Source organism: Gopherus flavomarginatus, chromosome 2 (assembly GCF_025201925.1).
Source record: "Gopherus flavomarginatus isolate rGopFla2 chromosome 2, rGopFla2.mat.asm, whole genome shotgun sequence".
Classification (NCBI taxonomy): domain Eukaryota; kingdom Metazoa; phylum Chordata; order Testudines; family Testudinidae; genus Gopherus; species Gopherus flavomarginatus.
In genome coordinates this window covers 174,555,121-174,699,299 of record NC_066618.1, presented here as the reverse complement: position 1 = coordinate 174,699,299, position 144,179 = coordinate 174,555,121, and the positions used below count along the sequence as shown (strand labels likewise).

Below are 144,179 nucleotides of genomic sequence, written 5' to 3'. Positions count from 1 at the left end.
CTGGCTGGACTCCAGTGCACCTCCGGCTCCGGGCAGTCTCTGCTTCCCACCACCTGTGGGGCCCTGCCTGTCTCCCCAGAGCTGAGCCACCTGGGACAGGTGCAGAAGCCTGGTCAGTCTCAGTTAGGGGCAGGGGGTGAACAGTGGGGGGGTGGGGCTTGGCTGGGCCCCTCCAGGCAACTGTGTCTTGAGGAATCCTGGCCGGGGCAGGCCCTGGCTGGCTGATCACACCACTCCTGAGGGGCTGGAGTAATTCCTGGCCCAGGGACCAGCCCTGGCTACTCTGCCAGCTCAGCCTGTCAGACAGTCACCTCCCAGCAGGCCGGTGAGTGTGGCCAGGAGGCAGGGCGAGGGGTAGGGGATCTCCAAGGGGTCAGGGTGGGTGGTTGGGCTGAGGGGGCGGGGAAGATCTGTGTGTTGTGGCACTAGGGTGTGGGGGTTCTATGTGGGGTGCTGGACAGTTGTGGTGTGTCTGTGGGCAGGGGGGCTGTGGGCAGGGGTGGTTTTGTGCAGCATCCTATGCATTTGTGGGAGAGGTCTGGGGGAGCACTGGGCATAGTGAGTCTGGGGGGGCTCTGGTTGGGGAGGCAGTTGGGTGGGGTTGTGGGGGGTGTGGCGTGGCATAGGCCCATCCCCGAGGGGAAGGCACATGCTAGCAGCACAGGGCCAGGTGGGCGACTGTGCATCTGGCAACTGCCAGTTTGTAAATAGTGCCCTCGCACTGGGCTGGGTGGAGCGGGGCCACCCCTGCCATGCCATGCCCCGCCCCATTGACTCTGGCTAGCCCCTCGGTCTGGGGATTGACCTCCCTGCGCCATGCTTCACTGCCTCAATGGGGGCCCACAAATATGTTTGGCGCCTGGCCCACAAAAGGTTAATCCAGCCCTGGGTGCAGATTAGGAAAATGGGAACTTCCTGAGAAATTGCCTACTCCCTCAACTGTTATCAATGTCACTACTATGGTTGCATTATTTACAGTTCTGGCACTTGCAACTTGCATTGTCATGTCACCAGAAAAAGCTTGAAATCTAGGAGGTGGGTCTGAGCAATCCTCCCCAAAATCTGAGTCTCAAGCCAAATGCCTTAGGATAGGAAGGTACTCCCACCCTCTCTGAAATGGCATTAAAGGACCTGTACTGGAGCCGGACTTACCAGCAAGCGGGGTGTGTGCATGTGCTGAGCAGGCTCCCTCCACATCCACAGCAGACTCATACTACTTTCAGTAGATGCAGAGTCTTTCATGGCTTCAGAGGTTGGTTCAAGGGTTGCCTCAGTGAAAAAGGGATGTTGGAGAACTTTCCAAGGGCCCCAGTATCATTAAGTAAGTGTTAATGTGTGTGAGAGGGTTGATGCAACTGGAAGCGTTCCTGTACTTTTAGAACATACACTGGGCATTGTTTGACACCGCTGACTATACGGACAGGGTATCTTGGATTCCACACCATTATACAGATATGCAAAGTGATTTTTGTACCTGAACTCCTTTGAGGAGGACTTGGTGAGAAGATTGATAACAGAAAAGGGGCAGTTTATTCCCTTCACTGGCTCACAGAGCTCACATTCTTCCTTTCCTTCTGCTTTTTTTCTTGCCTCCTCCACTGGTGCATCCTGGGAATTGTAGTTCCTGGACTTAAAGCTACAGGAATCAACTAGGAACAAACTTATTACAAACACTGGAGTAGCTATATGCACCTGGCTAGCTAAAACACACACTGCCCCTTGAGAATAACAATTATAAAACTTTAAACAGTCACCTCCTAGTCTGTCACCTGAGTCCAGTAACAAAATCTTCCAATTTTTTTAGACAGTCTCCTTTGTCTGACACTTTTCCTAATACCTGATGAGTCAGGAACAAGAGTAGGTGGTGAAGCAATTCCTACAGTTATAGATGGTCTGTCATTACTATCAGTGTCACCAATGTTCTCTGGTGAAAGTCAGCATTCTCTTCTTCAGCTGCTGGCTGATGACTTGCAGACAATCTTGAAGTGTTCCATTTCTTTCCATCTATTAATACATCTCCTAAGATTGCTGTTATTTGCGAAGGACATGAATATCTTGAATGTCCTTTTTCACTCTATATGGCAGTGTCGCACAAACAAAATCGCCAATTTGAAACTTATTCAGGTTCAGTACTTTTCTTAAGCTCTACATCCTGTCTGTTCTTAACACGTTCATAAATAGTTTCATTGTGTAACTCCTCCCCTTGTTTGCTGGCCCCAGTATGAGGTTGTTCAAGACACAGGAGCTGACTTTCCTGTGCTAGGGGGTGCTCGACCCCCAGATCAGCCAGGCCCCACACCCACTTCACCCCTTCCCTCAAGGCCACACTCCTGCCCATGTCTTCCCACCCCCCATCCCCTTCCCCGACATGCCATGTCATCACTCCTCCACTCCCCCTCCCAGCCTCCTGCATGCCATGAAACAGCTGATTGCAGAGGGTGGGAGGGGGAAGCGCTGATTGAAGGGGCCCACCGGCAGGCCAGAGGCACTGGGGGAAAGGGGGAGGTGCTGAAAGGAGGGCTGCTGAGTACCCACCATTTTTCTCCCATGGAGCACCCACTGAGTCGGTGCCTAAGGTTCAAGATAAGATAAGTCTGTCTTGTGGCTTTTTACACAACTTTAGGAAACTAGGCCTGAGGCCCCGCTATGTGCTCTGCATTGTGTGTCAGTGCATATTCACCTCAAACCAGACAAACCACCAGGAACAAAGATTTATTCTGTAAGGGGAAACAGAACAGCATTACAGTCCAGCAGCCTCCTCTGTGCTCCCAATTTCAGTCAGTGCTGAAACTTCCTGCTGGGAGGGCAGTGGTACCTCCTGGCAAGGAGCAGGAAGTTCTCCCAGTATGCCACAGAAACTCCCTTTTGGGCCACATAGATTTTCCTTTGGGTGTTTTGGCCTTTGTACTCAAGGGTATCTGTAAAATGGCCACTGATGGGGACAGGAGATCCACTATAGAATATCAGGGTTGGAATGGACCTCAGGAGGTCATCTAGTCCACTCCCCTGCTCAAAGCAGGACCAATCCCCAGACAGATTTTTGCCCCAATCCCTAAATGGCCCCATCAAGGATTGAACTCACAATCCTGGGTTTAGCAGGCCAATGCTCAACCACTGAGCTATCCCTCCTCCTCCACGGTATATGTCTGGAGGCTGCAACTCACTTTGGGAGCTGCCATATAGCACTGCACAGAGTTGGTTGAGAATTATAGTGTAGGTGAACCAGAACCCATTGATATACTCATCTCATGGCCGTTGTCTTGCTCTTGGCCATGTGCCGTGGTGTGGTGATCTCCTGTCAAATTCAGTTTGCCATCATCCCTATCTGTGAGAACTCCAGACACAACAATGATGGCAGACTTCCAGACTTTAGCAAAATGTTATTTTTTGTTGCACTTTTTGTTTACTGATTTCTTGGCACTCACCCTTAGAAGTCTACCTTGTGACCAAGGTCACTACATCTGTAGCATTGGTAGCAATGTGGTGTGTGGAAGGATAAAGGCACCGTCGATGTAGACTTAGGAGTTTTGCAGGTAGCAGACTTTTATTGGACTACACTAACCTCTGCAGGCTGGAAGACTTCTGGTCTTGTGGAAAGTGACTTAGCACAGTAGATGACGCTTTCCACTCATTGAGCAGTTTTCTGCAGTTTTCTTTTAGGTAAGGATTTTTATCATGAGAGGTCGTTCGCACATCTTGGAACTGGTCGTCTTCATGACAATTTGATCCCCGATCATTTCATCTGAGAAAATGGCAAATTCACAGGTTGCACTCAACTCATGTAATGCAGCTATGTAATGGTCGATGGGCTTGTGAGACATCTGTACATGGAAACAGAACCTGAAGCATTCGGCAATAACACTTAGCAAAGGATTAAAATGAGCATCTTGTGGAAAGTTGGTAACAGGAGATGCTTGAAGATTCATTGCCCTTCAGGACCAAGGCAATAAAGCAGTAAGATTTCCAGCCTTTCTGGAATGAAAGCAGAAGTTTCTATAGCAAGCATATACAGTAGTTGCTGAAGTAAGACTTCCATTGTTCCCAGGGGAGCGGATGATCTCGTGGGGTAAGTATGAAGAATGGTGGACGCAGAAGTTGTGTCGTGGTGATAAGTGTGGAAGCAAGATGGGGTACTCGGGACTGCAGAGGTACCTAGTGCTTCTATTTCCCAGCTGCTATGACAAAAGAAGCACTGCCCCTTTAAATTTCTCTTCTCAGCAAGCTACAGTTGCAGAGAACAGCAGGCTTTAGGCCTGTGGAGTTTCCCTGGGAGCAGCAACAGTAGGTCACAGCAGCAAGAATCATGAGGTGCTTGGCTAAATTAGAGTTCTTTTTCTCTGATTGTCTTATGCTCATTGCCAGTTTGTTTTGTACCTGAACCCCTTTGAGGAAAACTCAGAAAGCTTGATAACAGCAAAGGTAAGGTTTATTCCTTTCACGCTTTCACAGCGCTCACATTCTTCCTTCCCTGCTCTCTCTCTCTCATTCTTCTCCTCCTCTGGTGTCTCCTGGGAATTGTAGGAACTCCAAGATACAGGACCCATCTAGGAACAAACTTACAAACACAAACTGGGGTAGCTATCTGCACCTTACTGGATATAACAGTGAGCTTTGAAAATGGTCAGTCCCTCACTCTCTGCCACCTCCTCATTGCTTCCGCCTTCTTTCTGGCTGACAAAAAAACCATTCTGATGATGTTGTAGAGAAGAAAAGTGGCTTTTTATTCAAGGAACCATTGCTATCCCTTCTCATATATGTTTCAAGCCACTCAGCTAGGGAGGCATGTATCTGATTATGTTGAAACCTGAATTGTCAAATACTGTCTGTGGTTGTGTTTTATCTTTCAGAATTGTCCGTTATTTTTGATGGCACCTAGTCTATTTTTACTTATTTGGACAAGGCTAAAGTGTTTCTTGACTCAAAAAGGTTTTTCTTTTTAGCAACAACTGGAGAGCATAGAACATTTGGCTGAACTTATTGAAGAGCTTATAGAGTAAGCCTTAAATTTTGTGGTACCTGGCCTGCATTTTACAACACAAAATGCAATACAAAAACGTGCCCGAATTTCCCAAACTATAAAACTGATTTTTCATAGCATTCCATAAATACACCTTTTAAAGACAGCTATAACTATGTGCAAATCAAATCCCAGCAGCTCTTTCCCCTGTCTAATTTTCATATAGGTTTATGCAGATGTTTAAGTGACAGCAGTAGCATTTTCTGGCCCACTCACTACAGTTTTATGTGAATATTCAAAAGATCTTATTTAAAAAGTCTGCATGTTTCCTCTTTTCTTATTATACTCTAGTTTTAAAGACAATATATTGAAAGGGGCCAATGCTTCTCAATAGTCTGTTGAGATCTGTTTAATTGGAATTATCTTCCCAAACGACATTGCTTGTGACTTTCAAATAAAGCACCAGAGAACACACTAAGAAACAATCCTACACTGCATGGGGAATGGACTGGATGATCTAACAAGCCTACCTCCAGCTAGGGCTAGTTTAAAACAATAAGCTGTGCTAGGTCCCAAATTCTCTGCACCTTTTATGCTCCTCCACTCCAAGTGCACACACTGCAGTCAGTCAAGAGCTGCTCAGAGATCAAGTTGCTTCCACCACCTTATTTCCCTTTTTATAGATTGGGCACTATATTTGCCCTTTTCCAGTCCTCTAGAATCTCTCCCATTTTCCATGACTTTTGGTATGTAAGAGATGGCTATTATTCCATTACATTTTCACTCTCTCTCCTACAGGCTAGATCTACAAAATTAATCTTCCTGTTTTTAAAATAAATTCATATTCTTTGTGACTCAAAATGGGGTTCCTTCAGGTATGGTCACATGCATCAGATTGCTGTGTTAGGACCCATGTGTTCACATTCACATGCTACAGAAGCAGCCGAACATTCAAGAACTCTTTAGCCTAAATGCCCTTGCCACCTGCCTCAGTGCTGTGCAGCCAACATTTTAAGTAGGGGCTTCCACAGAAATGTCCTCCTTGGTTTGCGATAAAGACTGGAAGTTCTTGTGCTTGTGGACAGAAGGGGTGAGGGAATGGATCATTAGGAAGTGAGGCAACACCACTTCGCAAACATGTTACCTGCATTTGCTAGAAGTGTGTCCTTTGTTCTTGTTTACTATACTGAGTATAGTAAAAGCCACAACACTTTTCCATTTTACCATTGCAAGATGAGAATGGGGATGAAAGTGGGGGATCCTCCCTCCTTTTAGAATTGTTTTTGGACAATACTATTTATTACCATGTGGGCCATTCCAAAGACAAAACGTTTGCTCTTCAGAAGCACTGTTCATGAGCACCTGGAGTAAGCTGTCTCTGGCGGGGATGATTTAAGAGCCTGAAAAGAGGGGAAGAGTATTAGAGGCAGGAAAATTAAACTGATTTTCTCTTCCTCCTGGTGGTAAAAGTTTGACAAGTTCCTCTAAAAGCCCCCTCCAGCACATAACTGATCTGCCATCAACTACCACCATGAAAGAAGCTTTGCTACAAATTGAGGGTACTGCATTCTCTACTCTAGAAAGATGGGGAGAAAGGATGGGGATATTGAAGCTATCAAGGTGAGGTGGGGGCACCGCAGCACAGAGTGTCTAGCATCTTCTCTGACAGTCTGAAGGGATGACAAAAGCCCACAGGTAAGTCAATAACATGGTGACCTGGCTGAAGGGTCAGTCTGGGGGCAGCATGGGTCTTTATAGCAGGGACAAAGGAGAGACAAGAGGGAGCACAGAGGAGAATTCAAATCAGTATCTTAGATGTCTGTACACTAATGCAAGAAGTAGGGAGAATAAACAGGAAGAACTAGAAATACCAGTACATAAACACAGCTATGACATAGTGGGATCAGAGACTTTGTGGGGTAACACACGACTAGAATATTGGTATAGAAGGGTACAGCTTGCTCAGGAAGAACAGGCAGGAGAAAAAAGGGAGGAGGTGTTGCCTTATATATCAAAGATGTATACACTTGGACTGAGGTTGAGATGGAAATAGGAGAGAAACTTGTTGAAAGTCTCTAAGTAGGGATACAAGGGGTAAAAACAAGAGTGATGTCATGGTAGGGATTTACTATAAAGCACCTAATCAGGAAGAAGAGGCAGATGAGCTTTTTTAAAAACAACTAACAAATTCATCAAAAGCACAGGACTTGGTGGTGATAGGAGACTTCAACTACCCAGACATCTGTTGGGAAAATAATACAGCAGGGCGCAGATTATCCAACAACGTCTTGGAATGCACTGGAGATAATTCCTCCCCCCCCCCCCGCATGAGCTACTGAAATAAGAAGATGGGGAAAAATTATTTCAGAAGGGGAGAGACTGTTCTAGATTTGATTTTGACAAACAGGGAGGAACTGGTTGAGAATTTGAAAGTGGAAGGCCACTTGGGTAAAAGTGAGCATGAAATGATAAGAGTTTATGATTCTAAAGAAGGGTAGGAGGGAAAACAGCAGAAGAAAAATAAAGGATTTCAAAAAGGCAGACTTTAGCAAACTCAGGGAGTTCTCAGGTAAGTTTCCATGGGAAGCAAGTAGGGGAAAACAGTTCAAGAGAGATGAGGGCACAAAAGCAAAACTATTCTGCAGCATAGGAAAGTTTGGAAGTATGGCAAGAGACCAGCCTAGCTTAACCAGGAGATTTTCAATGATCTGAAACACAAAAACGAGTTCTACACAAGTGGAAACTAGGTCAATTTACAATGAATGAATATAAACAAACTATACAAGCATGTAGGGATAAAATTAGAAAGGCCAAAGCATAAAATTAGATTAAACAAGTTAGAAACATAAAAGAGAACAAGAAAACATTCTACAAATACATTAGAAGCAAGAAGAAGACCAAAGACAGGGTAGATCCATTACTAAATGAGGGAGAAGGACAATAACAGAAAATGTGGAAATGGCAGAAGTGCTAAATGCCTATTTTGTTTCAGTTTTCACCAAAAAGGTTAGTAGTGATTGAGCATCTTATGTAGTGAATGCCTGTGAATATGACATAGGATCTGAGGCTGAAATAGGGAAACAAGGTAAAAATTATTTAGACAAGTTAAATACCTTCAAGTTGTCAGGGATGAAAAATCCCTTCTAAAATATTCAAGGAGCTGACTGAGGAGATATTTGAGCCATTAGTGATTATCTCCAAAGAGACCTGGAAGACGAGAGAGATTCCAGAGGACTGGAAGAGGACAAATATAGTGCCAATCTATTAAAAGGGGACTAAGGACAACCCAGGGAATTACAGTCCAGTCAGCTTAACTTCAGTACCCAGAAAGATAATTAAAGCAATAATTAAGCAATCAGTTTGCAAACATATAGACAATAATAAGGTGATAAGTAACAGCATGGATTTGTCAAGAACAAATTGTGTCAAACCACTCCAATAGCTTTCTTTTATGGGGTAACAAGCCTTGTGGATGGTGGGGGGGAGTGGAAGATGTGGTATATCTTGACTTTAATAAGGCTTTTAATACTATCTCACATGACCTTCTAATAAACAAACTAGGAAAATACAGCCTACTACAAGGTGGGTGCATCACGGTGGGAAAACCATTCCCAGAGAGTAGTTATCAGCAATTCACTGTTAAGCTGGAAAGTCATATTGAGTGGGGTCCCGCAGGGATCAACCCTGGGGCTGGTTCTGTTCAATATCTTCATCAATGGTTTAGACAATGGAATATAGAGTAAACTTATAAAGTTTGTGGCTGATCCCGAACTGGGAGGGGTTGCAAATGCTTTGGAGAACAGAGTTAAAATTCAAAATGATCTGGACAAACTGGAGAAATGGTCTGAAGTAAATAGGATGAAATTCAATAAGGACAAATGCAGAGTACTCCACTTAGGAAGGAACAATCAGTTGCCCACATACAAAATGGGAAATGACTGTCTAGGATGGAGTACTGCGGAAAGGGATCTAGGGGTCATAGTGGATCTCAACTAGGGTGACCAAATCACCCAGGTCAACTATCAGGACGCAGGGGGGCAAGGGGAATAAAATGGCAGCAGAGCAAAAACAAAAACAAAAAACCACCACCCCGATTCCTCCTCCCTCCGCAAGAGCAGGAGGGAGGCCCGGGAGACTCAGGGGAGCGCAGGGCCGGAGTGAGTGTAAGTCTGGCGTGGCCCCAAGCAGGCAGGACTCGGGCGCGGTACCTGGAGGGAGAGTAGGGGGTGGCCTGCAGGGCCAGGCGGTGGCTGTTCTCCTTACCTGGGCAGCGGGACTCGAGAACAGCCGCTGCTGCAGCTCCCACTGCTGCGGGGGGAGGAAACGGCCGCTGGCCAAGCTCGGCGGCTGCGGCTCTGGCGCCCGGGCCCGAACCCCCTGAGCCCAGGCCTGCTGCGGGGACCCAGCGCGCACGCTGCGCCCAGCCCCTGGCCAGTTGCGTCCGGGCTGGCTGCCCAGCTGGTGCAATCCCGCGGGCGGCCCGAGCCCCCCAATCCCACTCGGGTTCCGCAGGGGAACGAACAGGGCTGGGCTGCTGATGCCTCCGCCGCGGGATCGCACCAGCTGGGCAGCCAGCCCAGATGCGACTGGCCAGGGGCTGGGAGCAGTGTGCACGCTGCTGGGTCCCCGCAGCAGGCCCGGGCTCGGGGGGTTCGGGCCTGGGCGCCAAAGCTGCAGCCGCCGAGCGCCACGTGCTTGGCCACTTCCTTCCCCCACGGCAGTGGGAGCTGCGGCTGCTCCCGAGTCCCGCTGTCCAGGTGGGGAGAACTGCTGCCGCCTGGCCCCACGGGCCTCCCCCTACTCTCCCTCCAGGTACCGTGCCCGAGTCCTGCCTGCTCGGGGCCAGGCCGGACTCACAGTCATCCCTGCCCCACGCTCCCCTGAGTCTCCTGGGCATGGTGTGCTTAGCAAGAGGCGGGGATTTGGGGAGGGAGCCAATGGGGGACGGAGGGGGCGGAGCTGGGGCAGGGGAGGGCGTGAGCCCTTCCGGGCTCCGGAGCCTTTGTTTGTTCGTCCAGTGTCCCGACCTAACATTGGGACAAACAAGCAAATACTGGGACAGTCCCGATAAAATTGGGACGTCTGGTCACCCTAATCTCAACAGTGAGGTAACAGTGTAACACTGTTGCAAAAAAAGCAAACATCATTCTGGGATGTATTGGCAGGAGTGTTGAAAGCAAGACATTAGAAGTAATTCTTCCGCTCTACTCCACAATGATTAGGCCTCAACTGGAGTATTGTGTCCAGTTCTGGATGCTACATTTCAGGAAAGATGTGGACAAATTGAATAAAGTCCAGAGAAGAGCAACAGAAATGATTAAAAGGTTGAGAAAACATGACCTATGAGGGAAGATTGAAAAAGTTGGGTTTGTTTAGTCTGGAGAAGAGAAGACTGAGAGGGGACATGATAGCAGATTTCAAGTACATAAAAGGGTGTTACACGGAGGAGAGAGAAAAATTGTTCTCTTTAACCTCTGAGGATAAGACAAGAAGTAATGGGCTTAAATTACAGCAAGGGTGGTTTAGGTTTGACGTTAGAAAAAGACTTCCTAACCGTCAGGGTGGTTAAGCACTGGAATAAATTGCCTAAGGGGGTTGTGGAATCTCTATTATTGGAGGTTTTTAAGAGCAGGTTTGACAAACACCTGTTGGAGATGGTCTAGATAATATTTAGTTCTGTGATGAGTGCAGGGGACTGGACTAGATGACCTGTTGAGGTCCCTTCCAGGCCTATGATTCTATGATTTTCTCAGTAGCTCTCAGAGTGCTTTGCAAATGTCAGTATCATTTCCCCCATTATATAAATGGGGAAACTGAGGCACAGGACAAGGAAAATGACTTGGCCGAGATCAGCCAGCAGGCCAGTGATAGCGCTAAGAAGTTAATCCTTAAATCCCAGACCAGTGCCCTAGCCATTAGGCCACATGTGCTGGAATAGAAGCAAAGTATAAGCCCATAGAGCTGGTCTTTATCTCTTTAGAATTGCCCAGAGCTTCCCTCAGTTCTGAAGCACTCCCTGTGTTGCTATACAGTGTGCTATAAGATCAAAACCATGTAACATTAAAGGGAAACTTAAATATAACATTTATGACGCTTATAGTAGCCCTGATGCCAGTAGGCAAAAACAACTCTAACTTTTCCAGTCAATAATTAAAAGAGTAAACTTAAATATACTTCCTGTATCAGTGTGAGCCAGAAGATTTTTTACTTAAGGCCATAAATATCATTGGAGTTAAACATTTATTGACTCTTACCCAAGCCCCACTAGCAATGGCAGAACTGAGTAACAGCACAAGAGTTCAATAAGAAGCTGGATTATTTTAATGTAGGCAAGATGATTTATTGTTCAGGGGAAATTAAAATGAGAGCTATTGCAAAACCAGGATGTCTGTGCTTGCAAATTACATGTAATAGGCCTAGACTCTAGAAAATACTTGTCTACTGCTGCAGTTTTACCTTTTCTACCATTAGCTAACAAAAATTTAATTAGCTTTATAATGTTGTATCAGTCACGTGAGTTGAGTCATAAAGTCATTTTTACATTATAAGTTAATGAAAATCACAATAGTACAGTGCATGCAGAAGCAGGATAACATTTTGGTGATGCCATGTGTGCATCGCTTCTGAATTGCTCTTTGTCCCTCTCTAGAGCTCTTCCAGAGGAGTTTGAGCCCTTTCTTTGATTATATTTACCTTCATATATGTATTTGGAAATACAAACACACTTTATATTGTGTCCTTTTCCATCAGCAGTGCACATTGGGGGCATCTCTCCTTCCATCAGCATATCAGATTAGGTTTGTTCAATGTTCAAGCATAAGAAGAGAGAGAGAACAAAAACAGTGCAACATTCAGGCTTTACTTCTTCCTCCCACATATGCTGTACTTGCCCATCAAGCACTTTCTGAAAGTAAGTCCACGGAACCTAGACATTACCCTGTACAGATGCATACTACAGCGCCCCCTATTGAGAATCTGTCTATCATCATGAGGGTGGTTTTTGGCCTGGTCTACACTGGGGGGAGTGGGGTCGATCTAAAATATGCAATGTCAGCTACGAGAATAGCGTGGCTGAAGTCAACGTATCTTAGATCGACTTACCTCCTGTCCTCACGGCACGGGATCGACGGCGACGGCTTCCCCATCGACTCCGCTTCCACCTCTCGCCCTGGTGGAGTTCCGGAGTCGATGGCAGAGTGTTTGGGAATCAATTTATCACATCTAGACGAGATGCGATAAATCAGTCCCCGATAGATCGATCGCTACCTGCCGATCTGGCGGTAGTGTGGATGTACCCTCACTGTCACTGGCAGAACATCAGACCTGGCAACTCTGCGGGGGTGTACCTCAAAGAATTACCTTGCTAACCATCCACAAAATCCTTAAATTGACCCTGGACATAGCACAGCATTAATGATAAAGAGGAGCCAATTATGTTTTGGAGGGAGAGACAGAACAGTAAAAACTGTTTCACAGTCCCACTCTAAAGTGCTACATTAATAGAAGTTTTGCCTTATTAGGAACTGCGGATTTGGCCAGGAGCAGAGAGAATCCTGGTGACATTCTCAGCAAGTTGCATATACCTCAAAACATACCACCGTTAAATTGTTTTCCAGACTCAAACTACGGAACTCAGCCTCTTCTCATTACTAGTAGCTACCATCTCATTTTAAAACCAAAGCACTGCAAAGATTTTTGCTTCTCAGAGAATCTAAATAATTGATTTTGAATTTATTGACAGATCCATGCAAGACCATTGTCCCCAGTTAGAATAGAAGTTTCTGCCAGTTCTCTTACTAATCTTCTGAAGGAATTGTTGAGAAATTTATGAAGAAAAGTAAGTGTTGCTCTGTTAGCAGTTTCTAAGTCTACAATGAATTAGACATATTTATAAGTACAGTGGCATTGTTGATGCAGTTCTATTATAAGCCAGGTTGGTTCAGCAATAGCATTGAAACCTGGCTTTTCAGTGTTTAGAAACACTACTGGAAAAGGGTACTTAGGAGTGAAAATTGGCAAATGCAAATCTCAGCTAAAGGAAATACACAAAAAATAAGTCTTGCCATTTGAGAGCTGTTATAAAGTGCAAGGAAAGATAGAAAAATTCAACCTAAGGCAGCTTTTCAGATCTCCATTAACTTATCCCCTTCCTGCCTTCTTCCCCCATATCTTGCACTTGATTAGATCAACTGACTTTTTTAAACCTATAGCATCTTGAAAGAATAATAAAACACATATTTAAAAAAGCTAGTGTGCAGGAACTCTATTTTACATTGAAGCAAATTCCATACTATAGGGAATAAAATCACATTAGCTTTCATCATCATATGAAAAGCAGAGTCCTCCTCCTCCCAAATTGTATGAAAGTGTATAAGTTAAGCATATTTTCAAAATGAAAAACAAGAACAGGATACTTACATGCAACCCTTTCTTAGCATGAAAAGATGAACTGCACACATACACAAAGTGTGCTAGTAATGCTAGTGTAGCTGGTTGAAACTTTTTTCACAAAAACATTTAAATAAAAAGGCTTTCAACCAAAATGAAAACCACGAAAAATTCATTTTAGAAATTTTTCCTGGTATTTTGTGATAACCCGAAACCAATTTTTTTTGGGTAAAATTTTTCAATATTCAGGTTTTCAAAAGTGAAAAATTTTAATCAAAAAAAGGTTTTGAAGTTTTTTTAGTTTTTGATAAAAAAGAAAGTAAAATAATTAACAGAAAATGTTGGAAAAAAAAGTAAAAAAAATTTCCTGCAATTTTTTTGCCTCCTTCTTGCTCAGTGACACATGTATTTCTTGAGCAAAAGAACAGCTTTTTTTTCCCCCTACACTCATTTGACTTTTATCTAAATTTCACACACTGTTCATCAAACTGAACCTTAATTCCCCCGGTCTTTCAGATCCTGGTAAATACAGAGAACAAGTTCCATCTAGTGTAGCAATATGTTTTGAACAAATACTTTGTAGTTATAATAAAGAAACCTTACCATTTTGGAAGAATCACCACCAGTTTTAGGTATATCTGCCCTATTTCTAAGCAGCTTGTACTGAATTTGGTATTCTCAGTGGATTCTGATCCTCTATCATTTGATTGGGGGTAATGAGCTTTAGAATCCTAACCCAGATCATGTCATATGACTTGGAATATGAAATAGTTTTTCTTCCTTGGTAGCACCATGCCTGTGTGTCAAAGCCTTATTATTGAAGTGACCATATGTCCTGGTTTTACTCAGACAGTCCCAGTATTTCATATGATGTGCTGATGTCCTAGGAACTCTGTTCAGGTTATCAGATAAGTCTCTGTTTTTCATTTTATCAGTCAAAATGGTTCTTCTGATCCCAAAGGACCAGCCACATAGGTAGGTCAATATATAACTTAGATCTTACCCAATAATCACACTGTTGCCAATCCTTTAGTATCTAATATCTAAAGGTTTATTTATAAAAAGAAAAACCTGAATTAAAATTGGTTAAAGGAATCAAATACATACAGTAATTGCAAAGATCTTGGTTCGGGCTCGTAGCAGTGATGGAATAAACTGCTGGCTGGTTAAGTCTCTGGTTGCTTCCAAACGATTGGAAGATCCTCGGTCCCTTGGTTAGAATGCTCTCATTAGTGTAAGTCCATAGAGCAGGAAAGAGGCAAAATGGAGATGTTTCCAGGATCTTTTATAGCTTCTGCCCTGTGGAGGGAAACTCCCAGTCTCAGTTTGTGGAAAATTGGAGGCACACAAGATGGAGTCTAGTCACATACCCTTGCGTGATTTGATAAGTCATAGCAGGGGCCATTACCCATATTCTAGCTGGAGTGTCCACAGGAGGGTCCATCAGGTGGGATAAGCTGCTTTCATGGCCCATCGATGGGCCATCAACTGAAACATTTCTTTCACAGTGTGCTGGCTAGACTGGATGTAAATACCTTGTGAGTGTTACCCAGGAGCAAACACATTGAAATACAGGTATACAGACAATATTCATAATTTCAGATACAAAAATGATACATGCATTCAAATAGGATGATCATATTCAGCAAATCATAACTTTTCCGCCAACACCTTACATGATATACTTTGTACAAAGATTTGTTGCAATTGTATAACAGTGGTAGCAACAATGATCTACATGGTCGTATTTTAATCATATAATGTCCCATATCTAGTAATCGAGTATTTATACACCTGGTGTGGAGGAGTTAAGCACGTTACTTTCCACACTGCAGTGGTGTAGCTCTATAGCTGAGTAGTGCTAAATATGGATCTCCTCTTGCATCCACTGCTTTTCTGAGCAAGTTCTTCATTACATATGCTCCACATTCAGCTAATCCATTGGCTTGAGGATATTTGGACTGAAATGTCCCACGATGAAAGCTGTACATTTTAGCAAAGTCCAGGTATTCCTTTTTCTTGAAATGTGGTGGTGACATTTTGGGGGTTCATCCAGACCAATAAGGAGTTCTGTCACTGCCAACCCTGCCCAGATCCCTGACACCAGGAGCATGCTCACAGCACCATGGTCTCCACCTGGCTTCCACTAGCCCAGTTACTCCTTGCAGGGTGACCCTTATAACTCTTCCGGTCCCAAGTCTTGCCAAAATCATCCCCCCTGCAGCATCCAGTCCCTCTTCCTGGACACTTGCACAGAGGTAACACTGCTGCCTCCAAAGAGCCAGTACACAGAGCTACTTGTTAGCCCAGCTGGGGTTATACACTTAACTTTAATGCACAGCTTGGAGATGGTTTGTAGTAAAACTGAGAATACGTTTATTAACAAAGAACAGATATTTAAGTGATTTCCAGCAAGAGTGAAAGAGATATGAAAGGGTTACAAACAAAGCAAAAATAACCCGTTTTCTAGTGTCCAAAACTTACTGTTATAGCACGATATATAGCTATGCCTAACATAGTTCTTTGCTCACACCAAGTTGTCAGCATTCTCTTGCCTCTTTTAGCGGGAGGACCCATCTTTCATAGATACAAAACGCTGGCTTTTGTTCTCTCAGTAGACAGGTATCGCAGACTCTTCCAACAGTTCCTTATATCCCCAAAGTTCATCTTTGTCTTCAAACTCAGGAAGCCCTCCTGGGGCTGAGCTTCCTGTGTCCGCTAGGGAGCCGACACTATGTTTATTTTGCAGTCTCCTGCGATTTAAGATGTAAATGATCTTCCTGCAATCTCCAGCATAAATGAATAGTCCATTTTCCTGGTCCCTGACCACACCTGGCTCAATTTACAGCTGTACCACAGAGAGGTTTGCCTTTTTCCTTTGTCTGGAAAAAATCTGTTTTGCCTCCTTTGTCTGTTTACAGACTCCAAAACATAACATCAGAAAATCCATAATTTCACTTACACTTCACAGTGATATTAATGACCAGTGTGGTGGTAGTTTTCAGATGATGTATTAAATAAATAAATATGACTACAGGGTGTGAAGTGAGACTACGGTGTGGGTCAGCCAGCTGAGAGTTAGAGTTACATACCAGGAGCCCCTGGCCATCTGGCTTTGGGGGAGGGATGCTCTTAGGGTCACAGTGGACTATTGCAATTTATTACTGTACTGGAATTCCATGATGTGCAAATACAGATTTAATGTATCTTCAAGTGTAACTCCTTCTGGAATATTAGTAGTCTATTATAACCAGGTGATCAGGTCTTCCCAGGCTGAATGTGTCAGTTCCAACTTTGTACTGTGGAATTTCAAGTTGTTCATGTAATATCTTTGGTTCTTTCTGGTGGGAATCTCTATACTTCGGACAAGTTCCACCTGCTCACCATTTCTTTGTTATCACTATGGCAAAAATACAACTTCTCTAGCTCTCCTTTTAGATTTGGTCATTCCTAGATGCCCTTTATGTATTTGTTCCAATGTTTTTCTTCTCATCAATGTGGAACCACAATCTATGTCCCCTTTAAGAGAACTTCTGAGATCACAGAAAGCTCATTTTTTATAATGGGAATAGGCAGATGGGAAGAGTTGATTTGTTTCCTTTATCACAACAGCAGCATTTCATCTCTCTGGCTCCAATTCATCTCATATCTGTGGAGAGACAGCACATGACACTTATGTTGACATGTATGTTTACTTCTTCCAGATTGTCAGTGGTTTGTGATCACTTTCTGCTTTGAAGTTAAACCAGAGAAAATCATGAAATTGTGTACATCCCATACTCCAGACCTAGTGTCTCTTTTTCAATTTGTGTGTATACCATCTCTGCAGCTGTTAGAGCCCTCGATGCATACAAAAGTTGCACCCACAGTCGCCAACTTGCACACGGTAAATAAGCATCCCGACTTTCACAATAAGCTGAAAATCAAGCTAATCCCATTTCAAAACAAGCCAATTCCTAAGAACTGCACCACTCTGTGTGACTGGATCCCCTTGGTGTGCTGTCTGGGACTGTGGTGGGCCCACTGTGCGTCCCTGATTCTCTCACCCCCCTGCCCCTGCTTGCCGGGAGCCAATTAAAAAAAAAAAAAAAAAGCAGCAGCAACAAGCTACAAGCCAAACAAGCAACAAGCTATAAGCAAAAAGCGAGCCAACAAGTAAACAAGTCAATTAAGCCAAAACCAAGCCCAATTTCTGCATTTTTCCCATGGGTTTGGCATGTCTGATGGCAACCAATCAGTTCCATATAATAGTACTGCTCCCAGCCCTCCTTTTGAGGCATCTGTTGAGTGTTTGATATATCTCAATGGGTCAAAAAATTGCAGCATTGGAGCTGATGTCAGAATGTACTTTAAATGATTGAACTCTCTTTCATGCTCTGACATCTATGTCCATTCAGTGACCTTTGGAGATGTCTTACGTGAGTTGTGTCAGCCATATAGTTAGATATGAACTTGATGACATAATGCCACATGCCCAGCAGCCTTTGAATTCCCTTTGTATCTTCACATCTCAGCCTCTTCAGTATTGCCTGAATCTGTGGTTCATTGGGCAAAATTCCTTTGGAGATCAGGCTCTCTCTCCCACGTGTGTTATTTCTGTTATTCGAAGCTAAGATTTAGCCTTATTCAGTTTCAGGTTATTAGCTCTTGCAATTTCCAGTACTCTCCTCAGTCATTCCTGATGTTCAATGGCTGTGCTGCCCCAAAATTATTATGCTATCAATGTACACTTTCACACCAGCTAGATCAGGGGAGGGCAAACTATGGCCCACAGGCCAGATCTGGCCCGCCAGGGCTTTCAGTCTGGCCTGCGGAATTGCCAGCCCCATGGTGCAGCTGGGCTAAGGCAGGTTCCCTGCCTGCCCTGGCCCCATGCTGCTCCCAGAAGTGGCTGGCACTATGCCCCTGCAGCCCTGGGGGTGAAGGGTGGGGCATAGGGCTCTGTGTGCTGCCCTTGCCTGTAGGCAATGCCCCCCATAGCTCCCATTGGCCAGAAACGGGGAACTGTGGCCAACGGAAGCTTCAGGGGTGGTACCCACAGGCGATGGCAGCATGCGGCAGAGCCGTCTGCCCCACCCCGCCCCCAGGAGCCACTGCTGGACATGCTGGCCACTTCCAGGCGTGGCATGGCACAGCGCCAGGGCAGGCAGGGAGCCTGTCTTAGCCCTGCTGCACCCCACTGCCACCCTAGAGCTGCTTGAGGTAAGTGGCGCCAGGCCAGAATCCACACCTTGAGCCCCTCCTGCACCCTGCCCCCAACTCCCTGCCCTTACCCCCTAGCCCTCTGCCTCGAGCCCCCTGCTGCACCCTAACCTCCTGCCCTGAGCCCCCTCCCGTGCCCCCTCCCACACCCCAACCCTCTGCCTCAGCTCTACATGCATAGTGCTGCATACAATTTCCCCACCCAGACGTGGCCCTTGGGCTAAAAAGTTTGCCCACCCCTGAACTAGATCCTCTAGCATTTTGTTTACAGAAATACTTCTGGAGATAAACCTATTATGAAAGGCAGTCTTAAGAAGCTGCATCTGCCAAACGGTGTGTTGAAAGTGCAGATCTTGGAGCTCTCAATGTCCAAGGAGATCTGCCAAACTCCTGCTGATGCATCTAATCCGCTGAAGAATTTGGCTTCTGCTCTCAGACAATAGTTCACTTTTAGGGGGCAAGCAAAAGTGTTAGTTTTGTTCGTTTTTATTCAGCTCCTTAGGATCTAGACCAGAGTTGGGCCACATCCTGCCCGTGCCTGGCCTCTGAGCGCTCCCGGCCAGGGAGGCTAGCCCCCGGCCCCTCCCCGCTGCCCCCTCTCCCCTGCAGCCACACTACTGTGCGGGCAGCACTCTGGGCCAGGGCAAGGAGGGCTGTGCGCTCATGCAGGGCAGTGCAGCAACATGTCTGGCTCTGGGGGACCGGGGCATTGGATATGGGGAAGGGGATCCTGGGATCAGTCAGGGGACAGGGAGCATGGGGCGGTTGGATGGGGCAGAGGTTTGGGGGGGCAGGGGATGGGAAATGGGGGATTGGATGGGGCTGTGGATAGGGGTCAGGGCAGTCAAGGGACTGGGTGCAGGGGGATTGGATAGGGGGTGAGGTCCCGGGGGCACTTGGGGTGGGGGTCCTGGGAGGGGGTAGTCAGGGGACAGGAAGTGGGAGAGGGCAGGGGCAGGGGCCAGGCTGTTTGGGGGGGCACAGCCTTCCCTGCCTGGCCCTCCATACAGTTTCACACCCCGATGTGGCCCTTGGGCCAAAAAGTTTGCCCACCCCTGATTTAGACACAACCATGACCCCCTCCTTTTTTTCTCTACAATTACTAAGAAGTGAACCTAGTCTGTTGGTTCTTCTGCTGTCTGAATGATACCATCTGCTGTCATGTTTCTCAGCTCTTGCTCTAACTTCTTTCTTAAGGCTTATGGACCTTTCCATGTAGCGTGTACCAAACCACCTGCATCTTCTCTTAACTTGTGTGTTACCCATCTCCTGTGAATACATCTTCATATGATGCTATTAATACTTTGATATGTGGTTCTATATTGTCTCCCCCCCCTCACATACATCATCTTAATGAGACCAAACACCTCATGGGTATGTAGGCCCATGACTGGTTGCTTGCCTGGGCATATCACCACACTCTTGTTTTATCATTTTTTCTTTCTATTTAAGTGTCTCTGTGCAGTCTCCCAACACTGGAATTGTTCCTCCATTGTTATCTTTCACTGATACTTTTAATTCATCTGCTTTTATTTGCTCCTTACCTCTTTCCATTTCAGTTTCTGTGATTACATTTTCTTGTGCCTTGCTCCGTGTCTGTCTTGTGTGCCACAAGTGCCATGTGTCCGTATTTTAACTAGCCAGTCTTTTGAGTTTTCAGCCTCCTCCATTATCATGCTTAAGAACAGCTCTTCCTCTTCACTTGAAGAATCCAGTTTTGCACTTAATATGTGCACTTTCCTGTTTTCTCTGCATATTGCAGCACAATGGTTAGGCTTATTGCAGTTTCTACATTTTTGCCAGAATGCTGGGCATATCCTATACTCATGCTGAATGCCACATTCTTGGCATTGTTTCCTACTTTCCAGTCCCTGTCCAATTAAATTTCTGTCAACTTTTCCCTTGCTGATTTAGTTATGCTACTCAAAGTTCTACACTCTGTGCCTTTTCCTAGTCTTATTATTTTGTTTCAGGTTGCTCTGCTGCTTTGCAGATACATATTGCCCTTGCGAGCATCAGATCCATCTCTCTTAGTAACCATTCACCTATGTTCTTATTGTTATATCCCAAGATGGCACGGGACTGACCCTTTAGTTTTAAGAGTGTAACAAACTCCTATGTTGTTTCCCCTTCATTCTGAACATATATATATTTCAAAAGTAAAATTTGTTCCAGGGAAACAAAACATTTTCATTATTTTTGCATCTCTTCCCTCCCACCTCCCATGGAATACATTGTCTAAATCCAGGGCTTCTGTGCCTGACACAGTTAAAGGCAGAGCAATCCTTTACTCATCATCCAGTTAATTTTCCTCTGTGGCTTTCATTTACAACTCAAAGGGATGTTTGAACCATTCTGCATTTCCCCTGATTGCCAGATGGAGGAGTTATATGCAGTGGCATAGGTGCTGTAGCAACCTTTGCAACATTACTTCTCACTGGGTCTCTTCCAACCCACTGTGCCTTCTTCTGCTGGTGCCATGTCATATCTTACAAATGAGCAGAGACTGGTGTCAGGCTAAGTTCTTTATTATGACCAGCACTATGCGTGACAGTGAGATAAACTTAGGGTGATCAGACAGCAAATGTGAAAAATCAGGATGGAGGTGGATGTGGGTGGAAGGTAATAGTAGCCTATATAAGAAAAAGACCCCAAAATCAGGACTGTCTCTATAAAATCGGGACATCTGGTCACCCTAGATAAACTTCCCACTACTCTGTGAAGCTGCAACCTGCTACTGCCCTGTCCTGGGCTTCTCTGTTTCTGGCCCCAGCAGGGAGTGTGTCACAGGAAACCCAAAGATGGCACAGGAAGTACGGCATTTCTACAGTACAATCACCACCGTGACGGTGCATCAGATGAGTCTTGGAGAAAGCAGGTTAGATAGAATGACCTATCTTGGCTATACAAACTGGGAAATATAGGCACAGACATGAGCAAACGTAAGGACTTGCTGGGGGGAGGGATAGCTCAGTGGTTTGAGCATTGGCCTGCTAAACCCAGGGTTGTGAGTTCAATCCTTGAGGGATCTGAGGCAAAAATCTGTCTGGGGATTGGCCCTGCTTTGAGCAGGGGGTTGGACTAGATGACCTCCTGAGGTCCCTTCCAATCCTGATATTCTGTGATTAACATCTGGCACATTTATCAAGGGTTGTGACATTGCTTTGGTTTTCTCCATAGCCCAGAGAAGAGGACTTCAAAAGCTGTATTGGAAGCCATCGGATGTGGACAAGTATGTCTTGGCAACGATGAGTCTCATACCATACTACGTGGAAATCCCCATATATAAAAAAAAAAATCATCTGTAGTCCCTGATTTATGAAAACACGTATTACATTTGAGGCAAAGAACAGGTTATTTTCTTGAAGAGAGAGAGAAAACCCATTCCCAGTATATACAGATACATACACTGTACAGGTATTTGGTGTACGCAGTGTACTCTATTTGCTAATCTCAATTAGCCAACATCCCCTGATAGCCACTATAGCATATTGTCCACTAACTGTCCAACACTAAAGATGCCTTCCAATTACATTATTTAGTCTCTCCCCTCCCCACAAGCACCAACAAATGCCATTGGGTTATCAAAATTACAGAGTGTATCTAATACTCATACGCCCAATGGGTGCGTACAGAGGTGGGATGAACTCTCCTAATATATGCATACACCAAATCTTTCTTGCTTGTCTTGGCAAAGGTAAGTTTCCATTCAGGCTCAGAAGCTAAAGATACAGGCCATCTTGCTTTATTATTATTTATATTGAACTACCAATATGCTTGCTGTTTTACTGACATGACAGATGTCAAGATCCTTGCCCCAAGCTATTTACAATATAAACATTGTTAACCCCCAAAATGTCTCCTTGGGGGATTCTCAGTCTCTCTCCACTGGCACTTCTAGTTCATCTTTACTTCTGGTTTATCATCCTGGATTTATAAATCAGGGATTACGCCCATTTATTTGGGTCAGAAGGGAGAATAAAATCACCACCAGCAGATGGCACTTGTACCCATCTAAGGTTTCTAAAATATAGCCAAATCTCTTGCTATGCAATATCTTGTTGGTGTGGATGTATTAATCCCGATGGTGCAAAAAAGTATCTAATGATCATGGATCACAGGCTTGCACCTACTGAAGTCAACATTCTAAAAATTGGGTACTTAAGTTAGGTACCTGCATCTATATTTAGACACCTAAACAGATGGCCTGATTTTTCAGAAATTCAGAGCATCCAGAGCTATTTAAATCCAGGATGCAGTCAGTCATTGTCCATGCTTAAACTTTCAGTATGATATTTAGAGGGGAAAAAAAATCCTTCAGACCGCTGAATTCAAGGCCTCCCACTGGCTACCAACATCTTAATATTATTTTATCTAGTTTGATTAACCAGATCATCTAGCTTTAGATTCATTTGTTCACACTGATCTCCACTAGTACTTGGTTGTGTGTCCAAAGCTGCAGTCCCTGCTGCCAGATGTTTTCAAGGTCAGCTACTGCATCCTTCCCTTTTTAGTCTTGCTGTTTAGCAAGCAAACCAACTCCTGCTACGGATTTTCTATTTCTGTTCTTGGCTCAGCCATGCAAGGTATTTATGTGCCTGATATGCTAAACATTCGAATGCTCCTTCATGCTTTAGCCACAATTCCAGAGGACATGCTTCCATGCTGATACTAGTTAAAAAAATAATGCATTAATGAAATTTATGACTGAACTCCTTGGGGGAGAACTGTAGTCTTCAGCTGTTTTACCTGCATTCTACAATATAGTTCATGTTATAGCAGTCTCGGATGATGACCCAACACGTTTGTTTTAAGAACACTTTCACAGCAGATTTGACGAACACAAAGAAGGTACCAATGTGAAATTTCTAAAAATAGCTACAGCACTCCACCCAAGTTTAAGAATCTGAAGTGCCTTCCAAAATCTGAAGGAGAAGATGGGAGCATGCTTTCAGAAGCAGGGTCGGCTCAAGGTTTTTTGCTGTCCCAAGCAAAAAAAATTTTGGCTTTCCCGTCCCAGCCCTGGGCTCTTCCCTCCCCTCGCCCCCACCAATGTCCCCCCCCACCTCCTGCTGCCCCAGCCCAGGGCTCTCCCCCCCCCCCACACCCCCCTTCACCCTCCTTCTGCCGCAGCCCTGGGTCACTGGTAACTCGCTCCCAGGGTGGGTCATTCAGTAGGAATTTTGGATGTGCACAAAACACAGACAGGATTGGTTCCCATATGGTTACAGAGCTGCAGTAAAGTGGAACAATTTTCAGCTTGTGTGATTGGAGGATATCTGGATGCATATTATAAGACTGTCCTCCTTAAATGAGGCAAAGTTGAGGTGCTTTTATTATACTTTTGTTCCACTCTTTCTTTCTATGGGGAATATGCCAATGCAATATCACTGTCTTCCTTTTAAACAAACAAACAAAAAGGCAATGGCCATTGAAAATAGCAATTCCAGTCCTAATAACCACTGGGAAGCATTTCTTGCTCAATTTTATCCCACTTTTTCTACAGCAAGTTACAGTGGATCCGTATATTTGATTTGGCAGAAATGAAGTAACAGTTGCCCAAACTGAGCTTGAGCCCTCCTGAATTTTGAGGTGTTCAAATCTGGAAGGCAGATGCTCTGTGTGTGTGTGGGGGTGTGGGCTGTGGGCTCCATGGGGGAGCACAGCAGCATGTATGCAGCAGCGTGTCTGGAGCTGCGCAGAGCCAGACACGCTGATCTGAGTGGCACGGTAAGGGGGCTGGGGGTTGGAAAAGGGTTAGGGGTTCGGGGGGGGCAGTCAAGGGACAGGGAACGGGGGGGTTGGATGGGACGGAGGTTCCGGGGGGTAGTCAGGGGACAGGCAGCGGTTGGATAGGCATGGGAGTCCCAGGGGTTTGTCAAGGGACAGGTAGGGGGTGGGGTCCTGGGGGGAAGTTGGGGACAAGGACCAGCAGCGCTTAGATAGGGGGTGGGGTCCTGAGGGGCAGTTAGCGGCAGGGGTCCTGGGAGGGAGCAATCAGGGGATAGGGAGCGGGGTGGGGGAGTTGGATGGGTTGGGGTTTCGGGGGGGGCAGTCAGAGGGAGTGGATGGTGGCAGGGTGGGGCTTCCCTCCCCCTGGAGTGTCCTGTTTTTTGAATGTTAAAATATGGTCTTCCTACCACTCACAGCACACTGCCGCATGATGTCCCCCTCCTTCCTTTCCAGTTGGTAGTGGCCAAGGGAATGCTGGGAAATGTAGTTCTTTCCCTGCTCCAAGGCTGGCTCTATAAGTAGGGAGCTAACCAAGGAACTACAGCTCCCAGAGCCCCTTGCTGGTTCTCAGCTCCCATGCTGCCCCTGCAAATGGGCTGCCCCAATCAGGTGCCTGTTTTGCTGGTGCCTAGAGTCATGCTGTTCAGAAGCCTTAAAAAAGCAACACTCAGCTGCAGAAAAAGACGGTTACTCACCTTTGTAACTGTTGTTCTTCGAGATGTGTTGCTCATATCCATTCCAGTTAGGTGTACGCGCCGCGCGTGCACATTCGTCGGAAAACTTTACCCTAGCAACTCAGTGGGCCGGCAGGTCGCCCCCTAGAGTGGCGCCACCATGGCGCTCGATATATACCTCTGCCGGCCCACCCGCTCCTCAGTTCCTTCTTGCCGGCTACTCCGACAGTGGGGAAGGAGGGCGGGTGTGGAATGGATATGAGCAACACATCTCGAAGAACAACAGTTACAAAGGTGAGTAACCGTCTTTTCTTCTTCGAGTGATTGCTCATATCCATTCCAGTTAGGTGAATCCCAAGCCTTACGTAGGCGGTGGGGTCGGAGTGAAATGCGGCAGAATGAAAACTGCCGAGTCAGAGGCCACAGCCTCTCTTGACTGTTGAACCAGGGCATACTGCGAAGCAAAGGTATGGACCGAGGACCAATGGAGCTTCGCGACAGATCTCGTGGGTAGGTACACGAGCCAGCAAGGCGGCAGACGAAGCCTGAGCCCTGGTAGAATGCATGGTGATGTGGCTTGGTGAAATATGAGCCAAATCATAACAAGTGGGGATGTCCGCCATCACCCAAGATGAGATCCTCTGAGAGGAAAACAAGCAAGCCCTTCCTTTGGCCCGCTACCGCGACAGAGCCGGGGCACCTTAGGAGATGGGTCTGTCAGCACAATATAAATGCGAGCCCTCCACAGATGCCCAAGGAGTGCAATGGTTATGCCCATTGCGTTGAGCTGTGGGTAACATGAAAGGCCGAAACCCCTTAGGGAGGAGACGTAACAGCTACGAGGAAAGCTGTCGTGCAGGACAGGCATAGCAGAGGGCCAGTCGTGAACGGCTCGACTGAGGGAGACATAAGTCTGGTTAAAACGAGGCTGAGCTCCCAGGTCGGGGCTGGGCGGTGCACCCGAGGGTGCGAGCGCTCCAAGCCCTTGAGGGACCTCGAACCCATAGATCGTGAGAACAGGGAACGGCCACCTTAGCCTGCTGGGAGGTAGAGAGGCTGCTAAGTGTATCCTCAGCAATGATACCGTCAGGCCCTGCCGCTGAAGGCCAGAGGCAGGCCAAATAGAGGGGATCGAGACCTCAACAGGAGCAAGATCGAGCGTATTGCAGCCGTAGAAGAAACACTTCCACCTGGCCCTGACCGTTGACCAGGTGGAAGGCTGCCCGTCACCCCGACTCAGGTACGCAGCAGCCACACCGTGAGGTAAACCAGCTGCAGGACCGAGCGACAAAGCCCGTTGTCGCCCTGAGTGATGAGGTCTGGGTGGGGTGGAAGGGTAATTAGGTCTGTTACTGACAGGCCGAGCAACATGGTAAATCAGTGCTGCCTGGACCACTCTGGAGTGATCATGACGATGCACGCTCTGCCCCTGCGGAGTTTGAGCAGGACCTAGCGGACCAGAGGGAACAGTGGGAAGGCATAATGCAATTGGCCTCTCCACGGCATCAGGAATGCGTCCAAGATCGATCCTGCGGAGAGACCTCGGAAGGAGCAGAACATCTGACATTTCCTGCTCTCGCAGTGAGCGAAGAGGTCTGTGTGAGGAAAGATCTCAACTTCCGGAAAGCCGAACGCCTCACATGGGGCAGAGTGATCGCTCGTAAGACCAGAAAGACTTGCTGAGGCAAAGCGTTAAGACGTTCCGAACGCCTGGGAGAAAGGACGTCGCCAGCTCCATCGAATGGGCCATGCAAAAGACCCGGAAATGGATGGCCTCCTGACAAAAAAGGGGGGGGGGCAATGTCCCTCCCCGGATACTCATGAAGCACATGGCCGTTGTGTTGGCCGTAAACACCGAGATACAACGGCCTCGCAGCTGCCGCCGGAACCCCTGGCACGCCAGGCGGACTACTCTCATTTTTGGGGCATTGATGTAGAATGCCAGCTCCCAAGAAGACCAAAGGCCTTAAGCCCGGGGGTGACCATGAGCACTCGAGCAGAGAGATGACGCGTCCGTCGTCCGGGCAGTGAGGGCTGGGGCGGATGAAACCGCATCCCTGCCCACATCAGGGAGGGAGGTAGCCACCACTCTAGGGAGTCTATGGTGTTCGAGGGAACGGTGACCACCATGACCATTGGCTCCCTGTCCGGGCGGTACGCCGAGGTGGGCCGGACTTGGCGAGGACGGAGGCGGAACGTGGCGTGTTTGGATACAAACTTGCGGGCAACCATGGACCCAGGAGACTGAGACAAGAACAAGTCGAGGTCGTTGGGAAAGCCCTTCGACCTCCTATGATTGTTGCCATCGCCTAAAACCGCAGGTGTGATAAGCAGGCTCCAGCTGGGTAGGAGACCAGGATAGCCCCTTGGAAGCCCAACCTCTGCGTGGGAACCAGAGTGGATTGCTCTATAGGAACCATCAGGCCTTGGCCTGTGAATAAGACCGTGACGATGTCCACGCACTGAGCGGTTTGTGTCTCAGAGTCTCCTCGGATAAGCGAATCGATGGTAGGCGGCGACTATGGCCGTAAGCCAGGAGAGTGACCGTTGGCTATAAAGCGGAGGTACCTCCTGTGCGGAGGGAAGATGGCGTCACGAAAGTACGCGTCCCTCATATCCAGGGCGGCATAGTAGCCCCCAGGAGGTAAGGATGGAATAATGGTTCCCAGGGATACCATGCAGAACTTCAACCTCATTCTAAACCGGTTGAGTCCGTGCAGGACCAGGAAGGTCTGACCTGTGCCCGCGTGGGGGACTAGGGCATAACGGGAGTAAAACCCCTCGCCCCTTTCGCCCGCTGAAGGGGGACAGGGCTGGAGCAAATTAAAGGTGATACACTGTCCCCAGGTACACCTTGGAAGGTTCGTCTCCGGTCCCAGTGGTAATTACGAGGGACCTTGACCTTGGCTCTTTAGGGGGCCTGACGTTCGTCCGCGACCACCTTGGCCTTGCCGTTAGCCAAAGTTCTGCCTCTGGCTAGGCACAGAGTATGGCGGCTGGGACCAGAAAGGCCTGCGTTTAATCGCCGGCGTATGCATGCTTAGAGAGCGCATTAGGAGCCCATTGACCACCAGGCTTCGCAGCCTGGGGCTGTCCCTGCCACGACGAGGCCTTTACCAACAAAGGGTAAATCCTGAATGGCAAACTGCAGCTCCCGTCGGAGGTTTGAAAACCTGAAGCCATGCACCTCATGGCGACGCCCAAGGCCAGAGTCCTGGCCGCAGTGTCTGCTGCGTCCAACGAGGCCTGGAGGGACGCTCCGGGAACCTCCTTTCCTCTGTCCTCCGAGACGGCAGCGGACTCCTGGCGGGAGGTCTGAAGGAAAACTCCTTCACCCCGGTGCTATAAGTATTGCAGCTAAGCAAGGCTTGTTGCTTTGCTACCTAGAACTGTAGGGCCTCTGCAGAGTACCCTGGCGGCCAAGCAAGCCCATGCGCCAAGCCTCTTTCGGCATTGGGGCGGGCGCCCGCTGGCCATCATGTCAGGATCATGGTCCTGAGCATAGAATCTGCGCATATGGAATGACACAGATGCATGTGCGGACTGCCACGGAGGTACTAAAGAAGGCACAGGCAGAGTCTCTGACTCACTCGGACCTTGCCCAACTCGGCACCGGGGACCGGCACCGGGAGGCGTACCGGTACCTGGAACGAGATCCAGACCCGCAACCAGAACGGTGCCGGGAGGTCAACCGAGATCTCGAGGCTCGGGGAGAGACTACAGGAGTCAAGGTATCCGCCGCGGCGCCGGGAGTCGGAACGGTGCCGACAGCGGGTCGGCGAACGGAATACCGGGCGGTGCAGCGAGTGTGACCAGTACCGATGAGGAAACAGCATCGGGACTGCCGATGGTGCCGGGCGTGTCGACAGAACCTGGAGTGCCTGCGGGACCGTAATCATGAACGGTGCCGCTCTGCTGTGCTGACAGAGGACGGTCACCTGAAGAGACTGTATCAGGCAGCATCGACTCTGTCATGGCAATGAAATTCCTCGCCGTCGGTAACGTCTCCGGCGTGGAGGGAACAGCAGGCTCAACCACAGCGCATAGTGGGGAGCTGTCAGGCATCGGATTCGACGGCCCTTGTGGGACCGGGGTTGACGGTACCGAGGTTCGGTGCCGGGCGATCCGAGTTAGATAAGCTGGCTGGCTGCGGTGCCGTCGGCACGGAAGCAGCAGGAGCAATAAGCTCAACCACGGCGCGTGCCGGGGAGCCGTCAGGCACCGGATTCGATAGCCCTTGTGGGACCGGAATCGACGGTGCCGACATTGTCGGTGCCTCAGAGGCGTCGGTGCTGGGCAATCCGACCGAGACTAGCCCTCTGGCTGCGATGCAGGTTGCACGGAAGCAGGAGCAGGGCTCTCAACCACGGCGCGTGCAGGGGAGCCCTCAGGCCCTGGATCCTAACGGCCCTCGTGGGACCGGGACCGACGGTGCCGACGTCATCGGTGCCGCAGCAGACGTCGGTGCCGGGCGATCCGACTCAGAGGAGCCCTCTGGCTGCGGTGCCGTTGGCACGGAAGCAGCATGAGCAGTAACTCAACCACGGCGCGTGCCGGGGAGCCGTCAGGCACCGGATCCTAACGGCCCTCGTAGGACCGGGATCGGCGGTGCCGACGTCATCGGTGCCGCAGCAGGCGTCGGTGCCGGGCGATCTGACTCAGACGAGCTCTCTGGCTGCGGTGCCGCTGGCACGGAAGCAGCAGGAGCAGTAGCTCAACCACGGCGCGTGCCGGGGAGCCGTCAGGCACCGGATTCTACGGCCCTTACGGGACCGGGATTGACGGTGCCGACGTCGTCGATGCCTCAGCAGGTGTCGGTGCCGGGCGATCCGACCTAGACGGGCTCACTGGCTGCAGTGCCGCTGGCACGGAAGCAGCAGGAGCAGTAGCTCAACCACGGCACGTGCCGGGGAGCCGTCAGGCACCGGATTCTACGGCCCTTACGGGACCGGGATCGACGGTGCCGACGTCGTCGATGCCTCAGCAGGTGTTGGTGCCGGGCAATCCGACCTAGACGGGCTCACTGGCTGCAGTGCCGCTGGCACGGAAGCAGCAGGAGCAGGAGCTCAACCACGGCGCGTGCCGGGGAGCCGTCAGGCACCGGATTCCACGGCCCTCGTGGAACCGGGATCGACGGTGCCGACGTCATCGGTGCCGGGTGATCCGTCTTAGATGAGCTCTCTGGCTGCGGTGCCGTTGGCACGGAAGCAGCAGGAGCAGTAAGCTCTACCACGGCGCGTGCCGGGGAGCTGCCAGGCACCGGATTCCGTGGCCCTGGGGGACTGGAAACGACGGTGTCGACGTCATCGGTGCCTCTGCAGGTGTCGGTGCCAGGTAATCCAACTTAGACGAGCTCCCTGGCTGCGATGCAGATGGCACGGAAGCAGCAGGAACAGGGGGTCTCAACCACGGCGCGTGCCGGGGAGCCATCAGGCACCAGCAGGAATCGTAGGCTCTCTCGACCTCGGAAGAAGGGAGCGGTGCCGAGCCAATATCGGTGCCGGCGACGGCCGGTGCCGAAAGGCCCTGGTAGTATCGGCGGGGTCCGGTGCCAAGGAGGCGCTACTGCCCGCCGCTTGATCATCGCTCGGCGCCCCAGGTGGAGGGGTAAGTGAAAATCCCACACCGTTTTGTTCTCGGCTTAAAAGCCTTGCAAATGGGGCACTTAGCTGTCAAGTGTGATTCCCTGAGGCACTGGAAACAGGAGTCGTGTGGATCTCCCTTCGGCCGCGGCTTCTGGCACGCCGGCCCATTCGAAAAAACCGGTGAGCCCCGCATGGGCTCCGGGACCGGGTTCATGGAAGGGGCTACTTCCCGAACCCCGCTAACTAAACTAACCATGTTAGCAAAGAAAACGTATAACTATACAAATATATAAATAAAAGGGTTATAACTGCGTAACTATATACGAGAAATACGAGTAGCTAGGGAAGTGGAGGTCAGCTAAGCCGCGCTCCACTGTTCCAACGACCGACACGGGCGGTAAGAAGGAACTGAGGAGCGGGTGGGCCGGCAGAGGTATATATCGAGCGCCATGGTGGCGCCACTCTAGGGGGCGACCTGCCGGCCCACTGAGTTGCTAGGGTAAAAGTTTTCCGACGAATGTGCACGCGCGGCGCGTACACCTAACTGGAATGGATATGAGCAATCACTCGAAGAAGAACTATACAACCTGAACCACCAAAAAAGAAAATCAACCAACCCTCTGCTGGTGGCATCTGACTGTGATGATGAAAATGAATATGCATCAGTCCACTCTGCTTTGGATTGTTATCAAGCAGAACCTGTCATCAGCATGGAGGCATGTCCTATGAAATGATGGTTGAAGATGAAGGGATATATGAATCTTTAGTGCCTCTGGCACGTAAATATCTTGCGATACCAGCTACAACAGTGCCATGCAAATGCCTGTTCTAACTTTCAGGTGACACTGTAAACAAGAAGCAGGCAGCATTATCTCCTGCAAATTGTAACCAAGTTTGTCTGAGCGATTAGCTGAAGGAAGACTGAGTGGACTTGTAGGCTCTAAAGTTTTACATTGTTTTATTTTTGAATGCAGTTACAAATGTACAATTATGTACAAAAAGTAAGTTGAACTTTCATGATAAATAGATTGCACTACAGTACTTGTCGAGGTGAACTGAAAAATACTATTTCTTTTGTTTTTTATAGTGCACATATTTGTAATAGAAAATAAAGTGAGCACTATACACTCTATACTCTGTTATAATTGAAATCTATATATTTGAAAATGTGAAAACATCCAAAAATATTTAAATAAATGGTATTCCATTATTAATGTAATTAATCAAGATTAATTTTTTTAATTGCTTGACAGCCCTAGTTAATATTTTTATAACCTACAAGAATTTTCCTCCATTAATTGGTAGAGACCCAGTGCCATACAGCCTGGCTTTTTACAATAGTCAACCAAACAGCTGGAGAACAATGAAAACAAAGCACTGAGCTGCCAACCTTAGCTTTAAAACAAGGAACTCTGTGAGCAAGATGCAGGTCCCCTCAGAGAACATTCAATACACAAAGGACAAGGAGCAGTGCATTCAATTTAGAGAACTCTTAGACAGAATATATAGAGCGAGACCCCCAAAGGTCAAAGGACAAACCTCTTATAATTTGAGATTATGAGACCTGAGGGAACATGGTTGCATTGATAAAATAATTAAGGGATTTGGTAGCTTTTGTGCAGCCCTGGAAACAGAGTGGGCTCCACATCTAAGTGCAGAACCAAATTGGGGAAGAGAAGACATAGGCATAATGGAAAGATTTGGAATACACCAGCTGTAATATCATAGCAAGCAATATAAGATTTACTTGAGGGTGTAACTGAGTCAAATTTAATTGTGCATTATTAAATTTTGAAATGCAGTCAGAAAATTAAAGGAAAATATCTCCTGTCGTCTTGTTTTGATCCAGAATAATTCTGAGCCATGATACAGTTGCATCTTGCTGATGTAATAAAAAAAGATCTGTATGGGTTTGTCTCCACTACCAGTGGGTTTGATGCTGTGGTGATCGATCCACTGGGGTCGATTTAGCAGGTCTAGTGAAAACCTGCTAGATCAACTGCTGATTGCTCTCCCCATGGACTCCGGTACTCCACTGGAACAAGAAGAGTAAGGGGAGTCTACAGGAGAGTTTCTCCCGTTGACCCAGTGCAGTGTGGACCCCATGCTAAGTAGATCTAAGCTACTAACACAACGCAAATTATGTAGCTTAGATGACTTTTCCCCATAGTCTAGACCTGTCCTATGACTAGAAGGACTTTCTGTCTTACTCTGCTGATCTCTAAACTTGGATGCAGTGTCATCTAGTGGTTAGAAGGGAGGACTGGGAAGCTAAGACTTGGGTTCTATTCCTAGCTCTACCACCACCATGTCGTGGGATCCTGGGTGAGGCATTTGACCTTTGTATAGATGGGGAAATGGGTACAATGGGGATATTAATACTTACCCATGTTGTAACGTGGGTACAAACTATTAGTCTCCCATCATTGCTAGTGAAACTGACAAAGATAATGGTGTTCTTATAGGAGATGTGCACACCTGTTCAGTCTGCCTTGTCCATATCCCTGCCACTATAGGGCTCTTTTCCTACAGGGTTTTCCAGTGCTGTGTCCACCCTCATTTTAAAGGGCTCAACTGATAAGGCTTCCGCCAGTGAACGGGGAAGTTTCACACACTAATGCATTTCACCTTCAGTATGTTTTCCCCTGGGTACAGTTTATTACAAGATAAAAGTGCTTGACAAAAACTGAACGAATTATAAGCTTAAAATTCAGTCTTCTGGGTTTCAGTGACTTGCAGATTAGGAATTGACAAGCCTGACAGTGAAAACAGCTTTAAATCAAATGTTTGGGCTAGATGAGATCTCAAAGGTCACCTTCATCCAGCTCCATTCAGGTAGAGAAGGTTCATTCTTACATGATAGCTCCCCCAGCATCCTCCACCAATATCTTCCATCCAATAAGTCTATATTGATATGAAGTCACAGTATCTGAGTTATGGTGCAGTAAACAGACAAAGCTACTTAGTAGTCATCTTCCCAGCTGCTGGCTCTCATACATAACAGAGCCAATTCAGATAGAGAAGGCAAGAAGTGGATTAAAAAAAAATAGGAACCCATTATAGAAGTGCAGTCCAGAATGAGAAGAGCAATTAAAAGAACATTTATGTAGATAAGAAGCAAGGGTTGTTTAAAGAAAGGTAAGTCATTGATCATAGCAGAACTATTCACTGACATTAGTCAAAAGTAAAAATAGCAGAACTTGTACAAAGGAACACACACGGGGTGGAAACAGCAGCAGGGAGGTCAGGGCTAGGAAATGAACTAGGGAGGGTAAATTAAATAAAAACTGGTTCTCTTGATCACAAAAGTCAATCATCAGCTGCAAGATACTTCCAAGAGCATGTGACCTGGGTAATAGCATAGGAATATTTTTAAAAGGCAGACTTGAGGGAAGGTAGGATCTCTTAAATTAAATCAGTTACTGACCCAATTTCTTTTCTATATAAGGAGATTGAAGGTTCCTATATACTTTCCAGTATATTGATCAAGACCTCATGTCCTTCTTGGCACATTAGACTTAAATTACATGGATAGGCTCCCATTTACCTCTGCCCTCCCTCAAGCCAGTTCCCACTTACAGCTTCATTCCCCAGTCAAGGTCAGCCATCCTTACCTGGAGATCAAGTTCAATTTATTTTGCATTGTCCCCAGATTTTCAATATGTTGCAGGCTTTGGGTATAAGAATGGGTAACTGGATTGAAGAAGTTGTCAGAAAGCCTTGACGTGGGGAGGGCAACATTTTGGGTTCTTAGAACTCAGAAAGACAGAGGAGTGAGTTAGCGAATAAAGATTAGGAGTGGGAGACAACATTAGATATTCTGCCTATCAACTCACTGGGCTGCCTTGGACAGTTCCTCAGTTTTCTCATCTGTAAAATGGGAACAATTCTTACCTATGTCCTATGAGTGTTGTGATGAAATGATGTGTGAAGAGTAATTTGAGCTCTGCTAGTGAAAGGTGCCATTCCAATGCAGCACATTTAAAATTGGAGAGGAGGGAAATGCACTAGGTTCTTCAGGCTACTTCTGCTGCTTTCACAGGAGAGCTATTAATTCTGCTCTATTGTTCTCATCAGATGTTCATGTGAGGACATAAGATTTAGACCCAGGACAAATAAACGAACTGAGAAGTGGCAAACTGCCAGTCTACTTTAAAAAAAAAAAGAAAAAAGGTTTTTTGGTTGAATTTTTAGAATGCAAAAATGAATCATTAAAGCTCCTGATAGAGGAGCAGCCCCTCATCCCCCAACACAAAGCCAGAGGATGACAGTTGCTTTGAGACACTATCCCCAACCTCAAAGATCAACCTATTCAACATAAAACAAAATCAAAGATTTCTTTACCTGTTCATTTACAAGTACCAGCATTTCCCAGTGCTTGTTATGCTGCCAAATTTGACAGAAACCATTTGAATCACATACAGTTACTCCTCACTTAACATTGTTCTCAGGTAACACTGTTAATTAGCAATGAAACGTGCTACTTTAAGGTTGCACAATGCTCCCTTATAACGTTGTTTGGCAGCCGCTTGCTTTGTCCACTGCTTGCAGTAAGAGCAGCCCATTGGAACTAGCTGGTGGGGACTTGGAACCACGGTGGAGCGGCAGCTTCCCCCTGCCCCCATCAGTTCCTAGTTCCCTTAAGTTCCCTGAGCGATAGCCTACTGGGTGGCTGCCAATTGCCAGCAGTTCAGCTGTCCCTCCCCACTGCAATGTGCTGCTCCAGCCCTCTGCCTTGGAGCTTCTCCCAGGAGTCTCCTTGCTTGCTGTGCAGGGTGTGAAGAGAGGCTAATGTCAGGGTGTTCCCCTCCCCTCCTACTGGCCCCCACTTACCCTATCTCCATAGAGGGGGGTGGGACAGGACGACACAACAGGGCTTAGGATGGAGGGAGCTTGCTAGCAGGAACTCAACTTCCTGATCTACTTAAAAAGGCAACGTACTTAAGGGGAAATGCACATCTCTCTCTCACACAGGGTGTGTGGCTGTTTCTGTCTGCCATGCTGACTCTTCCACTCCCTAACTTCACCACCTCAACCAAGCTTCACAATCATCATAGCTGTGAACAGTATTAAACTGTTTAAAACTTATACTGTAGGTATATATTTTATATGTTATAGTCTTCTGTCTGGTGAAAAAAATCTCACTGGAACTTAACCTCCCTTTATTTTCATTAATTCTTATGGGGAAATTGGATTCACTTAACATCGTTTTGCTTAAAGTCGCATTTTTCAGGAACATAACTACAACGTTAAGTAAGGAGTTATGGTACTGAAGTGATCCCTGTGGCAGTATTTCTAGCTCAGAGTACAATACATCCCTCCATCTTGCTTCCTGCTGGCCCTCCTCCTGCTAGCCAATTTCTTCCTATGCTTATGCTACTTTCAGAGAGAAACTTTGCTTCAGGCCATGTCCTTCAGAAGAGGAAAAAGTTTAAGAGGGCCCAGTTTGGGCAGCAGCATTAAGTGTGAGACTGAGAATTTTCAGATGACCTCATTGACAAAACAGGGAGACAAAGGAGTAAAGATGACAGAAGGGAGGTAACATGAACAGCAAGGCAAAGCAATAACTAGACCTAAAGCAGGGGTCGGCAACCTCTGGCATGTGGCTCGCCAGGGTAAGCACCCTGGTGGGCCGGGCCAGTTTATCTGCTGTGTCGGCAGGTTCGGTGGACTGCGGCTCCCGCTGGCCGTGGTTTGCCGTCCTGGGCCAATGCAGGAGGCGGGAAGTTGCGGCCAGCACATCCCTCAGCCCACGGCGCTTCCTGCTGCCCCCACTAGCTTGGGACGAACTGCGGCCAGCGAGAGCCGTGGTCGGACAAACCTGCCGATACAGCAGGTAAAAAAACTGGCCCGGCCCGCCAGGGTGCCAGAGGTTGCCGACCCCTGACCTACTGGATGGCTTGGGACCAATAGTGATAACTGCAGAGAGACTGCAAGAAGGCCAGAACAAACAGCATTGTAGAAATGGAGATACCTGGACAGGGAATTGTCCTTATTGTTTGTATTACACCAGGATCTGCAGGCCCCAATCAAGACTCAGGCCTAAATTTGCTAAAAATGTATTCCCCCTCCTCCCCTCCCATTCTGGTAGAGGAGGCAGGTGTGAGATGCTTAAGAAAACATAATAGCCACCACTAAAAGTCATTTGCATTTATATTTGTAAACTGGTACAAATGCACTTATTACTGGATTTCGAGGAAGGGGAAACTGGCATTTCAGACATCACGATGTGGCAAGTGGGGACGTAAGCTGACTGCTCTGCATTTATTTTGTTTCCTCAGATAAAGCAGGAACAATCTGCAGTCAAGGCTCCCCTATTCAACCTGTCTTGATGCCTCAGCCTTAACATGCAGTGTCTTTATTTTAATAGTCCTCAGCTGAGCAGTGAACCACATTACCACAGAGTTTAATTGCTGTGATCCTGCAGAAATCTTTACCCAAAGCAATATATACACAAACCCCCATTACTTCACTGGGGAGACAGAATGGACCAGATCCACCACTGTTACTTCAATTTCTCATTCATGTAACTATTTATGTTAGAGCAAAAATGCCCAGAGCTGCAGTTCAGTCTTTAAGGAAACAACTTCTATTCACTGTATTGGCAGCCTCCAACTTCGCTGTTTTAATGCCCCCACCTCAAGATCATAATTTGCTTGCTCCTTCTGCACACCGAGATTTGCAAAGAACAACTCCACTTACAGATATGAGCTTACAAATTCTCCCCCTTAATTTCTGCTAGGGTTTGGGAATATGGCAAATTACTGTTGATTCCCATAATCATTTTCTTTCTCCTTCTGAACTCTAAGATCTTATATCAAAGGCACAGCCAGCTGTAAAAATAATATACTGGCGGAGATAAACAATTACTACAGAATATTCAAACACCTAAGCAAACCAAAGTAGCATTATGTGCAGCAGGAGAAAGAGAAACACATTTTGAACATAATTAATTTTTACAAAGAATTAAGGGAGCTGTCCAGATGTTAGAATAGCATTAAACAGGCTTGGCTTCCTGCACATATACCTCTATCAAAGAAAGAGGCTAAAAGAGCATTTCAAATGAAAGAAAAACATGCATCTGAAATACATTATGCACATCGGTCATTGAAGTAAGCAGCTTTACTGAGTTCAAAAGGAAATTCGATGAATTTCTAAACAAAGAAACTGAACAATATGGGGCAAATAATATATGGAAATGAAGAGCACAAATGAGAGGCATGTAGCCTTGCCTTTTTTTAAAAAAATGAATTCTGAATATTTTCATATCTAAAGCTTTAATATTTGAACCAGATATAAACTAAAACAGCCAAAAAACCCTTCAAGCTGTGAATTTAAGGTTTAAAACGGGTCGGCAGCCTTTCAGAAGTGATGTGCCGAGTCTTCATTTATTCATTCTGATTTAAGGTTTCATGTGCCAGTAACACATTTTAATGTTTTTAGAAGGTCTCTAAGTCTATAATATATAACTACACTATTGTTGTAGGTAAAGTAAATAAGGTTTTTAAAACGTTTAAGAAGCTTCCTTTAAAATTAAATTAAAATGCAGAGCCCCCCAAACTGGTGGCCAGGACTCGGGCAGTGTGAATGCCACTGAAAATCAGCCTGCGTGCCGCCTTCGGCACGCTTGCCATAGGTTGCCTACCCCGCTATAAAACATAAAGCATCAAGGGATTAATAAATGAGTTTTGAAAAAAATGTTTAAGAGCTCAAATTACTAATCAAATATCCTATTTACTAACAACATATACACATATATTAAAGTTGTCATATTAATAGCTTAGGCTTAAGTTTTCCAAACTGTTTGTTTTTTTTTTCTCAAAATTTGAGCAAAAATGGTTCAGCAATGTGAGAATGAGGCTTGTGAAAAATAGGTAGAAAGGCCCAGTGGCCAAAAATTCTTGAATAGTTCTAGCACGCCCATGATTTGGAGCAGAAACTGAAAGTTTGTCAGTCTCTGACCCCAGGTTTTCTGGTGCCCTGGAAAAAACCCATCCAGATTTGGTCAGTTCTGAATCTGACAATCACCATCTACAGAGCTCCATTGTTAGTTCTTAGTTTTCTGAACACGCCAGCTCCACTGCACACGCTCCCAAACCCTGCTGATTCTCCTGTAGTGTACATGTGAGCCCTTGAGGGCCTACACAGCAAAAAAAAACAAAAACCCACCCACCATGGGCCTGTGCCAGTTAACCCAGGCTTGTGTGGCTCCTGTGTAGACGCCCACAGAGTCCTACAGCCCAGGCTCCAACCCCAGCCCAGATGTCTACACAGCAATGAATTAGCCCCACAGCCTGAGTCCCACGAGCCCAAGTTGGCTGGCACGGGCTAGCCGCGGAATTTTCTTTGCTGTGTAGAAATACCTTGAGATACAGCTACAGCGTTTCAGATGAAGCACAAAGCAAAATTCCTCCTTCTCCAGAAAGGTGCACTGAGCTGGAAGCTTTGTCACCTCTTCTTCCTCTTTAGCCTAAGGAAAGAAATGCTAGGCTGGGAGCCAGGAAGCCACAAGTTACTGTGTTAATTCTTTGCACTTCACAACCCCGTAGTACAAAGGTCACGTATTCCAACCTTTGAAGGCAGACAAGTATAAAATTCCCCACACTTAAGAGGAGATAGAAAAAGTAATTTCTGGCTGATTTGGGAACAGAACCCAAGTCTCTAAAATGACAGACCCATCAGTTTCACGTACCTAGATGCACTACTTCTTGGCATGCTCATTTTGAATGTGTGCGCTTGCCTAACATTGAGGTTCATAATGCAGACCTGGCTGATGAGCCATACTGGGGGTTGTTACGCTGTCTGTAAAGTGTGGCTGCTCCTACATAACCATGTTTGAAAACTGTTCTGAAACCTAGAGATGCTACGTAAATACAAAACATGATTAAAAGACAAATAGGAGAGATGTCTACCATTTAAACCACTACTCTAATCTGCAGACTAAACTCCTCTAAATAAAGCTAGGAAGACCCTGTGTTTACTAGGGGAAAAAAGATGCATTTATATTGTGAGTTACAAAATCCTAGTGAAGATAAAGCCATTTGTAGTTTCCATGTGGTTGAAAAGACCACAAGGGAGGCTACTAGGGCTAGATGATCAAAGGTATTTTAGGTGTCTAAAGATGAAAATAGGTGCTTTAAGGAAATCCTCTTGGGCACCTATCTCCCGTTGACAGCAATGGAAGTTAGGTGCCTAACCTGCTTAGGCACTTTTGAAAAGCTCACTAGGTGCCTGTTACATCTACACTAAATTGAAAGTCTGGCCCCTAGTCTTTACCTCAACCTGCTAACTCGTGTGGAGACTGCAAACTATCTCATCTTCAATAGGATTTTACCTTGAGACAGCTAACTTAAGATCACCTTTATTTCTATGGAAAACAAGACAACCCAGGAATCCAGACACAATATTCTATTGCTGTGCAGTGAATAGCTACAGATGATGGATTTTCTTTGTTTTCAATATTTTACAGACCCAGTTAAGACTGCAGTTCTCTGGGGCAGTGATCATATCTTGACTAGTTACTGTAAAGCACCTAGCATGCTTTTAGTTGCTAAGATATAGATACAAAATATATGTGTGCGCATAATATTTTTAAATTAAAGAGTTTTCTTTTTTAAAATTCCTCCTTTCCACTTACCTGCCAGGTCCAGTGTTCTCTTGATGTGTGTGCTGAAAACTGCTGAGTGAAAACCCACAAGAAGGTGTTCCAACAGTGTGATTACAGTACTGAGTCAAGGGACCTTGATTCTATTTACAGCTCTGCCATTGATTTCTTGTGTGACCTTGGTTAAGTGAGTCAGCCTCTGCCTGAACCACTTGTAATGTTTGTTATGGAGATGCTTAGCACATTTGGAGGTTGAAACCATCTTTGGGAAGCACTTTCCCGAAAGAGAAGGCACAAATAGACATGCAAAGTTTTGCTCAATAACTATTGCAGGGGAAATAGTGTTGTGAAGTGAGACTGAGGGGCAAATTGGAACTTTAAAAAAATGTAGTGTTTCAAAATGTACATTTATTTATTCATTAGGCTAAGGGGCACACACTATTGTTGACCTAGATGAACTGCAAAAGCTCACCCAACTTCCCCTCCCCCATTTGTTAAGAGCCTAATAAATTAGGAGATGGGGTACAGTCTCCTGTCCTAAGTCTCTGTGGCTCCAGAGGCCTCCTGGGTTTTGCAGTTTTGAAGGTTGATTTATTTCAAAGTGGTAATTCTCCTTGTAAATGGCTGTCCAATGCAGTTTTCCTGCTCAATAACTCAAACTGAAGAATGGTCATATGAAAATTACTAGCTCCTTTCATCTTGAAAGCATCAGGACATAGGGATGAGAAAAGAAAGTAACTGGTCCAGAAGGAGCTAGCCCCTTTCCACCGTGGCCCAAGCAGGGATGCTCTAGGTTATTCACTGCGTTCCATCACAGTAATATCCGAGTGCCTTCTAGCAATGCCTTAAAGGATGTGACGAGCAACTGCCACGTAGGGTTTGTTCTCTGACCCCTCCAGGGACAAACAAGAATGCAGTGGAATGTTTGTGGTAGGTATTTGTTGTTGTTTTTAAATATAGGCATGCTTATGTTAGAGAAGCCAAGGTCAGAGAAACCCACCTTGAACTTGGAGAATTGTGGTGGTCCTTAGTTCCCATGGGAATACATTCTAATCTTGGACCGGTACCTGAGATAGCTGTCTCCTGTCCCAACCTTCATCCTATGCTGGAGAAAGTTCCACTGTTGCAGAGTAACTCTAGCCGTATAGCTGGAGAAGCTCCAGCTAATTTTGTATGGCCCCAGGTTGTGAAGGAAGGAAGCGTGGGGAGCAGGGAGGAAGAGGGGGTAAAGAGGAGACAAGCTGTGATGGAGTTGCAGTAGTGCTTCTTAGGGAGCTCACAGCTCTCTAATCCAAAGACTCCTTTCAGTTGTTGCACACCAGGTCCTCTTCTCTGAGCAAATCTGAACACCATACAGTCAGCATACATGACCCAGAAAGCTGTATATATATTTGTTGCTTAGCAGATCCCTTAGAACGCAAACACTGCTCTCTCCCTCACCTTTGCTACTCGGGAGATGTTCTGAACAGTACTATAGAGCACGTCAACTACAGAAACTAATCTTTCAGGGGTTCAGCACCTGCAGCTCCCATTGACTCCAACTATTGGAAATCAGGCCACTTAGGTGCTGAGAGGATGTAGAGCCCAACTTTAGGCTCCTATTTTTAAAAATATGGGTAATCAGTGTTTGGCAGCAGTCTAAATACTCCTGCTACCCTACCCCTAATCAGTACATGCATTGTTTTATCAGGAAACAGTTTCCTCTCACTATTACTCGCTAAAACAAGAAGAAGCCCTTGTGGCACCTTAGAGAAACAAATTTATCTGGGCATAAGCTGATACAGACTAACACAGCTACCACTCTGAAACCTATTATTCAGCTGAAGTTTTTGCAACTACTCATTATATGTGCTTGGGCCCATATCAAGGAGGTACAGTGGAGAAAACTGATGCCTATAGATCAAGGGTCGGCAACCTGCTGGCAGCAGGCTGAGTGGAGCCGGCGACTGGGACCCCGGCTGGCAGGAGCTGGCGGATGGAACCCCAGACTGGCAGACAGATGCTCAGCCCGCAGCCAGTCTGGAGTCCCAGATCCGCTCAGCCCGCTGCCAGCCTGGATGGACGGAACCCCAGGCTGGCAGCAGGCTGAGTGGGGCCAGTGGATGGATCCCCATACTGGCAGCAGGCTGAGCTGCTCAGCCTGCAGCCGGTCTGGGGTTCCGTCCGCTGGCCTCTGTCAATGTAAAATGTATTACTGGCACGCAAAACCTTAATGAGGACTTAGCACACCACTTCTCAAAGGTTGTCAACTCCTGCTATAGACAAACTGTACCACAGCCATTTTATAATCTTTGTTTTTCTTAAAGAGGACAACAAAGTTACAGTATGATCTTAATTGGTGAAAAACGCAGTACATCTGGGAAAATACATGCACACAGCAATATTCCTCTGTCCCATAACTTACAAACTTATTTGGCTAGCATTAACTGTTGAGTTTTTGGCCAATTCTCTAAACTAAGGTCTCTCTTCCCTTCCCTTCTAATATAGTACATTCTATAAGTGATATAATTATGAAAAAAGGGAGAGAAAGGTGATGACTCCCAAAGATCTCTCAAAATTGGGTGACTGGGCAACAAAATAGCAATAGAAATTCAATGTGTTGATAAGCATAAAGCAATGGACATTGGAAAAAATAATCCCAACTAGACCCCGTCATTCTGTACATATAATGAGTTACTACTCAAGACAGATCTTGAAATCAATGTGGATAGGTCTCTGAAAACATCCGCTCAACATGCAGCAGCAGTCAAAAAAAGCTAACAACATTAGGCACTATTAGGAAAGGGATAGATAAGACAGAAAATCTCATGCCACCAAGTCTGTAGTACTCCCACACCTTAAATGCTGTGGCCAGTTCTGATTGTCCCATCTCTCAAAGGATATAGAGGAACTGAAGAAGATTCAGAGAAGGGCAAAGACAATAAAGGGTATAGAATAGCTTCCATATAAGGAGAGACTAAAAAGATTACAGCTGTTCATCCTAGAAAAGGAGGCAACTGGAGGGCAGATATGATAGTAGTCTATAAAATCATGGTGTGGAAAAAAATGTTATTTACCCTTTCTCACAATACCATCGCCACCAGGGGTCACCCGATGAAATTAATAGGCAGCAGATTTAATACAAACAAGAGGAAGTATATTTTCATACGAAATGCACAATTAACATTGCCATGGGATATTGTGATGGCCAAAAGCATCACTAGGTTCAAAAAAAAGAACTAGATAATCTCAGAGGATAGGTTCATCAGTGGCAATTAGTCAAGCTGTCCAGGAATGCAACCCTGTGCTCAGGGCCAGAGACATAACCAGGCAATTTAGCACCCAGAGCAAGCAAGCACATTTGCATCCCCTACTGTTTTTTCATCATCTCTCACCTACCTACTCCCTCACCCTGGTTATGGCCCTGCTCAGGGCAATCCTAAGAGACTGACTGCCAAGCTGCCCTGTTCTGTACACTTCCCTTGAAGCTGTGGTACTGGCCACTGTCAGAAAAAGGATTGTGGGCTAAATGCTGCATTGGTCCAGTATGGCAGTTCTTATGGATTTTAATCTGTTGAAAAGGATAGGCTGCATACTGTGCTAATCTATTCAACAAGATAATGTGTATCTGAGATGGTTAACTGTACTGATTACATGAATACATAGTTCAGTTATTTGCATACCTAATTGATACAATTGTTGGTTTTAAAACTTTTGCCAATAACTAAATCTGGGTATGTGTAAAATGGCTAATGAAATCTGAAAGACTAGCTCATCTCTGTGCATTCAAACCTTGTCTTTTAAAAAAAATTGAATACCTCCAACTCCACCCCTGTACCACACCAAAAGTTAGCATAAGCTGTAATTTCAAGAATTCTGTTATGTTGAGGGAATGGTTTAGTGGTCTAATTAATTCTTGAGATTTATACTTCTAATAATTTCTAAGAGTGGATTCACCCTTCCTCTTCCAGAAGCTAATAATCAGTTCCGTGACCTTTACTGATCATAGGGGCTTTTTGGATGAATTCTTAAAAACAAAGGTTGTGTGTCCATACTGCAGAAACACATTTCAGTGCTGGGGTATATGTATATGCTGTAAAGAATTTCAGGATTCAGTCAGGATGAAAGCTGTTAGAAACAAGCAAAGGATACTTTTATACAGTAATGCATAATTAATTCTAGATTCCCCACTGAAATGTACTAGTATTACAAAGTTAACCAGATTTATTTCAGAAGTTCGGAATCAATTCCAATCAGAACAGTTAGGGAAAAAATGTCTTATTAGAAAAGTTTGTAAAGACTTTTAAGCTTTCAGTTTACAGATGTTCAATAAAAGGAGTGCCTAGTCTTTGTTCTAAGTGCTACTTAACATGCATTAATTACTCCAGGACCCCCCTTCACTCAATTATCTAATTACTCAGTAGCTTAAAGCATACTTGATCTTGGAATAGCAACCGGAGTCCTCTAATCTGAGGGGTGGGGGAATGTCTTTCAACAGGGCATAAAAGTTGATAAAGCAGGACTATTACACACCCAGGAAGAGTTCCAAAGCTAGGGAATCAATGATATTGCAGCTACAATGCACTCAACTAAAGCTATTAAGCTACTGTATTTTACCAACTTAAATGATTTATTCAATGTCAATGCAATAACCTGCTTTTTGTACAGGATTTTTAAAAATCATTTATACGGGACACTTTCTGCTCACTTGTTCATTCACACTAGTCAAGTTAGTTATACCAATATCAAGAGAATACAAAGGGTCTCTTTTTTTGGGTACATTATTGCACAGGATCAACACCAGGCAAATGTACAATCTGGTTGTAAACACTATTTTGTACTGGACCCTAAGGCTATGAATGTACAGTTGGAGAAATAAATGAAAACCTCTCCTGAAATGACAAAAGTCGTCCTCCAATAACCATTTTGAAGGTTAAGGCAATGCTACTTTTTACCTCCCTAAAAAACATGTCTACACAAACCATCACCATTACATCTGTGCATCTGTTATATGAAAAACCCTCCAAGTGTTGCTAGTCCCCATGTTACAGGCTTTGTTTTCAACTGTTCTTAATTCTTCAATCCTCACTATGAAAACACCAAGAGCTCCATGTACTTGAGATTTTAGAGAGGAGTTTAATAAACTAACATCTTTGATATTTGTTGCCAGAAACCCAACAGTACTATACCCAGCATGTTAGGCACTGTATTACATACTAAAACTCTGGAGGAGTAAGCTTGTCAAAATTGGGAACCAAAGAAGCCCCTTATGAAAAACAATTAAGTTTACAATGAAGGCAGGAAGATGTTGAAAACATGGACAGCTCAAGTCTATATAAAAACTCTCACGAGAAGCTGCAGTATATTCAGCTAGGTTTATACTGCTGCACAGAACAAAGATGAACTGAAAATATGCTTATTTCACAATAGGGTAAGATGGGCTTGCAGTGCTTTGAGGTCTCTTTAGTATACAATAAGTTTTCTACAACTGAAGGTCTTTTCAGATCAGAAACCCAGTGAAATGCAAATGAAGCAGATGAGTGACTTGCATTTCATTATTCATTACAGATCATCAATTCAAGGGCCTGGATAAAATTATTTGAATTATGGTAGCACCTAGTAATCCTGGTCAAGTTGCTCTTCATTCTACTCCCTTTCTAATCAGAAACTGGCAAATGTACTTGTAACTAAAGCAGGGTAAGTTAGCACTTTAAAACAGGCTCCTGGAGCACTTGGCAATTTATAGCAGGCCAAGCCACGTGGAAGAAAGTCTTGGAGCGCTGCCTGAGACAGTTGGTGTTAGTGCATAAGTTTTTTGGACCTAGATACCTTACGGTACTTGCAGAACAATTTTTTTTTTGGGTCTCTCTCTTGCAGGGACAACTGCTGGATTCCCCCATTGGTGACTTATTCCTTCAATGTGTGGAACAATTAACTGTGGAGCTTAAAGAGTGGGGAGTTGCTTACTCCACACTAGTCTCATACTATAACAGGTCTGTCAGATCACATTTTCTGATGAGTAAATGTTGGTTTAGAGAGGGGTGGGCAAACTTTTTGGCCTGCAGTCCTTCACTGACCTAATAACCCCACCTCTATAAAAGGCATAGTGCTTCGGTTGATGTAGTTAGGGCCATGCAGTATCTGTGCAGACACCGCGTTACTTATATCACTTGTCGGTGTCCAGCAGCAGGGCTCTGTGCAGAGCAGACAGCCTGGGCTGTTGGCACCTGCTAGCAGGGCTCCAGCTGTGAGCCCCATGCAAGGTTGACTGCTTGGGCTGTGAGCACCCCCTTCCCCACTTGTCAGTGTAAGTGTTCCCAGTGAGGACACACTCCACTGGCAGAAGGAGGGTAGCATGGACATGAAAAACTGCAGTAACTACTACAGTGGCTGTAGGCTAACCTAACATTGGTGGACCTAATTGTCTAGTGTAGACACTGTGTATGGTTTTAAAGCTGCTATTAAGCCCTGGAACTGTGGCGCTCTTGATACGAAATAGGGAAGGCAGGTGACAGATGGAGCATAATGCCTTCCATTTTTGACTTAGGCCAAGACAGGTTGCCCAACAAGTTATCCTGTTAAGGAGTTAACAGAAGTGCCACTTTTCAGCCACTGCAGGCCTGTTTGCCTTCTATTCTCCACAGCAGAATGAAGAAAATTACATGAAGACAGCTCACTTTCCAGGTATTATGACTGGGTATGTTGATTTTTCCAGAGTGTTAGGGACTCTGAGCTTTCACTTGGACCAACGAAGCATATCAGAACAGGGGCTTACCCTAAGCCCAAGACATGCAGCCAACAGAGCCTAGACTTAGCTACATTTTACTGAGATCCCTGAAGCTTTAAACCACTGTTGCCCTAGATCTCTTCATTTATTTTCATAATTCAATGAATCACAGTAGCTGGTAGTTCACTTACCCAGTCCAAGATATCATGGCCCTGAATTAGGCTATGAAGTTGTTCTTATCTTAACTAGTAAAAGTACTTCATACTTACACTAACAAAATGGTCCAATATATGCTACTTTCCAGCCAAAGGAGTACCTTGCTAAAAACAGCATAATAGGAGCAGGGCACCACTTTCATTAGTTTTGTTATGAGTGATAAAGTACAGTACTTGCAGAGAGACGCTTTTTTCCTTTTTTATTGCTGTTAATTCAAGGAAGAAAGGTTGCATAAAATCCAATCTGTTCTAGAAATATAAGTGACCTTTCCAGTACATAACATTTCAAATATCAAAGTATATGGTAAACATACAAATAAAGAGAAGGTAACATACCTCCTATTTACAGTACAGTATTTTAAATCATAAAATAAGTTCCATAAAGTACAACTGGCAGGTAATTCACAATCTGAGTCCATTGGTGCTTTAACACCCTCACTTAAACTCAAATGTAGTTAATTCATTTAATAATGCGGTCCAAAAATACCCAGATCAAATAAAATATTTTTAATCAAAATAATTTCCATTTACTACTTACTTTTTCTTTTCTTTTTAAAGTAAAGCTTTCATCTACCCTACCCCACCCCAAGGGGGAGAAATGTATACTGGTGCTATAAATATAAATGCTACCTACGAAGACATTTAGTAAATCAAGCTTTTTTTCTTCAAGTTTTTGTTTAGCAATTAGGCAGCTGAACCCCCAGACAATTTTACTTTTGTCACCCTACTGCATACCAGCATCTTGCTTTCATTTCTGCTATGAACTGTGAGGAATGCCAAAAACCTATGGATATACAGTGGTAATTGTTCATTGGTGTTGAATGTAGCAGTCATGAAAAATACACTCAATCTTCCAGATAACCTCAGTGCACTTTAGGAAATCAAATATTACCTGGAAGCAATTTAGTACATATTGGCTTTTAAAAATAAAAATACAGCAGCATTAAAACTTATTGACATGACACCAACATGATTAATACCATCTTAGCACACACATTTCAGTCTTTCACATTATACCATAATCACGCATAGTGGTAAATTATTATAAAATAGTGACTTTGCTATTTGGTAGACTGGTCCTAATACAAATACTTATTTTTTAGAAAACCATAACTTTTGTTCAGACTGAAATAAACCATTTACATTCTAAATACAATGCAACACTAATAGTTTAGGGGAAAATCAAAATCAAGTAATGTTCATTCTGTATTGACACAGAAGTAGAATAGCTTTTAAAAAAGTACTCACTGTCAGCTTTCATTAGAAATGCAAACACATGGAATACGACATTCATACCAACCCCCCGCCCCCTTTTTCTCTTGCATCAATCAGGCTAAAACATCACAATGGAAATAAGATCTTTCAGTTTAAGCTTGTTCATGTTCATACATCTGTTCACGTCCACACAGTTTCATTCCCTTCCCACTTGAAGTATTTTCATTTACTCTGGACTCAGAGCTGTGTGTATGTATAATACAAGATATTACATATATACACAATTCCGTGAGTCTTTAGTTTTGCTCCTCACAGGAAGGCTAAACAATTTCCCCATATAATTCATGAGCATAACAATTTGCTATAGTATGGACAAACTCTGTATAAACTGCCAAATACTCATGCAGGCCAATGAAACCATGTGGACACAGTGAAGGTGGGAGAAAAACAAAAACAGCAGCATAAGGAGAACAGGCTGGAGGTGGAGTGGGGTGGGACAGAAGGGGGGGCGATTGTGAGGGAACATGACCAAGTTTCTTCTTTCAACCATATGGCTGCTCCACCAGTGATGTCAGAGCTCAAAGGACATTTTAAAAAAATGCAGTAAACATTGCACGACTTAAGTCTTCAGTGCAAAAGTATGGTTCAAATGCTCTTTTGATTGTTTGGCTGTGTGTCTGAGTTGCATGCATTATGTAAGCTTTTTGCAGACTCAGGAGATCAGGGACTCAATTTTCTTCTTTTGCATTGAACAGAGGTGCAGGAGCTATGAAAAATTCCAAAAGAATATAAAACCAGGATATTCTAAATGCAAGACCACAGGAAACATTCCCTCTCCCCTCCAATTCCCCAAACTTCAGTTTGTTATGTAGGCAATGTTTTACTTGTTTCAGTCTGCAGAATCCAACGTATCATTGGAAGGGGGAGGGGGAGGTGCGTATCTCAGTCTGTAAGTGCCTAAAACAGGAAAGAGAACTACTAAGTCAGTGTTTACAATTAAACAGATTACAAACCACTACAAGGTATCAAAATGGACATGCTCTTGAAAAGGCACTATCTTGTTCTCCGATCTTATTTAAAAAGGAGGGCTCAAACTTCATAGTTTTTCATCTCCTTGATGAAGTGTCAGCATAAAAGAAATCCAACCTAAAAATGTAAGACACTACCTCCCCTGGAAAAATGCAAAGTAAAAGCAACCCCCAAACACCAAGACTAATTTTTCTTGTTCAAGTTTGGCAAAAATGATTAAGGTCAGAGCAGACACACACTGAGGATCAGAAAGGAGGTGATGGAAGAAAAATGTATTTAATGTTCTACAGGTACAAACACTGTTTCCCCCTCTTTTTTGAATGGAAAGAGGATGGAAGTTCTAAAACTGAAGTCACTTGTTAAATTTTAATTTCTTATTAGTGTCTTATTTCAATGTCTTTTTGCTGCAACTGTCTCAGGTTTCAAACAAATCCCACCCACATAAAACAGGTTATACAGAGGACAGTTGGTTATGCAGAGGTAAAAAAATACATCAGAATGACCAGTTTGTTTTCCAAATCTTCACATGCTTTAGAAATCCAAGCCATGTATTGTATATAGTACCTGACAATTTCCAATCCTTTTTGCAACTGAATTCTACCAAAACATCAAAGGGAGTGGAAGACTTGATATTAATAGCATGCAAGTCTGAAAATACTGCCAAAAGCCTAGAGAAAAGAATGACAATTTAGAACAGAGATGGGTTGATTTCCTAGCCCCATTTCATACTCTTAAAATTTAGTTTAGTACCTGTGAACTCCATTTTCCCCAGTGTTTAATCATTGGGCCTAGATAAGCCTCTTTGCAGTTTTATAGCAGATCACTAGTGCACAACGTACATTTATACAAGCACACACGCACACACCTTTCTGCAAGAACAGAAACAGCATGGTCAGTAAGGTAAAGAGAAACTAGTAAACTCAAAAGCAAGTCCGTTGGGAGCTATCATGATTACCTTGCTGATTGGCCTCCATGGATGACTGCTTACAGTCCTGTGCATAGTGTCCACTTATACCACAATTGTAACATGAAACACTCCCATTCTTCTTGGGCCCCGATCCATTTGTGTTGGCAACTACGTTAGGTGCTGGATATACAGGATAGTACCTCCCAAATCCTGCCATTTGCTGCATACCATAGTTGGCTTGACTCCCCATTACTGGGTCATGCATCAGTCCATTTGCATATGGAGTCTGAGGCAGAAAAAAAGGAAGTTGTGTTCCATTGCTTTGATGTGCCTGGTTGAGGTAGCTGCCATTGCAAAGAGATGGCAGAGTGAAGAAAGGTGGAACTCTGTAGACTTGTCCATGAATAGGGTTATGATAAAAATAGCTATTGATCTGAAGGCTTCCGTTGGACCCACAGCTGCATCTACGTCCACAAGAACCACAAGCCCCAGACCCCAACTGCTGTGGAGGCATTAAAGTCCCATTAGTGTTAGTATTTCCAACAGCATTTATATAGGATGTGCTGTCACTCTGCGCAGTGCTGTGTGTTAAAGCAGGGCTTGGGCTAGGGGCAGGGCCTGGTGTATGGGTAGGTATTGCAGGGGGAATAGTTGACTGGATCTGACCAACACCTAAACCAGCTGATTGAGGTGTGGAAGTTGCTACAGTGTTCAGCACATTTGTATTCTGGTTGGGCAACACACTGGTAGCATGAGGAGTGCCTGGCAAAGTATAGGAAGTTGGTGGAGGTGCTGTTGAAAGACCAGCTGCGGGAAGAACTACCTTTAGACTGGTAGGCTGAGGGATTGCTCCGGTGTTCCCCTCAATATGAGGCACCATTTGATTCAGTCCTACTACTTGGGATGCAGGTTTTGTGATGGGATCTGTATTAGGAACTGGGGATCCTGGAAAACTACCTGGGCTATGGACTGGGATAAAGGCAGTATTTGGTGAGCCAATGCTTAAGTTTCCTGTTGGTTGCTGTGGTCCATTAACTGTGCAATTTTCAGATGATCCCTGCGGAGAGGGTATTTTCAATCTGTGTATTGCCAAGTGCAAAGCTGGGCTACCAGGCTGGACAGAATGTGGAAGAAAAGTGGATGGTACTGGTAGAGGGGAAGCCAACAGCTCAAGGCGTTTTTCAGATTCACCAGAAGTCACTGGCCCTATTCCAACTGGAGTTGAATTTGCAGATTCTCTCATTGGCGATATAGCGACAGGAGCGGTAACAAGCATTCCCATTGTTTTACCATCAGCAGATATGGGTGGTGGAACTACAACTTCAGGTTTCTGTGCACCATTGTGCATCACACAGTGTAAGGCAGGCATAAATGAAATATGTTGAAACTTTGAATTTAAAGGATCCTCTGAAATACTTCCATTCTCATTACTCACTGAAGGAATCTGAGCTGCTGCTTTGATGTTTGATGGACTTACGGCACCATAAACAGTAAACCTGGCTGCATCTTGATTCCCAGAGTCCTCTGAATTGCTGTCTGTATCTGTTGAAGATAAAGCATTAGTGAAAAATTAAAAATGTAAACTTGAGGTTTTACTATATTTTAATGGCACTAATAAGTGTTATTTCATCTTGATTTAGAATAAATTAAAGACCGTATATCTACCTTTCCAACTTGAGTTGGACTGATATTCTCTTTTCAATTAGGGGCATATCTGCCTTGCTTTCCGTTCTTTGCTAACACCAAATAATCCACTTGCTATTTTGTGTTTGTGACTTCTATATACATATGTATAAGTGGAGGGCACAGAACAAATTAAGCTCCTCCCATCTACCTGGAAAGATGTGAAATCACTATGCCCTCAGCTGGTACAATTCTCAAAATATATGTGACAGGGGAAGAGGAGAAAGAGCTCAGGCACACCATGTATATTTAAACAACTTCTCTGCTCCTTTAGCTTTTAGGACAGTCAAAACATTTTCATCTACTGCACTGTCAAATACAAGTAACCTACGGCAGGGGTTCTCAACCTTTTTCTTTTCTGAAGATCCCCAACATGCTGTAAAAACTCCACGGACCTGCTGTGGCACAACTGTTTTTCTGCATATAAAAGACAACGCTCGCTTAGGAAGTAGCAAACAGGGCAACTGTCCAGGGCCGCACACTACAAGGGGCCTGTCAAAACTAAGTTGCTCAGGCTTCGGCTTCAGCCCAAGCCCCGGGATGGTGGGGTTTGGGGCCCCAGGCTGCAGTCCTGTGTGGTGGGGCTTGGGCTTTGGCTTTCTGCCCTGGGGCGTAGCAAGTCTAACTCTGGCCATGCTTGGCAGACCCCCTGAAACATGCTCACAGCACCCCAGAGGGCCCCGGACCCTTCATTGAGAACCACTGATCTACAGCACTGAAAACAAACAAACAAACATGGTTAGCACTGAGATTTCTATACAATAAGTTTGCTAATCTAAAAAAAAAAAAAAAAAAAGTTTTCATGTGTCACTTCTCAATTTTCAAAGAAAGCATTTCTTGTATTTAACCAAGTTTCAAGTGTTAAGAGCCCCAACACAATATTAAGTATATGAAAGCCAGGCAGCAAACATGACCACTAGTCCATCATTCAAAGAAAATAAAGCATAAGTAAATGGTGAAAAATAAATTAAGATGAAAAAAAGACTAAGGTATTAACAACTCAGGTAGAGATATTTAAATATATACACAAAGATTTTTACCTTGACAGTGTTCCTAAAACCTAAGGTGGTCTGCCTTAACCAAAGGCTAGTCAGGCAATCCAAAGGAATAAGCCATGAAACAACACAGTGTCTATATAAAAAAGTGTAGTCCTTCTTATACAGCCTATGCCACCATGCATTACTCCACATGGTCTCCTTCCCATCCCTGGCTCCTACCTAGCCTTGTGTTCATCCTGCCTCCACTGCCCAGCTCCACAATAGACTGCATATATCCTCACTCAACATCAATTTCGTTTTATGTTTAAAAAGCTGAACGTAGAAGAGGAGTATAAGGCACTGAGTGGGGCTAATTACAAGGCACATAGGGAAGAGTTTTGAAAATGCTATGCAGGGAGCATGAGGCAGGGAGGAGCTCCAAGCCTCTTACAAGCAAACATACAAAATTACAGAAGGTGAAAAATTTCACCAAAAGTGGAAAGTTTTTCTTGACTTATCGGATTGAGAGATGTTAAAGCTGAAAACATGACAAGGTGTAATTGTGCCGCACATTTGGAATCTTACAGCTGAATCTCAATGTGGGGACTTTGTATATGCGGTATGAGGCTGAGCATTGCTCCTTTTTCCTGCGGTGTATGTTAGTGGCAATGTATTTATCTTGGGGATTTTTTTGTATGTTTTATATTAAAGTAAAATTCAAAGCTATTTTTAAAAGCTTTTGAAAACCGCTCCTCTCAGGAAGGCTGACAGCAGAACATTCTCCAGAATACTTATTTCAAATATAGACTATGTAGTCACCTCAAGCCTGCAGTGAACAAATGCGATATCTGTACATCATCTCATCGCATTTCACATAACTTTGTAATTTCCAAGGAACTCCTTGTCAGTTAAAAAAAGCTTTGGAAATTGCCAAAATGTTGTTGCGTTATTGAAAGTAAATCTATAACTTGTTACAGAACTGTGTCTGCAGGAGATCTATTGTTTGTTCACTGCTTTCTGGAAGGTGCCAGGTGACATGCACTATACTCCTTCACAGTAAATAGACAGCTTTTGTTTTCCAATGATGTTGCTAACTGAAGCACATTTTCCTACTGTCATATGACTGCATGTGTGACAAGGGGTTATTATAAAATGGTATAAAATGAAGGGGATCAGTTAAGTATTGCAAAGCAAAGATTAGCATTTCTTGCCTTCAGGCATCAATACTACAAAATGCATCACCTAGGTACTCTCTACCATCAACACAAACATACGTATCTGGATGTAAGTTAAGTGTCAGAAGTAACTTTGATGTTAAGTAACTTTGGTGTTTTAAAAAGAAGAGGAAAAACCTTGGCGAAATTTTTGGAATACTGTTTTCTTGGAGGCATAAAATTAGTCAATTGGCAACTTGAGTATACCTAGAAGTGAGTTATTTAACATTGCAAAACAAGGTTTTGAAATAGCAGTGAAAACTTGAATCCTAACCAACTGGCAATGGGGTAATCAAATATATGACTGAGGCAATCAGTTACACTACTTATAGATTATAGGAATAAAGATTAAACCAGACCGTTGTTAGAGAATTCCAGAGTAAGTAGTCAAGCTCAATGTTTGCCCTACTGAGGTGTCCAAACAAGTACGCACGCACACACACACACACACACACACACACACACACACACCACTGCACAAATCCAACCTCTGTCTTTCTCTTCTTCACTTTCAAAGCTTTCCCTCCCGTGTCGTGGGCTAGAAGGAGAACTGTAACTCTCTGAAGACGTTTCTCCACATGTGTCATGTCCAGATCCAACGTCCAAATTCAGATCTAAAAATAAAAAGAACCTCTCTTTTTATTTTGTATCACACTGTATGGCAGCTGGGTTATTTTGGATTGCTCACACCCTACTAGTTCCGACTTCAATTTCTATATGTATATAGAACCAAAAGAAAGGATAAATGCTCAGTCAAATGGTATCCCTTGCTGAACTGATTGCAGTATAACAATCATGTCCTTTCTTTTGAATTTTTATCAAATATACTGTTAGGAGGACTTTCGACCACACACACACTTCCCCACCTTAGACTTATTGGGAGAAAGCTCAATTTCCTGAGGAGTTTTAATAGTTAAATATGTAGTAAAACAGAGTCATGATAGATCATATCACTCATCCTACCCAACCAAGTGCTAGCAGACTTCTGTGGAGTGAGAATTTTGTATTCACTCAAATGAGACTGAAAAACCAATGTAGTCTAATGTTCTCTTAGCTATAAAAGGTCAATATTTGCTGCTCTGGTCACTGAAAACAAAATCCTCAAGTGGAATCTCAGAAGTATCTGACAGTGTACAAAGCTACAACATAATTAACTGATGGCATGGCAAGACTAGAAACAAGAACAAAAGACCAGAGGTAGGAGATGTCATGAAAGTAAAAAAGTGTCTAGTTTTACTAACCCAAACAGAAGATTTAGACCATGCCTGGTTATAGCTACAGAGGGATTCCAGCATGACATTCAGGAAGGAAATTCTTCACAGACTGAGCTCTGCCTTTGAGCCCATTTCAGATACAACTTAGTATGTTGTGCAAATATAACCTGGCTGATCACAAATGTTTGGGAAGAATACAAGTGACCATCTCACCTCAAGTAACTCAGTAAAGTCAGGGCAGACACCACCAGCTTTGCCATACGCTAAGCAACAAGCAGGCAAGCACATTCTGTAACTATTACCTTGAAATTGACAACTCCAAATAAAAGCCAATTGCTTTACTTGTTCACTTGTGATTTGGTTATCCCTTGGCGACAGTCCCTGTCAGGCAACATTCAAATGGTATCTGAGGAAGTGGGTATTCATCCACGAAAGCTCATGCTCCAAAACGTCTGTTAGTCTATAAGGTGCCACAGGATTCTTTGCTGCTTATTCAAATGGTAATTGATCCTCCAGAATACTACTGCATTATGGACATCCATACAAAGGGAACAATCCAGACATGCCTTAACTTCTGAACCTCTCAGAGGAACTGATCTGGACTCCCCCACTTGTTCTCACCAAAATACCCCAGAATTTCCCTTAACAGAATTCTTGATATATGTATTGTCAATCTTAAACAGTAAACTCTCCAGAGCAGATTTTATGCTGTATAAAACACCATGTAAATGTACAGTATTAAGTGACTGCTTGCCATTTCCTCAAACCACCACAATATTCAAATACAGGATATTACTTGAATCTTATCTGGGTTAAAACTTAAATCACCTCTCTCTTATCCAAACAAAAACGTGTGCCAGACAGCCACCACAGTGTACAGTTGGGTTGACAAAGGACACAAGTAATCACCTTCATTAGAATATTTTCCTGCAGATCAAAACATCCCTTAGCATGGTCACACAGATTGAAAAGAAGGACCCAAGATAGAAGTCTGTAGCATTTCAAGAATGAATGTCAATCAAGTATCCCTCAACACTTTGAGACCTCCTCCAGGACTGAGTTCAGTCACTTGGTGGTACCAATACCTTATGATCAATTGCAATCAAAGATCAGCAAGGACGGACTTTTTTTTGTCCATAGTTCATGCCATGACAATCTAAACTGGATTGACTGACGTTTAATTGACAAACACCTTACGTTAAAAGCTGTCTCAAGGGCTAACCAGAAGACAGCTGAGCATTGCACCTATTCAAGAAAAATCAGTCTCCATCAGCTGTAGAATAAGCACTTCAATAGCTTTAATCAGCCAGGGAGAATACTGATCTGCATTTACAGAGAATGTCAACTTGCCAGTCAAGCACTGTTTAGATCTATGCAATAGAAGGCATATATAGGAAAAGAGAAGGTATGGTATGTGGCAATGTCTTCTTATTTTATCTTTGCATTTATACTACCCAAATTATACATTCTCCCTATCATGTTCTGACGGATAGAGTGCATTTTACATGACAAGCTTTGGTTATTAAAAACAACACACCCCAAAAATGTGCACAGCAAAGAGAAAGTTACTCAGAGAAAGTGCAGTAGTGTAGGTGCTTTGACATGTGTTCCCCGTGGGTGCTCCACTACCCTCCCTCTTCCCCTCTACTTTGGAGTGTCATAATAATGCTAGAGAAGAAAGGGGGGGGGGGAGGAGAGGTGGTCACACATTGCCAAATAACCACCTCAAGCGCAGGGGCGGCTCCAGGCACCAGCACGCCAAGAGCGTGCTTGGGGCAGCAAGCCACAAGGGGCGCTCTGCCAGTGGCCACGAGGGCGGCAGACAGGTTGCCTTCGGCGGCATGTCTGCAGAGGGTCCGCTGGTCCCGCAGCTTTGGCAGACCTCCCGCAGGGGTGCTGCCGAATCCGCGGGACCAAGGACCTCCCGCAGGCAAGCCGCCGAAGGCAGTCTGCCTGCCATGCTTGGGGCTGCAAAATACCTAGAGCCGCCCCTGCTTAAGCGGTGTGAGACGAGGACTGTGCGTGTGCAATCCAATTGGGCATGCTACCATAAATCTCCAATTCCGCATGCTGGGGTGGGTGCACAAACACCTAAAGTGGAGCACCCACAGGGACACACATTTTGAAGAACCTAAGTTATTGCATCAGGTGAGTAACTTTCTTCAAGTGATGATGCCCCTGTGAGTGCTCTACTTTAGGTGACTTCAGAGCAGTGCCCTCCAGTGGAAGAAGGGAGCTTTGGAGTTGAAGTTGTGGCAGATGACAGTACAGTGAGTCCAAACAGAGTATCAGAGGTTACATGCTGTTCTAATGCATAACGTTGCATAAATGTAGGGGCTGAGGTCCACGTTGCATAAATGTAGGGGCTGAGGTCCACGTTGCTGTGGAGGCCAATTAGGCCCTGGTGGAATGTGTGTGAATCTCTGCAGGGGGTTGCCGGTCATGTTGATGGTAACACAGTTTGATGCAATCCAAAATCTATTTGGATAGCCTCTGTTTAGATATTGCATCCCCTTTGGATCATTCAGTAATTGAGATACATAGTTTTGAGGACTTACATGATTTAGCTCTATTTAAAAGGCTATTGCCCTGCATGCATCCAGGGTACGTAATAGGGAGTGCCATACCTCACAGGGTTTGGAGTAGAATGTTAGTAGACAGACAGACTTTAAGCAAAAGGTTGCAGTGTGGTCTCAGGTAAACTTTATCTTTGAAAAAGATTATGGGTCTTTGGTGGATCTGCCATGAGAGCTCCCAACCCTCCCACTTGTTTGGCAGATGTAATGGCCACAAGGAACACTATCTTTATGGAAAGGTGCAGTTGAGAGCATGTCACTATGGGTTCAAATGGAGGGCTGGTGAGAACTCAAAGGACTAGGCTGAGGTCCCATGGTAGAGTAGGATTTTGCACTTCTGGGTAGATGATGCCTTTAAGGAACTGTTTTGTGAGTGGGTGGGCAAAGAGCGATATCTACTTTATGGTGGAATGCTGTGACAGTGGAGAGATGTACTCTGAGCTCATGGAGAGGCCCGATTTAAGTTCTAATAGTCTAATATTAGAGGCAAGGGGACTGAGATTGATAGAATCTGTTTTTGTTTGCACCAGGTATTGAATCACCTCCATTTGTGCAAGTGCGCGTGACGGGTGGTTGTTCTGCAGCTGTTTAACCAAGTGTTTTGTGCTTCAGTTAAGCATGTCATTTCAGATCCTGAGCCATGGAGTAACCATGCTTTTAGGTGGAGTCTTTGGGGATCTGGGTGAAGGATGTGACCTGTGTCCTGTGACAGAAGACAAGGCAGAAGTGGGAGCAAACGTGGTGGATGCACCATCAACTTGAGAAGATAAAAGGAATCAGGTTTTTGGAGGCCACATGGGGCTTATTAGGATTTCTTTGGACCTGTCCTGCCTGATCCTATGGCTCACTTGAGCTACGAGGGGGATGGAAAGGAAAGCACATAGGAGAGGAGTGTTCCATTGGATGAGGGAAGTGTTGTTGCCTAGAGAGTGGGGACCAAGTCCTGCCCTGGAACAAAACTGCAGGCATTTGACATTTTGTGCAGTTGCAAACAGACCTATTGTTGGGAACCCCTAATGCTTGAAAACATTTTGGAACACGTGTTCCTGAGAGAAGTTCCTGCTCAGTGCATCTGCTATGGTGTTCTGGCATCCAAGCAGATATGCTGCTGTGACATGGATATTGTGTGAGATGCATCAGTGCCAGAGCTGCATGGCTTCTCTGCATAGTGAGAGTGAGCACACTCCCTGCTGCCTATGAAAAACATTCATGCCATGTTGTCCGTGAGGACTTGTGTGGTCTTGTTTTTGATGATCGGTAAGAAGCGGGAGCAACCATTGTGAATGGCTCGTAGTTCTAAAAGATTTATGTGGAGAAGGGATTCTGCTGGGGACTAACGGCCCTGGATGGAATGTGAGTTCAGATGTGCCCCCCAACCCAGGAGTGATGCGTCTGTCATGATGGTCATCGTTGGGGAATTTTGTACAAGAGGAACCCCTGCACAGACATTGTCTGGTTGTGTCCACGAGAGCAGGGAGTCTTATTTTGTTTGGCATTGTGAGGTGCTTGTTTATACTGTGTGTGGGATGTAAACTGACTGGAGTCAAGCTTTTAGATAATGCATGTGTAGTCTTGCGTGCCTGACAATGAACATTGTGGAGGCCATGTGGCCTAGTAGTTGCAAGCAAGTCCTGGCAATGACTTGCAGGCTGTTTCGTGCTGTGGAGATCAGGTTGGTTAAGGTAAGAAATTGTTGCGGTAGAGAGGCTGTCACCTTGGGAGAACTGAGGTAGGCTCCAATCAACTCTAGTTTCTGAACTGGTGTTAGTGTTGATTTTTGTGCATTTATCTGGAGGCCTAATCTTGTGAAGACAGCTATTGTCTGTTTGGTGCACTCTGATGCTGCTTTCAGCAGGAAGTCATCCAAGTTTGGGAATATCAAAGTTCCTTTCCTGTGGAGGTAGGCCAACACGATGGCAAGGACCTCTGAAAAAAAAAAAAAAAAAAAAAAAAAGAGAAGTAGGGGATAGGCCAAAGGGTAGGATCTTGTATTGGAAATGATCCTGTCCTATTGCTGGAATTACAGTGGCTAACGTGACCATCTTGAAGTGTTGGGTTTTCATGAAAAAGTTGAGTGGAAGATTGAGAACGGGTCTCCACCTTCCTGTTTTTTTTCTGTATGAGGAAATAATGTGAATAGAAGCACTTCCCCTCTGTATTCTGTTGGTACCAGTTCTACCGCTCCTAGATGTATGAGGTGGGTTACCTCTTGTTGCAGTAGGGCTTCATGAGAGGGGTCCCTGAAGAGAGAGGGAGGATGGGGGGGGGGAAGGAAGAAGGGGAGTAAAAGGGATGAAGTATCCAACCTCAATTATCTCCAGTACCCATTTGTCTGTTGTGATGGACTTCCATACTATCCAGTCTGGAATTAGACAGTCTGCAAATGGTTGAGAGATGGTGAGGGGTTCCAACGCTTAGAGATGTGGCGTTCTCTGACCCTCGACCAACACATCAAACTTACTGTCTGGAGGATGGTTGTGAGATATGGCATATTGAGGTCGAGGCTGGCGTCTCCTTGCAGGCCTCTGTTTTTGGCCCTGTGGTTCATACTGTCTAAGTGTTTGTGTCTATGGTGTAGACCGGAATTGCTGAATGTTATAGTAGTCTTGTCAATAAACATCTTGTGCTTTTACTCTGTCTTCTCTTGTTCCTAGGAGTATAAATTCCCAGGGATTTTAGTGTTGCCCTTGAGGATGTATAAAGACCCATCTGTCTTGACCATGAAGAGTTTGGGCCCTTCAAACGGCAGATCCTCAATTGTCAATTGCATCTCTTTTCCAGAGAGATGCAACCAAGAAGCTCTCCTCATGACTATCGCAGTAGCTGTAGACCACGCTGCCATGTCTGCAGTGTCCAATCAATGCCTATAATCAATGCCATTCCAACAATCAGTTGTCCCTCAGAGACATCACTTGAAACTGGTATAGTTGTACGTGTTGGTTGTGGCAGACTGATGGTAGGTGGCAGCATGTCCTGGAGTTGCATGGAGCTGCTTGGTGCTGAGTGGTGTTGTTGGTGGCATAGGTTTCGTTTTCCCCTTACTGTCCATATCTGAGCTGGCTCGCTTGAAGTCCTTTGCTCTCTTGTGGTACCCATAGTACCAGAGGGTGCTGCAACTTCAGTGGTAGACATTTCTGGTGCGGTCAGTACCAACTGCATGTGTCAGCTTGGGGACTGACGTCTCTTGGTCATTTCCCACGTTAGTGAATCCAATGTACACTTTTTAGCCACCTTTTTGGTTGGGTGGTTGGTTGTCCGAGCCTTAGAAGAACCACCTCTGTCAGAGGCTGCTGTGGGTGATTTTTGCCCCTGGAGGAGGGGAGGTCTGTGCTTCTGGCTCAGATGCTGGTTTGTGGGACTTCTCCATTAGGAGTCATTTCAATTGCAAGTCCCTGGCTTTCCTAGTCTTGGCTTTTACTTATGGTAGCGTGGACACTTTTGAGGTATGTGTGTCTCGTCTAGGCAGTGGACACACTCAGAAATAACTGGGGGGTTGTTTTATGCTAAGTAAGCTCTGAGGCACTGCTAAATGCTCTGACAGTGAAAGGCAGAGAAGGAACTGAACGGGGATGGTCGCACAGCGACAGATAACCGCCTAAAGCAGCACGAGATGAGGACAGCGCATGTGCAACCCAACTGGGCACTGCTACTATAAATCTCTGATTACAAGAGTAAGGGTGCATGAAAACCTAAAATGGATCATCCACAGGGACATTACTACCTTCCAAAACATAAGAAATTTTCTCTGCTTGAACAGCTTACAATTAGAGCTGGTTAAAAACATTACAGATTTAGGGAAGTTCACACACTGACAGTCATTTTTGAAATTTCAATGTCTACTTAAGTCTCGTAAGAGAATCCTCCAACAAATAGGATTAACAGTTCAGGACAGGAAAGGGATGGGGTTACTAAAGCTGAGAAAAAAGAGAGGAGAGAATGAATTCTTGATAGAAGACAGAGGTGAAAAGACCAGCAAGACAAGCATACAGCAGTAGCATTTTGGACAGACTGTGGGTGGGTGAACAGAAGACTTAAACGGTAAAGAGAGGGAAGATCTGAAATGGCAAAGATGCGACTTTGAATTTTTCTTCCATATATCTAAATAACCATTAGATGACAGATTAGGAGCCTGGGAAAAAGAAAGATAGCAAAGATGGGGAAGAAGAGTGATTAGGAACAAACAAGTTAAAATTGAGATATTAGTTTAGATTTATGATGTTAAAATTCCACTAAGGAGGAAAGTGAGAAGAAAAAGGGAAAGTAGTTAATGAATAGCTGAAGTGTGTGACCTTTAATATTACAATCTTGCTTTCCAACTATGCTTTTTCCTGCCTCCTCCCGCCCCCCTCCCAACAACAATAGTTGGAGGAGAAGGGGGAGGAGGGGAAAGTACAGAAGTGAAAATGGTAGCCATGGGAGACTTCTGTGCCAAAAAATTAAAATTTCTGTGCACAATATTTTAAAATTCTACACATTTTGTCAAAATAACAGAATATAATTGCTCTGGTTTCAATTATTTTGGTACTCTATTTCAAAAATACCTGTCAACATGTCAACAATACAGACAACAGCAAAGAAGATTCCCCCATGAGTAGAGAGTTAAAGAAACCCCTACAACAACCCAGTTCCAGTTGGACAGGGGGTAGATGGGGCTCTGTGGGGTCCCGAGCTCAGACACCTGCACGTCCATCCTTTCAAAGCCCAGGTGCAGGGTACCCCTCAGCCCAGATAGCAGTATGCCCCTCCCCACAGAGCCCAGCCACAGGGCAGCCCCAGGCCCAGACAGCAGAAACCCCAGAGCCTTTACTTTCCCGCAATTGCTTTACTGTCCCACTAGGGGACATGGTGTGATGTGGCCCTGCCCTTCCTCACCCCCTTTCTGGCATGACCAGGTGTCCAGTTTTTGACTGAAACACCCAGTCGAAAAGGGACCCTGGTGGTTTTCATCAACACCACTGACTGGGCTATTAAAGGTCCAGTCAGCAGTGCTGCAACGCTAAGGCAGGCTAGTCCCTACCTGTCCTGGGGCACCACGCTGCACCCCGGAATCAGCCAGCAGGTCCAGCTCCTAGACAGGGGGTCCATGCGGCTCCATGCGCTGCCCCTGTCCCGAGCATCGGCTCCGCACTCCCATTAGCCGGTTCCTGGCCAATGGAATCTGGGGGTATTACTTGCAGGTGAGAGCAGGGTGAAACACAGAGCCTCCTGCCTCCCACCTTCCCCCTGCCTAGGAGCTGGACCCAAACCCCTCCTCCCTGACCCCACCCCACAGCCAGCACCCCCCAGCCCAGAGCCTGTATCCTCTCCTGCACCCCAACCCCCAGCCCTGAGCCCCTCCTGCACCCCAGAGCCTTCACCCCAACCCTTGACCCAGCCCAGAACCGCCTCTCACACCCTGAACCCCCCACATCTTCAGCCTCACCTCAGAGTCAGTACCCAGAGCCCACACCCCAATCCCCTGCCTCAACCCACAGTCCCCTCACACATTCCAAATCCCTCGGCCTGGAGCACCTTCCTGCACCCCAAACCCCTCTTCCCTGCCCAGAGCCCACACCCTCAGCCAGAGCCCTCACCCCCTCCCACACCCCAAAACCCCCTTTCCCAGCCCAGTGGAAGTGAGTGAGGGTTGGGGAGAGGGAATGTAGTGAGTGGGGGGAAGGGCCTCAGGGACAGGCGGGGCTAGGGTGTTCCATTTTGTGCAAATAGAAAGTTGGCAACTCTACCCCTTTGCCAGAGCTGGCTGGGTCTCCCAGGCCCTCTCCTATCCCTGGGAGAATAAGGATCAAATAGCATACAGCCTCCAGCCCCAAACTGGGCGCTCTGCTCACTGAGAGTTGGCTTCTGCAGAGTCCAGCAGCCTCTAGTGGCAGCCAGAAATTCTGAGAGAGTAAACAGAATTCTATGAAATTCTGCATTGCACAGTGGCACAGAATTCCTTCAGGAGTAAAATGGCAGAGCAGCTCTCATCATACCAGTTAGGAACCAGACTACGAACTAGTAGAATACATGAACTGCAGAGGTGGTTAAAAAAAAGGCATTAGTTTGAATGTGCAATTTCAATTGTTCTGCAAGTCTTACCATTGTAGCAAATCCACTTTAATGGCACAGAAGGATTATCAGAGCTGCATGAAAGTATAGCCAAGAGGCCAATGGGGAAGAGGAGGAGAAAGCACAACTGAAGTGAGGAAGGGGCAATACCTATAGCTTGTACAGGCCTACAAATTTTATATGGAAACAAAAATCAAAGTTATGCGACTTTGACCTCAGACAGGTGTGACCTTTATTCCAGTCAATATGCAGTAACAGACATTATACACTAGGAAGATAAAAAAAAAATGACAGGATGCTTTCCTGTCTCTATAATTCAGAGAGTAACATTTGGCAGGTACACCACTACTGCTGCTGCAGATATGACAGCATTCACTTAAGACATCATTTTTTCACATTCAGAGGCATCAGCATACTTATGGACACCTGGCACGCATTTTAGGTATGTTATCAGGCACAAATCCAAAAGGAAAGTGCCTTTACCATCTGCAAACCACAACTCAAGACAACTGAATAAAAATTAAGACTAAAAATTAGGGCTGTTGGTTAACTGCAGTTAACTCACGTGATTAAATTGGTATTCTATTGTTTGCAATTAATCACGATTAATTTGAGTTAAATTTTAATATTTTTGGATTTTTTCTACATTTTTAAATAGTGATTAAAATTACAGTACAGAATACAAATGTACAGTGCTCACTTTATATTTTTTATTACAAATATTTGCACTGTAAAAAGCATAAATACTATTTCTCAATTAACCTCATATGAGTACTGTAGTGCAATCTCTATCATGAAAGTGCAACTTACAAATGTAGGATTTTTGGTTACACAACTGAACTCAAAAAACAGAACAATGTAAAATTTTAGCACTTACAAGTCCACTCAGTCCTACTTCTTGTTCAACCAAACAAAGATGATCAAGTCTGTTTACATTTACAAGAGAAAATGCTGCCCGCTTCTTGTTTAGAATGTCACCTAAAGGTGAGAACAGGCACTTGTATGGCACTTTTGTAGTTAGCATTGCAAGGTATTTACGTTCCCGATGTGCTAAACGTTCATATGCCCCTTCATGCTTTGGCCACCATTCCAGAGGACATGCTTCCATGCTGATGATGCTCATTAAAAAAATGTGTTAAATTAGTAACTGAATGCCTTGGGGGAGAATTGTATGTCTGCTGCTCTGTTTTACTCGCATTCTGCCACATATTTCATGTTATAGCAGTGACCCAGCACACGTTCGTTTTAAGAACACTTTCATTGCAGATTTGATAAAATGCAAAGTACGTACTAACATAAGATTTCTAAAGATAGCTACAGAACTCGACCCGAGGCTTAAGAATCAAAAGTGCCTCCCAAAAATCTGAGAAGGATGAGGTGCGGAGCATGCTTTCAGAAGTCTTAAAAGACCAACATTCAGATGCGGAAACTACAGAACCCAAACCACAAAAAGAAAATCAACCTTCTGCTGATGGCACCTGACTCAGATAATGAAAATGAACATGCATCAATCCACACTGCTTTGGATCATTATTAAGCAGAAATCGCACGGATGCATGTCCTCTGGAATGGTGGCTGAAGCATGAAGGGGCATACAAATCTTTAGCACATCTGGCATGTTAATATCTTGTGTCGCTGGCTACAACAGTGCCATGAGAATGCCTGTTCTCACTTTCAGGTGATACTGTAAATAAGAAGAGGGCAGCATTATCTCCTGCACGTTTGTTTGAGCAATTGGCTGAACAAAAGAGTAGGATTGAGTGGATTGGAGGCTCTAAATTTTTACATTGTTTTGTTTTTAAATGCAGTTGTGTTTTGTACATAATTCTACATTTGTAAGTTCAACTTTCATGATAAAGAGATTGCACTACAGTACTTCTATCAGGTGAATTAAATTTTTTTTTACAATACAAATATTTGTAATTAAAAAATAAGTGAGCACCGTACACTTTGTAATTGAAATCAATATATTTGAAGATATAGAAAACATCCAAAAATAATTAAATAAATGGTGTTCTATTATTGTTTAATCACATGATTAATCGCTTGACAGCCCTCCTAAAAATGCAAAAAACATTCCTGCAGTGCCTTAACTCCATCAGCAGTTGAGGCTGTTCAACAATCCAAGTCCCCATCAGTGGTCTCCAAACATTTTTCCAGAAGTTTGGTTACTCATCTTTAAACAAGAGGAACACAAACTGAGAATACAATAGTAGAGTCTTCAGATAACTAAATCAGCACATAATAGTTTACCAGCACGATTACTACAAATTATACCTTCTAAAAGATGACAACGTAATGTGACAGAAGTTCTTTAAAAAAATGGTAGTTTAAAGTCACCTCTGGAAGGAAAAAAAAATTCACTTCAAAAGGCCCATTAGCAATATTTTTATGAATGTAAAGAAACCTCTGAAGTGATCAAATAGGGAGGTTCCTCAAGATGTACGGTCCCCATCCGTATTCCACACAAGTATGGATGCACACCATGCACTTGAGTCTACAGATTCTCAACAAGCAATGTCCATTGGTGTGTACACACACACATACACACACGCCTTCCTCATGCTCCAGACTGAGGGCCTAAAAGGCAGCGTGGACCAATGGGACATCTGATTTTGTCATCTTCCTGAATTAGAAGATTCAGAGAGAAATTAATCCTGATAGGATGAAGGGCCGACATCCTCAGAAGGTCCGGGAACAAAAACGGTCAGGGCCAGTTGGGTGCTATGAGAATGACTCCTGCCTTGTTGTGACAGATGTTTCCTAAGGGCTTGTCTACATCAGAAAGTTGCAGCGCTGGTGAGGGAGTTACAGCGCTGCAACTTAGGAGGTGTACACATCTGCAGGGCACCACCAGCGCTGCAACTCCCTGTTTGCAGCGCTGGCCGTACTCCCGTTTTGTCTCGGGTGTAGAGGATCCAGCGCTGGTGATCCAGCGCTGGTAATCAAGTATAGTCACTTACCAGCGCTTTTCTTGACCTCCGTGGAATAAGCAGGTATCCCAGCATACCTGAGGAAGCCTCTGGTAATCAAGCTGGTCTCCTTCCCCGGTTTGCTCTCGCGTTCCCCGAACCCCGAGCAAGCAGGTCTCCTTCCCTGAGGTTTGCTGGGTGGTTCCGGGAAGGCGAGAGCAAACCGGGGAAGGAGACCAGCTTCGCCGCGGTTTGCTCTCGCGTTCCGCGAACCACCCTGCAAACCGCAGGGAAGGAGACCTGCTTGCTCGGGGGTTCGGCGAACGCGAGAGCAAACCGGGGAAGGAGACCAGCTTCGCCGCGGTTTGCTCTCGCGTTCCCCGAACAAGCAGGTCTCCTTCCCTGCGGTTTGCAGGGTGGTTCGCGGAACGCGAGAGCAAACCGCGGCGAAGCTGGTCTCCTTCCCCGGTTTGCTCTCGCGTTCGCCGAACCCCCGAGCAAGCAGGTCTCCTTCCCTGCGGTTTGCACGGTGGTTCGCGGAACGCGAGAGCAAACCGCGGCGAAGCTGGTCTCCTTCCCCGGTTTGCTCTCGCGTTCGCCGAACCCCCGAGCAAGCAGGTCTCCTTCCCTGCGGTTTGCAGGGTGGTTCGCGGAACGCGAGAGCAAACCGCGGCGAAGCTGGTCTCCTTCCCCGGTTTGCTCTCGCCTTCCCCAAAACCCCTTGAAGCCGCCCAACAGCGCTGCAGTGTGGCCACATCTAACACCACTTGCAGCGCTGGTTGCTGTAAGTGTGGCCACTCTGCAGCGCTGGCCCTATACAGCTGTACTAATACAGCTGTAACAACCAGCGCTGCAAAATTTTAGATGTAGACATGGCCTAAGACCCATGATAGCGGGGAATGGGTGGAAAGACATCCAAGTTGGTCCATCCATGAGAATAGGAGAAACTCACCCTGGGAGTCTTTGCCCATAGATGCTCTGGAGCAGTATTGGGGAAGTTACTTATTTGTTTGGGGGTATGGAGGGCCCATTAACTGAATGTCTTGCTCAGGACAGAACTCATGGTCCGCAGAGAAGTGCCTGCTTGGGTTGTCTGCTAATGAATTCTGAACACCTGGATAGTGATATGGTTTCTGGTGCCCAATTCCAAAGCCTGACTGCTACCAGGCAGAAGGAAAGGGATCTTGCACCACCCTGCTTGTTTTTATATAAGAGACCATGGTGATGTTGTCCAACATTGCTTGAATACAGAATGACTGCATGAGCAGGAGAAAGGCCCACTCACACTTGTTCTGGGTTCAACTACCAGGTTAAAGATGTGATGACCCTGGTGAGAACGGTCACTCTGGTGTTTATGTGGTCCCCATCTGGCATGTAGAAGGTCAAGAGCTGGGCCTACAGGCAGCATAAATGAAGTCTGACAAATTGTGTTACAAGTACACAAGGCCACGTGGCTTAGCTGAGACAGCATACACTGCCCATTGACTAACATTTTTTTTTTGGGGGGGGTGGGGTGAGAGCGGGAGGAAAGCTCTTGCTGAAACTCGAGTCCAGTGTCACTGATGCACTTTATCATCTGTGTGCTGCCAAAACAGACTTTTCTTTGTTCATGTAAACACTGCACTTCGCCACAAGATGAAGCAGGAACAAAGTCACTCATCTGACTGTGTGGTTGGAGTGACCTACTACTTGGAGCTAATCATCAAAATAGACGGAAAACTGACATCTCAGATGGGCTGCCACTATAGAGGAAAGCCTTTGTGAATACTCTGAGCACCACTGCCAATCCAAAGGGAAGGGCTCCAAACTAGTAACGTTTCCTGACTAACCAGGAACTGAAGCAATTCTATAGGACAGATTAATATCTGCATTAAAAAAAAGTGTCCTTCATATTGAGAACTATGAACCACATTCACATCTTGTAGGGAGGGGTAGCCAACCTGAATCTGAATAAGATGTTCAGTTGTCAGCGGGTCCCGGATCCCAACTCTACATCTCTTTTGGAGACTAAGTAGCATGGGGAGTAGTAACCCTCTCCCTTGATACTGAGGTGGTACTTGCTTGTTCTATTGCCCCTTGCTGAAGAAAAGAATCTGCATTCTGGCAAAGAGTCTCCTTGTGAGAGTGGTTCCTGAAGGGGAGGAGGGTGCAGAGGGAAGAGAAATTTGATGGCATAACCATGGTGGATAATTTTTTAGCAACCAACTGTCTGTTATGATAGAGTCCCAAGTGTAGGCAAAACATGAGACTGCCCCAAAAGAAAAATGAGGAGACTGATGCCTCTATTTCTATAACTGAGGTGTCAAAAGTAGCCCTTAAGTGGGTGGGAATGGGTGGAGGTCATGGCAGTAGAGGGGTCTGAAAATGGTGTGAACATCTATTCTCTCAGAGGCAGAGATCTAAATGCCCAGTGAGGGAAGCACTGGGCTTCAGCCTTGGAGGGAGTGGAGAGACTCTTAGTCTTTGATATCATCAGCCTACTCTGTGAGGACAGATCTTGGATGATATTCTGCACCTCTCTAGGGAAACCTAAGCATTGCAACCACTACTCTTATCATAACAATGGCTGTAGCCATCTCCCTAGATGCAGTATCTGCTGCCTCCCCTGTGGTTGGAGGGAAGTTTTGGCCACCAAACTGCCCTCATTCATTAAGGCCTGGAAACAGGACCTATTCTCCTCAGGGAGCTGGTCATTAAATTCCATACACTCAGTGTAATTAGTAAAATCATATTTGGCCAAGAAAGCCTAGTAATGAGAGATCCAGAACTGGAGAGAGGTGGAAGAAAAGATTGTGCTGCTTGTCTCTCTTATCAGAGGGAGAAGCCTTTGATTGCTGTTGCTTAGATCACTGTAGCCACCTACACCACCAATGAGTTAAGCGGTGGGTGAGAACAAAAACCCTCACCAGTTGGATGGAACAAACTAATGCTTCTCTGCCCTCCTAGGGATGAGAGCACAAAAAGCAGGAGTGTACCAAACCGCCTTTGCTGGGTCCATAATGGCCTTGTTGATGGGGAGGGCAACTTGACCGGGACTTCAAGCTGCATCTGTAGCTCCACTGCCACCCTAGGTATGAGCTCTTGATATTGCTTAAAGTTGTCTGGTGGAAATGGAGAAGATACAGTAACCAACTCATTGAGTGAAGATTATGAGATTGCTCACTGAACTGCTGGATCTGGCTCACCTTGCCATTCTGTATATTCTAACAGTGCCATTTGTGGATGTCCAGGCAATGGCAAAATAGGATTCTTACACCAATCCTGGCTGTTTGGAGTAGGGCTCCCATGGTCCCTATTATTGCCAGTATGATGGATCAACTGACAAAGAAGGATCTCATGGCATGACCTCATACCACCTTTCTCCTGTGGAATCTTATCTGGGGCTCCTTTGTCATGTCACTGCCTGATGTTGCACAGACTTCTGCGGGGCCTAAGACTCATCCAAAGAGAAAGCCATATCACTCATCTCCAGCGGAACTGACAGTTCCATCTTAACACTGGCAGGTGGGATAGGAAAATAACTCTTCATAATAGGACAGTCTTTTCCTCTGTTGTAACAACGTCCCAGAATAGACACTGTCCCGATAGGAGGGACTGGATTGAGCAAAGATGTCCGCTGGGGAAATGTAGGTCTTAGATCACCCTGGAGTACAATGAGAATCCATTGACATAGCTGTCAGTACTGGTGCTTCCCTGGTCATGGCAGTTGGCTCTCTCTGGGGCTGTCTGATACTGGTAGTCCACTGGCTGTAGAGGTGGATGGGAACACCAAGAGGTATTTATGTCTACCAGGTCTCCCAACTTTGATGGGGTCAGGAAAAGACACTCTCTCTTCGGGGCAGTCTTAAATTAATATGGCTTGTCATTATGTTTATGAGAGTGCTCCCAGCTCTTCTTTGACACCTTCTCCTTAGGCTTCACAGTCTTAGCCTCTGGCTCCCAAGTCTGTGCTTGGAGGGGCTCTGCCTGCTCTATGAGACTGATGTACTTGGCAGGGGAACGAGGGGAGGTCATCCCTGGCACAGCTCTGGTTGGGGATTCATTGTCTTCTCCATGAAATTTTCCGAGTCTCAGTTCCTAATTTTCATGAGTTCTGGGGTGAAAGAGCAGCAGATGACGCACTTAACAGAAATATGTGCCTCACCCAGGCAATAGAGGCAGCACTGATGTTCGTTGCTCACTGAAATGACTGAGGACAGGAAACAGTTTTTGAATCCTGTGCACGCATAATTATAGACTGAAAGGTGTCAGCCTACACCACCTTTTATGCCCTTGGTTTGGCACATGAGGAGAGCTGTGACACACATGCAGGCAAGACAGACACACTACATCCAGGTGCAGGGAGAGCACATGCATATCTCATGTGTGGAACTCATATAGGAACCATCGTTTGAAGAACAAACTAATATAAAAACTATTTACAGACTATAAAAAAAAGGTTGGAGAAATCTGGGGACACTGGATTGCGACTCTGGCCACGCACTGGTAAGAAGAAACTGGAGAGGCATTGGCCTGCACTGCCTCTTACACTCTAAGTCTGGAGCACAAGGAAGGCATCTGCGCATATGTGGGCCAACAGAACTGCTTGTTACGAATCCCAGAGCGGGGTGATGACATGCATATATACCCATGTGTGGAATACACACAGGGACCAGCAAAGAAGAGCTGACTATTGCAACTGTCATATGATCATATAGTACCATTGTACACACTTTCAAAGTCATTTCTGAGGTTGGAAAAATCAGAGTGGAACAGCTAAATGTGACCCATATGTGAACTTCCTCCTACTGCTGGGTATACCTCCCCCTTCCCCATTTTTCCCCTCCTTGATTTTACTTGCTCCTGGGTGAATTCTGTACCACTGCATGCGCACTGAAAACACGTCCCCTTACAGATTTCTTTGCTTCCCTGCAGAAAGGGATGGCGAAGTGAAGGGAAGTCACATCGGGGCTTGTTACTTTAACAGGCCTGGGATGCCCATGGGTGTAGTCTTGGGGAGGGGGGGAAGAAAGTGGGGTAGAATAAGGGCATGAGAGAGGGATGGGATGGGAAGAAAAGGGAATAGGAGAAATCTGAAGAGGGAGGAGCTCTGCATGCAGTGTTCCATCAGCACCATCAGCATCTGGGGCTTTCCCATTAAGCAGGCCCATGGAACCCTCACTCTGACAAGCCCCACCTACCCTGCGTCTGGACCACCTCAATGAGCCTCCCCGAATTCTAACCAGCAACACCTGGAGCTCCACCCCCAAGCCCCACTCCTCCTGAACTGGGTCCCCCCTACTGAGCCCCATCCCCACATACCTAGACACTCCTGCAGAGTCCCATTGTCCCTGCATCCGGAACCCCAGAACGAGCCCGTGTATCCAGATTCCCCCATTCAGCTGCCCACACCCAGACTGCCCCAAATAGAAACCTCTCACCCCACACCTGGATCCTTTCTGCACTAAGCCCCACTACATTTGGATCCTGCTTGGCTCTGCCTGCCTGCCCGCCCACACCTGGTGCATCTGGAGCAGAGGAGCAGGGCGTCAGGGTCTTCCTGGGGTGGGGAAGGTCTGGCCCTTGTGTGCGACAGGGTTTGGTGCAGCCTCACAGTCGGATGTCTATCCCAGGGGGAGGGAGGTGTGTGCACATGCAAGGTCATCTCCCAGTTCCATGCAGCCAGTGGCCTGTGCTCCCCACTGCCATGCTGGAGCCTTTATTTATTGGCAAATACAATTTGCAGAATTTTAAAATATTGTGCAAAAATTTTTATTGGCGTAGAATTCCCTCAGCTGTACTTCAAGTAATCTGCTGTTTGGGCTACTATTTATATGGGATAAAATGCCCTGTTCCCTCTGATAATGTTCCATTTACTATGTACTTTAATTCTTGAAGTGCTCAGCATTTGGTTTCAGCTCCTCTACTGGTTCAATTATATTGAAGTTTAGAGTAGAAGCATTTCATACAAGACTTCACACTTAAGTTTCTCATTTGAAGTGAAAAGTTGCTATTTCTGCAGTTCCTCAGTTTTGTTAAAATATTCAAATATTGACAATACACTAGGAAACAAGACATCTGAACTATTTAGACATAAACCAATCTTCCTTAAAGCCAATGTATGATTTGATGGATATTTTCTACTGCTTTTCTCTCTGCTGCTACACGATGAGCAGGTTAGCACTAGTACAAGTTTCATTGCTTTCTCCACTTTTACTCTACTTCCTCAAACTGCACTACCCTCAGTGTTACTGATCATTATGCCAGCCAGACAAAGGTTGTTGGGACAGCAGCACTTAGGACTCCTTCCTCTCAATGACTCCTTCCTCTCAATGTACATACAAATAAACCATAATAAAATTGCTGTTTTGTGCTGATTTGGAAATTCTCATTTCACTCTACTGCCTGTGTTTTAAGCAGCCACTTATGCCTACCCTACAATACTTTTCCTTTGATCCTAACAGAAGGAGGTGGGGAAGCCAGCAAAAGAGAACAAGCTAACAAATATGGTATCAATAGTTGTGCTGACATGGGAGACAAAAGTAAACAGGCTTAAGTTAGGTTTTTGTCCAAAACAAATAAGGAGATGAGGGGAAAGTGTTCGATGCAGAGGGGCACAAGAGGAGAGGGAAACAGTTATTGAGTTTTAGATAACAGTAAAAAAGATACATATTGGAATTGCCCTTCAATATTAAATTAAATAAATTCCTAACTATTGCAATCACTAGCAGAGGATCTTGACACTGGGCACTCAAACATGCGTGTAGTAATTGTGCAGAAAAATAGGACTAGATTAAAAGATTGGCAGCTTTAACAGATTTCCTTAGTATAATGTACTATTTTATTATAGTTAATGAGAATCTTTTTCCTGAAGGGAATGTCTTACCTTTTACTGCCCCTGCATGGATGTGCTGTGTTGCTGCAACTCTAACTCCATTAATCCTATTGCTCAATCTGCTGTCAGTTTTCTTTATTTTATCCCTATGTAGGCAGAATGAAAAAATATTTTTCGAAGGTAGTTTTGGCAAAGATAACCAAGTGTACTACAAAGGTATATAATATTACTTTTATTTGCACTGGAATATTTACTTGTGACCTCCAATGTGCTTATCAGTGAAAACAGTACCCTACAGAAGTCAATTTTGGGATATATCACAGGTCAAATTGCAACCCATGTTATTCAATATATTGAGTAAGGATAAAAGAGAAAACGGATGGAAAGTTGGAGTTAGCACTGAAGTTTCTTCTGGTACATAACAGAAATATAGCAGAGGCACATAACACTCAGATGCTTGTAAGACAATGTGGTAAGACAGCAAAATGGCATATGATTTCAATTTATAACTGGTTTAAGTTTTTCACACTGATGGGCTACTAGCTTACAGAAACAGCTGAAATGGTGGCTAATTTAAATACATCCATCTTCACCAAATTACTGTACATTAAGCAATGTCACATTGAGGAACATTTTAATGAAGTGTCCTGGATAATTTTACAGCCTCTAACTTTCACACACATTAAGAAAAAGGAAATCCTATATCCGTTCAGGATATAGTTGAAGTCAGCTTTCGTCAACAAAACAGTGGAGGTGTACACACTGAAACGCTCCTTTCGCCGATGTAAATCCCTTGCTATGCCGACATAATAAAGCCACCTTGACGAGAGGCCAAGGCTTACGTCAATGCAGTTAGGACAACGCAATGCAGACACTGCGTTCCTTACATCTGCTGTTGGCTGTAATTCTTGTCAATTTCACAGCTCCAGCGGTTGCTGCTGGGTCTCCACTTGAAGCTGGGCTGCCACTCAGGCTCTTGGCTTGGGCTGCTGCCCAGGCACCCCGCTGAAAACCCTCCTGCCCACTGAGGTCCTGGCTCCCCGCCAGGAGCACAACAGCCAACTGCACTTGGGGTGCGGATCTCTCCACCGGAGGCAAGAAGCCCCTGGCAGCTGCCTCGGACTCACAGCTGAGAAGCCCCAGGAGGCAGCTGGGCTCCTGATGGGAAGCTGCGTGGAGTTGAGAGCCTTGGCTCTCAGTCCCCCACACTGCCCCTTTTCAGTTGATGGAAGTGCTCCTGGTGAGGACACATATCACTGACAGGAGGTTAGTATGCACATCAGCCACCACAGTAATTAATGCGGTGGCTGTAAGTCGACCTAACATCGACTGATTTAAGGTAGTAGCGTAGACATAGAATTACGCTTTGTCCTTCCTCCATCCCTTGCACATTTGGCTAAGTTGCAATTTTGTGACAGATCTCAAAAGTGTTTGTATATGTTAGCTTCTCTTCATATGGAAAAATTAGCTTCTCTTTCTACAGATCTATTATTTTCATATATTCTTTTTTTCCAACTATGACAAAGAGTTACGGATTTGTATGTTTATGTGACTCAACATGCCTATCATCATCATCCAGCAATTCCAGGCTGAAACAAATAGATGAAAAAGGAACAGCATCCAATTCATCCTTGTATTTATATTTACAAAAAGGCAATCATTTAAAAAAAAAAAAACAAGTAAGCTTGCATGCCTACATTTGACAGAATCCATTTAAAAACTTTTATCCTGAAGGCACAGAATGAAGCTCAAAACAGTCAGTCAAAAGAAGGAATCAAATTTTAAGAAGTTGCTGGAAATAAAGGTACAAATCCTCAAATCTCAATGTTAATGGAAACCAAAACACTTAGATTAACTATGGATTTTCTGGTTGCATGCATTATATTTAGGTCCTTAGTTACTAGTTATGTGAAATTAAAACCTACTTTTCCAGTTGTGGCTTTCCTTTCTTCTTGCTTATTGAAGATAAGCCCCGTTTCTCTCCTGCATGCTAGAGAGCAAATACCATGATGGTAATTAGAAAATAAAAACTCCACAAGAACCAAGCAAAATGTACATTTACATCTTGTATTGGACAAAAAGTATGAAGTTCACAAAGTTTAATAAGAGTTCTTCAGGAGGTAGAAATCTCAAGAGTCTTTCCCCATTTACAGTTGATGGCTAAAGCTCCTAGGTGCTACAGTATTATGGTAACAAGCGTGTTTCTAGAAATCCCAAAGCATTTTATGTTGTTTTCTTAATTTATAATTGCCAGAAATTACGTTCATGTGGTCTGCCTTGGCTGAATGGTACTAGCCAGTGAAAAAAATGTTGATTATTAGTATCAGCAAATATTTGGAAGAATGAACCAAATTGCTGATTTGAGTGTTGGAATCAAGCCATAAGTCTTTTCCTGTTGAGTGAAACTAGAAGAGTTTCAACTGGCAACACCTAACAATTCCTTCATTTAAAAGAACCAGTTTGATCTCCAGAGTTATTCACAATGCTTATGTCTATTGACACTGCTGAGAGGAGGAGCAAATTTCATGAGTGAATGAAGTTACTGGCTATTCAGAAGAGTGTTTACATACTGCAAGTTACTCTACTCCATCACTTGGATGCACACCACTCATACTGGAGACCAATATTTAGAAACCACCTTCAGTTTTCCCCACTCTGGGTTGTTGGGTACCAGCTACAGATAAGTCAGAGAGGAATATGGCATCTATGCTCTCACAGGATGCTTCTCCCAATTACCACCCCCGTCTATCAAGACTGGTACAATGAACCAAAAGAAAGCTACACTCTCCTTAACCGTAAATAAGATTCTATAATTTGATGAATGAGTGAAAATTAGTTATGACAACTCAGAGTAAGTCTGCAGTTATGGTGTATTCATCTTCCCCTTAAATTAGTATGTAGTGTTTAACCTGCTCCAGTATAGTATTAATATTTACTGTCTCATGCTTATATACTATTAAGTCAAGAAATAGAAAAAGTTAGCAGATTGTAAGATTTATAGAATGTTACTTTGAAGAAAACACTAGTTCACTGTGTATTTTGCAAGACCCACAAAGCTGTTCGTTTGGCTTGCAATATTGCTGTATTTGTCAATACCCAACTCTGTGTCTGATGATAAATAAATGTAATTCCATTTATTGAGATATACCATAGTACGTATTAGTTACTATATAGAATTTTTTTTTCAGAAACGAGGCAGATGACTCATGAAAAGTTTAAGTACAGTATGTGTAACTATCTACCAATTTAGTTCTTCCACTTCTGTAACAGTTACTCTTGTTTGACATAGTTACTGGAGAATTGCACTGTAATATCAAGGGGATGGACACTGGCTAGCCACAAATAAATGTCACTTCAATTGTCTTTCAGCAAAAGATAATAGCATTTTAGTTGTCTATACAATGCAGGTATGATACAATGGATACGAACAAAGTGCTAAGTGCCCTCAGTTGAGACATTTAAACAGTACCAAACAGGTTACTCTATGCTGCTATTTGCAGTTAGGTATAAAATAATCCTCAAGCTTTGAACTGTATCCAGTGAGAACCCATTAAAATAAGGAGTTCACTGTAGGAAACTGAGTGGAACTGAATACTGACCTCTCTGTTCAGAGCTCTCTCATTAGGACATTATGGATCAGTAAATGTAATATATGGCTGTTAGTAAGGAAGTAGTAAGAATTATACAAAAAGTTAGATGAGGGTTGTTGTAAGTAATATAGTCACTAACAAGCTGAACTTAACCAGTTTCAAGAATTAATGCTGTAGTGTGTATAATTATCCTTGAAGTAAAATTTAATGGTGAGCTCTGGGTAATATCCTCACCTACCATTATGAACTAAATGAAAGCCACCTCACCTGATCAAGTAAGTTTGTACAGTGCTCTGGATGCTGTTGAACAGTGCAGTTTTTTCTTCTCCAATCCACTACCCCATTCTGTTCAGAGTGTTTTATGTTAAGGCCATCCAGTGAAGAACATTTTGTACTGCCAGTGCTGGTGAAAAACACATTACACAAGTATAAAAAACTTATAAGATTCCCATAACAGCATTCCCAATTTTGTAACCTATTGGGAAGACAGGTGTTTTCAGAAAAATTTAAATCTTTTTCAATAGATCTCTAGGTGGAACATGTTTATTGTGTGTGTAAACACAAAAAATGGCTGTAAGCTAGATCAACCTTAAATTTACTTTATTGAACAGGCAATTATATACTAGGGATACTTAAGGTGTGTGTACATGTGGGGTAATGTTACTACTGGGGGAATTCTGCACCACTGCACATGTGCAAAATGTATGTCCCCTGCACATTTCTTTGCTTCCCCACAGAAAAATGACCAACAGCAAAGTCACAAAAGCAGTCATACAACCTTTCCCAGCAGTATGTTCTGTGTGCTCGAGGTAAATGACTGTGGGGCAGGAGGCAGGACTGGAGAAGACCCTGTGCCAGGCTCACCTGCTAGTCCTGGCTGGGGAGGACAGGACTTCCTCTTCCCCTGCATAGCATCCGGGGCATAGTATCCGGGTAAGACCCACCCCTGGATTTCTCCCCTAGCTGCAAGAAGCTTTGCAAACTCCCCAGGCCCCCACCCCACATCCTGCACCCATCACTCCTCAGCTACAGGGGGAGGGACCCCTGTACAGGGAGTTGCTCCCCCATCGGCCCAACCCTCATGCATCCAGACCCCCTCCTACTCACTTTCCTGCCAACCCCCCCCCCCAAAAGACTCAAAACTCCCCTGATGAGCCCCACTCCCCCTGTATTGGACCACCCCCACGAGCCATCTGCACCCAGATCCCCATCCCAGTGAGCCCCAACTAGCTGTACCTGTATCCCCACCCAGCTGAGCCCCACTTTCCCAGCATCTGGATCCCCTGCTGATCCCCCCACACAGAGCTCTATCCCCCGCCACACCCAGAGCCCACCCTGCTGAGCCCCTAACATCCTCACACAGACCCCCCCTGCAGAGTCCCATTACCATTGCAACCAGAACCCTCGCAACAAGTTCCTGTGCATCCAGATTCCTCCCCACACCTGGATCCCCCGCTGAACCACCCACACACAATCCTTTCAACCCACACTGGGATGCCCCCACATTGAAGCCCCTCCAGACTCGGATCCTGCATTGCTGAGCTTGCCTGCCCACACGATGGAGCAGGGCCCTTGGGTGTTTCTCGGGCAGGCCCGGTCCTTGTGCTGTGTCAGGGTTGGGTGCAGCTTCACTGCTGAGTCCATGTCCGAGGGGAGGGGGAAAAAGGAGCTGCACAATGATCTCCCACCTCTGTGTAGCCAGTGGCCTATGCTCCCCGATGCCATGATGATGCCTTCACATTTTGACAAATAAAATTTGCAGAATTTTAAAATATTGTGCGCAGAATGCCCTCAGGAGTATAAATGTGTTCTGTTAGACAGTGTGATTTCTAAAGAACCCTAAACTGCTGTATTATCACACTGTGTAGACAAGCCCTTATGTTGACAAAATTTAGGATATATACAACCTCACAAATCCTAATAGCTCATGGAAATGTTTCATGATTCATTGCCTTTTTTCACACTTAAGAAGGGCATGTGGTTAAACAGCAGTTTTCCAGATTTAGATTAAAAAACAAACTTGTTTTCCTTCTCCTCTGAACTTCAAAAACATTGAAAAAGTGACTACATACTCTTATTTTAAAAATATACAAGAAAGTTAGAGAAAGCTGTGTAGGACCATCTACAAACCACTTTTATGCTCATTTCTACAACCACATAGCAGAATTTAAAACTATTTCTTTGGCTGCATATTCTCTGTCCTCACGCTAGCCACTTTTGAAGAGTGTTGAGAAATCTAAACTAATGTTTGGCATTTACTTTGGGCCTCAATGCCTTCCACTCAAACCACATGTGGCAATAGCCAGTCTGATTGATTTGTAACTAAGTATAGACACATTGGTCAACATGGACTCTTGGAACAAGATTTCTGATGGGGGTCACCAGGCCACATGGACCTACAATCCACCCTCCATCTGTCATCCACAGATGTGCCCCACTCTTGACTGAACAAAAAGAAAATAAAGTGTCTTATACATTTATAATCAATATTTTGCTATATGACATTTTGCTTTTAAATATATTTTAAAATTAATTGTTCCTGCCCGCTTCAGGAAAGCACTGAAATACAAAACACTTTATTCCATTCCTGGGATGGTGGCACTCTAGTGCATTCCAAGGCGATAGGGATATTAGAGAGCTTCAGTTTCTCATTACCAAGCACCTCTGGAAGATATTAAAGGAGAGGCTTTAAAGTGAGTTAAATGTTTCAATGAATCCTCAGGAAATAGTTCGAGTAAACCTCGATCAGAACTCAGTCTTCAAGAGTCTTGAAATAGACACAAGGAGAGGTTCACAACTAATGTGTACAGGAGTACTTTGGAAGCTTCTGCTAAGAGAGTCAGCTGATAAAGGGTTAGGGATAGGGACTGTTTTCAGCGTAACCCTTGCTGCTTTTCCAAATACATCAAGTAAGTTTTAAGACTATTTTGAGTCTTCACTTCAGATTCCTAACCTTCTCTCTTTAAATCAATTTGTGCTTTTTCTAAAAAAGAGTGATTGTAGAACTTAAGCCAGAATGTGCAGAAAGGTACTATATAAGCTTCTCTACAATGTACCACCACTATTCCAGAGATATAGTTTTCCTGACCCAAGATTTACACCAGATTCATATGGATGAGTATTTAAGAACTGACCTACAAAAACTTACTTCACCTAGGAGACGCCATTCATATTTGAACACATGAAGAGAAAGACTGAAGTTATCCACAGGAGGGGAAACAACTCTGGGGGGAGCGGGGGAGATTTTAGAATAGCAAGATTACTTCTGTTCCTGTCTTAGCTGCTTGGTTGCTGCAAGGAAGGAGAAGTTAAGACTTTTCCCCCATTTTACAGAAACCAGCAGATTCAAGGTGGGAGAGAAGAGAGTTTCTCTTCCATCAACTTGTGGATGGGGCACTTCAAGTCTCAGATTGCTATTACCTGAACCTCTGTACCAACCCAGCAACTGGGTTAAGCAAAATGCTGGGTTTTTTTGTTTTTGTTTTTTTTAAGTTAACAGAACCCTCATCTTATGTATCCAATAGGTTTAGTTTAGTCCTAATCGATAAGGTCTACGGACAAGGTGTGGCATAGCACAAGTTACAGCTTCCAGAGTAAGAGGGAAATTTAGATGGAGCATGATGATAGATATATGTATGTAAGTAAGTAAAATGGAAAATCAGCTTCTCTTTTTACTCTGTGCCAGGAGCCACAGAATTTAAGATACATATTGATACTTATGTTCGATATTTTGCAGTTTCTGGTTTTTTTTTGTTTGTTTTTTCATGGCCAAGATACAATAAAATTTATATATAGAAATGAAGAACAAAGTGGCAGGCTATAAGGTACCTCACATACAGATTTTCTGGGAATGCTAAGCTGCTGTAAAAAGACCATTATATATAAATGCTGTAAGTCTAGATACTAAGATGGATGAACCAGAGTGCCAGGCATTAAACAAGGATATTGGTAGACTATACACCATGGAAACTTGGTGTAATGAGGATAATCAGTAGTACATGGCACAAAACATATATATTTTTGACTCTGATACCTATTAGAATTGGAAAAATACAGAGAACGGCAACAAAAATGATTAGGGGTATGGAATAGCTTCCATACAAGGAGACATTAAAAAGAGAAAGAGACTGTTAAGCTTGGAAAAGAGACGATTAAGGAGGGATATGATGACGTCTATAAAATCATGAATGGTGTGGAGAAAGTGCATAAAGAATTGTTATTTACCCCTTTACATAACACAAGAAGTAGAAGTCACAATGAAATTTATAGGCAGCAGGTTTAAAACCAATATAAGGAAGGGGGGAGGGATAGCTCAGTGGTTTGAGCATTGGCCTGTTAAACCCAGCGTTGTGAGTTCAATCATTGAGGGGACCACTTAGGAATCTGGGGCAAAATCAATACTTGGTCCTGCTAGTGAAGGCAGGGGGCTGGACTTGATGACCTTTCAGGGTCCCTTCCAGCTCTATGAGACAGGTATATCTCCTCATGCAAGTACTACTTTACACAATGAAAAAATGTAACTGTTCAAAAAAATAAGATAAGATGAGTTCATGGAGGATAGCTCCATATTAGCCAAGATGGTCTATGATACCTCATGCTCCAAGTATCCCTAAACCTGCTTGAAGCTGGGACTCAACAACAGGGGATGGATCACTCAATTGTCCTAACTTGTTCATTCCCTCTGAAGTATCTGGCATTGGCCACTATCAGATGACAGAATACTGGGCTAGATGGACCATTGATCTGACCCAGTATGGTCATCTTGAGTAAATACCTTCCACAAAATTTCTGGATAGGCTTATTGTTAGCATTCTTCATTAATAATTCAAGGACTAAAATACACATGGAAAGCATGTCTAAGATTTTTTTAAACTGGGTTTGTTACATTTACAATGGGCCATAAACAGAAGTTAAGCTTTCAATGCTTTAGTTGGACTATTGTAGGAGATCGTAACTACACTCCCCCCCCCCCCCGCACAAGAAAAATTTGAAAAGCTACACAAGAGGGATGATGCAATAATATGAGGAATTACTGAAAACCAGGGATGGGGATGTGTGGAGTCTTATACGCCAACTATGTAAGTATTTAGTATCTAATTTATGCCAGAAAAGTTGTGAACCTTTACTGGTAAAAGACTTGGCCCCTACTGGGCAAGGACCTAACCTTGGAGAAAAAGAAAAGCTAGTTTGTTATGATGTTCTGTACGCTCCCTGAATAACAATGCCATTTTTTGTAAGAGTCCAAAAATTCTTTGGAGCCAACTAGTCATCTTTCAAATCTCATTCCCAAGTCTTAATACCCAGGAACATGGATTACCTTTGGAAAAGGAATGTATGAGTTACCTGATGTACATGTTAGGCAACTACATTTTTTTAAAAACACGTTTTAAGAAGAATTATCTAGGGATATCTTCCAACTGAACTACTTTCTTCTTATAAAGTTTTAATATTAAGACAACTTAATATACCTTATGACAGTTTGAAAAAGCCTTGATCCAAAAGGAAACTTGCATGCTCCTAAAGTTTCAAGCAACTAATAAATATGGATTTATTTAAGTTTGACTTTAAAGTAGACATGCTCATTTTGCAAACCTTAATACCTACTTGGCAACAGGACTTTTCCCGTTATGTTTTTTATGGACTGATGTGTGCTGCATTACATCTGGAGGAAAAAAGAACACAAATCAGCAATGCCAATAGCAATAATTGTTTCAGTTACAAGTCAATCCAGGAAAATAACCCATCCAGTAAAAGTTCGACTATATTTCATGCAACGTTTTGGTAGTGACAGGAAAAAGACCAATGCTACTATAGATACAGATCCCAGTCTTACAATCTGATCCAACATGAATGGACCCCTTACACTTGCACAGACGGCCACCCAAGTCAATCACTGCATGGAAGCAGGGGTCAGTTGACATGGATCAGATGGGTAGGACTGGGGACCTTCCAGTTTCCCAGAAAAGTTACAAAAATACCAAACAGTACAGGGAGAGAAATGTACATTTCATAAGCAACTGGGATTATTTTTCACCAACACACTAACCATAGGTGCCCTGGTTGTGTCATTAGAGGTTGCCAGATATAGCTCAATGAGACAGGGACGAAAAAAAAAATCAGTCAAATCAAAAGGAAAAATGGAAATTGTTTCCTTTCTCCAACTCCTGGATATTGCCCCAGAAGGTTAATACGGTACTGGTAAGTTATGAGGTGCTTAATGAGTAAGTTCCTGCATTGATGTAATGCATTTAGAACCTGAGATTAGTTGCAATTTAAGTAAACCTTACAAGTAATAGAATGTATACGTGGAAAAATGTTTATTATTTTTAACCATAAATCCTTGGAGCAGTGACCTTGTCTTGTTACCTCTCTGAAGTACTGTATATTTATTATACTGCCAAAAGTAAAATTTCTGCGGTCCAATTGCTGCCGATATTTGGCTTCTAAGTAACATCTTTGTCTCCGCTATCATTTCTGGGTTTTTCTATTTTTCTTTTGAAAGTTGCTATCATCTATCTCAACTCCCTTAAAGATGCAGTTCAGAACAAGATCAAAATAGAGATCCAACTACAAGACTGAAGGCAGAGTAAGAATTGGAATTATTTGGAAAGTACGAAAGTTTAAAAGCATTACCAGGGCCGGCTCCAGGTACCAGCGCAGCAAGCTCTCGGTCCCCCTCGGAAGGAAGGACCAGCCTCAAATTGCTGCCAAGGAACGAAGCGGCGTGGTACAGCAGCCACCAAAGTGCTGCTGATCACAGCTTTTTTTTTTTTTTCTTTCCCCTCTCTTCGCTGCTTGGGGCAGCAAAAAGCTGGAGCCGGCCTTGAGCATTACCAAAGTTTACTCTAATGGCATTAAGCATGTATTCAAATGCATCTGAAATTTTAAAAGAGGAAAAAGTTCTCATTTAAGGACAATGTAAAAATGACAATTTGAATTACACCTTTACCTCGATATAACGCTGTTCTCGGGAGCCAAATAATCTTACCACGTTATAGGTGAAACTGCGTTATATCGAAATTGCTTTGATTCGCCAGAACGCGCAGCCCGGCCCCCTGGAGAGCTGCTTTACCGCGTTATATCCAAATTTGTGTTATATTGAGGTAGCGGTGTATTTGCAAATGTATTCCAGAATTTGCTTAGTGTTTTAAGATAGATCAGCGCAATGGGTGACATTTTCTTTCAAAAAGAGATAAAAGCTTTTCTGAATTGCATAGTTTTCCAGTGGTAGAAGATACTGTCTGTCTTGAAGGGAACAAAATTTGACACAAGTCAACCAACCCTGGCATTTACAGTACAGAACTTAAAGAATCACATTTTGCCAATGCATTGCAACACAATCACAAATCAGAGAATCCACTGGATAATGTGTCTCCTTAACAGGGACCTGACCAAATAGCTTAGTGGTGAAAGGAATGGATACTTTGAAAAACAGCTATTTTGTATTACTGCAGTACTATGGTGAAATAGCTAAAATTAAAGATAGTAACATTTCTACTAAAGGAGCAAGCAACGTATTGCAAGTTCTTATGAAACTGGAGGTTGAACAGGAATTTAGTCTTCTTGTCTCTAGCATTCCTGCTTGATGGCCCAAGCTGCTGTCGTCCTTTTTCACATTTCTTTATTTGAAAAGCGAGTCAGAAAAATTGCATCCAAAAGTACATCACACTCCACCTTGCATATCCACATAAGAAGATAGGAATGATAATACTGTGCACTAGCAAACAGTATGACTTAAAAGTCCTTTGCGTCGCATGCCATTCTTTGCCTATCGAAAAGTCAAACTAGCATACTGCGCAAGTGATGCAAAAATGGCTTGGCAATCTTTTCAAAATGAAACTACTTATCCACTGGGCTAGTACATCCTATCAAAACTTATCATGGTATCTGAGAAATACCAACTCTCATATCTGGAGTTCATTACCCAGATCAGAAGGGTTAGAGTCACTGTTAGTAACTGGTCACAATGCTACAGAAGTGCAGCTTTGAGATAAAAATAGAGGAATGAGGTATTTCCACATAGAGGATCTTCATATTTAAGATGTTTTATAAATAAGCATCAACTAAAACTGAAATAACTCACTCAACATTAACCAGGTCATAACAAAATAGACACACGAGGAAGTCACAAATATCTTTGTGTACTAATAAACCCTCACAACTCTTCCTAGCTGCTCACCCCAGCCTCTCCAAACAACTCAAAAAAGCAACCACACCTCCAAAGCCTTCCTATTCACAAAATGGAATAACCGTATCAAGTTACTGAAACTATGCAGTATCAAAAATTAAAATGTATATAGCAACTTTCATCCAAAGTTTTCAGCGCTTTACAAGAGGTAGAAGTCAGTCAAATACACCATTTCTGTGACTGTCAGCCTGGTAAAAATGTTACTCAGAAAATAGAACCTTTGAATATATGAATACCTTCCTCCTGACTTGAAGCCTCTGAACTGTCCTCCTTGAAGTGTTCTGATGCCTTAGCTGTCTTCAAAGAGGGTTGTAAGTTACCTGTTGAGAATAAGTTTTATGTAGTTTTCTAGGAAGTTATTACAGTAACTAACTCCGGGCAAAAAAAGTTAGCTTCTGCGAGAGGATCAGAAAACTAGAAGCTATGTTAAGGGAAAAGGGAGAGGGAGAGGGAGAGGGAGAGGGAGAACACGAACACGGGGCCTTTATATCAACTTAAAGATACCATCTTAATTTTAGCTAGATGAATAGCAGGTGAAATTATGTGCAAATATCATTAAAACCAAAAACATACTTTACACAGGTGTACCAAATGCAAATAAAAGCACTCTGCACACATTATAAATGACTAAGAGGTTGTGTTTCTTTGCAGTTCTAATACCTTAAAATTCCAACTATGACACAATGTGAACTATACCAGTAACATACTCTCAGGACAACAAACCCTTCCAGGGCTGGCTATTTTGAGAGAAGGAGTGAATACGTGTGTCATTTAAAAAGTATGGTGCAGCTTTGACTGTTTGAAGATGGTTAAACAAACTACTTTAAAAATCTCTCTGAAATGGGTTCAAATGCATTTCTTTAAGTTTAGAGTTATTTCTTAACCCTTTCACAAGTATAGGTGAAAGTGGTGTGGCATTAACTATAGTTAAGTTTGCCTAATACTTTCCACTGCAAGCTCTAATTTGCAGTTACTTATAACGGCCAAGCCAGTCACATGGGTTAAAATTTTCTATACCAAGTATCTGCCTTGAGGTTGCCCTTTTTGCACTCTGCTCTTGGGGACAGGGAGATGGGGGGAAAAAAGTTTTAAAAAATTCTAATGGTTGTTTTGTTGAGAAACAAAAAGTACTCCCATGCTTTGGAACAGGAATCTGACAGTGTTTGCTCTGGAATCATTGTTTTTTCCTGTCCAGGAAAATCCATGAAGATCTGGCTGAACTGTAAGTCTTCGGAAACAGTTTGCACATGTGGATTAGAGGCTTATGGGAAGTGGCAAAAATTTTTTCCTGAACACTGTCAATATTGAGCATCCTTTACCCCCAAAGCACAATTCAGGCTGGGACTGAGTAGGCCTTTTGCTGCAGGTGCTTCTCCAGTCTGCTGGGAGAGGGTCGCTGTGACACTGGGAATGAGGACTGAGAGCTAGTGTCTCAGGCCGCGTGGATGACTGCTCACTGAATGGTTAGTCATTCAATATCTTTACCCTCTATGCATGGCCCTAAGCCTTGTTTACTGCACACCTTTCAAAACTTGCCTTGAATGCAAATTTATTAACCATTTCCTCATGGACTTTATGGTGTTTATCCTTGTTACATAGGAGTGCTTCACAAACATTAGTCTATCTTCAAAACAGCCCTGTGATGCAAGATATTCAGTTACCCAACTATAGAGTGAGGTTCTAAGGCAGAAATTCAGGCCAGGGTTGTCAAAGGTGTCCACTAATTTTATTATAGCACTTCAGATGTTCAAAGCACAACTCCTACTGATTTCAGTTGCAAATAATCAGCACTTCTGCAAGTCAAAGCATGGGTGTCCGAAATAGGGCACCCCAAAAAGAAACTGTCATCAGGAAGTTTTGATTTATGTAATTTGCCCAGCATAATGTAGGAACTATGGAAGAGATAGAATTCACTTCAGAGTAGCACTCAACTGCTTTAACTACAACACTAACCTTTTGCATCCTGCGGTATCCTGCCTCATTTGCAGCTTAACTTCAAACTTCTGCAACAACTGAGGCAGTCGTCTAGACCCCCAACCACCACCACCACCTCCACCACGCAAACATGGTCCACCCTGTGCACTGAATGCAACATGGTGTCCTTGGAAAAAGGCGGGATCATATTATTAGGCTGTACCCTAATGCATTTACACCAGCAGACAAAGTGAAGGCTGCATAACCAACTTATGCTGCATAACAGATTTCCCACCAGGGAAATCTACTGCAAAATACATTTGTCAGGGGTAGGAGCCCAAAAGAGACTCTGGACAAGATTCAATATCTTTTGGCGATCAATTTGCCCCAACATTTACACAGTCGGTGCAAATCCTACTTTAGGCACTGAAGCATCCAGCATTGAGGCATCTAGCAAAACGAAGAATAGAGATAAGAAACTGCAGCTGATCTGAAGTCAGCCCAGTTGAATCTATAAATATTTTGTTCGAAGTCTATGAAGGTGTTTGTCATTCACTTTACAGGGCTATAAACATGATACAGAAGGCTTCAAGCGGCGGGGGGGGGGAGTAGTAGTAGTAAAGACGATTAATGTACAAATTAATAATTCACCAATAAGTTATTTTCCCTTTGTGCGTTGCAGTCCTTTACTCAATCTCTACAAATATATGGAAAGGTCTGCACGGGCAAAAAGCCTGCACACTATGCACCAGTTTGCATACTAGCATGGGAGGAAAAAAGATTTCCCTCCCAAAAAGCAGGATCAACCATTGAATGATATGATCCAAAGAAAAAGTCTGATTCAATTTTGTATACCTCCAGTGGTCCTCTTGACTGAGATGAAGCCAGGCCATAAATAAGTGAGATTCTATGGAGTACCCAAAATCAGGAAGCCCCAAATTGCTGCACACATTAAGTGTTGCCAATCTGCTAGAACAGAGGTGAGCAAACTACAGCCCACAGGATACATCCTGCCCATGGGACCTTCCTACCTGGCCCGAGCTCCTGGCCTGGGAGGCTAGTCCCTGGCCCCTCCCCTGCTGTTCCCCCTCGCCCGCAGCTCACTGCACTGTTGGTGCAAGGCTCTGAGTGGCGGGGCTCTTGCAGAGCTGCGGCCTGACCCAGTACTCTATGCTGTGCGGTAGTGTGGCTGGCTCCAGCAGGCGAAACGGCTGCCTGTCCTGGTGCTCTTGGCAGTGCAGCTGTAATGCCACCAGCCACTGATGCTCCAGGCAGCATGTTAAGGGGGCAGGCAGCAGTGGGGGTTGGGTAGAGGGCACAGGAGGTCAGGAGTGTGAATAGTGGTCGGGGCAGTCAGAGGGCGTGGAACGGGGGTTGAATGGTGGCAGGGTCCCAGGGGGACAGTCAGGAAGGAGAGCAGGGGTTGGATGTGGTGGTAGGGGGAAGTCAGGGGTGCAGGGTCTGGGGAACAGGGAAGTTGGATAGGGGGCAGGGGCTGGGCACAGCCTCCTCTAATCAGCCCTCCATACAATTCTGGAAACCTGATGTGGCCTGCAAGCCAAAAAAAAAAGTTTGCCTGCCCCTTTGCTAGAAACTCATAGAAAACAATGAACATTCTACAGTATCTTCAGTCTCATTCTAGATTTGTATTCTGGAGAGGGCGAGCACTGAATTGTCACTTCTGCAATGGATACAAAGTTCATAAAAGGGATAAAGTAACTTGGAGGCAGGAAGAAAAGTCCTACAGCTTCTTTATATTATACAAAATAATATTTAGAAATTTCTTACTGAGTGTACGCAAAGATTCTGATGAAATTGACTGGAAGAAGTTGTATACTCTCCGACTCTGCAGAAAAGCCTGTGACATATTTGAAAATAGCTGCCTGAAATAAAAGAGTTTTCAGTTACTTTAAAATATTGGTTTTTAATGTAAAATCATAAAATCATCCTAAATTAACCATGAAACAAAGTTTAGTTTTCATTAACACTTAATTTGGTATAGACAATATAAAAAAGTCCATCTTTGTCTCTGAGCTAGTACAGTATTGTTAGAGTACAGACCCTGCAAAGGAATAGTTAAAAGCAAAAACAACCATGACTTGTAAAGAAGTTTCAATGTTCATCTAAAAACATTCATTCATATAGATTTTTTTTTTTAAATTCCACATTTTTGGTTTCAGACTAGCTTGAACTTTTTAAGTGATTAAATAACCTTTAACATTCATAAGCAAGACTTGGGGCTACTCTGGTCTGCCATGGAATTAGTGCTCCAACATCTTAAATTTTTTTGAAACTGAGCACAAGGTGCTACCAAATCCAGTAAATTTATTCTTTTACGTATAGATTTAAATTTGTCTATGGAAATAAGTTAGAGTAGTAGTCTGAATATTCTTGGAGGTAAACATGAAAAAGGACTGGATTTTCAAAAGCACTCTGTGTTTATTTAAATCTGCTCCCACTGAGTCAGCAACAAAACCCATGAGCCTTCAAGTAAGAGAAGGCTTAGGCTAACATCAAGTACTTTGAAAATCCAGCCCAAGTTCCAGTTTTTGCTTGCTGAAGAGTATTACCCAGTTCCATTTTCCAGAAAACTATGCTTTTCATTGCTGAAAAAGTCAAGTTGTGTTACATTTAACACAACAAACAAAAATTTAACTCTGCCCTGCAGTGACACCACGAGGGGAAAAAAAGTCAGTTTAATCTAACCTGGAACCACAAAAACCACGCCATAATTATATGGTTAACGCATGGCATCACAGGACATGTTTGGGTATCTTAACCACATTTCCATACCATAACATAACATAACGTTTGGATTTCTTTTAAGTGTAACCTTAACAGAATTTCCTGGCTTTGCAATTCTTTCATAATCATGCATTACAGCCGCCGTGCCATGCTATTAGCCTTAAAGATATGTACACTCCAATCTAAACTCTATTTTAGAGTGTGTGTCTTGGAATTTCTATTAAAATCAATTTGGATTTGGATTATTTGGGACTATCAAATTCTACATATAGCTAGCCTATTTAATTCCATCTTCACAGGATACTACCCTTATCCATTCTCTTTCAAGACATCTTGTTTGTCTGTCACTCACTGCCTCCTATCTTACATGAAACTATTAGCCCTTTGGGGCACTGTCTTCCTATAGTGTTTGTACAGCTCCTAATACAATGGAGATCTCATCCCCGGATATAACGCTACCATATAATGTTATCTCAAGACAAGCATTTTCTTGAGTAGAGCAGCTAATTAAGAGTATCTTCCTAAGAGTCTCTCAGTTGAATACCAGGCTCTCAAAGATAAAACAGTTGCTGTTTCACTTAGCCACTGCAAGTCCATTTTGCCTGTAAATACTCTGCTCCATGAGTCCAATTAATTCCCACTAAAGTCAATGGATTGAGTCTGGTAGCCACTAGAGATTTTGGAATACAGTTTCATTCTGCAGTACATATTCACAAAAGAGGGCGGGAAGAAAGCATACAGAAAATAGGTTCAACGGGAAAAAGAAATGACTGAACACTGGTTGAGGGAAAGAAATGCTCATTTGACCTGAAAAAGAGGAATCAATTTTCTTTTCTTCAAAGTTAAGGGGAGGAGGGGAGATTAAAAAAACCAAAAAGGAAATGGAGAAACTGGACAGAATAAGATACAATAGGTTTCCACATGTGACTCATATCTTATATTACTTTTGTGAAGAAGCCCAGAGCCTTTGAGGAAGTCTTATCACAGAATGCCATGCTGCTGACAGCTCACTTGACTTAGGTGGCTTTTTTCAAAGAAAATTTGTCTGCTCAGCTGGTTACCTTATTATTGGCTCTAGATCTGGGTGCCGCCGTTCTTCCTTCTTCTGGAAACCCTGATTTAGTGCTCGTAAAATGGTCTTGTCAAACGCTTCAGAAGACAGTTCCTTTGGAAGCTGGTGAAAGGATTCCAAATATGAGTTATGCGCTTTCATAGTTAAAGACTTGACAACAGTACTCTTTATAAGAAGTATAATTGCATGCACTTAGCAGCACTGAGCCTGGATTTGCTACTTTTAAAACAAAACTCATTGCTCTAGAAGCATATGCCCCGGTTAACAGCAAAATAATTTGTCAGAGAACTGTGAATACTAAAGTGTCCAAGGCCATTAGATGTTCTAATTTAGTTGGAGACAAAAATTTAACATTCTTTATACTAAAGCTTCGAAATGATGTGCTGTAATATGAAAGCATGAGATGAGATTCTAATAAAAAAGTCTAAGAAAAAAGATAGTGTTATTGAATTTTTATTTGAGAAATACTAGCAGTTCAATGTCAATTTCCAAAATTTAACTGAATAGAAATACTGCACCTTGTAACATCTAGGTGACAGTTAGGATCAATAAATTATACCATTTACAAAGAAGCAGTTGTCTGTCAGCAGCATCCTTCAGCATATTTGAAGAGACTGAAGTCAGAGTGCTAGCTGGGAACTGCATGTTACTCACTGGCCAAGAGTTAAGCATTTCTTGCACTGCAAGAACTATCGGTACCTCATATTTAATGTGCGCAACTGCTAGGTAGCAACCTACAAAACTTGACAGAATCAGAATTTCTAAATAAAAACCTGCAAATTAACATCCCACACAAAGAGTAACGAAGGCATAGAAAAAAGAAAGTGGCAAATCTCAGAAGTAGTTTTTTTTACTCTCCATTTCATGAAGTGGGCATTGGTCTCATGGACTAGACCATAGCAGCTAGTGGAAGCAGAGGAAACATGAAGACTCATGAAATATAATATTCCTAAGTCAAGTGTGAGTAAAGTGCCCGTCTTCAGCTCTAGGACTAGGTGCTTTCATAAGGGCTCATGTTCTATAGGTGTTTGGTTTTTAAGATACGGACATCAGAGACTTAGTGCTAAAATTAGTGGTAATGAGAAAGGAGATTTTGACCACAGAAAATACAAACTTTAAACTCAAAGTGTTGAAAGTAGGAATGTCTTAGACCAGAATGGAAATCTACAAACTGGGGACAGCTTGAAGAGATCCACAGCACAAAAATCTTGATAGGTGTTCATGTATCCAGGGATGCCACCTTAAATGACAGTTTAACTAGTCAAGACCTGAATTCTTGAACAGCCTGCTTTGAAACCATTATGTAAAAAGTGAATTTGGATGAAAGAGGACTTAGTAAAATTACCAAAACATACCTAAGTCAATCAACATGAGACATGTGGGGACGTACAGATTTGAATATACTGCAAGTTCTCATGGAGATTCAGTTAATGGGATCTTTCCGAGATGAAATGGAAGTATTAGAATGAACCGAATAGTCCTTTGCTTTATGGGGTTTGTTGTAATGAAGGGGACTGAATTAATCTGTCCTACTCTGTCCACAGAGTAGCCCTATGGAATTAATAAGATTCCCCTACCAAACATTGTAGAGGTGCATAGATGAGCAAAATGGTGAAATTTCCCTATTATGCTTTCTTGGGCCACTAAAGTGAGGGAATCATGTAAAAGTTTGAGATGGAGATTGCAGATGCAGCCCTGGCTCAGCTTCATTTCCCTCTGGAAGCAGAGCTACTTTTTCTGTTACCTTGAAGAGTTGAAAACTTGAATTGGCTCATCTTGACTTGTTGTTTGAGCAAAATTCCATCTTGAACTGCCTAACCGATGGAGCGAACATTTTCTTCTAGACTTCAGTGACTGAACAGTCTAGAACCTTTCAAATGAGTTTCTCAAGAAACTTTGGAAGTGAGTGTTGAAGACTACTAGTCTAGGTAATATAGGAAAGAGCATTAAATCCATGATCTACTTATTCCAATGTCCTATCAGAGGGTACGTCTACACTAAGGGATTATTCCGATTTTACATAAACCAGTTTTATAAAACACATTGTATAAAGTCGAGTGCACACGGCCACACTAAGCATATTAATTCGGCGGTGTGCATCCATGGTCCGAGGCTAGCGTCGATTTCCGGAGCATTGCACTGGGGGTAGCTATTCCATAGCTATCCCATAGTTCCCACAGTCTCCCCCGCCCCTTAGAATTCTGGGTTGAGAGCCCAGTGGCTGATGGGGCAAAAATCATTGTCGCGGGTGGTTCTGGGTAAACGTTGTCACTCATTCCTTCCTCCGGGAAAGCAACAGCAGACAATCATTTCGCGCCCTTTTTCCCTGGATTGCCCTGGCTGACGCCATAGCACGGCAACCATGGAGCCCGTTCAGCCTTTTTTTTTTTTTTTTTTTTTTTTAAACAGAGTCACCATATGTGTACTGGATGCAGCGGACAGAGGCGATACTCCAGTGCTACACAGCAGCATTCATTTGCTTTTGCATGATAGAGACGGTTATCAGTCATTCTGTACCGTCTGCTGCCGGTGTAAATTGGCAATGAGATGACGGTTATCTGTCCTTCTGTACTGTCTGTTGTTATCATGGGTGCCCCTGGCTGAGATCGGCCGGGGGCGCAAAGGCAAAACTGGGAATGACTCCCCGAGTCAATCCCTCCTTTATGGTTTCTAAAATAGAGTCAGTCCTGCCTAGAATATGGGGCAAGTGTACTAGAGAACCAGTGTATCAGAGAGCACAGCTGCTCCATGTCAGATCCCGCAGAAATGATGCGCTACATGCCATTCACGGGGGGTGCCTCTGCAACAACCCCACCCGTTGCTTCCCTCCTCCCCCAACCTTCCTGGGCTATCGTGGCAGTGTCCCCCTCACCATTTGTGTCATGAAGTTATAAAGAATGCAGGAATAAGAAACCATGACTTGTTAGCGAGATAAAATGAGGGAGAGGCAGCCTCCCGGTACTATGAGAGTCCAGGCAGGACAGAATCTTTTCTTTACACAGGAAAGGAAGGGGGCTGATGGAGCTCAGCCCCCAGTTGCTATAATGAGGACGGTTACCAGCCGTTCTGTACCATCTACTGGGAATGACCGAGAATCATTCCTATTTTCACCCAGGCGCCCCCGGCCAGCCTCACCTGAAGCCAGCCAGGAGCACTCACGGGTTGATAACAAGGACGGCTACCAGTCCTACTGCACCATCTGCCACCGGGCAGGGGAGAGGAGTGGATACTGCTCTTCACTGCTGCAGCTTCGTGTCTACCAGCAGCATTCAGTTGACATAGGGTGACACTGAAAAGTCACGAAACCATTTCTTTCCCTTTTCTTTCACGTGGGGGGGGGAGGGAGTAAATTGACGAGCTATTCCCTGAACCACACCGGACAATGTGTTGGAACCTACAGGCATTGGGAGCTCAGCCAAGAATGCAAATACTTTTCGGAGACTGCTGGGGACTGTGGGATAGCTGGAGTCCTCAGTACCCACTCCCTCTCTCCATGAGCGTCCATTTGAGTCTCTGGCTTCCCGTTACGCTTGTCATGCAGCACTGTGTAGCCTGGAGATTTTTCTTTTCAAATGCTTTGGCATTTCGTCTTCTGTAACGGAGCTTTGATAGAACAGATTTGTTTCCCCATACAGCGATCAGATCCAGTATCTCCCGTACGGTCCATGCTGGAGTTCTTTTTGGATTTGGGACTGCATTGCCACCCATGCTGATCAGAGCTCCACGCTGGGCAAACAGGAAATGAAAATCAAAATTTTGCGGGGCTTTTCCTGTTTACCTAGCCACTGCATCCGAGTTCAGATTGCTGTCCAGAGCGGTCACAGTGGTGTATTGTGGGGTACCGCCTGGAGGCCAATACCGTCGATTTGCAGCCACACTAACCCTAATCAGATACGGTAATACTGCTTTTAGCGCTACTCCTCTCGTTGGGGAGGAGTACAGAAACCGATTTAAAGAGCCCTTTATATTGATATAAAGGGCCTCGTAGTGTGGATGGGTACAGCGCTAAATCGGTTTAACGCTGCTAAAAATCGGTTTAAACGCATAGTGTAGACCAGGCCTGAGAGAAGCCAAACTTAGATGCAAGAAACTCTGCAGCAGGTAGATACAGGACAGACTGTCCTCACTAAGGCCTCATCTAATAAAGTCAAACCTTGCAATAATGTGCCCCGTGATAACACGAATTCGGATATAATGTGATCATAAGTTGGCTCCTCTTTAAGGCCGTAATACTGTTCGCGTTTTGCCGGAACACTTATTTTTTTAAAATGATGAAATTTTAAATAAACCGCGTTCTTCTGGTTTCATAGGATGAAGTGACTCGTGGCCATTACAGGCCCATTGCCCTTAGGTCTCGGGTTGTACACTTAGGTGTTTGCCTATGAACTTGTTATTAATTTATTTTAAAAAATTTTTACAGTTATGGATACGTCAGTTCGCAAATGGGCAGAAAACTACTTGCAAGAGAAAATTGTATGCCCTGGATCAACTAAAGAAGGGCAAACAACAAACTCAGCTTGCTAGAGATCTAGGAATTAGCAACTCCACTCTTCAAGGGTGGAAGAAAGAAGAAAAGCTCAATAGCCCACCCTGCATTCTTGAAGAGGAAACTGGTTTACAGCATAGAAAGGTCAAGTTTGCTAATGACAAAAGCCTAGATTCAGCCTTGTACCAAAGGTTTGTCCAGGCTCGCTCAGAAGGAGTTTCCATTTCTGGCCCTATTCTGAAAGATCAAGCAGAGAAATTTGATCGCCTTATCAATGGAAAAGAATCCAAAATTTAAGGAGAGTAATGGCTGGCGGGACAGACTCAAGAAAAGGCACACTATAAGCCAAGTTCTTGTGTCTGGGGAAATCCGCTCAGCTGATAAAGAGGCTGCCGATTCCTACCCAATTGAGATTAAAGAGTTGCTGGAGGAAGGTTGCTACACAGCCGATCAAGTTTACAAGTGCGACAAGACTGGTTTAGGCTTTAAAATGTTATCCAATCGCACCCTCGCACCTTGTGACTGATAGTCACAAACGAGAAGGCTTTAAGCAGAGGAAGGACCGAGTCACTCTTGTTTTACGTCAACAAGTCTAGCAGCCACAAAGTCAGACCTCTGATGATCGGAAAAGCGAGGTCTCCCAGATGTTTTCATCATGTTAATATGAAGGCCCTTCCCTTCGAATACACCAACAGCAAGAATGCATGGATGAATAGCTCCATATTTAAGATTGGTTCCACAAAACTTCTGTGCCAGCCGTTCGGGGTCATTTGCGAAAACTCAAGCAGGAGGAAAAAGCTCTCCTGCTGGATAATTGCCCTGCTCACCCCTCAGTGGAAAATCTTGTCAGTCGTGAGGGCAAGATTAAGGTCTCTTATCTCCCGAAGAACACTGTCAGAAATCCAACCACTGGACCAAGGCAAAACTATCGTCGTGACGTGATCAAGCAGATGGTAGTGGATAACAACTCCTCCATGGACACATCACTGGCGTTACTCAACTTGAAAGAAGTCTGTCACCTCAGTGAGCATCCCAGGCTTTCCATCTCTGCACGTTGCATTGAACGATGCTGGATAAAGGGTCTTGATCCAGCTTTTCCGTCATCTACACACGATGGCAACGATGATGAGCCTGAATTTACAAGATTCAGTGAATACGACGTATGTTTAGCCAAAGAAGCACTCAGAGAATATGAGCACAGTCATCAAGATATCCTCAACTGGTTTTCAGCAGATGATATCTGCCCCATATGAACACAATCTCAGACGACGAAATTGTTGGAAAGGTCAGTGGGAAGAATAAAGCTGCATCACCAGAGCCCGAAACCAGTGGCACTAATGACGACGACGGCGGCAGCACCTCAACTCCCCCGCCAAAAGCGTCTGAGACAGTAAAGCACCTAGAAGCCAGTTTGAGGTGGCTGGAAATTCAAGACGTGAACAGCGTCAAAATCCTCCAACTCAGAAGCATTTTTTACTTTGCTAGAAGCCAAACAGTCTGCGACATATAAGCAGACCACACTAGATAGCTTTAAGAAGAGATGAAATTTAAAATTATGGAGTCATGCAACCAGATTGACTTTGCACTCTGCGCAATGATTAGTATAGTTGATTTCACATGTTTCTTTCATGTACTTGTAATTAAATTACTATTTTTATTTTTTTTTTTTTAAAAAGACAAACTGACTGGCTTGAAATGGTAAATTTTCATAACCCCACTTTAAAGTGATCCCGCATTTATCGTGATGGAATTTTGTGGACCCCAATTATCATGTTATAGTGGGGTTTCACTGTACCTACTACTTGGAGAATGACTACCTACCAGACCACATGCTTATCCAGTTATCCCTTTCAGAATTTAACAAACTGTTTGTGTTAGCCATACAAATGTTGAATCCCCCTGTGAATTATGCCTTGGTCTCAGCAACATCCTGTGAATCTAATTCCTTTAATCAGTTTCACTGAATGTCCAATTATTCTTGCACTATGAGGGTAGAACAGAAGCTCTCTACCTATTCTATAGTATACAGTAGAACCTCAGAGTTACGAACACCTCAGGAATGGAAGTTGTTCATAACTCAAACGTTCATAACTCTGAATAAAACGTTATGGTTGTTCTTTTAAAATTTAACATTGACTTAATACAGCTTTGAAACTTTACCATGCAGAAGAAAAAGGATGCTTAAGAATTTTAATTTAAATGAATCAAGCACAGGAACAGTTTCCTTATCTTGTCAATTTTTTTTTTTAAATCTTTCCCTTTTTAGTAATTTACGTTTAACACAGGGCTGTACAGTATTTGCTTTTTTTTGGTCTCTGCTGCCTGATTACATACTTCTGATTCCAAATGAGGTGTGTGGCTGACTGGTCAGTTTGTATCTGTCTGTAACCCTGAAATTCTACTGTAGGTTTTATACACTTATCATATCCTCCTATTTGTCTAATTTAAAGAAGACTGGGAATCCTTCATACAAGGATTTTTCCATGACCGTAATCACTCATCCGTCTCTGAACTGCTCGAGGGGCAAGTTAACTCATCAAAAAAGGTATCAAATACAAAAGCAGCAGCCTGAGTATGTGTATATGAAAGTTACTTCCCAGTAAAACTGCACAGTCACACTGTTATTGGAAGTTGCACCAACAGAATATTGGAAACCACTAAAAACAGTGCCCTTTCTTGCCAGACTTTATTCCACATGCTTGGTATCAAAACAATAGAAGAGAGGCAATAGAGGAGATCTGTTCCCTAATTCAGCAGAAAAGCATCTGAAGTGACTAATATCTTCATCTGGCCTAGAACAGAATCTCTGACATTGGTATCATATCTTGTTATAACATCAGACAGATGTGTTCCCACCAGAAAAATATCCATGCTGCAAGTGACTTTCAGGGATCATACTGGTACCATAGATTCTGTCTGAATTAGTCGGTCAGGATGTTGATCATCCCTATTAGGTAGTGTAATATCATATCATTACAGCTATCTTGTGCCTCACTACTCTCAGAGACCCACTGCCTCTTTGCAGAGTAATTTGGTGTTGATCCCTCTCTATTTGTTAGTCACAGTATTTTACCATTATGGTGCTGGCCAATCATTTGTATCACATTGTGCAGCCAGTCTAGATTAGGGTCATACATACTTCAACTAAAATCGATATCCGCCGGATTCTTAATAGCTAAATCTCTAGGCTTAGCTCTGCACCTGGAAGTAGACATGAACAGGAGTCTGGCTAGGCTTCTTAGCACTTGAGAGGTTACTAGAAACTGAGGAAGGTCTCTTAGGTGTGATCTACATTGGGAGTGGAGGGGGAGGGGAGATCTAAGTTAAGTAACTTCAGCTATGCAATTCAAGTAGCTCCAGTCAACATACTGTGGTGAGTCGATGGCTGAAGCTCCCCCATCGACTCCACCTGCGCCTCTTGCTCCAGTGGATTACCAGAGTCGACAGGAGAGTGCTCAGCAGTCAATTTATCGTGTCTAGATTAGACATGGTAAAATCAACCCTCGCTGGATCGATCACTGTGCGTCGATCCCGCGGGTAATGTACAGAAGCTCTTAGAACCCTTCAAAGCTCTCACAGATCTAGAAGTCTCCCAAATGAAAAAAAAAGTGTATAACATTCAAAAAAAAAGTCTGAAATTGTATGCTGAGCAAGACGGTTTTTCCAATATGAACTTAATTGTTATTCCCCTTTTAGAGTAGTGAAGCTCCAAACACTGGTAATTCATATGCACTGGAGTCCATTAAGATGCTCTCTGTATAAAGTTACATGTGCCACAGTTTTAGTTAACAGGGTAACAGTAACACCAGAAGCTATTCGAGCCAAGCTCTGGTTAATGCCCTGAATCATTGGGAGAGGTACAGGAAGATTCCCTAGGGTAGGCACAACCCAAGAATAGCCACTAAGGAATGGATACAAGACCACAGTAGCTAGGATGATAGTACTGTTTTAACCCATTTTACAGGGCACAACGGACATACAGCACAAATCTGCTAGTTTACTCACATTTTGTGAGCTCCTCAGGGAAGGGGACTGCATTTGTCTGTACAACACCAAGTAGAAAATTGTAAGAAGTTTGGTATTCTTGGCTTTGCACCAGTAATTAAGTTATTTTCCTAAAGCAGTACTAACATGTTTGTTAGCATCCATGTAGACCATGTCCAGTGTTAGCTCCCAGCTCCCCTGGGAGCATAAAGAAAGACAGCCTTACAGCTTTATAATAGCTCAATTAGAACCAAGAGGGTAGGAAGGGTTGTCTCCCATCTCAAACTACCATCTCCTGACAAACAAGAAATCTTATTCTTTGGTTCTTGATAAGAACCACATCTTCTAGTACTGCTTGGGAAGGAGGATGGTCAACATACTTTGGAAAGAAATCACCATACAATATATATTCCTTTAAATAGAATGGCTAACATACATTGGTATTCATTCAATCAGTGCTTTCCTGAAAGTCAAGAATCTGGCAATATTCTCAAGCTTCTGTCATTGAAGCTCAAGAGCCAAAATCATCATCTACTAGTGCCCCATCCCATGAAATTGTAGTGTGATGTACAGTACTCTGCTTGTAGGTTGCTTACACTTGAATACATACTTTTAGTAGGAACTCCTGCAGCTCTTGATGTGTTTTTGTTACACATGTTACAGAAAGATCAGACCAGGTTACCTGATAGGAAGGGAGAGGAGAAGAAAAGGAAAGTTACATCATGTTTCTTTCTTTGCATTATACTAAATATGTTCAGTACATCTACAGCACTGTCCATTTCAAGATGATATACAAATATCCACTGCATTTAAGTATTAATATCCATTTTGGCAAAATATAGATAGTAATCTCCTTTTGAAAGTGTGGCCCTTACTAACTTTGGATATCCTCTAAAATAGTGGTTCTCAACCAAGGGTCTGGGGTCCCCTGGGGGGGCTGCAGACAGGTTTCAGGGAGTCCTCCAGGGCCAGCGTTAGACTCACTGGTGCCCAGGGCAAAAAGTCAAAGCCCCACTGCATCAAGCTGAAGCCCTGGGCCGAGCTCCATGACCTGGGGCTGAAGCCACAGACTGAGCAACTTAGCTTTGCGGGGCCCTGTGGCATAGGGGCCCCATGCAATTGCCCTTCTTACTACCCCCTAACCCTGGCCCCCCTTTTTATATGCAGAAAACCAGTTGCTGTGGCACAGGTGGGCCATAGTTTTTACAGCATGTTGGGGGGCGGGGCTCAGAAAGAAAAAGGTTGAGATCCCCGGGTCTAAAAGACAACTCAGACATTTCTGGAGGCACAAGCACCAATAAATCAATCACCTCCAGAGTGCGAGAGTGCGATAGGGTGAAGGGGGGGGAGAAGAGAGAAATCAAGCTGGACACAAGATTAGCACACACTTGAAAATTTGGGCCTGAATTATGCATCTGAGGCTATACAACTAAATTACTAAAAGAAGCAGTATTAGTGCTCAGTAATTACTGGCTCCCAGTACGAGACAAGCCCAGTAAACCACACAGTTTCTTTAGAGAAGAGGATTCCAAGTGAGGCATACAAAATTTAGTTCCACTACTCCTACTTGGGTAAGTCAAAACCTCTGTTCAGTTACTCTAACTGTAAAATGATATACTTAGCTATCTCAAAGTTAAGGCGTTTTAACGTTTAAAAAGTCATCATACAAGAGATGGATGTAGAATGCAATAAGTATTGCAAAAGTTTGCATCAAAAAATGTTATGAAGTTAGAGTAGACTCCATATTCTGATGTGTGTTTATACACTGTATCAATGCTTCTCCACGCTTTGCTGCGCTAGCCAATATGTGAACAGCAAAATAAAGCCTCCATATAATTACTTTTTAAGTGAAGAGTAAATTATTTTCCCCTCCTCTGCTAAATGGCTGTTTTCTAGCTTCAGACCTAACTTCAGAAGATCCTATATACCAGGAAGTGGAGCCGATAGCTCAAAATAAGAGGGTATTTAGCAATAGCTGAGTGGATCTAACCACTACCATTTTCAATCCAGATCCTGGAGAGCCTTGTAAGCTGCTATGATTGTGGAGGATGACAGTTTCTAGAACCTCATATTTATTGAAGGGTAGAGAAGAACTTATAAGGCAGACCATTCAAGTAGTTTGGAGCAAAAGAAAAAAGTTGAATAGCCAAGATCTAGTTGTTTGGGTTCCGAGATGTGCTGGAGAAGGAGCTATTCTCTACCCTAAGCGTACAAAGGGAGTGGAGCTGGAGAATTCACTTAAATGCTTTCCAGCAAGTCTCTGCTCCCTTCCTACTTCATGTGGGATTTCCAGACTGCTATCATGACAACCTGCAGACTGGCTCTCTGAAACACCTTTGAGTTACTCATATGTCACTAATGAAATGATTATGCGATGGCTGGAGATTGTTGTCTAAAGGGTATGTCTATGCTGCAGATGGGAGCATAGCTCCCAGTCGTTAACTTTGCTCAAGCTAGTGTGTTAGAAGCAGCAGTGGGTGAAGGGGTCAGCAACATGTCTGTACATGGACACATCTCTGTAGTAAAAATGTTGAGGTCCGCGGTAATTTTAAAAAAAAATTGAATGGCATGTCCATCACTAAATACAGGAATTTTGTCAAAGGTCCATTGCATAACACAGTAGGGCTGACTGCTAGTGTGGATATTGTGGCAAGGGCAGCGGTTTGGTCTAGCTATCAGAGCTCAGATCCAGAGGGGTAGGCAGAGTTGGACTCTGGTGGTTAGCTCAAGCAGCTGCCCATGCCGCAGTGTCCAACCTACTATTTTTAGCATGCTAACTCAAGTAGAGAGCACAAGTCTGTCTATTGGGCAGGGAGGTTTCAGCTCCCAGCTGAAACAGACATAACCCAAGTTTCTGGTTGTTCTCAGAGAGCCACTTTGACACAGTTAAGATTGCTTTAGTAACAGCAGCCTGTGCATCTGCAGTGTGTTACACATTTTGCAGACTAAATTCTAAATTAACATGCTCTACAACATTATGGTTTTCTGTTCCCCCAAAACACAAGTGAGATTTTTTTTTTTTTTAACTTTAGCTCCAAACTTAAAAGTTGTTGCCTGGGAATATTGTTACTGTACATTTTCATGTCTACTTGTCAGTGGCCCATAAGGTTAGATGCTGAAATACCTTGCTTTTATATAGCACTTTATTAGCAGATCTCAAAATGCTTTGCAAAAGCTTAGTATCATTATCACATTTTACCGATGAGGAAAGGAATCAAATCCAGGCCTTCTGAGTCCCAATCCAGTGCCTTATGTACTTGGCCACATTACATAGCATTGACTAGGGACAAACTAAGTTGTCCTCATTTAGTCAAGTAGCACCAGTTTACAGAATTCATGAATACACAGTATTAATAGTCTAACTCGGGGATCCCCAACGCGGTGCCCACAGGGTTAAATACGCCCGCGTCCTGGCTGGCGGTGGAGCATCCGGCGAAATGCCCCCGAATTTCTGCCGCGATGCCTCTCGATGACGCCACTTGCTGCTGACAAGCAGCGTCATTGAGAGACATCGCTGCCGAAATGCGGCAGAAATTTGGGGGCATTTCGGCAGATGCTCCACTGCAGCCACGGTCCTTCGCCAGACGAAAAGGTTGGGGACCACTGGTCTACCTTAATGCACTTCAGTATAAAAAGCTACTTTTCTGAACTAGTAGCAAAACACTACTCACTTCTGTAATCAACTCCCAACCCCTGGTAACCATCAGATCATTGTCTCTGGATATTCTCTCATGCTTGTGGGATGCACCAGGTAGACCTTCCAGAAAGTAGTGCTTGTCAGGGCCACCTTTTTGTAGTACCAAACATTCAGAATATAGTTATAAAAGGGCCACGTGGCCTTGAACGCCTCTCTGACTTCCGTACTACTGGCAGCTGCAGAGACAAGAACCTCAGGAAACCTATTTGGTATTTTTACTAAGTAAACAAACAGTTTTAGTATTAAATATTTTACTAGTACTCTGTTTTAGAATTCTCACAAGCATGCAGCTCTCCAAGTCTGGGCTAGACCCAAAGAGGCCAAGATTTTCAGGCATATCACCACTCTGGAGTAACACACACTACATTTAGAAGAGGCCTAACTGGTGCTCAGTATGTTGTGTCTTCAAATCTCAGGCCTGGTAGTACAGGCAGCATTTGCGCCATACCTTAAAGAAGGAGGCAAAGAGCATGTGTCTTAGAATACTAGACACTACTTTAAAAGAACTAGTGGGGAGAGAAATCTCACTAAACACTAGTACTTTAAAAACAATTTGTATATCCCAAAGCTATGTTAACTTCATATTAAAAAGGATGTACTTTTAAAAGCCAGCTGTTATTTGCTTACTTTGAAGGTGTACTCCAAATGTTTGTCAGCCCTTTTTCTTGGTACTCCTTTCAGTGTTATCTTCTCAATGTGTACAGCTGAAAGAAAAAACAGCAATTTGTTGTATTAGGTATAGGTCTGGTTTGAAAAATGTATTTATCTGTTATGACAGCATCACCACATCAGAGAATCATGCATCCTCACTGCCAGTTCTATTTGCCCAAGAAAAAGTGAGCAGAAGCTCATGGTCCTGCTGCTCAAGGAAATAAGCTTCTCTGGTTTGAAAACCACTCTTCAGAACTAGATACTCAATATTGATTGCCACCATTTTGTGTATTTCTGTCCAGATGTATTATACTATATTAGAGATGTGGGCATAAAACCTTACACAGCCAATCCAGTAATTACTGTCAGTGAAGAAGAGAAAGTCTTAAAATAATATTGTAAAATAAACCATGAATTTATAGCAAAATGTTTCTGTGCAGCCAACTGAAAACAGTCAACTCCTGTGCTTTGCAGTCCCATTTTGCAGGAGTCAAGAAATAGGGCCCACTAAACAGAAGGCTAGGGTTTGTAAGTCAAAGCGAGAAGAGAAGTAACATGTAGAATACTGATAGACATATGACAGCATGAACAAGTCAATGAACAGAAAAGGGGTGGAGAGAAGGATGGTGAGACTACTGGAAGAGAGAAGTACTATATTAATATTGGCAGATTTTGAACTTGTTCATATGCAGAATGAATTACTGAAAAAGAGCCGAAAAGACTGAGAATAATAGCCCCAGCATCCAGACCCAGTAACAGGCCGGGGCAGTTTCACTACACTGCATTGGAGAGGGTGGGCTACAGGCTCTATACATCCTCTGAACCCTCCACATGGTCTCCCACACCTGGAAAAAAGGGGGCACTCCTTGCTGATATTTGTTAAGGAGATGTGGTGTTGTAGACTTCAAATACTACTCAAAACTTGAATCGGTGTTTTTCAGGATGTAACTTGTAAGAAAGATCCTGTATGAAAGCTGTTATGAAGCTGAGAAGCTCCTCTTTGCTGGTTTCTCTAAGGCCTGGTCTATGCAGGGCAGTTTACATTGACCTAATTATGTCAGCGCACACACTACAGCCTCATCTCGCCGATGTAGAGTGTAACTACTCCACCTCCATGTGAGGCGTAGCACTTATGTCAGTGTAGTTCAGGAGACACAGTTTTTGTAGACCAGGGTTAGGCAACCTATGGCATGCATGCCAAAAGCAGCACGCAAGCTGATTTTCAGTGGCACTCACACTGCCCAGGTTCTGGCCACCAGTTCGGGGGGCTCTGCATTTTAAGTGAAGCTTCTTCAACATTTTAAAAACTTTATTTTACATATACTACAATAATTTAGTTATATTACAGACTTATCAAAAGAGACCTTCTAAAAACCTTAAAATGCATTACTGGCACGCAAAACTTTAAATTAGAGTGAATAAATGAAGACTCGGCACACCACTTCTGAAAGGTTGCTGACCCCGGTGTAGACACTGCGTTATCCAACAGCGGATGTAAGTGTCTTGTCAATTTCACGGCTCTGTGCTGGGAGGCGAGAAGCCCAGGCAGCAACTGGGCTTCCAGCATGAAGCTGTGCAGGGGTCAGAGCTCTGGCTCTCAGGCTCCCATACTGCCTCTCTTCAGTCGGTGGAAGTGCTTCTAGTGAGGATGCACATTACTGACAAAAAAAGGGAGGGTAGTGGAGACATCAGCCACTGCAGTAATTCCTGCCCTGGCTGTAAGTCGACCTAATAAAAATGATTTTGGGACACAGCATGACATGCCCCAAGTATGCATCAATATAAAGAATCCATTTTCTTACAACCATGGGCTGATCTTGACTGACCTCATAAGTTAAGTAAGGTCACAACATTAGCATTTGTATCAGTGACCTTGAAGGAAAGACATGGATCTTTTGTACAATTTTGTTTGCTGGAGATTCTCTCATTGTTCTGCTCACTTTTTTTAAAAAAATTTATTAAGTAGCAAGCTTGTTATTTCATCGCTAAAAAAATTAAGGTTGAAATTGTTAAAATGTTAGGTAATTCAGAGATAAGGAATCTTAATTAACCCCCTTGCATATATTCATTAGAATAGGGTTATTCATTCTTGCCAAATCAGCTGCAATATTATCACCTTATATAACTTGTACAGCTTCTGCTCATACTGCATTTAAATTTAAAAGTTTCAGCAGGTTAGACATCAATTTGTAAATGCCAGTTCCAGACGTAAACAGCTAAATTAGTAACTGAATCTTGGATAAGCTGGAACAAGCAACTACACAAATCTGAAATCCTATAATCCCACAACTCCTGAAATACTTAGTTCCCAAACCATAAACAGAGACTCTTTTATAGCTAGGAATTTTAAATGTCACTTCCCAGTTGTGTGTGTTTTTTTCAAATTGTGAGAGCAACTTGTTTTCAAAGTAACAAGAGGGAAAAAAAAAAGTGACCCTACCCACCAATACATAGACATTTAAGTTAACCCAAAAATTAAACAGAAAAGTTTCAGAAGTTAAGTCTGCTACACCTGTCTCTAAGCTCAAGAACTCAAAGATAACAGAACAGTTAACCTTGCAAAATCTTCAACTGCCTATGTTAACAAATGCATTGTTTTTAATTATAAAGAAACCTGCACTGCATAATACCTTGAGTCTGGCCCATGGGAGGGTCCTTAAGAGGTATGGTTAAATGGGAAATACCAATTAACGTTTGCATACAGACAGAAGAATTCTTGGTTTACATTCTTACAATCGTTTGATAATGATGAACATGTAATTATGACATTTCACCATACGTTCATGATTTAATAGGGAAACTGTATGCCGACTAGTATTTGAGGCTGATCCTAACTATGTGTGTGCACATTTATGATATTAATCTTGAAAAAGAAACTACTGTTTTATTTTAGGCTATTTAAGACTTGTGTTGAAACATTTATAATATTTAAGGAATAACTATGATGTATTTATTATGTAGGCAGTGTAAGATGCGTAATGTCCTTTACAAGTCATTTTCTTGCTTTTCAATGCTTTAGATTGTTAGTGCTCTGATTGATGACATTGTAGTTACCTCTCAGCAGCCCCTAAGTGTTTCTGAAATAAAGACTTCATTTTGTAATTTCCTACGTTGCTTTTTTATTTATGTTTTTAAAAACAGACTTTTCTTAAAGAATCAGTGTTTAAGAGTTTAAGTAAGTGGATGGATTGGTCATCTAGTTAAATTAAGTAACATTGGCTAAGATAATGGTTCATACATAGCTCAGACGCATTCTGTACACAATACATATTCATGCTGAATGTCAACTTTGTATGTATTCTACAGCTTACCATCATTCTAAACATTGTTTTAAACACTTAGCTACAATCAAGTTACATACCAGAACCAAGTCTAGAAGCTAAAATCTCATTTTCCCAGTCAATTTCTAACCACTTAAAGTGGTTAGCACAATGGGGCTTCAAACCCAAGACAGGACTTCTGAGATGTTTTTGTAATATGAAGATAGTTATGCCCTAGTTCTTTCCTCCAAATTCAACCTCCCTACAGTCTAATTACCCCATCTTGCAGTGTTGCTTTGGCTTTTGAGTTATACATACAAGAACAAAAATATATTTTACAGCTGGCGTGAAAACAGAGTTTTGAAGTCATCTGTATGAGAAGAACTGGGGTTTACTGGATAAGATATGATTGCCACAAGTTTCCAAGTTACCTGAACTCTACTCAGGAATCTCACCTGGGAGATGCACTACACACTCCTGGATGAATTCTGCACCACTGCCCGGAGCAGCCAGTGAAGACGTAAATCAGCATGGGGGGTGGGAGAGGGCTGACATCCGTGGGGAGACATCAATTAATGCCAGAGGGTGGGACTGGGCAGGCATGCAACTGAATGAACAAGAGAGACTCTGTCCTTCTGGCTCACTATTGCAGCATTCCTGGCATGGAGGGGCTTTGGGGTGTTTGGTGGCAGGCTCTGTCCTCTCAGGCAGAATATAACATAGCAGCCTGACTATTTAGTTGATCCCACTGTTAGTGATTTGTTCCTATTCTTAGTGTGTCCCCTCCAGGAGCATAAAAAGTGTAAAAGTTTTAAGGCTCCTTTACATTGCCAGAGAGGTATAAAGGAGCCTTATTGTAAAAGACAGTATGACCACATAAATGCTTATGGTGCTTCAGTGATTAGAATTGGTCTAATTTTTTGGACTGAAAAATTTTCTGATCAAAATGTGCTCTATGAACTGTCTACAACTAACCTTTCTGAAAATGGACAGCAGCCGATATAAATTGTGAGTTTGATTCCCCAGGCCTCACTTGCTCTCCAGTTGCCTATAATACTGAGCATATGGCTGCATATAATTTGTTGACTAATAAACTAGAAATAAATGGTCAAACCTAGCTACATTACTATTAGACGAAGGGGGGCTGGATATTTCCTCCAATGCCCTACAATCCCATTCTCCATCCATTGTATGGTAGTTTAAATAATTTACCAAAATAATTGCTACTGGCAGAATTATATTGCACTGACAAATAAAATATGGAGAATTTTAAAATATTGTGCCTAGAATTTAGTTTTTGTTGCAGAATTACCCCCGGAGTATCTATATATACAAACCCCCTAAGCAAAGAGGAATGCAATAGAAGAATAGTTTGTCTAGTTTTCAATGATAGTAGTCAAGTGCGACTCATTTTCTTCAGTATTTCACTACTACACTTTTAAAACTCCAAACTGGAACATAGTAAAGAAAAGCAGAAGACTCATACCCATTTATTTATTCTGTTAAGCTAAAAACATTCCAAATAAAACCTTCATGTAATTGCCACACCTGATTATAACACTGAGCAGAAGGAGAAAACCAAGTAAGAGAGGATACATCAATGGAGAAAGGAACTGCAGTGGGTTAGGGAATGGACATTAGGAGGAAAGATAGATAGCTTCACTGGCATTGGCACTAACAGTCAGGAAAGCAGTACTGGCAGTAGAATGACTGTACTCAATTGGGTGAGGAATCTGGGCGAAGTCAAGCAGAAACAAGTACACCTCTACCCCACTATTAAGTGAACCCGGGTCACATTTAGCGCTGTAGCAGTGGGGCTCCGGCGATGCTTTAAAGGGTCCAGGGCTCCGGCTGCTGCTGGGAGCCCTGGCCCCTTTAAATCCCACCAGAGCCCTGCCGCCGCTACCCCAGGGCTGTGGCCGTGGGGCTCCAGCAGCGATTTAAAGGGCCTGGGGCTCCCCGCAGTGGCTGGAGCCCAGAGCTCTTTAAATCATTACTGGAGCCCTGATGCCCCTACCCTGATATAACGGGGTTTCAGCTACAACGCGGTAGAGATTTTTGGCTCCCCATGACTGCGTTACAGCGGGGTATGATTTTTGTACGCCAATACAAGGAGCCTGGAGAGCAAAACAGAGGAACCAGAACTACTTGGTGCAGGAAGCGAAACTAAGTATCACAGGGATAACAAACATCGTGGAATAGTAGTCATGACTTGAGTATAAGTATTGAAGGGTATGTGCTGTTCAGGAAAGAGAAATAAATACAAAGGTGAAGGAGTAGCGCTGTATATTAATGATGAAGTAGACTGCAAAGACATTAGAAATGATGGAATGGATAACAGAGTCTGTTTGGGTCAAAATCACTTGGTGGAACCTCTGGTAGCTTTTCTTCCCCAAGGGTAGTACTTGGGTATGATACTCATAGGACCCAATTTGTATATAGAGACCTCTAACGTTTTTAATGAAATAAACAGTACTGAGAATTGTGTGATTATGGAAGATTAACTTCCCAGATATAGATTGGAGGACAAGGGCTACTAATAATAGTAGGGCCCAGATTTTCCTGGATGTGATAGCTGACCAATTTCTTCAAATAGTTTCTGAACCAACAAGTGGGAATGTCATTTTAGATTTGGTTTTAGTGAGTAATGAGGACCTCATAAAAGAACTGATTGTAGGGGACAACCTTGGTTCAAGTGAGCTCATTCAGTTTAAACCAAATGGAAAGAAACAAAAGTAGATCAGCAACTACGGTCCTTGATTTAAAAAGGGCACACTTAAAATGAATTAGTTTGGGAAGTGGACTGAACTAAAGAACTCAAGGATCTAAATGTGGAGGCGGCTTAGAATTACTGAAGCCTGCATCCCAAGCAAGGGGAAAAAATTCATAGGGAAAGGTTCCAGACCAAGCTGGACGAGAGGAAGTATCTTTAACAGGTTATTTTTACCAAAGCAGACAGCCTACAAGGAATGGAAGATGGGATGGATCAGTAGGGAAAGACACCTACTAGAGATCAGAAAGTGAAAAATGCCAAAAGCCAAGTAAAGTTGGATCTTGCAAAGGAAATTAAAAACAATAAAAGATTCTATAGTAATACAAAGAAGAAAAAAATCAAAGAAGCAGTGGGACCGCGAAGCGCTGAGGAGGAGATTAAAAATCATGTAGGAATGGCCCAACATCTAAAATAAATACTTGGCCTCAGTTTTTAATAAGGGTAATGAAGAGGTTAGGGGTAGTGGTAGGGTGGCTACTGAACAAGAATATGGAAGTAGAAATAAAAGACACTACTCACCTTTGTAACTGTTGTTCTTCGAGATGTGCTGCTCATATCCATTCCAGTTAGGTGTGCGTGCCGCGCGTGCATGCTCATGGGAAGATTTTTACCCTAGCAACTCCGGTGGGTCGGCAGGTCGCCCCCTGGAGTGGCACCGCCATGGCGCTGGATAAATACCCCTGCCGACCCGTCCGCTCCTCAGTTCCTTCTTACCGGCTACTCCGACAGTGGGGAAGGAGGGCGGGTGTGGAATGGATATGAGCAACACATCTCGAAGAACAACAGTTAAAAGGTGAGTAACCATCTTTTCTTCTTCGAGTGATTGCTCATATCCATTCCAGTTAGGTGACTCCCAAGCCGTACTTAGACAGTGGGGTCGGAGAGAGATGTCGCAGAGTGCAATACAGCGGAGCCGAAGGCTGTGCCATCCCTAGACTGCTGAACCAGGGCATAGTGGGAGGCAAAGGTACAGATTTCATGAATGGGCACGTGAGCGAGGAAAGCAGCTGATGATGCTTGAGCCCTGGTGGAGTGCGCAGTCACGTGGCCCGATGGGACGTGAGCCAAGTCGTAAGAGGCGCGGATGCATGACGTTGCCCAGGAGGAAATCCGCTGCGAGGAGACAGGAAGCCCCTTGATCCGCTCAGCCACCGTGGCAAAGAGTTGGGGGGGTTCTGCGGAATGGCTTAGTTCGCTCTATGTAAAAAGCAAGCGCTCTACGAATGTCTAGGGAGTGTAGCTGCTGCTCTCTGCGAGACGAATGCAGTTTTGGGAAGAAGACAGGGAGGAAGATCTCCTGGTTAACATGGAAGGCCGATACCACTTTGGGGAGAAAGGTCAGATGTGGTCGTAACTGCACCTTGTCCCTGTGGAACACAGCATACGGGGGGTCCACCGTGAGGGCCTAAAGTTCCGAAACCCGTCTCGTGGACATGATGGCCACCAGGAAAGCGGTTTTCCAGAAGAGGTAGAGAAGGGAGCAAGTTGCTAACTGTTCAAAAGAAGGGGATATGAGTCTGGCAAGAACCAGGTTAAGGTCCCATGTTGGGGCAGGGTGGCGTACCTGAGGGTAGAGGCGCTCTAGGCCCTTAAGGAACCTAGACACCATCGGATGAGAAAACACCGAGCGGCCATCCTCTCCTGGGTGGAATGTAGAGATGGCCGCCAAGTGGACCCTCAGAAATGATACCGCCAAGCCCTGTTGTTTGAGGGACCAGAGGTAATCCAAGATGTTGGATATGGAGACCTCGGCGGGAAGGAAGTTCCGCTCCACGCACCAGCACGCGAAGCGCTTCCACTTGGCCAAATATGTAGCTCTAGTGGAAGGCTTCCTGCTACCCAGGAGTACCTGCTGCACCGGGGTGGAGCAACGCAGCTCAGAGTGAGTCAGCCACGCAGGAGCCATGCCGTGAGGTGGAGCGACTGAAGGTCTGGGTGACGGAGCTTGCCATGGTCCTGGGTGATCAGGTAAAGGTGAAGAGGCAGGGGAACAGGGTCGGCTATGGATAGGTCTAGCAACATGGTGTACCAGTGCTGTCGAGGCCACGCTGGAGCTATCATGATCAAGCGGGCTTTGTCGCTGCACGCTTTCAATAGGACCCTGTGGACGAGTGGAAACGGTGGAAAGGCGTAGAGCAGATGCGTCGTCCACGGCACGAGGAAGGCGTCCGCCATTGAACCTGGTGAGAGGCCTTGAAAGGAGCAGAAAGTCTGGCATTTCTTGTTCCCGCGGGATGCAAAGAGGTCTATCTGGGGAAACCCCCACTTCCAGAAGAGTGAAAGAGCAACGTCCAGGCAAAGCGACCATTCGTTGGAAAGGAAGGATCTGCTGAAGCGATTCGCCAGCGTGTTCTGAACTCCTGGGAGAAAGAACGCGATGAGGTGTATAGAATGGACTATGCAGAAGTCCCATAGTCGTAAGGTTTCCTGACACAGGGGTGAAGATCTTGTGCCGCCCTGTTTATATAGTGCATGGCTGTTGTGTTGTCACTGAATATCGATACACAACGGCCCTGCAAGTGTTGTCGGAATGTCTGACAAGTAAGGCGGACTGCTCTCAGCTCCCAGACGTTGATTTGGAGGTCCAGTTCGTGAGGTGACCAACGACCTTGGGTGCGTAGGTGCCCGAGGTGAGCCCCCCAACCGAAGGATGATGCGCCCGTTGTGAGGGATGCCGAGGGCTGGGGCGGTGGAACAGGAGCCCTGCACACACCATGGAGGGATCCAGCCACCACTAGAAGGAGTCTAGCACGGTCGAGGGAATGTGACGACCATGTCCATAGGATCCCTGGCTGGACGATATTGCGAGTTGAGCCAGGATTGGAGGGGCCATAGGCACAGTCTTGCGTAGTTCGTCACGAACGTGCAGGCCGCCATGTGGCCCAAGAGAGAGAGGCAACTGCGTACTGAAGTTAGCGGCGCCGCTTACAGCCTCCGGATGATGGCCATCAGAGCCTGGAACCATGGCAGTGGTAGGCAGGCTTTGGCAAGAGTCGAGTCCAAGGTGGCAACAATAAACTGAGTGGGGATTAGTGTCAATTTTTCCACACTGATCACTAGACCTTGATGTAGGAAAAGGTTCTTGACAATGCAGAAGTGACTGAGGACTCGCATCTCGGAGGTCTCGCGGATAAGCCAGTCGTCTAGATACGGAAAGACGTGTATCCGACTGCGGCGAAGGTGGGCGGCAACTACAGCCATATGTTTGGTGAATACTCTTGGGGCTGTAGAGAGGCCGAACGGGAGGACCGCGAACTGAAAATGCTGCCAGTTGACCATGAACCGGAGGAACCTTCTGTGAGGTGGGAAGATGGCTATGTGGAAGTAGGTATCTTGCATGTCGAGGGTGGCATACCAGTCTCCAGGATCCAGGGATGGGATAATGGTCCCCAGGGATACCATACGGAACTTCAACTTTACCATCTACCTGTTGAGTTCCCACAGATCGAGGATTGGTCTGAGACCTTCCTTCGCCTTGGGGATCAGGAAGTAGCGGGAATAAAACCCCTTGCCCTGCTCGTGCTCCGGTACCGCCTCTATGGCTCCTTTGGCGAGGAGCGTTTGCACCTCCTGTAGGAGGAGTTGCTTGTGAGAGGGGTCCCTGAAGAGGGACGAGGGAGCGGGGTGGAAGGGGGGAGTTTGAAATAAATGGCAGATGGTATCCAAAGTTCCAACGTGCATAGGATCCAACGATCTGATGTTAGCTGGGACCACGCAGAGAGGAAAAAGGAAAGCCGGTTGGAAAAGGGCGGGGACGGATCCTTTAAAGAAACTGGTACAAACGCCCTCGGGCACACCTTCAAAAGGAAGGTTTTGGCCCGGAGGAAGGCTTGGAGGAGCTTTGGTTCTGGCCCCCTTGGTTGCCTGATTGCCTCCGGTGGCCGTTTCTGCCTCGCCATCTGTCGAAGTCTTGTCTCTGCCGGGGTTGAGGGTAAGGGCGGTGCTGTTGGGGTCGGAAGGACCTGCGCTGAGTTACAGGCACGTGCATCCCTAACGAGCGCATAATGACCCTGTTGTCTTTGAGGCTCTGCAGCCTAGGGTCAGTTTTGTCCGAGAACAGCCCTTCACCCTCGAATGGAAGGTCCTGAATAGTGTGCTAGAGCTCCGGGGGGAGGCCCGAGACCTGTAGCCACGAGATACAGTGCATAGTCATGCCAGAGGCCAGAGTCCTGGCGGCTGAGTCCGCGGTGTCCAGGGAAGCTTGGAGGGAAGTTCTCGCGACCTTTTTCCCCTCATCGAGTATCGCCGAGAACTCCTGCCGTGCGTCCTGTGGAAGCAGCTCCTTAAATTTGTCCGCCGCCGCCCAGGTGTTATAGCTGTAGCGGCTAAGGAGGGCTTGCTGGTTGGACACCCGGAGCTGGAGGGCTCCTGCAGAGTAAACTTCACGCCCAAGTCCATGAGCCCTGCGTACTTCGATTTAGGGGCTGGGGCCTGCTGGCCATGGCGCTCCCTCTCGTTAACCGACTGGATGACGAGGGAGCAAGGAGGAGGATGTACATATAGATATTCATAGCCCTTTGAAGGCACCATGTATTTGCGCTCAACTCCTCGCGCAGCGGGTGGAACAGAGGCCGGTGACTGCCATATTGTAGTGGCATTGGCCTGTATGGTCTTGATAAATGGGAGAGGCACTCTAGTGGGGGCATCGGATGACAATATGTCCACCACTGGGTCTTGGACCTCTGGGACCTCCTCTATTTGTAAGTTCATGTTCTGTGCAACACGCCTGAGGAGGTCCTGGTGGGCACTGAGGTCAACTGGAGGAGGGCTGGCCAATGAGGTTCCAGCTACAGCCTCGTCAGGGGAGGATGAAGATGAGAGACCTGGAATGAGCGGGTCTGATGAGGGCTCTGCCTGAAGCATCGTGTCCGTCTCCCTGGGGAGCTTGGAGTCCTGAGGCTGGGTCAACCCTTCCTCCATAGTAGGAGGGGGAGAGCCGGGTTATCGTGGCCTCCCGTACCCTGTGTTCCGAGGCTGTCGAGCATGGTGGACCTGGAGGAGGGTCTTGGGCCTGATGGTATGCCCAGGGCGTCCAGAAACCCCACTGCTACGGACCATGATCTTAAGGCTGGGGCTCGCTGAACAAGGCAGCAGGCATGTCAGTGTCCGGGGTGTATACATTGTCCGCATGAGATGACAAGGATGGCTGTCGGGACGGCCATGGAGGAGCCGAACGAGGCTGGTATGAGTCCTTCGCTCCCGTCGTTGGAGACCTCCTCGGTGCCGGGGATCGGTACCAGGAATTGTATCAGTACCGAGACCGGGACCTGCAACCAGCGCGGTGCCGGGAGGTCGACCTGGATCTCGAGCGTCTACAACGGGACCAGCTGCGAGAGTCTCGGTGCCAGGAGCGGTGCCTAGAGCCGGAGCGGGATCGAGAGCACCGACCGGGACGAGAGGTGGATCTGTGCCACGAGTACGACTGGTGCCACCTGGGTGAGCGGTGCCGGGACTGTGAGCAGCGGCAAGATTGGGACCGACCACAAGACCTGGAGTGGTGCCGAGACCTGGATCGGGACTGGTGCTGGCTCGTCGACTCCAGCGAAGGAGGCCTCATAGCGGCAGGCTTGCCTCTGGAATGGAGAGCCCGCACCAGTGGTGCCGGGGGTTGAGGCAGGGCTGATTCAGTTGTCTCAATAAGGTCCCTGGCCAAGGAGAATGTCTCCGGCGTGGAGGGAACCGTCAGCTTGACCACGGGTCTCACCGGGGAGCTCTCCTGGACCGGACTTGACAGCCCTCTCAGGACCGGAGTCGATGGTACCACAGTCGTCGGTGCCGTGGCAGGGGTAGGTGCCAGGCGATCCAGACGAGTCTGCACCGAAGGTGTGGAGGAAGTTGAAGGCCTTCGGTCTGGTGCCGGAGGAGCGCTGTCAGCACTCTGTGCCGATGACGGAGGGTTAAGGGCTGCCTCCATAAGGAGAGTCTTTAACCCGAAGTCCTTCTCCTTTTTAGTCCGCAGCTTAAAGGCCTTGCAAATGCGGCACTTGTCGGAGATGTGCGATTCCCCGAGGCACTTCAAGCAAGAGTCACGGGGATCGTTGTGGGCATCGGCTTTTTACAGGCCGAGCACGTTTTAAACCCTGGTGAACCAGGCATGGGCCCGGGCACGGGGTGTGGGGAAGGGCTACAGCCCAAACCCCGCTAAACTATGTACAACAACTAACTAACAACTATAAACTATAAAACTAATTATACTATGGACTAAGTCAGCTATACACAACAAGAGATCAGATGAACGAAAAGAAGTTAGGGAACTGGAGGACAACTAAGCCGTGCTCCACTGTTCCAACGACCGACACAGGTGGTAAGAAGGAAATGAGGAGCGGACAGGTTGGCAGGGGTATATATCCAGCGCCATGGCGGCGTCACTCCAGGGGGCGACCTGCCGACCCACCGGAGTTGCTAGGGTAAAAATCTTCCGACAAGCGTGCACGCACGGCGCGCACACCTAACTGGAATGGATATGAGCAATCACTCTAAGAACCACATTTTAGGTGGAAGTCAAAAGAAACAACTCAGTGTGACTAAGTGGAAGGGGGCTGCATGCAGATTATTTCTAATCGAAGAATATTAAACAGAACTGGAACATGAAATTGCAAGACCAATAGCAAGGATTTTTAATAAATCTAATCTGTAAACAGGTATGGGTGGTGGTGTCATACCCCATGACTGGAGAATTGCTAATATAGTTCCTATTTTTAAGGGGGGGGCGGGGAGAAGAGAGGAGTGATCCAGAATACTACAGAACTGTTAGTTTTACCTTTATTATATGCAAGTCTTGAAATAAATTTTGTAAGAGAAAGTAGAAGGGCTGTCAAACAATTAAAGAAGTTAATCACAAGATTAAAAAAACCAGTCATGATTAATAGCAGATTTAATTGCACTGTTAAACAATAAAATACCATTTATTTAAATCTTTTTGGATGTTTTTCTACATTTTCAAATATATTGATTTCAATTACAACAGAATACAAAGTGTACAGTGCTTGCTTTATATTATTTTTGATTACAAGTATTTCAACTGTAAAAAAGCAAGAGAGATAGTATTTTCAATTCACCTCATACAAGAACTGTAGTGCAATCTCTTTATCCTGAAAGTGCAACTTAAATATAGGATTTATTTATTTTTTTTAATGTAACTGCACTCATAAACAAACAATGTAAAAAATTTATTTACTTTGCAATGTCGGCTACAAAAGTGCCATGTGAATGCCTCACTTTCAGGTGCCATGTTCTCACTTTCAGGTGACATTGTTAATAAGAAGCAGGCAGCATTATCTCCCATAAATTGTTTGTCTTAGCTGAACAAGAAGACGACTAAGTGGACTTGTAGGCTCTAAGAAGTTTTACAGGTTTTTGGGGTTCTCTTTTTAGTGCAGTTACGTAAACAAAAATAATTTAAAAAAATAATCTACATTTTTAAGTTACACAAGGCACTAGTGAGACCTGATCTGGAATACTGTGTGCAATTCTGGTCTCCCATGTTTAGGGAAAAATGAATTCAAACTGGAACAGATGCAGAAAAGGGCCACAAGGATGATCGAAAGAATGGAAGACGGTTACTCACCTTTGTAACTGTAGTTCTTCGAGATGTGTTGCTCATATCCATTCCAATTAGGTGTGCGCACGCCGTGTGCACGTTCGTCAGAAGATTTTTACCCTAGCAACACTCGGTGGGTCGGCTGGGTTGCCCCCGGAGTGGCGCCGTTATGGCGCTGGATATATACCCCTGCCGACCCAACGGTCCTTCAGTTCCTTCTTGCCAGCTACTCCGACAGAGGGGAAGGAGGGCAGGTTTGGAATGGATATGAGCAACACATCTCGAAGAACAGTTACAAAGGTGAGTAACCGTCTTTTCTTCTTTGAGTGCTTGCTCATATCGATTCCAATTAGGTGATTCCGAAGTCTTACCTAGGCGGTGGAGTCAGAGTGAGATGTTGCAGAATGCAGAACTGCTGAGCCAAAGGCTGCATCATCTCTTGACTGCTGAACCAGTGCATAACATGAGGCAAAGGTGTGGACCGAGGACCAGGTAGCTGCGCGACATATTTCCTGGCTTGATACATGAGCCAGGAAGGCCGCAGATGAAGCCTGAGACCCGGTAGAATGTGCGGTGAGATGGCTTGAGGGAACAGGAGCCAAGTCATAAGAAGTGCGGATGCACGCTGTCACCCAAGAGGAGATCCTCTGGGAGGAGACAGGTAGGCCCTTCATTTGGTCTGCCACTGCGACGAAGAGTTGGGGCAATTTACGAAAGGGCTTCGTCCATTCGATATAAAATGAGTGCCCTACGGACATCTAGGGAGTGCAATTGTTGCTCCCGTCATGATGAGTGTGGCTTCGAGAAGAAGATCGGAAGGAAGATGTCCCGATTGATATGAATGGCCGATACCACTTTAGGGAGGAACACTGGGTGTGGTCGCAACTGCACCTTGTCCTTGTGAAACATAGTATACGGTGGGCCCACCATGAGCACCCGAAGCTCGGAGACTTGTCTGGCCAATGTAATGGTTACAAGGAAAAACTATCTTCTGGGACAGGTATAGCAGCGAGCAAGTTGATAACGGCTCGAAGGGTGGAGACAGAAGTCTAGTTAAGACCAGGTTGAGGTCCCAGGTAGGGGCAGGGCAGTGTACTTGGGGGCATAGGCACCCCAAGCCCTTGAGGAACCTGGAAACCACAGGGTGGGAAAACACGGAGAGGCCACTGTCCCCTGGTTGGAAGGTAGAAATGGCCACCAAGTGCACCCTCAGTGATGATACTGCTAGGCCCTGCTGTTTGAGAGACCAGAGGTAGTCCAGGACAGTAGGGATCGAGACCTCGGTGGAAGTAACATTCTGTGTTTCGCACCAGCAGGAGAAACGCTTCCACTTGGCCAGATACGTAGACCAAGTGGAAGGTTTCCTGCTATCCAGGAGCATTTGTTGTACTGAGGCAAAGCAGTGTAACTCTGACTGGCTCAACCACGCAGGAGCCGTGCCATGAGGTGAAGGGACTGCAGGTCTGGGTGGTGAAGTCTGCTGTGGTCCTGAGTTATGAGGTCTAGGTGAAGAGGCAGGGTAACTGGGCTGGCTATCGACAGGTCGAGCAACATGGTGTACCAGTGCTGCCTAGGCCACACTGGGAGGATCATGATCAAGCGAGCTCTGTCCCTGTGGAGCTTTAGCAGGACCCTGTGAACCAGCGGGAACAGTGGAAAGGCATAAAGCAGTTGGCTCGTCCATGGTATCAGGAAAGCGTCCGAGATCGAGCCCGGGGAGAGACTCTGGAAGGAGCAGAACATCTGGCATTTTCTGTTCTTGCGGGAAGCGAAGAGGTCTATGTGAGGAAATCCCCACTTCCGGAAAACAGAATGAATAATGTCCGAACCAATCGACCACTCGTGAGAGCGGAAGAATCTGCTAAGTCCATCTGCCAGAGTGTTCCGAACCCCTGGGAGAAAGGATGCTACCAGGTCTATCGAGTGGGCTATACAAAAGTCCCAGAGTTGAATGGCTTCCTGACAAAGGGGGGGAGGACCATGTCCCTCTGTTTGTTTATGTAATACACGGCCGTTGTGTTGTCTGTGAACACAGACACAACGGCCTTCCGTGCCAGGCGTTTCAATGGCATCTACAAGGTGGACTGCTCTCAACTCTCGGACATTGATGTGCAAGGCCAGCTTGTGAGATGACCAAAGGCCTTGAGTGCGAAGATGTCCAAGGTGAGCACCCCAGCCGAGAGATGAAGCATCCGTCGTCAGGGCCATCGAAGGCTGGGGTGGATGGAACGGCATCCCTGCACACACTAGGGAGGGCGTCAACCACCAGTCGACGAAGCCTAGGAGTCTCGAGGGAACCGCGAGGATACTATCTATATTTTGTCTCCCCGGGTGGTATACTGAGGAGAGCCAAGTTTGAAGGGGATGTAGGTGTAGCCTGGTGTGCTTGGTCACGAATGTGCAAGCAGCCATGTGACCCAAGAGGCCGAGACAAGTTCGAGCCAAAGTGGTTGGGAATTTTTGTAGGCCTTGTATAATAGATATCATTGCATGAAACTGTGGCTGTGGTAAGCAGGCCCTGGCGAGATTGGAGTCCAGAATGGCCCCAATGAACTCTATTCTTTGTGTGGGAATCAGAGTAGATTTCTCTAGGTTGATCATCAGGCCTAGTTGGATGAATAAGTCCTTGACGATGCCCACGTGCCACGTTACTTGGGTCTCAGAGGCCCTGCGAATGAACCAATCGTTGAGATATGGGAAGAAGTGTATGCGTTGACAACGGAGGGAGGTGGTGACTAAGGTCATACACTTTGAACACTCTTGGGGCTGTGGAGAGGCCAAACGGAAGGACTGTAAATTGGAAATGTTGACGGTTGACCACAAACCTGAGGTACTGTCTGTGTGGAGGACAAATAGCAATGTGAAAATACGCATCCTTCATATTGAGGGCGGCATACCAGTCTCCAAGGATGGGACGATGGTCCCTAGGGATACCATGCAGAACTTCAACTTCATCAAGAACTTGTTGAGTCCCTGCAGGTCTAGAATTGGTCTGAGACCTCCCTTCGCCTTTGGGATTAGGAAATAGCGGGAGTAGAACCCCTTGCCCCTCTAGTTCTCCAGTACCTCTTCTATAGCTCCCATGGCAAGGAGGGACCGTACCTCCTGCAAGAGGATTTGCTCATCAGAGGGGTCCCTTGTCCCTGAAGAAGGACAAGGATACAGGGGTGGGAGGTGGTGAAATAAACTGAAGGCGGTATCCAAACTCTACTGTGCCTAAGACCCAACGATCTGAAGTTAGTTGGGTCCACGTAGGGAGGAAAAAAGGAGAGGCGGTTGCAAAAGGGAGGGAAAGGATCCTGTTGAACAACTGGTACGTCGCCCTCGGGCACGCCTTCAAAAGTTTGGTTTAGGTCCCAAGGGTAGTTTGGCGGGGCCGTGATTCTGACCCTCTTGGGTTCCGGACTGCCGTCTACGATTTCCTCAGCCACGCCTCCTGCCGAAGTCCTGCCACTGTCTAGGCGGGGAGTAAGGGCGCTGAGGCTGGGGCCGGAAGGGTATGCACTGAGTCTGCGGTGTGTGCATCCCAAGCGAGCGCATGATCACCCTATTGTCCTTCAGACTCTGCAATCTAGGGTCAGTCTTTTCCGAAAATAGGCCCTGACCTTTGAAGGGCAGGTCCTGTGTCAGATGCTGCAATTCAGGTGGAAGGCCTGACATCTGAAGCCACGATATTTGCCTCATGGCAATTCCTGAAGCCAGAGTTCTGGCTGCAGAGTCGGCTGCGTCTAATGAGGCCTGGAGAGAAGTTCTCACCACCTTCTTTCCTTCCTCCAAAAGGGCCGCAAACTCTTGACGCAAGTCTTGGGGGACTAACTCTGAATTTCTCAACCGCCGCCCAGGGTTATAGTTACAGCGGCTAAGCAGGGCTTGTTGGTTTGCCACCCTGAGTTGTAGGCCCCCCGCAGAGTAGATTTTACATCCCAATAAATCCATGCGCCTAGCCTCCTTTGCTTTTGGGGCAGTGGCTTGCTGGCCATGGCACTCCCTTTCGTTAACCGATTGGACAAGGGAGCAGGGTGTACGTACAGATACTTGTACCCCTTAGAGGGCACCATGTACTTCCTCTCAACTCCCCTAGCCGTGGGCAGAATAGATGCTGGAAACTGCCAAATGGTATCAGCCTTCGCTTGGATCGTCCGAATAAATGGTAAGGCCACCCTTGTGGGAGTGTCAGCCGACAAAATATCTACCACCAGGTCCTCTATCTCCAGAACCTCCTCCACCTGGAGGTTCATATTCAGGGCCACCCGTCTCAGGAGGTCCTGATGTGACCTTTGGTCAACTGGAGGAGGGCCCGAGGAGGATGTCCCCGCCACCGCTTCATCTGGAGAAGAGGAAGAGGAAAGGCCAGGGACAATCAGGGCCTCCGTTGTCTCGTGGACTTGGGCGACGTCTGGCTCCAGTGGGACCTGAGGGTCTGGTGCCTGAATGGAAGCGTCCTCCATACCCACAGGAGCGGGATGGCTAACAGTAGCCTCTGGCACCCGGTGCTCCGACGGTACAGAGCGTGATGGCACTGGAGGTCCACCTTGGGCTTGGTGATATGCCCAAGGCGTCCAGAAGGACCACTGACGAGGTCCTTGGTCTTGGAAGACATGGCTGGGGACATCCAAGTCACAGTCCTATGCATAGGAAGCACTGTCCGCATGGGATGACACAGATGCATGGGGAGATGGCCAAGGAGGAGCTGAAAACCCCTGAGAATGGTCTCCATCCCTGGGTAGTCAGTCTGTACGCTGCAGCGGAGAGCGGTACCAAGCACGAGACCGGGACCTGCGACCGGAACGGTGCCGGGAGGTCGACTGGGACCTCAAAGCCAGGAGCAGCTGCGAGAGGTGCGGTGCCATGAGCGGTGCCGGGAGCTTGATCAGTACCAAAAGCACCGAGCCGGCGAACGGGGTCCTGAACGGTGCCGCGAGTGCGACCGGTACCGAGATGGAGAACGATACCAGGACTGCGAGCGGCGTCGGGACCAGGATCAGTGATGGGACCGAGAATGCCGGTGGGACTGCGATCGGTGCCTCTCAGCGGTGCTGACGGAGGATCGTCTCAGTAGGGCAGGCTTGCCTATAGACTGTATAACCTGCACCGGCGGTGCTGGGGGTTGAGATAGTGCAGACTCCGTCAGTGCAATCAGTTCCCTTGCCGTAGAGAATGTCTCCAGTGTGTAGGGAATAGTAAGCTCAACCACGACGCGTGCCGGGGAGCTGTCAGGCACCGGACTCTACCGCTCTTGCGGAACCAGAATTGACGGTGCTGAAGTTGTCGGTGCCACGGCAGTTGTTGGTGCCGGGCGGTACGACTTAGGCGGGTGCTCCGACTGCGGCATGGACACGGAAGCCACAGGAGTCTTATGTTTTTTGACCCGTGAGGAGAGGGAACAGTGCCGAGCAGACATCTGGGTTGGCGACGGTTGGTGCTGAGGGGCCTTAGCAGTACTGGTGCGCTCCAGTGCTGAAGATGCACTTCTCCCCGGTGCGGACCATCCGGCGCTCGGTGCCGAGGGTGGAGGAGTAAGAGCTGCTTCCATCAGGAGCTGTCTGAGACGAAAGTCCCGCTCCTTTTTGGTCCGCGGCTTGAAGGCCTTGCAAATGCAGCACTTATCTGCGAGGTGGGATTCCCCAAGGCACTTAAGGCAGGAGTCATGAGGATCTCTTGTAGGCATCGGCTTGTGACAGGCCGAGCACGGTTTGAAACCTGGTGAAATGGGCATGGGCCTCGGCATCGGGTGAGGGAAAGGGGCTAATCCCCGAACCCCTCTTAACTATATACACTATGTTAAATAATAAACTGCAAGTATAAAAATTGGAACGATATACACAATAACGAGAAAAATATGAGTAGCTAGGGAGATGGAGATCAGCTAAGCCACGCTCCACTGTTCCAATGACCGACACGGGCGCTAAGAAGGAACTGAAGGGCCGTTGGGTTGGCAAGGGTATATATCCGGCGCCATAACAGCACCACTACAGGGGGCGACCCAGTCGACCCACTGAGTGTTGCTAGGGTAAAAATCTCCCGACTAACGTGCACGTGGCGCATGTACACCTAAATGGAACCGATATGAGCAAGCACTCGAAGAAGAACCTACCTTACGAGAGGAGACTCCAAGAGCTTGACATATGTAGCCAAACTAAAAGAAAACTATGGGGAGATAGGACTGCTCTCTACAAATACCTCAGAGGGATAAAAAAGGGGGAGGGAGAGGGAGTGGGGAGTTAAAGTAAAGTGCCAATGTGGACACAAGAACAAATGGATATAAAAACTGGCCATAAATAAGTTTAGGCTTGAAATTAGATGAAGGTTTCTTACCATCAGGGGAGTGAAGCTCTGGAACAGGCTTCCAAGGGGAGCAGTGGGAGGAAAAAATTTAACTGGCTTCAAGACTGAGCTTGATAACTCTTTGGTATGGCGGTATGATGGGACCATCTACAATGACATGTATCTGATCCGCAACCGCTAGCAGCAGATACCCCCAACAGCCAGTGATTGGACACTAGACGAGAAGGGTCTGGGTTACTACAGAGTATTATTTCCCAGGTGTATGTCTGATGGGTCCTGCCCACAGCCTCAGCATCTAATTGATCACCATATTTGGGGTATGGAAGGGATTTTCCCCATGTTAGCTTGGCAGAAACCCTGGGGCTTTTCACCTTCCTCTGTAGCATGGAGCTTGGGTCACCTGTAGGTTTAAATTAGTGTAACTGGTGGATTCTCTACCTTTAAGTCTTTAAATCACAACTTGAGAACTTCGGTAATTCAGCCAGAGATTGAGAGTCTACTACAGGAGTGGATAGGTGAGGTTCCATGGCCTGCAATGCGCAGAAGGTAAGACTAGATCAGGAGTGGCCAAACTTACTGGTTCTCTGAGCCACATGCAATAATCTTTAGAAGTCTGAGAGACGTGATCACCTACTTGGGGCTTCTGCCCTGCAGCAGGGTAGGGGGCTTGGGGCTTCAGCCCCATGGGAGGCACCTGCCAGTGTTCATAGCTTCAGAAAGAGTGGGGCTGAAGCCTTAAGCCCTGGCAGGTTCCTCCTGCAAGGGCTGAAGCCCTTTCAGACCCACCGCAGGGCAGAGGCCCCAAGGTCCACCTGTCTGCTAGGTGGAGAATGAGGGGTGGGGTGAGGCTCTGTGAACTGCACTTTAACTGTAAAAGAGCAGCATGTGGCTCGTGAACCACAGTTTGGCCACTCCTGTATTAAATGATCATGATGGTCCCTTCTGACCTTAAAGTCTATGAGTCTTAGGTAAAAAGAGTGAATCAAGCAAGTAACAATTCACTACTTCACAATATCGACATCTTAATTCACAAAATGTTTTGCATCACTATAGCAACCAATACTGTGGATAAATTCAGTTCATGTTAAGTTTAATCTCCTTCTCCCAATATACCATCTCTGCTTCAGGGGGAAGCTTATTTCTTGACCCACCAGCAATTAATCTCTATCCATTCTGATATTTGCAGTAAGAAACTAACTAGAATTATACAATCCTGTCATTCTGCTCATACCAGATTGGAGAGTGCTGTGTAGCTGGTCCAGAAGCAGCTGCACTTAACTGAGGAATTGACTGCTCCCTAAGTGAGGAGTAAGACACAGAAGTCCCATAACACCAGGTTAAATTTAACCTGCAAAGAAAACCAAAAACTTCTAAACAGAATTTTATTTACATACCTTCCCGCTGAGGTCTATGAGAGGCCATCGAAAGTCCATCATGAGGTGGTGTGATGTGATCCAAACTGTTCTCATTACTTGGCATGCAGTCATTATGGGAAAAGTCATTCTATATGGGGGAAGAAAAATAGAGGGGAAGTTCCTTTAAACAAATGTATATTCTCAAAAAAAACCCATCTGAAATTAAGCAGGCCAAATTTTGTAAGTCTGAGAGGTTGTTGTCAACAGAAAAACGCAACCAAGTAAACAAGCAATTTATTTTTTCCCCACAGGTGCACAGTACATGCTATTGACAAAGACTGAGACTTTAAGAAGTGACTAGTGACAGTGTACTGCAGTTTTCCAGGTGCTCAACATAAACCATTTTCAAAAGGACCTCCCCCCGCACATAGCCTCAGAAAGTCAGATTCCTTTAAGATGTCTGAAGTTGGGCACTCAAGATCACTAGTCTCTTAAAAACCTTGGCAAATGTAATAATTACCATAAGTGATAGATTAGCATTAACCATAGCAGTAGATTTAAGTAATTTGTTCACTTAATACTGAACATACTCCCAAATACCAGTGTATAAACACTCCTCACATACTACTTTGTTATGATTTTGCTACTAAAATATGTATACAGCTCAGTTGCCCATGTCATCCTAAAACTAGGAGATAAAACACCTGCATGCCTCAAGTAACACAGTAACTAGGGCAAGTGAACTGAACGAAGAGACTATCAAATGTCAAGTATGGCATCTGGAAAGACTGTGCAGTAAGTTTGAGATTGGCCATTTCACTGCAGCATAGAAGTCTGAGCATCTGTTGTCATGCACATCACAAGTCTTGTCTTTTCAATTTGTTCTTGGAACAAAGCAGCTTACTGGAATAGAAATACTTCAGAAAAGATCTGGAAGGGTCATTTTCACATGATTTTTTTTTTAAAAGTGTTCTTAACTGTACTAAGGTGGTTGTGCTCCTGGTGGAAGCAATATGTTGACCCCCTATCAGGGTAAGCTTTTTACAAAATCCTGAGATAGCTCTCTTATATTTTGAGATACTGGAAGTGAGGTGCCTGGGAATTCAACTCCAGAATACATTTTAAGGGAACCAAAGATGCATTGTGTTAAAGCCCAACATGCTGAACTGATATTAATATTCAGAGTTGCACTCCAATTGCCATTCACACAGGAAAGTCAGAAGAGTGAGTGATCAGCTGTAAGTAGCTTTGAAATGCTGATTATTCACAAGATATATTTCCTCTACCCCCCAAGCCTAGATGCTGCCACCTCTGCTCTTTTATCCCTGCAGATTGAATTCCTGCTAAATAGAATTACTTTCCATCTCCAGTTCCGACTTTACACATATCCCCCAATCCACGTTTTCAAATGCATAGGATACTGATCACACTCAAAGTCTATTTTGGCTTTCTTTGCAGTTGTCAAAATAAAGACCTCCTAAGGCACGTTACCACCATTTCAAATAAGCAGAGAGCAAAGAGGGAAGATCAAATATGTACTACAGGCCAGGGAAAACAGGTGTGTAGAATCATATGAAATGTTTCCTTCAGCCTTCACCTTTGGTCAGAGGCAGACAATGAAGTCTCCCACTACAAATTTCACAGTTTTATATGCACTATGTATACAAAGAGCAAGATGCGCACCCTGCCATGGCCTCTTTATGCAGGCAGAAAGGCCCACAGTGGTATAAAGGAACATTAAAAATGCTAGATTCATCCAGAAGAGAATTTGCCCAAAACACAAAGTGGTCTTGTAAGGACCCATTCACACATATTGCAACAGGAGGCATGCATTTCAGGGGTGGGGCAAAAGCAAGGGTCCATGCAGTGCCATGGCCCACAGGCAGACAGGGACAAGCTGAGTAATTTAGACAGCCCTCCCATGGCTGTCAGTAATGTCAAGGGCTGCCAAGCAGTCCAGAATCAGAAAAGCACATAGGTGGGTTAAAGCTACCGTAGGCATCCCTCCTCCTGTCTTGCACAGAATCTCAAAGTGTTTATTTAAACCAATGTACTATTGTTACATTTAGACTGTTTTTGGTGGGCTTCATTAGGCTTTGAGGAACATCTCAGTCTTCAAACTTATAACTTCCCTGTTAATAGGAAAAAACTGAGTCTTCTGAACATTAAAATGCTTTGCACAGATACTTAATCATTCAGTTGAAATCCATAGCCCATTCCTCTGATAAACACCCATCATTTCAGCCTGCTGAGGTTTAAAATAAATTCTGATCACAATATGAGTATTTGAACTAATTGGCATTTTTAATAGCTTTATTATTTGCAATTTTTCTACAGTTAGAAGTATTTTGAGACAGACCTCTCAGACACTAAACGTTTTGATCAATTTCACAGCTAGAGGGTTTTTAAATTAGACAATTTCACATTTTCAGCTGATTCCATCTGAAATTTCACAGTGTTGTAACCCTGGGGGTCCCAACCCAAAAAGTACCTGGAAGTGGGTCTGATCTCCTCCCACCCACCCCCCAGCTGCCATGTCCTATCCCTCCCCATCCCAGCAGGAACTCACAGCTAAGAGCAGGGGAATAGCCAACTCATCTCCACAAATCTCCTCCAGCTGTAGGAACCTCCAGGGCTGGAGCTTCATGCAGCAATGGGGAGGCAGGCACTCGGAGGTGGGTCTGATCTCCCCCTGAGAGAGAGAGCAGCTGTACAAAGGAAGGACAAATCCTCTCTCCTCCCAGCCCAACTAGGACTTGCAGGTAGGAGCCACCTCACTGGGGTGCTCCCAGCAACCAGGGGGCGATCAGATTTCACAGGGAAGAGCTTATTTCACAGTCCTTCACAGCTGTGAAATTGGTAGGGCAAGAACTATGGATGCAGTTGAACAAGCTATTTGAACTGACTATTTTTAGCATGTGTTTTGGCAGACGTGAAAGTGCTTTACTGTGATCCAACCAAAGGCCTGGGCTCAATTTTCAAAAGATCAATGCAGATGCCAGAAAATTACTAACGAGGCCCTATTTAAGCTCTAGCCAAATGCCTTGCCAGATACAAAAAGCAGATATAAAAGTTAGCTCTACCACATGCAGCAGAATGACTATATTAACATTTTGGAAGAGCTGTCTAATATGTTGTTTCCTATAATAAAATAGTCTCCCGTTACTTTACAACCATGAGCTTTAGTAAAAAGCTATAGCACCATTCATTTTAGAAAGCTGTACTTTCTGCATTTAACAGCATTTTCTAAAATTGACCTAAACAAACAAACAAACAAACAAGAGCAGGAACTGGCTTTCTGCTTACATGTCGGACCCAAGATATTCACATATTAAAATTTGTGACAAAATATACAACATACTCCCTTAATACAGTCTAACCTGAGGCACTTAAAACCTAAGTCTGATAGTTTGCTCTCTTTTTCTTAAAATACAGCTATTTGAAGAATTAGCTTGTATTGTTTTGATTTTTAATGCTTTAACATCTCTTGAATAGAAGAGAGATGTGGAGCTGAAAGCTTGTTTAAAAAAATTTCTCAGTTCACTGCAGCCTGAGAAAGAGGATGGGAGTTAAAGATTGGGGAAAGGTAACACAGGAGATATGAGTTCCCTAGGTGGTCACCACCACAGCTCTTAGCTTATCCTTTACAAGCTTCAGTCTCTGCTGATAGCATAAAAAGGACTTAAGACCCTGTATACAACTAGGGGCATACTACAGGTAAACCAGACCCTAAAGGGAGAGGAGATACTCATGTCCTCATTGAAAACACCTGGTCTCTATCTGAGCCAGTACGAAAGAAACTGAGGCCATGTCTACACTTACCAGAGATCAATGCTGCTGTGATCGATGCAGCGGGGGGTCAATTGAGCAGGTATAGTGAAGACCTGCTAAATCCACTGCAGTGTGTGCTCTCTGGTCGATTCCAGTACTCCACCAGAACAAGAAGATTGAGGTAAGTCAACGGGAGAGCATTTCTCGTCGACACAGTGTGATGTAGACACTGCAGTATGTTGACTCCAGCTACATTATTCACATAGCTGGAATAGCATGACTTAGGTCTACTTACTGCAGCAGTGTAGACAAAGCCTTAGTGTATCTGACAATGGTTTAATTATGGTAACTCCATAGTTGCAAGGGTCTGAGATATGGCCAGTCTACCACTGCTCTATGAAACCTTTTCTGCTGTCCATCAGTGGAACCCCATACTGTCTACAAGACCATTTTTAAACACAAGTACTTGTATTAGCTTACCAGTGTTTTGGAAGTAATACAAGTTTTGTGGAGAGGAAAGGCTACATTGTTCTCATTAGTCTATCTACACTAGTCACTTACCCAACCTCTCTGTATTCCATTTTTATTTTTTATCCCTTGTTGAAACATAGCAACTCAAGCCAGACTACTCACCTTCTTTACTGTCTACTTGGTGTTTTTTTTACTATCACCATACACTCCACACTACGCTAGGTAAAGCGATTTACTAAGATGCAGTCTGTTTCCCAACAGGTACCACATTCAGTTTAGTACTGACCTATCCCACTCCCCGAGAGACCATTAGCTCCTTCATAGAGCCTGCAGACTATTTATCCAGAAGCAGTGCTCTTTTCAAGAAGCATTTGGGTCAGGTCACCATGGAAGAGCCATGGTGTTTTGCACTCCAGTATTTAAGAAACTATATTAGGCAAATAAATACTAGTTTGCCTGAAAAGTCAAGTCAATAGACTACACAAAACATTTAAAAAAATAAGTGTCAGTAGCACACTGACCTTTCTAATCTTTCAATTTAAACCAGCTTCAGAAGATATACAAGTGATAAGTACCTAAGTAGGTGTGTCTGGCAGTATACATCAACTGTATGTGCAGCATGGTGGCAACTGGCTTTTTTATTTTTTACTCTGTCAAAACAAAAACTCCCTTAGATTCTAAGACAATTAAGCACCAGTATCTTGCTTTCTTATAAATCACTGAAGATTAGCCACAGAAACAGTGTTGTGTTTTGCCATAACTTGTTAAGCAAAATAATCTGTAAATAGAAACCACTCATTTGTTTATAAGCTGATTTACAGGAATTTTCTGAAAGTGGTTCCTTAAGCCAGCTAACCATAGCACCTATCAGAGTACTAGGATATTCAATAAGTTCTATTTAACTAAACAATCTTAGTTCTAGTACAGCCATTAATCAATCCTGATTACATATTCAGGAATCTAGACTAAGCTTTGCTTACAATATATGCTAGTTAGAATCATTTCTATTATATCCTGTCAAGGTGCTGAAATGGTTGTTTTAGGTATTGAAAAAAACATTGTCTGAAGAGGAATAGCTCAATATTTGCTAAAATTAAATTATTTTAATGGTCAATTCACAGCCAAGGTTAGTTGAAAGTTTCGTTAAACAAACCCTATGTTTTGTTACTCAGTTTGATGTATGACAGTGATAGCAACAGGTTTTTGTAGAATGGTATGTAAAGTATGGAATTTGTGGTCTATATTGTAAAAATAGATGAATGTAAGATTTTATTGGACAGATTATGGGTATGTGATTCCACACAACACTAACTGAATTTGACAGGCTATTTTTTGCAATTAAAACATTGAAATAATCCATTATTTGCAGCTTCTCAAATCAATGCGTATCAGGTCATTCTTAGTAGTTGAAGAAAACATTCATTTTTGACTATGAATTACAGCACCTTGAAAACCCAACCAACCTGTTGTATTAAATGCTGTATACAAAAAATACAGTCCTTGCCCCAAAGAGCTTACAGTCTAAACAGGCAAGAAAAAGGAAGTATTTCCCTTTTGCAGGTAAGGAACCATGGCAGAGATTAAATGACTTGCCCCATGTCACAGAACCTGTTGCAGAGCCTGGCCTGAACTCAGATTTCTCAAGTCCCGCTCCATGCTTCAACCATAAATCCAGCCTTTGTGTTTATTTATCCTCGAGTTTGTTCAAAAGCCTCAGTGCCCTGTGAATCCAGAGAGAAGCAATTTCAACTGCTCCAACTCTCTGGGTATCCAAAGCAACACATCAGGAAAGAGGAGAATGATTAAAGGAATAGCTGCCCTGTACCTCTTTGCTTATGGAGACATACTGTACCTACCTCTTCATCGAACTATAGCTCAAGGTTGTCAACAGACGGACCAGAGGCCAAATCCTGACCACCAGATGTTTTTGAAAAGGACCTCAAAATCTTTGTATTTACTTATCCCCCCGCCCTTTTTTTTCCTCTAGAGTCTGGACGTTGACTGTACCTTGACCAAGAAATTTGGAGCTTTACAAAAAAAAAAATATTTGTATCTCTGCTACAGCTACAGGAACTGCAAAGAATCAAAATCTGAGCAAATTCAGGTGGACTGGTTCTCTTCCAGACTTTCAAGTCCACAGACTAGGTCTGTGGAATTCAAATGCCATAAGGCTGACAATATTAAGCTTGAATCCTCAGATGGCAAATGCACTGCAAGCAATTCCAAAAATAACCGCCATGCTTACTAGCTTTATAACAGGCTGCTCTTAACAAGAACAAGTTTTCAGACAGTTTTTAAAATACAATATGCCAACAAAATTAAAACCTCAACTTTGTAAGGTCTCACTTGGAAGGAGACCAAAATGCAAGAGTGTTAAACAGGTTTTCTGAGGCGTTAGCAGGAAAAGGAATCGAAATTGAGCTTAATAAAAGCCGATTATAACCTTAACTATGAAATTACTACTGTACCCATCTTGTATATTTATGCCTGCAGTGTTACAGGTTGGCCCACATTACGTGCATTTATATTCAGTGAATTACTCTGCCTTTTAATGAAACTTACATATACATTCTTTTGTCAATGGTCAGCTGTAGGTTAAAGTTTTGTAAAGAAAAAATTGAACTGACACAATGTTAAACGAATCAAATTTTCCTCATAAGATTTAATGTAAATACAGGGGATTAGGTTCCAAGGAACTTTTCAGGGGGCAGACAAAAGGCATTATATACTGTACTGTACTATACTGTGGCTGGGAAGTGCCCAGGCTCACCCAGGGAGCACCTTTGCAGCAGCAGTGTCAGCTTCACTGGAGAAGAACAGGCTTGGACTTTGCCAGGAATGCTCCAGGCCATCTTCCTGTTCCCCTGGGCCCACCTCTTCCCACTCACACTCCACCTCCTCTCCAGAGCACACCACATCCCTCCCCCCCAAAGCCCCACCAGCTGTTTGGTGGGGCTTAGGACTGTCTGGGAGGGACAGCGGAAGAGTGGAGACACAGCGCTTCCCTGCTCCTGCCCCTCCCTCCCAGAAAGTCCAAAGCGCCAAGTGCTGGGAAGGAGGAGGAGGAGAGCGGAGAAGCCCAGCATCTCCACTCCTCCCCCCACCCGCCTCAGAAAATCCTAAGCACAGCTGAACAGCTGTTTGACAGTGGGGGAAGCAGTGGGAGGGAGGGAGAGGGAGGAGGTGGAGAAGTTGTTTGACAGTGGGGGAAACAGTGGGAGGGCGGGAGAGGGAGGAGGTGGAGAAGTGGAACTTGTGCAATGCTCCCTTGTAAAGTCGCTGCTCTTCCAAAGAATCTTACAAGCAGGCAGCCAAATGACATTATAAGGGAGCATTGCACAACTTTAAACAAGCATGTTCCCTAATTGAGCAGGGACACAACACTGAAACAACATGAAGTGGGATGACGTTAAATGAGGAGTTACTTAAGACTGAAGCACTTTGAGATCACTGACAAAAAGCACTAAGAAATATTTTTATTAAAAGTGTTTTTGACTGAACTGCCTTCACTTCTTATACTAATTTATTCAAAACCTGAGAAGTCAAGTGTAAGGAAGAAAAAGTTGATGAGCTAGTCAAGAAATGTGATGACTGATCTATCCATCTTGTTCTAGAAAACTGGCTGATACAGTACATATACATAAGTTCTCACTACCATCTGTCCTATTGTTTGCCGGTAAAACTGATATATTACAAGATTAACATATAGAAGGTTTTAATGTTACTTTTGGCTTCTAATAAGACAGGCTTACAGGGATAATAATAAATATATTTTCTAAATATACCAATTTTTTAAAACTCCGTTCTGCTACTCAGCTCAGTTTTACCTATGGCAGTGAGTTCTATGGGCTAATTTTGCAATGTAAAGTTATCATTGACAAATGTAACAAGTAAGGGAAGAAAGAGAGGTATAAGAAGGTACAAGAACCTACATAGAGAAGAACAGAATGAGCAACAAAGTACTTTCATTGTACTGTACGTCAAAAGTACTTCTCAAACCAATATCCTTAGTAATACTGATGTTTGAAAAGGATATATACTTTGTCTATTTTGACATGTGACACTGACAATGTGTGCGTTAATAGGAACAAAGCTTTAACTGTTTGAACGTCAATGTCTACAGTCATTACATAATTGTCTGACCATCCATAATTTCCTGCAATTGTGAAAATATAAAACAATATAAAAATGCTTTCAAATAAGCGCTGACATTCTCTCTCAAAACTATACAAAAATAAAAATTAAATTCTGCCAACCCTAAATACAAAGTTTCATTTCAAAACCTGTTATCTATTAGGAAAACAAAATGTGATTCCTTTTTGGACACTGAATGATTGCTATTTTAGTCCTTGGGGGCAGTCCGTATTTCTATGCTTAGATATCGCTGGTGATTTAGATACCAGTGAGCATAAGTCAGGTTAGGAGAGGCTCTCCTGCAGCCTGCTACACTTACAGGGCTCTGCACACACGGAGATGATCGAGGGAGACAACTTACAGCGGGTGGGACAGGCGCTTGGGAGACAAAGGGAACAGACTCGGCTGCACTTGCTGTACGCTCCCCGCCTCCGGGCGGGATCTGAGCTTTAGACGCAGCCCCTGCTGCACGGCTGCTCCCCTCCGCGCCACTGGGGCACGATGGTGACACGCGGGACTCAGGGGAGACCCGGCGACAACGGAGCGCAGAGATGGGGGCTCTGCCCGCCCCCCTCCCCACCAGCTCGTCTATGACGCAGTCCCCGGAGTGGGCGGCGCAGGTTCTCGGCTTTAAGCCCGCGAACTCCCCTTGGAGCTTGTCCCCGCCTCGCGACTCACGGTCGCTCTCCTCACCCCGAAAAACCGACCTGCACGCGCCGACACTGCGCCCTCCCATTGGCTGGCCGCGTACCCCAACCCCAACGGCCGGCTCTCTCTGACGCAACGTGCTCACTGCTCCCTCCCACATCCCCGCAGGGCGCAAACGACAAGGGCGCGAGAGGCCGGGCCCCATCAGAATTAACCAGACCCGTCTCGCTCGCTATGTAATGAATGGAGACTCCGCCCCCACGGGAGGCCGAAGTCACGTGACAGGGAGTATCGGGTCCGGGGCCGCCATTTTGAATCGGGGCGGGAAGCCACAATGACCGTTAGTCACCGACTTACTCTGCGCCCCCGCCCCTCCCCCGGCGACAGGGCAGCGCGAGCCTCCTCCACAGAGACACGGGGCGGGAGGCAAAAGGGTGCCCCCTCCACACAGGGGAAGGAAGCATTTCCCCCATGTCACCTCCTTCCCCACAGGTAGAAGGTCCTTCGCTGCCTCAGAGGCGGCCACCCTCCCCCACAGGCATGGCCTCTGTAGGGCAGCCGGGTGGTAAAGATCGGGCTCCTCCCAGCACCCCTCCTCAGACAGCAGGGTCCTGTCCCTTGGCGGGTCCTCCCACTGTGTGGCAACTGAAAGGTCTATGCTTTCCCGCTCCGATACTACTAGCCGCCCCCGCCCCCGCCGCCACAGAGACGTCTGCCCTGGTAGTCATGGGGGGACTAATTTTAGTTTAATTAGTTTCGGACAGGTCACGGTTGAAGCTTTCCACCCCTAGGACAAAGGACCAGAGGTAAAACACCTGCCGCCACTGGGGCTCCCACGTGTAACTGACAAGCTGAATGGCTGCAGCAGTGGAACTAATTGGCAGGAACTAAAACTCTAGAAACTCCCTGCACAAACTACTGGAAATGCTACCCCCTGGAGCTTATAAAATCAAGCATGCACGTGTTCCCTTACGTTTTCACCATAGCATCTCACCTACTAGAAGAGGTGCACAGATAAACTATGACTCCCCTGTGAGATACAAAGGGTATTTACCTTCCATTTGTAAATTGGGACCTACAGGTCAAGTTACTCGCTCAAGGCCACACAGCAAATCAATGGCAGACCCCTGTCTCCAATCACACTGCTTCCCCTGGTTTAATTGCAAGCTATTTGATTGGGAACTGACAGCATTTTTAGGTAAGGTCCATCTACCCACTTTTCCCAGACAGCCAATCCCAGGAAGTGCTCTGTAGTATTTATTGTTGGGGAACAGTGATGCAGAACTTTAGTGCTGTGTAGGCTAAAAAATGTGACCTGTAGGATGTCAAGCTGATTTGGCTATCACTGCATTCTAGGTAGCATGGTTTATATGAATAGATTATGCAAACAAAGTGGGGGCTTTTTAACTATAGCTTTTAAGTTACACAGTCATACAGAATAGCCTCCATGGATACACTCCACAAAGGGACTTGAACATTACAATGCTGAGCATCACAAAATCTAAGGCCCCAAGAGAATCATGGGAACATAATGATCCACAAAGCCAAGTTAGGTGCCCAGGTCCCTATACAATGAATTCTCTGGCCCCTCAAAGGATCTACTATGGATAAATACACCACTACCTTGATATGTCACCTGATATAACATGAATTTGGATATAACGCAGTAAAGCAGTGCTATGAGGGGGCAGGGCTGCGCACTCCAGTGGATCAAAGCAAGTTCAATATAACACGGTTTCATCTATAACGCGGTAAGATTTTTTGGCTCCCAAGGACAGCGTTATATCGAGGTAGAGGTGTACTTGAAAATTAAATAGAGCACACAAGTCAAGAGTGACTAAATCAGTGGTTAGGGTATCCACCTTAGAGACGGGAGACCCAGGGTCCAGTCCCCATGCTCCAATTGCTCATTCTTTATCCACTGTGGAACAGCTTCAACCCGAGGAAGACTGAGGGACCCTCACAACTATCCAAAAGCTCAGTTAGAGCACTCAGAGGTTGGAGATCCTTCTTCAAATACTCTCTCCCCCTGCAACAGAGGAGGGAATTCAATCTGGGTCTCCAATCTCAGCTGAGTGCTCTAACCATTGAACTAAGAGTTATAAAGGTGAGCATCACCAACATCTTCTCCAGTGGCCACATTTTGAATGGGACCCAATCTGCTACGCAGCCTCAAGCATGCCTACTAGATCAAGTCCTACAAACCACTCAGGCCAGCAAACACCCCTATCTTTCCCAGGTTCTTGAATTACTCTGGGACATAGGCTGGGAAACAAGCATCTGGACATTCGGGATGGGGGAACAGAAGACACACACAGCATGAATGCCCAAAGGCAGAAACATAAGCACCTACATGGTTCGCCAGGAATTTTGTAGATGCGGAGCTGATACTAAAACTTGAGCACCCTAGTCTAGTGTTTAGGCACTGTTGTGGACTTGGGCCCTTGCGAATAAGAACCTTAACTTAATGCTCTGGTTAAGCCTCTAGTGCCATCTGTGGCACATCACCTAGTCTATATAACTGTATACTATCTTCTAATTTCAGTTGGGAAAAATATATGCCTACTTACCAGCACTCACACCTAACAGAAAGAGTTGCCAGCTAACTTACCATAATCCTCTCCCCCCACAAAGTGAATCCTGGCAGGTCTTTGTTATGGGCAGACTTGATGCAAATGAATTCGTCAAAATAAGACAAAACCTCATCTTCCCTACTTTATTTTACGGCTTACATGAATTCATTAAGATTTCAGCATCAGAACATCCACTCTCTGCTGCTGACCTGCCAACTGAATAATTTAAAGCCAGAGTTGAGTGTTTACTTAAGATGTATGAAATCTTAAAAATTGATGCCCGTCTGGTCCTTAAATAGCCCAAGACACATTGCATAAGAGTTAGTTGGCCTTGATGTCCTGCTTATTCTCTTTTGTTCAGTATGCCATGGAAGAGTTTTTTGCCTGACTGCCTCCTCCTTATCCCAGAGGTGGCTGTATACTGATGGTGTTATAGGTAGTCATGAAACACTTTAATATTTCATTACTCCTACAGTGAAAAACCTAACATAAGATCATTTCTATACATGGAACATGTTGCAAAGAAATGCTACCCACATCCTTTGTTCCTCTTAAGCCAGGAGCCATCTGGAGACCAAAAGCTGTAGACCCATAAAAAGATGGCACTGTCAGATAAATAAGGGGAAATTGTAACAAACATTTTTAAAAATATTCAAGAACACAGAGCATAAATTAAGGCTACCTAGTGAAATTCTGAGTTTCACAACAGCTGATTCTTATGGAAAGATGACTAGTGCCATTAAATGAAAGGCTTTATTACCAGGAATAACCATCAATGCAGCAACAAGTGTCCCACATAGGAAGCTAAGCTATCCACTTCAAACACATTCTAGTTTTGACATTTTCATTTGCTCACATAGTAAAATGACCACTATCCATGCCTAACGTAACATACACAATGTTGATGTCCAGAGGCCAGTCTTCAGCTTGGTCTACAAGTTAGGCTGACATAATTATCTCAGTCAGGAATGTGAAAAAGCCACAACCCCAAATGACATAGCCATGCCAACATAACCCATAGGATAGATGCAGCTATGTCAAGGCAAAACTACTTATGTCAATGTAGACAATTTTGTTTGGGAAAATGGTGTTCCTACACTGACAGCAAAACGCTCACCATGGGCATAGAGTGCAGCTACACTATGGTACTGTGCCAGCATAGCTACACCTGCATAGTCTCCAACATAGACATGGTTTTATATCACTGATCACTGGAAATTCAAGTGTCTGAGTCTGACACAGAACCTGCTGTTCCACTAAAAAGCCAGATCTCTTACCAACATTCACATTGGCATTTGGACATTCAGTTTCTACAACATACTGGATGTATCACTAGAGACTATCTGCAATCTCTTCTAGCAGTAGCTTTTTCAAAAGCAGGCCAAAGGTTTAGATATTATTAGCCACAGCTTACTGGATCATAAGTATAATTCATGGTAGGGACTTTAATGCTCCAGGCTGGGTGTATAAAGAGTTCATTGGACTGCACTAGTGCTGTTTTGCCCCCTACTAGTTAGTATACGCTGCAGTCAGCTCTGAATACAGCTCCCAGGAAGAATCCCCTTTCCTCCCAGAACCACCTTCGGGCATTATTAGGTCACAAAGGGAAATTCCTACAGTAGCAACCAGAAGATGGGGGGAGTGAAGGCCTCACACATAGCAGTATGGGGGTTAGGATGGGAGAAGAAGCAACTTCACCATCTGGGATGATGGCAGAAGGGAGTGAAGAGCCCACGGGAAGGGGGCTGGCTGGAAACTAGGGTGGGAGTTTTGGTACCTGAGCTGCAGGGCCGAAGGCATCTTCCTCCTGGTCCCCAAAAAGGGTCCTCCGCAGTCGCTCCAGGTGCTCTCTCAGGGTGACCCGCTGGTGGAAGGAAAAGGCTGGGTGCAGAGAGGCCATGGTGAACAGCAACAGTAGCTCCTCCTGCGCCCCGAAGCCCAGGCTCTCAGCAGGGAGGGCCTGGCCGTTTTCTCCAGGCCCTTCCATGTCCTCCTCGGGCCCATCCTCCTCCCGCACGCGAGCCCCGCAGCTCTTCAGGACGGAGTCCACCTGGGGCAGCAGGCAGTGGAGGCGGGCAGCGGCCTCTCGGTTCTCGGAGCCCAGCAGCGCCAGGTAGACGATGAGCTTGGAGCGCACGGCCGGGTCTCGGAAGTCTCCCAGCTGCCCAGGGTCGCTGAGCCCGTTGGCCTTGGCCTCGGCATCGCGCAGGCAGTGGTAGTCCTTGCGGGCCAGGTCCTCCAGGCAGGAGCCCAGGAAGCGCAGCTCCAGCGGGTTGCACAAGTCCAGCAGCCCCACCATGAACTCCAGCCGCTGCGCCGAGCCCAGCACTAGGCCGAACCACTCGTACACCGTCTCCTTGTCCGTGCGGGAGGCCGCCACGCCCGCGGCAGGAGCCGGCGGCGGCCCAGGTCCCGGGCCCAAGCCAGGCAGCTGGCTGGGCCGCTCCCGCCCGCACCCCGCCGACGCCCCGCCTCGGGGAGGCGGCCGGGGCACCTGCTGCAGCTGGAGGTGACAGTCTCGGCTGCCAGGCTCCTTCAGCCCCATCCCCGCCGCCTCCTCCGCCCGGTGGCTCGTCTGTTTCAGCGGCAGCTTCATCTTCAGCATCCTCAGCCCGGAGGGGCCTCGAGCATCCGAGAGGCCCCGGCGGCGGGCGAGACTCAGCGGCTCGCGCGCCCGGAGGAGCCGCTCATGCTGCTGCTGCCCTGGGCGCGCGGCGCACGGGGCGGTTCTGCCGCCGGGGGCTGCGGGGCGGAACGTGTCGGTTCCCGGCGCGCCCCCCGCCTCAGTGCGTGCGCGGTGCGAGGCCCGGACGCTCTTCTCTCCGCCACTCGCCGGCGCGGACTGAGCACAGTCTGGAGGCTGGAGGGGCGGGGAGAAGAGCGGAACGCCCGGTATCCACCTATCAGCGGGCAGCTTGGTGGCCTGCCGCTTACGTCAGTCCGCTCCTTTCTACGACCTCGCCCGCCCGCCCGCATTCCGCCTGGTCCTAAGCAGGCCCCGTGTTTAAGTTGAAAGAGCCCGGGGGAGGGTCTCACTGCAGCCAGGTGGTGGGGAGGGTGAGTCACGCCGCTGCTCCAGCCCTGTCCCTGCTGCGCGCAGGGGTGTGTTACAGAACAGAGCATGAAACCCCAGCCGTAGCCAGGAAGCCTGTTCCTGGTATGCAATAACCCCTGGCTGCCCGGGGACTGGAGCCTCAGAAGTGTGTCATGGGGGAACAGGCTCCTGGTCTCAATTCCGGGCTGCGTTCATGATTTTTTATGAGCACGCTGAACTGCTCTGCTTCATGTCACCCATCTGTAAATGGGGATACTAACAATCAGCTATCACATTTGAGCACCGCGGCTGGATATGCTTTGGGCCATGGGAGTGTGAGAACGGCTCTCGAGGGGAGGGCACTCACCTGAGTGCGGGTGGGAGACCTATCTTCAAATCCCTTCTCAGCAGGCAGAGGGGGGAACTGAACTGGCCTCTCCTGCATCCCAGGTGAGTGAGTACCCTAACCCCTGGGCTAAGATCTATAAGGGACACCTAAGCCCTCCCTTTCTCCCTCAAAAATGACTTCCAAGAACAATTTAGGCATCTAGGCCCAGATCCCCTAAGGTAATTAAGCACATTGATTTCAAAGGGAGCTAGGAGCTGAAATACTGTTGAGGAGCTGGGCCTTAACTCCTAGAGAGGGGTCATGGCTGAGAATCCCAAGCAGAGATAGGCTCCCTAAGAGGGGTGGAAGTCTTAGGTCACATCCTTCTCAGCATTTCCTACTGACTAGTTTATGTGGCTCCCCCCTCAGCTTGCTGGCTTTTGTGGATCCCATTTTTAAATACCCAACTCTCCCTAAGCATTGTTTAGAAAGATAAAGCACCTGACTCAAGGATATGGTTTCTATTGCATGGTAAGGTACCTAAAAGTTAGGCACTGCCACTCTGAGGATTGTAACACATTAGTCCCCCAGTGAATCTAACCGTTATTGCCTCAGGTACTCCTACTGGTAGAAGCACCAGAAAATAGACAAGGAGATGATGCATTGGTACAGCTAATATCCTGGCCTGCACCTGCATTTAATTACTCATTCTGCAGACTGAGCAGCACAGCTTGAAAGCAGTGGAGAAGAGTTGCTTTTAGGAAGCTGGTTACACTACTGTTTGATCTTCAGTATACCTTGTAAACTATTTTATTTTTTAAATAAAAGTTGAGCGTTTGTTAAGGAAATCAAAAGAGCTGCTTTGTGATTCTTCAGTACACATCTGCTGCTAGGAGGCATTAGTTAATTGAAGCATAATCATTTGTTTTAAAACCCTATGATGTCTTTGTTTGAAATACTCTGTAGAAGTGCAAAGTATTATTGTAATGCCCAGTCAGCAACATGACTATTCTGTGGCACAAAATACAAATTGTGTATTCTTGTGCAGGTCTTATATCGTGGTTGGATATAATCCAATCACTTCGGCGTTGAAATGGGCAAAAACATACAGCTTCTATCTGCAGTTATAATAGGGCTGAATAACTGGGGGAAATTTAATCTCTCAGAGCGCCTGTCTACACATGAAATTATTCCTGATTAGCTATCCCTGATTAGCTCCGTATGTGGAAGCTCTTATTCCACAAAAAGATTCTTGGACCCACCTAGAGTTTCACATTGAGTTAGCGGGTCTCTACCAGGCACAGGAGTTCATCCGCATGGAGTAGTTTACAGGATTGGGGTATGAACTTCTATCCATTCAAAGAATAAAAAATTGCTAGGTTCAGAAGCATGGTTGTTTATAGCCTTTACAAATGTATTCTAGCTAAGGTAATTAAATCTATTACTTATTAAAAATGCCTAATCCTTTTTTAAAAATCTAACTCAGCTCTTGGCGGTAGTGTCATGTGGGGCTGAGTTCTAATGGCAAATTATTTTAGATTTTACAGGGTAAAAATCCTGAAGAATATGCTTTAAATAAACAAGGAAAATCAGACTAAAATAAGGCTATTGTATTATTCCCATCTGTTATTCCCAAATATTATAATTGTGTTTTTATGTAAGATCAAGCAGTACTTTGAGTTTTCTAAAACAGTGGTTCTCAACATTTTTTTGGTTCTGAACTTATTTGTAAATGTTTATGGACTGTCACAACCCAGTAAATATTCTAGGGGTGGAGGCCCTGTGGCAGAGCCGTAACTAGACATTTTAGCAATGGGGGCAAGCAAGCATTATTTGTGCCTGTACCAGAGGCAACACATGGGGTGGCATGAGGGGTTATGTGCCTCCTTCCACTCTGATTTTTTGATTGCGACCCTGCCCCCCCACAACTCAGACAGGATGTGTGGCCTGCTGAGGTGAGTCAGAGGTGGAGGTGGTGTTCCCTCCCTGCTGTCCCCCTCCCCCTGGGGTGCTTTCAGTCAGATCCTGCCCTGTGGGGGGATTGGGTCCTGCCTGGCACTCACCCCACAGTGGCAATTCCTGTGCTATGGGGCTGGCTGGGCTTTGCTGTCCACTCTGGGCATTACAACCTCCAGGGTTGCAGCGCTACTCAGGTTTGGCCCCACACTCCTGATTAGACCAAATTTGTGCGGGTGAAGTTGTGATCTGGCTCATGGAGTTGAAGTACCACTCACTCAAATTTGGCTGGGCCAAACTTGAGTGGAGCTGGTTGGGACCCCAGCTGTTGCAGTGCCTGGAGCAGGGACAGGAGCTGCCATGAAACATTTGAAACGTTCTGGCGACCCAATTTTGAGTCCCGACCCATGGATTGAGAAACCCTGGTCTAAAACACATAATGGCTTCTGCTCCTGTTTCCACATACTGGTGGTAAAACTGGTGTGAGAACAAAATTAAATCCTTGACTTGCAAAACAACTTAATGAAAAATAAAATATATTTTAATTGGAAGGACGCAAAACAGCACCCTCAAACTGCTTATAATTACAAAGTATAGAATGCTAATAGTAAAAAGCCTTATTTATCATTGCAGAAACTAATCCTGCAATAATGAAAGAACCTATTTATTAAACACCTAAGTGAATGTCATGCAAGTTACAGTGATTTTACAAACATCATTCAGACTTGCCACAGAATATTTGTTCAGAGCTGAGTGTTAATTATTAGCTAAAATATCTCTCTATTATATTTACTCGGCAAGTAGGTTCATTTCACTTTATAAAAAAAGAACTTTTGCATCCTGTATAGTCAAGGATACATCCTGGCAACTTTGGCCCATTCCACTGGTGAAAAGTGGACTTAATGCTAAACCAAGTGGCCAGGTGAAGAGTTCCCATTACATAGGGGAATATTCCAGAGCTGGTACCAGCAGCCCTATGTCAGCCACCCTTGCTGCTGCTCCTGATATAAGGGGTGTAGTAGAGAAGCGGAAATGAACAGTGCACTGCGGTATGATCTCTTAGTGGTAGAACAGCTCTTTGTCTGGTTCCAGGATCTGAGAGTTGAGCACGGTTTAAAGATGGTATATACAACAAGTGCTTTATCCTTTTCCCTCTTAGGTCCTACATTGATAAGAGCTTGGCCAGACCCAGAGATTGTGCCCAACAAATATATTCTTTAGTCAATCCAGGTACCATAACACTATGGTAATTTCCTTATGTTGTCATTGTGAAATCATTGTTCTGGAATTTTATTCGATCACTTGAAAATTTAGGCTGATGTGATCATTTATATACAATGTAGTGTTTACATTTTTGGGTCTCATATATTCAGTGTGATGATTTAAAAAAAATATTGCAGAGAATAGCATGATGTGCCAGATTAGGAATAATAATGCAAAAACAGGGCCTGAACTCACAGCCTAATAACATCAGTGGGTGTTTTGCCTGAGTGAAAACTGCAAGATCAGGCCCACATTTATATAACTAGTAGAAATAGGTATAGTATAGTACAGTATAGAAATAAATCTTTGGTACTTCAGTAATTAATTAGATACAATACAAACCTGACACATGACAATTCCAAATACATAACAGTTTGATGGGAAAAGTAGAAAAACATTTGTGTGTGTGCGTGCGTGCGTGCGTGTGTGTGTGTGTGAAGAGAAGTTTCACCCAAAACTGACCTATTCATAAATTGACTACTCTATGATAAACTGCATATGTACATGGTGGACTGGATGGCTGGTAATGAGTAATTTAGGGTATGTTTACACAGCCTGTGGCAATGAGCCTCCCAGCCCAGGTTCACAGAGTTGAACTAGTAGGGCTTGCGCTAGTGCTCTAAAAAGAGATGTGTAGATGGACTTTGAAGCTGTGGCTTGAGCACTGAAGCATAGGAAGAGGGATGGGCTTCAGAGCCTGAGATCCAGCCCAAGCTTCCAAAGTACTTTTAGAGTGCTAGTGTAAGCCCTGCTAGTCTGAGTCTGTCAACCTGGGCCAGGCAGCTCACTACTATATGCTGTTTAGACA

At 44.9% G+C, this 144,179-nt stretch overlaps 1 protein-coding gene across 3 annotated transcripts; it reads right to left on the bottom strand.

Annotated features, from left to right (window-relative positions):
- Positions 1 to 47,247: 47,247 nt before the first annotated feature.
- On the bottom strand, positions 47,248 to 139,578 carry ZCCHC2 (zinc finger CCHC-type containing 2). Of its 3 annotated transcripts, none has more exons than XM_050939876.1 (14): positions 138,568 to 139,578; positions 125,233 to 125,341; positions 103,957 to 104,033; positions 100,243 to 100,314; positions 91,152 to 91,264; positions 89,134 to 89,228; positions 85,668 to 85,751; positions 82,848 to 82,905; positions 77,511 to 77,646; positions 75,579 to 75,643; positions 73,705 to 73,799; positions 54,578 to 54,703; positions 50,264 to 51,757; positions 47,248 to 49,236 (listed from the first exon to the last, which is right to left on the bottom strand). In XM_050939876.1, exons 1-14 carry the CDS (start codon positions 139,393 to 139,395, stop codon positions 49,169 to 49,171), a joined length of 3,420 nt encoding a protein of 1,139 aa, XP_050795833.1. In that variant the 5' UTR covers positions 139,396 to 139,578; the 3' UTR covers positions 47,248 to 49,168. The 3 variants fall into 3 exon arrangements, with proteins under 3 accessions (XP_050795833.1, XP_050795835.1, XP_050795834.1); XM_050939878.1 differs by lacking the exon at positions 138,568 to 139,578 and adding an exon at positions 133,931 to 134,396; XM_050939877.1 differs by lacking the exon at positions 85,668 to 85,751.
- Between the last annotated feature and the right edge of the window lie 4,601 nt (positions 139,579 to 144,179).

Bases quoted from the DNA above. Each gene is read 5' to 3' on its own strand.
- ZCCHC2 (XM_050939876.1), bottom strand. From the start codon at position 139,395: ATGCTGAAGATGAAGCTGCCGCTGAAACAGACGAGCCACCGGGCGGAG. The intron at 91,265-100,242 runs GTATGTATTCAA...TCCTTTCACCAG, and splicing joins TGCAGGAGTTCCTACTAAAA to CTTCCAAAGGAACTGTCTTC. The intron at 77,647-82,847 runs GTAGGTATTAAG...GTTTTTCACCAG, and splicing joins GGGAAAAGTCCTGTTGCCAA to CACTGGCAGTACAAAATGTT.